This window comes from Muscardinus avellanarius, assembly GCF_963383645.1.
Source record: "Muscardinus avellanarius genome assembly, chromosome: 2".
Taxonomy (NCBI): Eukaryota; Metazoa; Chordata; class Mammalia; order Rodentia; family Gliridae; genus Muscardinus; species Muscardinus avellanarius.
The window spans coordinates 77,973,381-78,117,559 of record NC_137787.1 but is presented as its reverse complement, the minus strand read 5'-3'; the positions used below and the strand labels follow the sequence as shown (position 1 = coordinate 78,117,559).

At 38.2% G+C, this 144,179-nt stretch overlaps 1 protein-coding gene across 3 annotated transcripts; it reads right to left on the bottom strand.

The window, feature by feature from the left end:
• Positions 1-42,427: 42,427 nt before the first annotated feature.
• On the bottom strand, positions 42,428-131,023 carry ACVR1C (activin A receptor type 1C; the record flags this gene model as incomplete). Of its 3 annotated transcripts, XM_080689768.1 has the most annotated exons (9): positions 42,428-42,553; positions 48,008-48,138; positions 51,087-51,211; positions 60,003-60,159; positions 62,217-62,384; positions 64,953-65,183; positions 69,799-70,038; positions 94,473-94,703; positions 130,951-131,023. In XM_080689768.1, 9 exons carry the CDS (start codon positions 131,021-131,023, stop codon positions 42,428-42,430), a joined length of 1,482 nt encoding a protein of 493 aa, XP_080545894.1. The 3 variants fall into 3 exon arrangements, with proteins under 3 accessions (XP_080545894.1, XP_080545895.1, XP_080545896.1); XM_080689769.1 differs by lacking the exon at positions 69,799-70,038; XM_080689770.1 differs by lacking the exons at positions 64,953-65,183; positions 69,799-70,038.
• Between the last annotated feature and the right edge of the window lie 13,156 nt (positions 131,024-144,179).

Below are 144,179 nucleotides of genomic sequence, written 5' to 3'. Positions count from 1 at the left end.
CTGTCTGCCACCACAGCACAGCTCCCACTGGTGGTGATAGTGATCTCCTCCCCACTAATTCAAATTTCTCTCATCTGGGCATGGTGGTGCATGCTTATAATCACAGTATTTGGGACAGGAGGACTGCAAGTTCAAGGACAGCCTCAGCAAGTAGTGAGACTCTCATCAACCTAGTGAGATCCTGTTTTAAAATAAAAATAAAATAGGGCAGGGGCTGTAGCTTGGAAGTAGATTGACCCGGGGCTCAACCCCCAGTACTATATACACTCAAAAAAAATCTCTCTCCTCAGTCCTCTTTCAGGGGCACCACCTTCTCCAGGAAGTTTTTGGTCCCAGTGATTACTGTCTAGAAACGTTTGCCCAGTAAGCTACTAGGTGAAAGTTTTGTAGGAGGCCTTGTGCCTACATGGATATGTCCCAGTCTTTTTGGTTCAGGTAGGAGTATAATAAATGCAACAATGAAGCTAACAAAAATAAATGGCACATTTCATAGGAGAAACTAATGTTTCTCAGGGTGGAGGAATAATTACAACCACCCTCTATTCTACAGTTTCAAACTATGGGCTAGAAGTTTGCCATTATCGCTCCCTCACCCACTTGCTGCTCCTCACCACTGCCTCTCAGTCCACTGAGAGCAAATTTATTTTTACCTGTATTGTTTAGGCATACCTCTGAGGCTTAAAATTTTTCTTTTAAAAAAAAAAAAAGGGAGGGGATCTGGAAAAAACGAGCAAGCACACAATCCATCCATTAATAATCATAACAATGGACCTAGGGGGTAGCTCAGTGGTGGAGTACTTGCCTAGCATGTGTGAGGCCCTAGGTTCAATCCCCAGCAGTGCAAAAATAAATAAATAAATAAATAAATAAATAAATAAATAAAGTCACAATAACAACAAAGCAAACAGATTTAAAATCATTGCTCCGAAATCCAAAGGCCCATCTTTACTATTGAGGAAATCAAGCCCAGAGAGAAAGAATGCCCAGTCCAGGGTATAGGATGGTGGGGAGGGAGGGATGGAACTTTGATTCTTATCTAGCCTGTGTATCCCAAGGCACTGCACACTGAAAGATCAGGGTTACATTGAGTCTGATGGAAGTAGAGGCCTTGAATATAGCCATGGGCCCCTGAGTCACCTGTAGACAGAGCAGTGTTGATCATAGCTCCCAGGAGCAAAGGGTAGGCACAAAATCGCTTGCTTGAGCTCGACTAGCAAAAGATTAAGGTCATATTTCTCAACCACATCTACTGAAAACTACCATGCATAAGGTTGAGCACTTGGACCGAGTGGTAAACGAGATAGATGAGATGCTTGTCTGTGTTCATGTAGCTTCTATTCCAAGAGGAGAAGCAGACATTAATTACCATTTGGTAAGTGTTATTACCAGAGAAGTACTGCATACCAGGAGAGAGTTTTTACACCCTAGGGCCTGCACCACTTACCAGATTATTCACTCTCCAGTGTCTGACTGAAAACTCAAACAACCAGTTCTCTCAGGAGCATAAAGTCCAGCCCGGCTCTGCCAAGGCCCTCCTTGACCTCATGCAAGATCAAGCTCAACACCTGCCTTGTTCCCGGGCAGTCTAAGACAGTTTCTCAGTCTCATTTCTCCTTTACCTTTCCTGACCTTGGCACTTTGGGAAAGTAGAGTTAACTGTTTTATGGAATATTTCTTCAGTTTGGGTTTCCCTGGATTAGATGAAAGTTATATGTTCAGGGCAAGAACACTGCAGATATCCCGCTGCCTGCTTCTCCATCAAGTTTACAAGACGTCAGCGTATCCATTTCTGGTGATGACAACTCTGCTCTCTCGGTTCAGTTGCTGTTTGTCAGGTTTCTCCACGGTACAGATACTACTTTCCCTTTGTAATTAATTAGTGAGATGAGATGGCCTGAAAATATGCAAATATATTATTTTAATTACATTTTTAGCCATTGGTTTTTGCACACATTGCATCTCCTACAAAACAATCATTACTGTGGTCTTACCAAATGGTGGCTTTTTATTTCTGCCGTTCCTGTTATACTTACATTTTGAAATTCTAGACTAAGGAAGACCTATTCTTTTCTCTTCATGTATTTATTTATTCTACTACCTGTTTTTGTCGATATGAACTTATATATGTTTACTTTATTCTGTGAATTACAACCCAATATTATCACTGTTGATTTTGTTGACCAGATTGTCCCAGCTTTCTCGTCGGGGGCTTCTTAAAGTTGCTTCTTCCAGTCTTTCAAAATGCCAACAACACCATTTTCTTTTCTTTTCTCTCTTTTTTTTTTTTTTTTTTTTGGTGATACTGGGGTTCCTGGAAACCCTTCTACCTCTGGGCTACACTCCCAGACCTATTTTATATTTTTATTTGGAAACAGGGTCTCTTAAGCAACCAGCGTAATCCTCCTGTCTCTGCCTCCCAAGCATGGGGATTAAAAGCGTGAGCCACCACGCCTGGCACTAACACTATTTTCTAAATACTTACTTTCTAGCATCATAAGATGGAGGCCTCTCTCACACTCTCTGCACTTGAGTCCTGGAACCAGTTATTTTACTAAAAAAAAAAAAAAAAAAAAAAAAAAAAAGGTAGAAACGCAAGTTTGGGCACGGTCATGCCACTGCGATGTCATCCTAAGTGAACAGAGCAGGGATATAGTAATATACACACAAATACATGCACATGTCTTTTTCTATTTTTCTGTACCCACCCCTTTCTTTCTTTCTTTCTTTCTTTCTTTCTTTCTTTCTTTCTTTCTTTCTCACACACACACACACACACATAATCAATATATAATCAATAGTTCAAACTGATACTCTGGTTCCAATCCATAGGGTTCTTTCTCGTCTCCCTTCCTCGTTTGCAACTCATTTCTTTGACAGTGAGAGCTGGCTCACGTTACCCACAATTTATTTGCTCATTTGCTCAGTCTTAGAATACTTAGGAGTATTTTCAGATTTACTAACATATACCTCTATGAAAAACCAAATTTACTAAAAACAGTACAATATTTCTGTGCAGCACAGTTTTTTATTTTTTAGCCTTGTAGAATATATTTAAAATTCTGCTTTCCAGGTTTATTCTCTTCTTTCTCTGTTTCTTTTTCTTTTTGTGGTACTATGGTTTGAACTCAGGAACATTCTACATCTGATCTATACCCTCAGCCTATTTAATTTTTGTTTTTAATTTTGAAACAACTCTCCCTTAGTTGCAGAGGTCCTTGCTAAGTTGCTGAAACTGACCTTGGACCTGAGATCTGCCTGCCCCAGCCTGCCAAGGACTGGGGTTACAGGCATATGCCACCACACTCATTGTGCATAATTGTTTTTTGAAGCTACCATTGCCAAATAGACATGAAAAGCAAGATTCTTTGGCCATTGAAAGCAGACCTATACCAGCAACTCTCTGGTGCTTTTCAGGCCTTTGGCATTAGACTGGCAGGCTCTCTCTTATTCTTAAGCTTTCAGTTTTCTGAAATGAGGTACTTGTCTCCTTATCTCTCCACACACAGACAAAAATAAATTGAGGTTGAGGTTGTAGCTCAGAGGTAGAACACTCCTGTGTTCAACCCCCAGTACCACATACATCCACAAAAATGTTATCTCATTATTGAGGTATACTTTACCAACTATAATTCATATACCTTAAGTACAACTTAATACCTTTTAAAGTAAATGTATATATAAATTCATACCCTCTAAGTATCCAACTTAATAATTTTAAGGTAAATTTATATATGAAGTAAACATCACCAATATTGGTATCTTCAATACTTTCTACGTGATTTTAATCACAAGAGTTTAAGATAACTAAATGGTGCGTGATATTTAGTGTTTTTTATCACATGGTGTCATTAATAAAGACTCTTTTAGCTATTTGGGCTTTTCATACACTGTAGTACCCCTGATAGATCCAATGAAGCCTGTTTCACATTGAACAAAAGCGTGCAGCTCAAAATCAGTCTCACTCTTCACAGTCAAGCTGGAATCACTGGGCTATATATGATGCATGTAAGGGAGCTTCCAGCACAAGTTATATCCAGCTCCAACCCAGTTTTCCTCCTCCAGAGCCTTGTGCTGAAACCATGTCATTAAACCAGACTTTCAAGCAGCCATGGTGGCACATACCTAGATTCTCAGTACTTGGAAGGCTGAGGCAGGAGGATCTCAGGTTCAGACCAGCCTCTGCAACTTAGCAAGATTCTCAGCAACCTGGTGAGATCCTGTTTCAAAACAAAAAAGGCTGAAGGCCAGGTGTGGTGGTGCAGGCTTGGAATCCCAGCATTTGGGAGGCTGAGACAGGAGGATGACAGTTCGCGAACAGCCTCAGCTACTTAGTGAGGCCCTTTGCAACTCAGTGAGATCCTGTTCCAAAATAAAGAATAAAAAATAGGACTGGCGGTGGAGCACAGAGGTAGAATGCCCCTGGATTCCATCCCTAGTACTGTAATAATAATAAAATAATAATAATAATAACAATAATAATAATAATAGGCTGGAGTGTTGTTTAAGGTAGAATGTCTCTGGGTTCTATCCTCAGTACCACCAAAATAAATAAATAAAAAAGCTTGTGACTTCAGGAGATTCTTTTATTCATGTCCATTGGTCTCTTCTACCAAAACAGTTGAGTGTAACTCTAGAAAAGGAGAAAGTCAATATATCTTTTAAATATTTTCCACATGACATCATCTTCTGAATGACTCCCTTAGGTACCACTCACACTGTTCCATATATGCAGGGTCTAGTATGGACACAGTCTGGAAGTCGTCATGTGGTTTCGTTAGGTGGGTGATATTTGAACTGAAATTCAACTGATGACTATGAATTAACCTGGAGAAACACAGGGAGGAAGAAAGAAGCTCATCCCAGACAAAGCAAGCAGCACATACAAAAACCCTGAAACAGAAGGCTACTTGGGAAACTAATGAGAAAACTAATGTGTTAAGACAGGGAGAAATGATTCTTTAAAATCCTACCTGTGCCTGGCGTAGAGATATGAAAGTAGAAAATGCAACCAGGAAAGATCAGCAAGGTAGACCTGAACCTTGATCATTTGTGTCTTTTTAAGTTGGAAGAATTCTGGCCCTAATCTTAAAAGCAATGGAAACCAACTGGAATTATTCAAGTGCTAGATTAGTGTGCTTATAAAACAGGATCAGATTTACTGAGAAAAGTTCAATGACCGCAGGAAAAAAAATAGACTGGCAAATGTGGCTACTGGGAAACCAGTGAGAAAACTAATGTGTTAAGACAGGGAGAAATGATTCTTTAAAATCCTACCTGTGACTGAAATGGTGCTAATATTAGGAAAAGCAATAGATTGACAGGACTCAGTGATTGATTGACAGTGGAGGCTGAGAGAGATAAAAGTATCATGGATGACTCAAGTTAACGGACTATGCCACCCACTTCTCCTCTTTCCAGGTATCCTCTCCTCTACTCCTCCTCATTTTTTGGAGCTTTTAACAACTAACTTTCTTTCATTCTCTTCATACTGACATAATTCTTTATTATTTGAATATACATCAGATAATCACTGCATTACCCTAACTCTCGTGTTCCTTGATTTCCTCTCCTTCGATCATTTTGCATTGTTTCATTAGTCACTGATTCCCATGGACTTAACCTTTGACATTTCACTACCATCAACTGTAATATCTCTCCATAATCTTATTTACAAACATCCCCCCCCCCGGTACTGAGGATTGAACCCAGGGGCATTCTACCTCCGGGTATACATCCAGCCCTTTATATTTTGTGTGTGTGTTGAAACTGGATCTTCCTAGGTTGCTGAGAGTCTCACCAAATTGCTGAGGCTGTTCTTGAACCAGCGACCCTCTTGTCTCAGCCTCATAATGCTGGGATTATAGGAGTGCACCACCATACCCAGTTTGCAAGTATTTTTCTAGGACCCAACTCCAACAATCCTGTATCTTTTCCAGATCCTATATTCTACTGAGTCTAACAAATCTGTACTGTCCCTCATCCCATCACACCTTCACTTTTATTACTAGGCAGTTTAAATTATAGACCTAACCATTGCAATTGCTCTTTCATATATCCTCAATTCATTTAAGCCCCTTCCAGTTAGTATAATCTCTTGGCCAAGTCACCATTACTACAATTAAATGGTGCCCTTGAAAGTTGGGTAAGCTGGGTGTGGTGGCACATGCTTGTAATCCCACCATTTGTGAGGCTGAGACAGGAGGATCAGGGTTCGCAGACAGCCTCAGCTGCTTAGTGAGGCCCTTTGCAGCTCAGTGAGACCCTGTTTCAAAAGAAAGAATAAATAATAGGGCTGGAGCATAGCTCAGAGATAGAATGCCCCTGGGTTCCAACCCCAGTACTGGCAAATAAAGAAAGTTGGGTAAAAATAAGGTGTATGGCTAGGGGTGTGACTCAATGGTAGAGTGCTTGCCTAGCAAGTATGAGAGGCCTGGATTCTATCCCCAGTGCTTGGGGAACTAAAAATAAAATTGTCAAAGGGAGCATATGCCAGATATCTTCTGTTTACTTAAAATTCTTGAAAGCCAGCCAGGCATGATGGCACATGCTTGTAATCCCAAAATTCAGGAGATTGAGACAGGAGGATCATGGTTTGCAGGCAGCCTTAGCTATTTAGTAAGGCCCTCCACAACTTGGTGAGATCCTATTTCAAAATAAAGAATAAAAAATAGGACAGGGAGTATAGCTCGGAGGTAGAATGCCCCTGGGTTCCATCCCCACAAAAAAAACGACAACAACAAAAAATTCTTGGAAGCTGACCTTTAGATGTCAGCTAACTTTAAAATACTTGCATCAACAGAGTTCCCATGCCCTCCAACTTTCAACTTGTTCAACCAATAAGGTGCTTTTCTAGAAAATAAAACAATAGATAAGAATTGAATTCTGGTTATTTATTTCTGGCTCCATCCTTGTGAGGTCATCAAAGATTGTTCGTCTCCCTAACTAAAGTCAATTCATTGGCCTGCTATTGCAGATTCATTTTTGTTCCGAATTTTGGGAATTTATTCTAACACATAGGCCCTTCCTGTCTAGAGATATTAGCAGCTCCAGGACTAGCTAAGCCAACGTTCTTGCATTATCCCTGTAGTTTGACTGCAGCTCATCTACAATTTTGTTTTGTATTTAGTAATAATGTACAGTTGGCATAATTAAATGCAACTGTAATAACTATACACACCTAGAAATCTAACATTCCAGTTGAGATACAGAACTTTTCATCAACCTTGAAAGTATTGTCATTCTCCTTTCCAGTCACTTCATCCTTTACTAAGGAAAGCACTATTCTGGTTTCGTTTCTTTTCTTCCTTTTTTTTTTTTTATTTAGAAACTGGGGATGAAACATAGGGGCTTTCTACCTCTGGCTTATACTCCCAGACCTATTTGTTATATTTTTCATTTGGAAACAGGATCTCACTAAGTACCTGAGGCTGGCTTCAAACCTGTGCAATCCTCATGTCTCAGCCACCCAAGTATTGGGATTATAAGCACATGCTCAGTCTCACTGTTCTGATTTCTGCTACCATGATTTACTTTTGTCTATTTTATTATCCACATTTAATTATATAGTTTTTATTCTTTTGTGTACTGGATTTTGCTTTCAACATCATGTCCAAGTGATTCATGGTATAGTTTTATTGGCAGTATATTTTCTTTTACCATATTATCCCATTGTAAGAATACACCACAATCTATCAGTTTTCCTGTATGTAGGCATTTGGATGATTCCTAGTTATTGGCTTTTTAACAAATATGTTATAAGTATTCTCTTAAAATCTTTTTGTGGGAGTATATTTTCATTTTTCTTGGATTCTTAGACATGAGTGGAATTGATGGGTCATAGAAGGAAATGTATACTTATCCTTATAAGAAAGTGGCAGTTTTTCAAACAATTTTATGATAGACCCATTTGTTCTACATTTTTGCTGACATTTTAGGTAGTTATATCATCTTTATAATTTTAGTTATTCTATTATATGCATAGTAGGATTTCATTATGATTTTTACTTGCATTTCTAACACTGGATACATTATCAGGTGCTTATTAGCCATTTGTCAATCTTTTGTGAGATGTCCCAGTTTGGGGCCTAATGGAAAGGAGGACATTTATCTTCTTATATCTGAATTATAAGTTATTTTTATATTTTACATATGCTTTGATTCAGACATGGTAATTATACATCATAGTGAGGCTCACAATGATATAGACATATATGCACACAGCACCTGGTATATTTCCCTTTGCATTGCTCCAACCCCTTCAATCCCAGTACACGTTAGTGAGATTGGTAGTGATACCTTTGCATATGGACTTAACATTATTTGAACTATTTCCTTTCTCAGTCCTTATTTTCCCCTCTCCAAATCCCTCCCCATGTCCCTTCCATTATTCTACTGATCTCTCTCATTTATTTGAAGTCTCTTTTATTTCCTATTTTCTCTATATCTTTTATATATGAGAGACATTATATATAAAACCCTGTACTTTCTGAAACTGGCTATTCTCAGCATAATATTGTCTAGTTCCATCAATTTTCCTGCAACGGACATAATTTTCTTCTTTAGGTCTTAGTAAAATTCAATTGTTGTATGTACCACATTTTCTTTATCCATTCATCTGTTGACCAACACCTAGGTTGGTTCCATAATTTGGCTATTGTGAATTGTGCTGCTACAAACATGGATGTGCGTGTATATTCCCATTCCTATTTTAATTTTTATTTTAAACAGGATCTCACTAAGTTGCAGAGCTCCTCACTAAATTGCTGGGGCTGGTCTCGAATCTGAAATCCTCTTGTCTCAGCCTCTCAAGTTCTGTGACTTACAGGCATGTACCAGTACATTGGCTGTAAAAAAAAAAAAAAAGAAAGAAAGAAAGAAAGAAAGAAAGAAAGAAAGAAAGAAAGAAAGAAAGAAAAAGAAAAAAAGAATTTTAATCAGAAGGAAAGTATTATAGACAAATGTTTTTCCCAGAAATTCATAAGTTGAAGCTCTAACCAATGCGATGATTTTAGGAAGTGCGGGCCCTTGGGAGGTTATTTTTTAATGAATCTGAGAGTGGTGCCCCATCACAGGATTAGTCCCCTTATAAGAAGAAAAAGAAACACCAAAACTTGTCTCTACCTTGTGAAGATGAAGCAAGAAGGCTGCTGTTTGTAAACCAGGAAAGGGGCCCTTTTCAGGCACTGAATCTTTTAGGACATAAATCTTGGACTTTCTGGGCAAGAAATAAATGTGTTGTTGTTGTTGTTGTTGTTGTTGTTGTTGTTGTTGTTGTTGTTTAAGCTTCCTAGTCTATGGTATTTTGTTACAGAAATCTGAACTAAGATAGAAGGAAGGGCTTATCAGACGTTATCTACTGATATGAAGTTCAATCAGATAAAACCCAAAATATCTTGGAAAATTATGAAGCAGATAAATTGTAGAAGTCTTAGATTCTAAATTAAAGTTAATTTTATCCCTGAAGGCAACAAAGTTACTAAACATTGAGACCACATATGGATATACTATTTTATTTTTTTTTTGTGGCATTTTTGATAAAACCCAACGGCATTCTATCCCCAAACCACGTCCCCAGCCCTTTTTATTTTGAAATAGAGCCTTGCTAAATTGCCATGGGCTGGTCTCAGACCTGTAATTCTTCTATCTCAGCCCTTCTTGGCACTAGGATTATGAGGGTGTGCTACCATACCTGGAAGTGATATACTCTTTGGTGGTGGTAGTTGTTGTTGTTGTTGCTGTTGTTGTTGTTGTTGTTGTTGTTGTTTTGGTGCTGGGGATTGGACCCAGGGGCATTCTACCACTGAGCTACACCCCCAGCTACATTTTATTTTTACTTTTGAAGCAGAGTCTCTCTAGGGTGATGAGAGTCTTACTACCTGCTGAGCTTTCTTTGAACCCGTGATCCTCCTTTTATGAAGGGAATCCCAAGTCCTGGGAGTATAGGCAAGCTCCACCACACCTGGTTGCAAAATATTATTTTAGAAATATTAATCTGGCAAAATCACTTCTGGAAAGACCAGAGACTGGTTAGACACACTAATACATAATTGTAACAACAAAGTAAATGAAGTTTTAGACTTGGGTCAGAACAATAAGAATAGGAATTAAGGAACAGAGATGAAAAGTATTATGGTACAGTAGCTCTGGATGGGCCTTAGAAATCTATAACTTTCAGAAGCTCCCCAGAAAATGTGGATACACAATCAAAACATGGGAACTCTGAGGCTAGAGAGGAACCCACATCATAGATGACATGAACGGAGGCAGGACCTAAAGAAAATGGGCAATTACTATGATAAACTTTTAATTATTACTAAAGGCAGGGAATTTGAATAAATCAATGATTCCAGGTTATAAGTGCAAAGGGCAAAAAATGAATTGGACAAGTGTATACTGGCCAGAAATGGAGCCAGAAATTTGTGTTAGGACTGTTCAATATTGTATCATACAAAGTATATGTATAGTCTTCTTAAATTACGATGCATTTAAAAATTTTTTGCATGTATTTTGGGGACAGTGTTAATGAATAAAAATATATGTAATAGAGCTGTATCCACTCCTGTTTCTTTCCTTCATTTCCCTTAGTATTTTGAGGGGGAAAAAATCTCCCGTGCACATTTCTTGGAGGGAATCAAATGGCTTTTCAAAAGACCTTCCAGTTCTATATTCTATGCAATTTCTACCTCATGGTTCTCCACAGAATAGCATACAGAAATGTTTTATGCCTTGGTACCAAACAAAACAGAGAAGTCACTCTGCTGTAATAAAACCAACATAATTATCCCCCCCCATTTCATCAAATAGAAGGCAAATAATCACTTAATAGTGGATACGCTTTTAAGAAGATAAAAATTTAGCCAGGCATGGTGGCTCACACCAGTAATCCCAGTATTTGGGAGGCTGAGACAGGAGAAAGGAGAATCACAGGTTAGAGTTAGCTCAGAGGTGGAGTGGCCCTGGGTTCACTCTCCAGTGTTGGGGTCCACGGGGGCAAAGAAAACATGGCCTGACAGCAGGGAACAGGCTTTATTTAGGAATAAAACCTGGGAGGAGACATCTGACTGGAGAGAGAGCTCACAAAAGTAAGAAAGCCCCTTCCTTACAGACGAGGGGCTTTTGGGGGGCATGGGAAGAGGGGTACAGGAGTAGTCATGTAAGCTGATGGTTGGTGGGCTAGTGGCCAGGTCATCTTGGGGCAGGGCAATGGTCAGGGGCCATTTCTCTTTCTTTGTTTCTTTGTTCTCAGTCCTCCTTCTGGTATGACCTCATGGCCAGACCTCACGTCAGACCTCACGGTGCCCACACCCAGGACAATATGCGTGCGCGTGCGCACGCACACACACACACACACACACACACACACACACACACACACACTCCAGATAAATTTGGCTCATCCAAATGCTAAATGTGTAGTAAAAGGATAACACTGAGTCACATTAAGCACTTATTATGTCAGGGGGGTCAATAAATAGTCCCTCCTCACATCTGTCACCACCAACTGAGGAGGATGAGAGGTAGAAAAAAAATTGTCACAACTTTACATAAAGTAAAATTTTGCCTTTTGCCGTCAACTTCAGTTCTTTCCACAGGAAACACATTCATTTCTATTGGATCCTATCAGGGTACAGCGTGTTTTCCAAAAGGGGCAGAAAAAGGTTACCAACTAACTTTCTGGAATATTTTTTGCTTATTGTGGGAGGAGAGAGAGTAGGCAAAGAACTCTGGAAACAAAATTGTCTCTCCCCACTATTCGATCAATTAGAGATTCAAGGCCGTTAATGAGCTGTTCTTCTAAAGTACAAAGGTCTCAGGGGGGGTTATGCCTCGTTTGCACCTGAATGTCATTAAACAAATAATCAGGTTTCGCTTCATTTCAAGGCAGAAACATTTGTGGCAGGGAAAGGAGTTGAGAGCCTTTCAAGCAGTAGAGGGAGTGGCTGGCGTATAATACCTAGGGTGCAGGGAGTAGCTGAGGGCCAAGATGACCAGCAGATGGCAGCATGGCTCCAAAACAGAAGTGGACAATGGCCAAGTGGGGACTGACATTTTGAGAGAGCAATGGGCAAGTGCCTCTCATCTTTCAGCATGACTTTTAGATGACTATATAATATATTCAGATTAATAATGCTAAGTTCCCTATTCCCGCACAACGATTATATCCCCTATAGCAATCTTGCATGATGGATATTATATCCTCATTGCCCAAATGAGGAAACTTATACACAGAGAAAAGGCACAGCTTGCTCAAGATCTTGTGAACGCTCATAAATGTAAGGACAGAATTTGACCCTATTTTTTTAACCACAAAACTTGTCTTCTTTAAATAAAACCATCTCTACATTTGGCAGGCTACAAACCTCATCTTTGTTCTACTGGGCTCAATCTCTCAGGCTAGAGCTCGATGGACTTTCTAGTTTAACTTAAAGTCTTGCTGGCCAACCCATGCCCTCTTATAGACATGGCTCAGAGAATGGGAGCAACTCGGACTTTGCATTCGGGCACAGTGGAGTCCGCAGCCTGGCTCTGCCACTTTTGTGCTATGTGACCATCATCATACTTCCCCATTGGCAATGTAGATGATCATATTATCTTATAGTATTCATAGTGAGCTAATCTATTGCTGCATAAAAACATTACCTCAAATCCTGTAATCCCAACCCTGGGGAGTCTGATACAGGAGGAGCACAAGTTTAAGGCCAGTGCTCACTTAGTGAGACTCCATTTCAAAAATAAAACAAAATAAAAAAACAGAAAATAAAAAGGAATTGGAGTGTAGCTCAAGGTAGAATGGCCCTGGATTTAATCCCCAGTACCACAGAACAAAGTCAGTTCATAATATAGTAGCTTAAAAATATTTACTATGGTAATAATTAGGTAATCTGATCAGCATCTATTAGGAGTAGCTTATCTCTGCCCCATTCATGTTTGAGACCGCTTCAAAGCAGAATTATCTGAAGGCTCCATTAATCAAAAGTCAGGCAATTGATTTTGGCTCTTGTATAAGATGTGAGCTGAGACCATCAGTCAGAACATCTACCTTCAGATATAGCATTTGGAAATATTTTATCCCATTCTATTAGTAACTGTTAACTCTGTTTACATTGTCTTTGGATATAAAATATATTTTTTTTTATTTTTTAGGGAGTTTGTATACTCTTCTGTTGCCTGTGCCATTGAAATCATAACCAAGAAATCACTGCCAATTTCAATGTTGTGAGGTTTTATGACCCAGATTTTCTCCTAAAAGTTTATAGTCTTAAGATTTATATTTAGGTCTTTTATCTATTTTGAGTTAATATTTGTATATGGGATTAGGTAAGGGTCCAATTTTATTCTTTTCCATGTAATTATTATTTTTCAAAAATATTTAGTTAAAAGATTATTATTTCTACCACCAAATGTTCGTGGAAACCTTTTCAAAAATAACTTGACAATATAGGGAAGAAGTTAGCTCTAGGCTTTTATTTAACTCCAATGGTTTATATATCTGCCTTTAGAATAGTACTACACTGTTTCAATTATTGTAGCTTTATATGGTTTGAAATCAGAGAATATATATCTTCTGGCTTTGTTCTTTTTCAAGATCGTTGTGGGTACCTAGAGTCCATATTCCATATTAGGATAGATTTTTTTTCTGAAAAATAAATATATAAATATATGATAGTTTCACCTAAAAAATAGAAAAAATAGATTCTCTGGTAAGAAAGAAAGCAAAAAGAAATATTGAAATGTTATCTTTAAGACATCAAAAGCTTGGTATCAGACAAATGAAACTGTTATGTGAGATTATCATTTTTAATTTTTGATAAATTGCTATAATACTAGATGTCAATCACTAAGCCAAGCATGGGAGGGGGAGATAGGGAGAGAACGGGGTGGGGATCGGGTGGGGGCTGACTGGGCGATGTGTGCATGTATGTCTACAAAAGTATGTATCCCACTATGATGTATGAATACAGTGCACCAATTAAAAAAATAAAATAAAAAAAAGAACATCTACAAACAGCCTCTCTCTATGGCTTGGTCTTTCTCACAATATGGAACCTGGAATTCAAAGGCAAGCATTCCAAGAAAAACAGTTGTTATGTAGAAGTTCTCTTTCTTTCTTTCTTTTTTTCTTTCTTTCTTTCTTTTCTTTCTTTCTTCTTTTTCTTTCTCAGTACAAGGGATGGAATCCAGGGACATTGTACCTCCAAGCTACACCCCCAGCCCTACTTTTTAGTCTTTTTATTTTTGAAACAGGGTCTCACTGAGTTTCAAAGGGCCTCACTAAATAGCTGAGGCTGTCCACGAACCACAGTCGTCCGGTCTCTACCTCCCAAATGCTGGGATTACAAGCATGCATCACCACGCCTGGCCAGCTCTATTTCTTTCTATGTTCAGCCCATAGATCCCCAAATTCAGTCATACTGCCACTGAGAGGGACACTGGCACTGAATAAAAATAAGGGGCAGTGGAAATGCCCAAAGGAATGCTGGGTATTTTTTTGAAAAGGAAGAAGAAGCAAATAAGTTTGGGAATCTATGATAGAGTCACACAGCATCACTTTTACAAAATTCCACTCTTTGAGATAGTCTTAAAGAGTTCCCCAGCTTTAGGAGAGTAGTGAGATTCTTGAAGAACACAAAGTATTGTTGGAGCCAATACTGGAATCTAAAATCTCCCACAATCCACTTTCAGGACACAATAATTAGCATCTTTTCAACATGCAAAATACACTCATCTCTCTGCTCCAGACCACATTTCATGCTCATCAAGCTTGGGGTCCAAGATCTTCTTGTCTAAATATGATGAAGTTCCCTGAGCATGGTTTCTTTGTTTTACCACCTTCAGTGCCAATCCTTTTACATCACTCTTGGAAAAAAGAAGGCTAATTAAACACTATGTCCATGAACTTCCCATTTTCATTACCAAAAGTCTAGTCAAGTTAAGGGGACAATAAGAGGAGTTTGAGCCAGAATGTCTAGTGTCTTGAAAGACGCTAGTTTTATCTCATGTACTATAGAAATTAAGGCAAGTTATTTCTCTGTAGCTGCTTTCTTGCATGCATACCAAGCCCCTTCAGATGCTGGTTTTCTCAGTCAACATTCTCACTGACACAATCCAAAACAACTGATCGCACAAATCACGAGAAATGAAAATGTATTTGCTCAGAGTTTTTTAAAATTTCAGGGTTTAGTCCATGTTAGGGTAGGTCTATGGAGCTCAAAGCATGGTGGTGGGATGCAGAGAGAGAGAGAGAGAGAGAGAGAGAGAGAGAGAGAGAGAGAGAGAGAGAGAGAAGGAAGAGAGTGCAAACAAGCAAACAAGCAAGGGGATTCAAAAATAGAAGCACAGTTCCTAGGGCCACGCCCCACCAGCTGAGGTTACTATCCAGTAAATCCATTATACTGTTTTTATCCAGTGATAAGACTGCAACTCCCAAGACTTAACTACATCCACTCTAAATATTAATACCTGAGATCTTCAGGGGACATTCTGTATCTACCCATAAGGCTGGCCATACAAAGCAAGCTAAGATAGCAATTTCACTGCTTCTGCAGTCATCTTACAAAACCCCTCTCCACGTGGTAACTGATGTGGATCAGAGCACTGTGGAGAGGGAAGTGACTATTCAGCCATCCACTACTGAAATAAGTATTATGGGAGAATACAGGAGCTGTGTGAAACACAGGTACACCTGCCTGTCAACACTGCACTTCCGGGCAAAGCACCCATCTATCTTGTTGCCACTAGATTCTCCCCATAAACACTTGTCAATAAACCTGTGTCTTATGTTCCATCTCTCAGTGTCTTCTTTGGTATTTGACAACCTATCCCATTGCTCTAGTCAGAATGGGCTGTGCATGGTGCTCCTTTTAACTAAAGATCTATGGGTTAAACAGAGAACTCCTCTAGTCCACACCCACCTGACATACAGGGATATGATAGATGGAGAAAAGGCATTAAGTGTAGTCACATTCAAAAAGCAAAACTAAAATAACGTAAAAAGACAAAGCACAGTCATCCCTGGTCCTTAACAGTTAGGAAATACAGCCATGTTAATAGTCCCTTGATTAAGGTTCAGACTTGCTACCTAGGAGTTATCTATGACTCTATGCTTCAACTGGGGCTCTATCAACCCACTAATATATCTTTCCTTTTCCACACAGTGTAGGTCATATCTACAGCTGAGTAATTTTCCTGGTAAGTTTCTTTCTCATAGATATTTGTAAGTTGAAATATATCTTGTGTACTGTCTCCATTCTTTTCAATACAAGGTTATAAAATTCCTTTAAATACTTTGTGGGTTTCTTATGAATCGATTTATAATCCAGTGCATTAGGCAAAAACCACATGCCCAGATCTCACTGAGAAAAGTTTTTCTTTCCCCAACCTAGGTTATCTTTGAAAATATCACTCCTGAGTCTCAGAAACCTTACTGTTTTGTGGCAAGAATCTGTGAGACACAGAATAAGTTCCTTATATGGCCTTTTGTCTGTTCAAAATGATCTACGAGGCACCATCTCAAAACTTTAGGAGGCCTTAACAAAAGGTTTTTTATCTTTAGACCATGTTTTCTTGACAGCACCCTGGATTTGATCTCTGCTCAGAAGCCACGTCTTAATTTAGCATCATTTGCCATCTGGAGAGGCTGGGAATGAGAAGCAGTTTTCTTTTCCAACCCAGCAAGTCCTGGAGACTTTATATATAACAGTTCTTTCTTTAGCTCATCTCTCTTCCTTGCATTTTACTACAGGCAGCTAGAAGAAACAGACAGAAGGCAAGCCCCTCTCAACCCTCCTTCTGCAAAACTTCTTTGCTAGAAAAAAGGTATGTTTCCTATTTTTCACCTCGCGGCAGGAGACATTGTTGCTAAACTTTCCACAAGTACACAACAAGAGTCCCCTTGCCTCCAGCTTTCAGCGACATTTTTCTCTTTTTCCTTAATGTCTTCGGCAGAGATTTTTCCCAGATTTATCAGATTTCCTCTGATAGACTCCCAGAACTTTTATAGTCCTTCACTAACACCGTTCCCTTCAGGATGCTTCGTGTTACAACCTGCCTCTGATTCTAAACCTACTCTTACATGTAGGAGGTTGGGCTGTGGCTGCGCCTCACTTTGTGGGACCAAAATGTATTCCAGCCAGGCATCTACTATTGCCTACAAATCTACCTGCAACTGGCCAAAATAATGGTATATCTTCCCTCCAAAATCTGTAGTTTGAGGAGGATGCTGTGGTGATTTCTCATCTGTGCTCAGCTCAGCGTTAGCAGGGGGAACTCCAAGGCTGAGGACTGAATTCACATTGTGTCTCTGCTCCGGGATGTTTGAGACCTCAGCTAGTAGTCTTAAACATACAGTTGACTTGTTGGCTGGGACCTGGGATCAATTCTAGACTTGTTCAGGTTCATGCCTCATGGCTGATACTGGATATTGGGTGAGATCTTTACTGGGCCTGTTGGCTACAATGCCTACATGTGATATTTCTGTGTGGCCTGGGCTTCCTCACAACATGGTGGCTGGGTTCTACAAGTGGGTGTTTGAGGGAACTAGTAAGCCAGAAAGACCCAGTTTCAAAAGAAAAAAGAAAATAGGGAAGAGGTGTAGCTCAGAGGCAAAATGTACATTTCTTTTCTATCTTTAACATGAGGTATATGCCTAGTGCTTAAAGGTCTCTGGATTAAATACAAAAATCTCATGAGTGTAGTATATAATTTTTTTAGTGTTAAGAGAACCCATCAGATTCTTAAAATATCCGCGACCAGAGAATTAAGTAGTTATTTCTATTGTCTGTATCACTGAGAACAATAATTTAAAAATATATTTTGGAGAAAAGGACCTATTTTCTCTAATACTAAATATCAACTTTATAGATTTTCCTTTCAGAGAAAATAGGATAAGGAAAAGGGAGGATCACTATTAAAAAGTTAAAACTGTTATCATTTTGTATCTAACAAATACAACTTGCATGTATGCAAGTAAGCACATGTTGTTTCTTTGCCCATCTGCCCTTAAGCAACTTATCTTAATTGAAACTGAGTCAATTTGGAGTGATTCAAACTTCCTAGTCCATTAGAGTGGGCACCAAAAAGGTACATTATGATAGAACTGAAAGCCAGTGGAGACTGTGTCAACCTGCCCCTAGAGCTGTTCTTTCTCTAATTTCAATAAGCAAACTGTGGGTTGAGGAAGCTAGATATGAAAGACTTCATGCTAGATTTTATATGAGTGAGAGCCAGAGGTGGCCACACCATGTGAGAGAGGAATTAATGAAGCAAATGCTTTTCCCCTTCTAAACTGAACTTAAAGGTGATAATCCTTCTTCCACTATAATCCTCGAGTAGCAAAGACTGGGATGTGGAAGATTATACACAATCAGGAAGGAGAAGAAGCAGCAGGAGTTAAAAGGAGCATGGATGTCAGGTTGAAGGGCACGCCAGGCACCTGCCACTCCAACCCTTACCTTCCAGAGGGGTAAATTGGAACTGTCAGAAACAAGACAGAAATGTCAGAAGTATACATAATTACCCGCATTCATTTAGAATAATAATGGTTTTGTTCTAGAATTCTGTAAAAATGGCAAATTTCACAAAGATCTAAGTAACACTGAAGATCTAAGTAATACAGGCACGATACAAAATATTATGCTCCAGCTATGCCTACCTAAAGATCAAACAATACAGGGATAATGCTGGAGATGTTTGTACTACTTACACGTAGCCCATCCTTCAAAAGATATTATCAGTCACCATCTCCCACCATCTTTCTATTCCAACCCCTGAAGATAAACACATGATTATGAGACTTTCGTGATTGTCTCCTCTCTCATTTCCATTCCCCTCCCCCTCCCTTACCACTCAGTAATATAAACACATTTTAACGAATTGGACATGTTCAGATTTTTATTTTAGGTACTTGTCATTCTTTTGCACTTGACTTGATACAGTCCCAAAAGATCTAGCTCATAGTATAGAGATGCATTTAAATAAATAGTTGCAGAAACAAATATAGCATGTTAAGAACTTTAAAAATAAAAACAGGGACTTCTGCTCCCACCCAAGGCAGATTATCTGGCAGTATAATTAACTTCTTGCCATGAACAGCTAAACGTGAGGGTAATATATATGTATGAATTAAACATATATATGTACATATATATGTATGTATATGCATGCAACATATATGTAAAATAAGCTGCTTCAGGCATTTGACAACAGGTGGCAGCACAGGATTAAAATCCCTAAAATAAGGAAAACATGAAACAAGCCTCATCACTGGCAGCATTTCTTCTTTTCTTAGAGCACATCCTGGAGAATTGTGAGAAGAAAGAAAGAACCTCCCTGAGCATGGCGCTCTTGTTGAGCTGAAGCACAGTGTTGAGGGGAGGATAGCTTGTATTTGAAGAACAGGAGAGTTTTACCAAGTAACAGCTTCAAAAGTCTGCATTAGGACCCAGGCATGGGGGCACTCACATGTAATCCCAGAACTTCGATGCTGAGACAGGAGGATTACAGGTTCAAAATTACCCTCCACAACTTAGTGAGGCATCTACCAGTGTCCCTGTTTCCAAATAAAAAATAAAATGGGGCTGGGTGTAGTTGGGAGGAGAAAGAAGAAAGAAAGAAGGAAAGAAGAAAGAAAGAAAGAAAGAAAGAAAGAAAGAAAGAAAGAAAGAAAGAAAGAAAGAAAGAAAGAAGAAAGAAGAAGGAAGGAATAAAGAAAAGGAGGGGTGGGGACAGAGGGAGGGAGGGAAGGAAAGAGAGGAGTGGAGGAGGGAAGAGGGAGAGGACAAACAAAACAAAAAGAAGCAAAACTTGGAGCACTCAACAATATATACAGTGTCCAACATCTAATACGAAATAACTACTTATGCAAGAAAGAAAGAGATTATGATCCACAAACAAAAGAGACAGCAGTTATAAAGAACAGACCCAGAGAATGACAAAGACTCGAAAACAGCTATTACAGATACATTCAGTCACTAAAATAAGTACACAAACAATGAAGAAACAGGTGGAAGATAATAAAAAGAGACAAATGATACTTCCAGAGCTGAAAAAGTAGACTATCTAAAATCAAATTTTAACTGGTAGGATATAACAGGAGGTTAGAAAATGAAAAAGAAAGGAGCAGTGAATTTATAAACAAATGGGTTGAATCCCATTAAAACACAAAGGAAAAAAGAAGCTATAGGGAAAAAAAAGGAGTAGAACCTCAGCTATAGGAAGAGCAATGTCAAGTGATCTAATAGACTTGTATTTGAAGCACTCAAGAAGAGAGAAATAGGTACTGGATATAGAAAGAACTTCTGAAGATACAGTGGGATCCAAACATTTTTCAGAATTTGATGAAAACTGCAAGCACAGATCCAAGAAGTTTCAACGAAACAAAAGTTAGAAACAAAACTAAAAAAAAAAAAAAACCTAAGCACATTATAACTTCATACCTGAAACTCTGTAAAAAGAAAACTATTTCTATTTTCTGGAATCATTTGACAGCCATGGGACTTAGCTCTCCTGTGAAGTTCTGTAGGCTTCAGCGAGGAATGCTTTTAGCCTGGACTTTTCCTTGTCAGGGTTTTTTTTATTTCTATTTCAATTTTTTTGCTTGATCGCTTGCTTGCTTGGTTTAGGTTTTCTATATCCTCTTGGTTCAATTAAGATAAATTATACATGTCCAGAAATTCCTTGAATTTTTTCTAGGTTTTCAAGTTTATTTATTTTCAAAATAAAATAATGACCCTTCTGAATTTCCACACTGCCTGTGATGACATCCATTTTAATCTCTTTCTTTAATAATTTAGGCCAATTCTCTCTTTTGGGTATATTGGTCAAGGGTTTATCAATCTTGTTTATCTTTTAAAACACTCTCAACTTTTTGTTTTGTTGATCTTTTGTAATTTTTTATTCTCTATTTCATTGACTGGAAGGAGGCATAGGACCAACTCTCCAACATATAGGCACAGTAAAAACTTCCTCGATAAAACCCCCAAAGCTCAAAAATAGAAGCAAGAATTAATATGTAGTGTGATATTTAATAGTTTCTGTGCAGCAAAGGAAACAATCAGGAGTCTCAAGATAGAACCTATAAAATGGGAGAAAATCTTTGAGAACTACTCTTTTGATAGAGGACTAATATCCACAATATACAAAGAACTTTAAAAAATTAACACTAAAAAAATCAAGTGGCCCAATTAAAAAATGGGCAATTTAATTGAATAGATACTTCTCAAAAGAAGAAATACAAATGACCAATAAATACATGAAAAATGTTCAACATCATGAGCAATCAGGAAAATACAAATCAAAAACAATACTGGGATTCCATCTAAACCTAGTTAAAATGGCAATCATCAAAATTACAAACATAATAAATACTGGCAAGGATGTGGGGAAATAGGAGCCCTTATATATTATTGGTAGATTTGCAAATTAGTACAGCCACTATGGAGATCAGTGCAAAGGTTTCTCAGAAGCCCGGGAATGGAACCACCATATGACGCAGCTATTCTACTCCTGGATATCTTCCCAAGGAAATGGAAGTTGAAATGTAATAGTGATATATATGCATCCATATTTACAGCAGCACAATTCACAATAGGCAAATTATGGAACCAGCTTAGGTGTCCATCAACAGATAAATGCTAATGACACTATGGTATATACACACAATTAGATCTTACTCAACCATAAGGAACAAAATAATTTCATTTGCAGGGAAATGGATGAACCTAGAAAATATTATGCTAAGTGAGACTAGACAATCTCAGGAACTGAGAGAAAAGGAAGTATTTTCTCCCGTATGTGGAAGCTAGAGAGAAATGGGGAAATAAAAGGGACTTTAGATGAGCGAGGAGAGATATCAATAGAAAAGGGGAAGGGAATCTGGTACCTGGGGTAGGAGGTAGGGAGGGAAAAGGGCGTCTTGATAAAGGAAACAGTTCAAAGCTCTGTTCATATATAAACTTCTCTATTCCAATCTCAACAATATGTACAGGGAGGGTGGGGTGAGATCCAGAATGAAGCACATGAAGTGCTGTGTATTGTGTGTTGCTATCACTCTGATGCCCACTATGATGTATGACTATAATGCAAGAAAAAGCACATTTAAAAGAAACATAAAAGAAAGTCTTAAGATGGCAAAGGGGGAACTTGTCAAAACTAAAGAGTATTAAAAGATAATGAAACAACATCTTTAAAAAAAAAAAAAACAAGAACTGCTAACTTGGAATTCTATGCCAGTGAACATATCCTTTAAAAATAAAGATATTTTTTAGAAAATAAAGTGGAGAAAGCTCAATGCTCCATAAGGGATATTAAAGAAAAATCTTCTGATTGAAAGAGATAATATCAAATTAAAACTCACGTATACACAAAAAATTAAAAGCATCAAAGAAAACTATGGAGAAATAGGCCTTAATTTAAATTTTAATTATCTATACTATAATTGACTATGTTTTGTTTTGTTTGGTTTGGTGGTACTGGGGTTCCTGGAAACCCTTCTACCTCTGGGCTACACTCCCAGACCTATTTTATATTTTATTTGAAACAGGGTCTCTTAAGCCAGCGAGGCTGGCTTCGAACCTGCGTGATCCTCCTGTCTCCGCCTCCCAAGCGCGGGGATTACAAGCGTGCGCCACCAACCCGGGCTATAATTGACTATGTAAAGCAAAACTAATACTAATACATCTTAAAGTTTATAATAGAAGTAAAAGTATAACAAAACTAAAAAGGATAATAATAAAGAAAATAAAAATATAAATACTTAACTAAATCCAAAATAAGAAGGAAGAAAGGAAAATAGAGCAGATGAAAAAATGAAAAAATAGCAAGGTATTAAAGTTAACATCAATCATATTGAAAATTATGTAAAATATAAATGGTCTACACATTTCAATTTTAAAAGTGAGAGGTTGTCAGACTATATAAAAATGTAAGACCTAAATATATATACTGTCTACAAGTTTGATATATAAAGACACGGATATATAAAGTTTGATATGTGGAAGAAAAATGTACGCCATGCAAATACTAATCATAAGAAATTTTCAGTATGTATATTTTAGTATCAGACAAAGTAGAGTTAGAAGAAGGAACATAATCAGACATAAAAAGGATGTCTTGTGATAATAAAACAACTTATTAATCAAGAAGACACAATAATCTAAATGTATATGCCCCTTAAAAAGAGTTTCAAAATACCAGAAACAAAAATTGACAAAATCTACAAATACATAATGATAAGTGGAGATTTCAACACGTTTCCTTCACTTAATTTATGAAGTAGACAGGAATCATCTAGGATAAAAATGTGAACAACACTATCCAGCATTTTTACTTTATATTGAGTAAACACTATGCACAAAACTATAGGACTCATATTATTTTTAAGTGCTCACAGAACCTACACCAAGATCAATCATATTATTGGCCATCAACAAATCTCAGTAAATTGGAGAGGATAAGAGCCACTCAGAGTAGGCATGATCCAGGACGAAACTGAGTAAGTAAAAGAATAGATTTGACTCAGAAGACTGATTTCAGTAGACAGGTACAATATAGCATGTTCTTGGTCATGTTCTGCCAACTTTTGGAAAGATGACCTTTTTTTCCTGGGGACTTTTTTATCAAAGTGTATATAAAATAGAATCCAGATGTTCAAAATGATGTTTTATGAACTTTTATATTTTCCACTCATTCATTACCAGTCCCTATTTCACACATAGAAGAATGAGCTTTTGCACCCATGGACACCCTATGTTTGTTCCCTGAAGGTTTTCAGGTAGACTAGTTCTTCCAGTTTGAAACTTCACCCCTGAATTCCTCGGCAATCTGGAGCAAACATCCAATTCTGAAATTCAAAGCATAGCCTGTCATTTGTTTCCATACTAGTCAGGCTTCTGTACTCACAGCTTCCAGTATTACCACATGTGGAGTTATTTCATATCTAAGCCTTAGTTTTCTCATCTGCAAATGAAAAATTTCACTATTCCATAACATGCCAAAAAAGTCCCCACAAAATTTCTAGACTTTATAAGAGAATATATGACATCCCTATAAAATTTATTAAAGACTAAAATTCCAATGCTTTGCTGAATAAATTTCTATTTTGACTTAAAAAAAGAAATTGTATTTCCAAACATTAGTACAGCAGAAAATTTTCAGAGATAACTTTTATAATATCATCCTAAAAGCATGAAATACCTTGTAGTATATTAAACAAAAAAAAATTACTGAAAGAAATTAAATAAAACAAACAAATGATGAAAGGTATATGCTTATGTATTTAAGATATATATATATATATATATATATATATATATATATATATATAGTCATCTATATATTGCAGTACTAGGAATTGAACCCAAGGCATTATACCTCTGAACTACACCTCCAGCCCTTTTTTTAAGTCAGAGTACCTCACTAAATTAGCTGAGGCTGGCTTCGTAATCCCAAATACTGGGATTACAAGCATGTACCACCATGCCACACTAAGTCCAATATTTTTTAAGGAAAACATATTCTCCAAATTATCAATAATACCAATGCAATCCTAGTCAAAATTACAGGAGGGTTTTTTTTAGAAAATCATAATTTCTTTCCAAAATGTACATAGAAATTAATGGACATAAATTACACAAAACAATTTTGAAACAAAATCTAAATTGAAGGACAATACTGCTTTGTTACCAGACTTACTATAAAGTGAGAATAATCAAGATTATGTCCAATTAACATAAGAATAGGTATACAAATGTAAGAAACAGATCCACAAACATATGGCAAATCAAACAGTGACAAAAGTGCCAATATATTTAAATATTAAAATATATTATTTTCAACAGAAAATGCTCCAACAACTGGACATCCATAGGAATGTGACCCTTACCTTTCACCATACACAAAAATTAAATTAAAAATCCATTAGAGATTGAAATATTGTGTGTGTGTGTGTGTGTGTGTGTGTGTGTGTGTGTGTGTGTTACTGGGGATGGAACCTAGAGATTTTCTACCTCTGGGCTACACTCTCAGACCTATTTTATATTTTATTTGGAAACAGGGTCTAAGTAATTGAGGCTGACTTCAAACCTGGGCGATCCTCCTGTATCAGCCTTCCAAATACTGAGATTACAAGGTACACCACCATGCCCAGCTGAGATTGAAATTTTGAAAGAAAAAACTATAAAATTTCTAGAGGAATACATAGGATAGAATTCTTCATTTTCTTAGAATAGACAAAGATTTTTAGATAGAACACAAAAGCAAACTACATGACATTAATAAAGTGGTCTTCAATTTTGATTTAAAAATTTCTGTTCTTTGAAAAATGCCACTAACCAAAACAGATTCACCAACCAGAAGAAAATATTTGCAATGCATGCAGTTGGCAAAAGAGTGCATATTGTATCATTGCATTAATATTAAATTTATTTTTGCACATCTTGGCTAGCATTAGTTTAGCCAGGTCACTTAGTATTTTCATACTCAGTATTTTCACTTATTATTTCATACATACACAATAATTTCACTTGATCATTTATCTCTTTCTGTCTAATATAACTTCATATGATGTTGAATAAAAGTTGCAAGAACTAATACTTTTAACATATTCTGACCTTAGAGAAAAAGCATTTAGTTTTTATCAAATACGATAGCGGTACGCTTTTCATAGGTTGCTGTGATTTACAGAAAGCAATGTGAAAATTCAAACACATTTATTTATCTATCCTAATTTACACGTGAGGAAAATAGTCATAGTGCAGGTGTACTAGCTACATATAACCTAAATAAACCATCAACACTTCTTCTGGCTCTTCAGTAAGACTAAGACAGATGCCTACCTTAAGAATGCCGAAGTAGGAGAGTTATCTAAAAAAATGTGAAACGTAGTCTTATTGGAAAGATAGAAGTCAATCATGTGAGTTAGACAGACAGGTAAGTTCCAGAAAGATAGAAAAAATAATTATATGAAACCTCATAATCAGAGATAAACAGACCTGTTTATCACCTCCAATAGTTGTGGGTAACAGAAGCATTGGAGAAAGAAATGAGAAATTAGCCTAGGGAGGACAAAAGGGAAAACTGAGTTGTTAGGAAATTCTATTTTTTTCCTCAAATAAATGGGAAGATCTTAAATGAGGTTTAAAAAAAAAGGAATAGGATGTGAAATGTGACTGGAGACTTAGCTCAGTGGTAGAGTATTTCCTTAGTATGCAAGAGGCCCTTGATTTAATTCCCACTCCCACAAAAAGGAAGAAATAAATAATGGGCTGTGATTATATTTAAAATTGCGAGCCATTATGCTCACTATTTAGGACACTCACTAATAGTTATCCTAAATGCAATAAATGTATAGTGTGGAAATGAAAAAGGGAAAAACAATAAGAAAAAAGACCAGGGCAAACACCAAGGTAAAAACAGGGAGAGACCTAAACCAAAACAGTAGCCATGGGCTAGACCGGTGGCATAGAGTGGAGATTATGGAGGTAGAATCATTATGATTGTCAAGTGGAAGAAGAGACAGATTTGTCGTGAAAGAAAATGAGTCATTTTTGAGAATTTTTTGTATCCAGAATGTACAACTTCTTTCACTCAATAAAAATGAGCAAAATATTTTAATGTATTTCACAATATATATATGAAGTCAATATTTGCAGGAAAAGAAGCTAAATATAATTAGTGATCATAGCAGTACAACTTAAGATAATAATTAGATACCACTACATTCTCACTAGAGAGATTAATATAAAAAATCTGGAGCAACTATTACCCTCAGACATCAGTAGAAAAATGATAGTGTAAAATGGTACAAACACATTGAGCAGTACTTTCCATTTATATGACTAGGTATTTACCCAATTATACTTCTAGGGGTGTGTGTGTGTGTGTGTGTGTGTGTGTGTGTGTACATATATGTCTTATGCATGAATGTTCCTAAATATTTATTCATAATAGATCCAAAATAAATAAGCAAAATGTGGTATGTTCATAGAATAGAATTTTACCCAGCAATATAAAAGAACAAGCTATTGATATAGCCAACATGGTTGAATTTCAAAACTGATATGCTAAGCAAAAGAAGTCCAACACTAGGAAGTACACTTTGACATTTCTGTTGGAAGTGACCATGTCGCATTCAAATGGGTCAGCTGCATCAGGAAGCGGCTGGACTCTAGGGCCTGGATCTTAGAAAAGAGTGCTAGGACAAAGAGGTAGGTTTGGAGGTCAGCGGCAAGCCTGTTAAAGACAAACTAGTAGATGAACTCACCAAGGAGGGATATTTAGAAATGTTGAGTACCAAAGCTAGAATCCTGGGTAAATATTAGCACTTTAGAGAGAGAAAGGGGAAAGAAAATATGTGGAGAACACAGTGAAACAGAATGAAGGACAGAGAAGAGTCAGAAGGCTGTGATATTTCAGAAGCAAAGGGAAACAACTCGGGGAGGACATTGTTATCAGAAAGTTCCTAGGGGGCCCAAAGAAGAAAAGGATAAACATTCTTTGCAGTAGGCTACTAAGTAGTCAGTGAGCACAGAGAAGACGGTTTTAGAGGATGAATGAGAGCAAGCGTTTTATTGTGGTGTGTGGAGAAGTCAACAGGCAGAGAGAAGCTGGACAGAGAATGCACCTCACTCCTACAAAAGCTTGCTTAGAAAGAACACAGAGTGTGCATTTCTGAATGCCATTTTCCTACCTGGTTGTAAGTTTTTGGTATTTTATAAATATCATACGCTGATATTGTCAAGTGATGTTTACAATATCATCCTTGTATTTCTGGAAAAGGAAAAGCTGACATAGAGAAAAGTGCATTTTATGAACTAGTTTGTGTGTTTTATAAAGGCAAAGTTCCAGATTGCGGTATAGAATTGAAGCATGTTTTGCAAAGCCTTGCTTTTTGCTCTGTGCAGAAAACCTAGGCTGCATTCCCCCTGTTCCCGTTCACTTATATCGTATAGGATTGTGTCACCTTGTGTTCCTCCATTTAAAACTAAAAGGCAAACTCAGCAATTCCTTTTTCTTAAACTGCTTCAGTAACCAGCAGTTGCCACATTAAAAGCTTTAGCTAGGAGGCTATAAAAATAGTCTAATGCTCCTTAGCAGTTAACTACATTTGAGCCAATTCTCCTTTCAGGGATGTAGCAAGGTTACATCAAATGGCCAGGGAAGGACAGGAAGGGGGGGCGCAGGGAGCCAGTTGACATTCAAAGAGCAAAAGTGCATTGTGCTTGGAATGTTTTGTGTAAATGTTAAACAGCGCCCACATTTAACCACCTGCTTCTTGTTTAGAAGGGTTCGAATGAACAATTTCAAGCACAATTGAGTAACACTCAAAAGAAAATCAAGTGTAATTTCCTAAGTTGCTGAAGCAAGGGTTCTTATATGAAATCGCCATTAGTATTTCTAAACCTGATTTGATTATATTTGAAATTTAATGCACACAGTTCAGTGGCACCTGGAAATTTCTTCAAGCAGAGATAGAATTATGAGGTAGACCTTTTTCAATAATTGTTTTTCTGTGCATATGTATGCATGTATTTAAAATATATATATATATATGTACACATACATACATACCCTGGACCATATTTGTCTAAACTAAGTTATCAAAGATAAAATCTTTCGTTTCTTTTTTCTCTTCCTGGTGACAATATTTTGCTTTGCTTTTAAGACACATTAAAAAGTGTGTGCATTGCAAGGGGGCACACCGTGTGGATACACCAACATCGTACTATTGTATGGCTTATCTTGACATTCTTCACCTGTCTACAGTCTCTAAACATTAACTAATTAGGGAAGAAAGGGTATTGTGAAATCTTCAGGTTACTTTGATAAATTACCTAAGAAGGTTATTATTTTGCTGCCCTTATTAAATACCGACTTTAGATGTACTTCTGCTATCAACCTGCAGTCTCCCTCAATGACAGATCAGATTTAAATGCCAGGTTCCGATCCTTACACAAACCCTTCATCCTAGTTCTACAGGCTCCTCGCTGCCTTTACCATTCCTGCCTTTGTTTTATACATTTTTCCTACCAGAAACATTTCCTTGTATTACACATAAATAAATCTTTCCTTTCCTACAAGTGCCAACTTGTCAATTTTCTTGATTCTTCTCACTAAATTGATACTCGATTTCCAAGTCTCCAGTAACACTTAATATTTGTACCCACACTAGTTCTGAATAGTTTTCTTCCTTGTGGGATCACTTGTATTATTATCTTCTTTGGTTAGAGAGCTTTCTTTAGGAAGACAGGGCTTTTCTTCCTAAATAGACTGTTACCTTCTAAAATTTGGAAGCTTGTTGTTTTTCTTAGTACCATATGTGTAATTTGCAGCAATATTTGATAAAGAGTTGTTAACTAGTATTTCAAAGGAGAAGAGAATATTATCCTATTTTTAATTATTGAGTGGTTGTAATTATAATTGTTAGATATAAGCTGGATGTGGAGGCACATGCCTATAATTCCAACACTTGGGAAGATGAGACAAGTATAGGAGGTATGAGTCCAGCCTCAACAGTCTAGCCATATCTTCAGCAGTTTAGCAAGATCTTGTTTTAAAATTAAAAATAAAAAGGATGTAGCTTGAGGCAGAAGGCCTCTGGATTCAATCTCCAGTACCAAAATAAATAATAAATAATAATAATAATAATAATAATAATAATGTTAGGTACAGCATTAACAACAATAAAATCAAACCTCTTTTAAGGAAAATTTTTGTATTTAAATATATTTTAAATAACCTGTTCAAGTCAAAGTTTTAGTAACTCTCCTGAACCACAGGATATAGTTATTTCCTCTAAAATTCAAGGAGCATTTCTTAGAAATCTCACTTCCAGAATGCCCCATAAAACAGCCTAAACTTAGCGATTCCCCCAATCTGTAAAAATATATCTTGATTGGAAAAAAGGTAACTATCCAGTTTTAAGGTTATATTTCAGGTAAACCATTTCAGTAGTGTGAACATTCATCAAATTTTGTACATATTAGTGTTCAAAAACTAAGATGCTGAAATTGCAAACTGACAACTGAAGAAAGAAAAAGCTACTGCTAGTGCTGCTGAGATTGATGGATTCATTTTATTTCATCCATAAGTTTGCAACTGATAATATTATAAGATGAATAATTTGCCTCTTTCTAAGACCCTAAGAAGAAGCTAGTGATGAAGCCCATTGAGAACTTGACTTAATGATTGTTAATAAAAATGTTTGAGGTATGAATCTGGTTAATACCAACTTAATGCAATATAATTGGGACACTTACCAACAAACTGCTCTAAAAATGAAGAAACAAAGTAGCAAAAGGACGTAAGAACCTTTACCAAAAGTGACACCAACACAGTGTTTTGCCTCTCATGTTAAGTCCCAGAAAAGATCAATTTTATAGGATAAGAGATATAAACCAAATGGCTCATCTTCTCTTAATGCCATTCTGGAACATCCACCATTAACTAAGTCAAACTATTCTTGACTGGGTTTATCACTATGTCCTAACACTTGGAAGCATTTGGGGAGTGATAAGTTCCATAAAGTACAAAACAATATATTACTGTATAAAACAACGTATTACTCCTTTTTTTCTGGTGGTACTGGGGTTCCTGGAAACCCTTCTCCCTCCGGGCTACACTCCCAGACCTATTTTTATACTTTTTTATTTGGAAACAGGGTCTCTTAAGCCAGCACAGCTGGCTTCAAACCTGCGCCATCCTCCTGTCTCCGCCTCCCAAGTGCGGGGATTACAAGCGTGCGCCACCACGCCCGACTAACATATTACTCTTAATGTTTGAAAACTACATCTTCAAATATAAATGAAATGACCCCTAATTCCAATGCTCAGAGATTTAGAGATTATGATACCCTATGCTTTTGGATTTAGGATATAAAATAAAGCCAATTAAGATCAAGTGAAATAAAGAGAAGCAAGAGTCTGTGTGTAGTGAGTGAAAGAGGATGCTACTTAGAAAGGGCAGCATTCTATCAGAGACCCACAAAATACAGATATCTAGAAGAAGCACTTTCCAGGCAGAGACACCAGTCAGGGCAAAGCCCACAAATAGACATGTGTTTAGCAAGTTTAAGGAACAGCAAGGGATGAGTCTGGAGAAGAGATGGAGATGGAGGTGGAGGATACTAGAAATGAAGGTTGAGAGGTTGCTATATATCTTGAAAGGGCTATAGAGCATAAAAAAATATTTGTGATTTTAAGTGTGATGGATGCTATTTTAGTATTGAGAGCAGATCAGCCCGGTATACTTTCAACAAACAAAAAGTACAAAACCAACCCAGCACAGTGATGCATGCCTGTAATCCCGGTACTTAGGAGGCTGAGATGGGAGAATCACAGGTTTGCGGCCAGCCTCAGCAACCTCATGAGGCCCTCTACAATTTAGTGAGTGACCCTGTTTCAAAATACAAAACAAAATTGGGCTGAAGGTGTAGTTCAGAGATAGAATGCCTCTAAGTTCATCCAGCCCCAGTAAAACACACACACACACACACACACACACACACACACACACACACACACACACACACAATTCTGGGGGAATATTTTAAAACCTATTGTACTAAGTGTCATGTAGAGAAATAGTTATTAAGTTTCCTCCATCTCTCAAACTGTAAAATTCTAAACCTCGCCATTAGGAAGAAATTCCACTGCCACTGGAGCCAGCATTTAAATTTCCAACACCCTCTCCATACTCTGGGGGAAAAAAAGTATACACACAATTTAAAAATAATAGAGCATAACTGCATGGAAACAAAAATATGACACATTTTATTTTATTTTAAAATAGAGCTTTATATGCTTCAACAGAAACAAGTGCAAGGAGTGCTTAATTTATTATCATTGCCACTTTACAAAACAATACATTTCCAGAATGCATACATAAAAATATAACATTTAGGCAGATACATATTTACATCTGGAGGCAGCTGAAAATTATGCAGCAATATTAAAAAGCTTTAAAATAAATATTTTTATGACTTGCTGTTGGTAAAGTTAAACATTTTGGTATGAAGCCTATCACTGAGTTTTACTAAATTCTAAAACACTATCATTTCTAAATAAAATAAGTATATATTACTATAAAATGCATATTTTTGTAGACTATAAATTCATGAAACATTTTAATCCCATTCATTTCTCTTTGGAATTTGGAATTCTCTTCACTTTCAGCAATTACATTGCAATGACATACTAAAATCACCACCTGCACATTTTTTGGATACAATTTATTGCCCAGTTCTTATTTTAAAACCTAATTATTTTTTTATATTCCTTATCTACATTCATTTGGGGCTATCTGTTGAAAGGCAGTGTCTTTTTATAAGCTTAGGAATACCAGTTAGCTTACAAAAAGTCTTTACAACAGTGATTCTTTGCACAGTAGTTCAAGAGTTCAAGGCATGTTTTGCAATGTCAAAATGCAATGGTTTTGACATTTGTAATATGTTCTTAGGTATAAGAGGAGTCACGCTACCAAAAGAAAAGTATAATTAGTATTAGTACTTTGAAAGTCAATCCAAAATTCCCTTTTTGAGACCTGAATCTAATTTTCTGTTTTTAGGGCATTTTTAAAACCTGAAACGCAGATCAAGTCTGAATAATCTTATCCAATCTACGATCAGAAGAGTACACGAGGTTGACACTAGTCATTGTGTAAATGAACTGGAATTTAGTATTTTGTCTCAGGGTCCTTCATTTTATATAACATGAAAAAGAATAAAGAAAAGTGATGGATCTTTAAAACTGCTTATATACTATTACTTGGCCTATGGAGAAAATGGAAATATTGGTAAATCTTTTTCTGTGCTTGCATTTCTTAGACCAAACCTAGGCATCAACCCTCCCTTTATAGGCAAAATCAATGAATAGATTCATGCACAGAACAAAACCTTCCATGGAGATAGATGCCTTGATGCTGATGATCTGGGTTGAGAAAATGAAAACAATGAAATAAACACACAACCTCGCTCGGGAATGCTAGGAGGAAAAGCCAAAGTTATTTTTTCTTCTAAATCCTCTGTTTATTAGGCAGATGTCAAGAACCATTTTTAACTTCCATTTTCTAAAGTACCATTTTTAACTTCCATTTTCTAAAGTTGTATAAGCAGAGACATTTCTGAAGATATAAAAGAATATAAGGTAACATTTTCTTAAAATTACAAGATTATGTGTGGCAAGTTGAAAAGCCAACTGTTTTTGTTTTTGTTTTTGTTTTTGTTTGTTTGTTTTGGTGGTACTGGGGTTCCTGGAAGCCCTTCTACCTCCAGGCTACACTCCCAGACCTATTTTATATTTTTATTGGAAACAGGGTCTCTTAAGCCAGTGTGGCTGGCTTCAAACCTGCGGGATCCTCCTGTCTCCACCTCCCAAGAGCTGGAATTAGAAGCGTGCGCCACCACACCCAGCTAAGCCAACTGTTTTGATTTCGGTCCCCACCTGCCCCTCAGCTGAGAGTATGTAGAGCAAAAGAGGCCCAACTGAGGACAGGGGATACAAGGGTAATTTCCTCCTACACTCGGATTCTTAGCAGCAATATTAGCTACCAGATTCATATTGGCCAGGGCAAAAATCTTGCACTTAAAACTATTATTTCTGCGGAGCAAAACTTTTTGTAGCATAACATGAATCAATGATCAGAAAATATGGCCATATCTAACAATATTAAAATTAGAATGAGAAAGAACTATCTTCCAAAATGTTGTGTTCATCCACAACTGAAGTAGAAAAGTATAAGTATGTTGGCAGTTCTTAATAGATGTTTATTGCACTACTGAGGATTGAACCCAAGGGCATTCTAGCCCTGAGCTACAACCCCAGCCCTTTTTTCATTTTTTTATTTTGAAACAGGGTCTCACTAAGTTGACGAGGCTGGCCACAAATCTGTGGTCCTCCTGTCTCACTCTCCCAACTACTGGGATTACAGGCTTGTACCACTATGCCCAGCCTAGATGTATTTTTATATGGGGATTACTACCTAATTTAAATATAATATTATATTGCAAACAATATGGTAAAATGGCATAGTTTAAAAAGATGGAAAAAACAAAGCAAAACAATGATATTAAGCAGAGCAGAAATAAATTTAGCAGTCACATCATGGGACATATATTTCATATTCTCTTCTCAAGTTACTGTCTCGAATGGAATTTAGCATTAAAGTAAAAGTATAGATTATGTGTATGCTAGCCAAAAGCTAGAGCATAACCAGGCAGTCTTTTTAAAGTTCAAAAGAAAGTCATCTCTGCCATTAACAAAATCCTCTTTATAGGGCCAAGAGATCAATTACCAGTGAACTTATGAGGCGAAACCGCTCATTCATGGGTGGGAAAATTAAAATCTTGTTAAGTTCAGTATGCAACAGTCTGGACAGGGCTGGAACAGAACTAAAAACAGGATAGGAAATAAGGAGTGATTTAGCATTGATGAAATCTAGCAAATATTTTTAATGCATTGAAAATAAAATAAATGAGAAACCGAGAGAAGAAAAATAAAGAAGTCTGATAAGATGCCATTAGACAATAGACCCAAATTTATCTACCAAATAATGATTCACCCTTTTTCAATTAAAAAAGAGAAAGAACAATCTATATAGAAAGCAAGGTGGGGGAAGGCTCGTGAAGTTTCTCTAATCATAATTCACACTAAACGTCTATGCTCTTTATTCTTTAATAGGACTAATCAATTTTATCAGCACCCCAGCAGCCACCTAGCTAGCCTAACAAACATTGTACATTGTTTTCCTGTCTTTAGTTTTCTCACCAACTTCACCCAAAGCAAATGATTTTAGTAGAAATTTTTTAAAAAATGGGATTTAATCATCACTAATAAATGGCACATTTTATTAGTGTACATTCACAGTAGATTTAGATACATATTAGTGAAAATCAGGGAGGGCACCATGGTGCAGTAACTTCTAGTTAACAGTTACTAGTTTGTGTGCATGTATGTCTCTGTCGTTTGTACTCCATTAAGATATATGACTGCAATACACTAATAAAAATTTTTTACAAAATGGTTAATAGTTTGTGCAATAACTAGTGGTCACTTCATCATTGGTCCTTAGTTTCCTTGCCTATAAAATATTGCAATCAAGTTATAAAATATTTTGGATTTTTTCTAATTCCAAAATTCTGGTTTCGAAACTTCTGGGAAGATGGCGACCGAGAAAAGCGGGGCCTAAGAGCCCCACTAACAACCAATCTCCATTACCACAAAATCAGCGCCTTTCATAGCCAGAAAACACCATCACCAGAGAAACAAAAAAATCACCAGGCTCCAGAGAGAAAGCGGACTGAGAACACAGCTCAGAGCCACAGAGGAGATACACGGGCCTCACCCCCGAGGATGCAGCAGCAGCGCCATACTGCCGGCGGCAGCGGCAAATTCACCGGACGGCTACAGCAAGCCAAGGTGAGCCGCTGTGGAACAGCCAGGCGGGATTTCTCGGCGAAGGAACATCTAAAGCTCCCAGTGGCTGAGCTCAGCACATGATGCAGGGATTCAGAGTGGAAATCAAAACCAAGAAGAAATACGCCAGCCTCACGGCTGAGGGTGTGGCAGCGGCGCCATATTGCCACCGGCGGCAGCAGCAGTGAATTCACCAAGTTCAGTACGGCTACATCTGCGTACTCAAGAACAGTGAGTCAAATTGCGGGCCACAGAGGAGAAATCCCAGTACTGTACTCCCTGGGACTTGACCCAGTGGGGGAGTGGCGGTGGCAGAGATATCACACCATAGGAGAACGTGCAACCTGGCACCCCCCATAGTTTAAAGCAGCCTCTATCCACTCCCTGGGTCGGAGACTCTGTGATACAACCCAGTAAAGGAGTAGTGGGGTCTGAGATACTACTGACTCAAGATCCAGAACACCTTAAGTGAAGTCATAGTGACCCAAGGGAAGAACCCAGAGAAGGCACAAACTTCCGAAATCATGGGAAAGAGAAATAATAGTAGAGCAATTAACGCCCACAACCCCACAACATCAGAACCCGATAAAACAGAAAATCAGAGATTTCTAGAAGATCAAATCAGGAAAATAACTGTAGAAATAATAGAGGTGCTTCGAAAAGAACTCAGAGAGAGCCAAAAAGAGATAAAGGATGCAATTAATGAAGTAAAGGCCTCAATTCAAAGCACAAACAACCGATTAGACCACATGGAGAACAGAATCTCGCTCTTAGAAGATGATCATTCCAAAAATGAACGCATAGTTTCTAATCTAGAAAAAAATATCCAACAGCAGGAATCTGACATTGAAGAAATATGGGTCCATTTTAAGAGAGCTAACCTAAGAATAATTGGAATAGAGGAGGGAAAAGAAAGTAAAACCAAAGGGATCAACAATCTCTTCAAGGAAGTAATAGCAGAAAATTTTCCAAACATAGAGCAAGAGGTCGATACACAGGTCCAGGAAACTTATAGAACTCCCTTTAGACAGGATCAGAGAAGAGGATCCCCACGCCACATAACTGTCAAAATGACCAATGTGGAAGCCAAGCAGAGAATCTTAAAGGCAACAAAAACAAAGGGCCAAGTGACATTCAGAGGCAAACCAATTAGAATCACTCCAGACTTCCCAAACCAAGTCATGAGAGCCAGAAGGGCTTGGAGTAACATATTCCAAACTCTGAAAGAAAACAACTTCCAGCCAAAAATTTCCTACCCAGCAAAACTTTCTATCAAATTAGATGGAGAAATAAGAAGCTTCCATGACAAACAGAAACTGAAGGAATTTATGTCTTCAAAACCAGCGCTAGAGAAAATACTCAAAGAGATTAACTACAAAGAAGAAAAAGGTAGCACACACGAGAACCAGAGAAATAAGATTTTCCATCCAACAGACAACTAAGATTGGTTATCTGTGGAGATTCATTACTTATGTTAGTCTTTTACCTATCTCTAAATGGTATTGTTTGCCTTTATTGTTGTTAATTTTTAGGATTTCTAGTTGGAATATTAATATACCTTCAGATAAAGCATTTGGAAATATTTTATCCCATTCTATTAGTAACTTTTAACTCTGTTTACATTGTCTTTGGATATAAAATATATATATTTTTTATTTTTTAGGGAGTTTGTATACTCTTCTGTTGCCTGTGCCATTGAAATCATATCCAAGAAATCACTGCCAATTTCAATGTTGTGAGGTTTTATGACCCAGATTTTCTCCTAAAAGTTTATAGTCTTAAGATTTATATTTAGGTCTTTTATCTATTTTGAGTTAATATGTGTATATGGGATTAGGTAAGGGTCCAATTTTATTCTTTTCCATGTAATTATTATTTTTTAAAAAATATTTAGTTAAAAGATTATTATTTCTAACACCAAATGTTCGTGGAAACCTTGTCAAAAATAACTTGACAATATAGGGAAGAGTTTAGCTCTAGGCTTGTATTTAACTCCAATGGTTTATATATCTGCCTTTAGAACAGTACTACACTGTTTCAATTATTGTAGCTTTATATGGTTTGAAATCAGAAAATATATATCTTCTAGCTTTGTTCTTTTTCAAGATCGTTGTGGGTATCTAGAGTCCATATTCCATATTAGGATAGATTTTTTTTCTGAAAAATAAATATATAAATATATGATAGTTTCACCAAAAAAAAAATAGAAAAAAAATATTCTCTGGTAAGAAAGAAAGTAAAAAGAAATATTGAAATGTTATCTTTAAGTCATCAAAAGCTTGGTATCAGACAAATGAAACTGTTATGTGAGATTATCATTTTTAAGTTTGGATAAATTGCTATAATACTAGATGTCAACCACTAAGCCAAGCATGGGAGGGAGGGATGGGGAGGGAATGGGGTGGGGATCGGGTGGGGGCTGACTGGGCGATGTGTGCATGTATGTCTACAAAAGTTTGTATCCCACTATGATGTATGAATACAGTGCACCAATAAAAAATAAAAAAATAAATAAAAATAAATTAAAAAAACAAAATTCTGGTTTCATTAGAAGGCTAAAATTCCAGAATAGTTAAGTTAAATAATAGTTATGTTTCAAAACCGGGAACTAATGATCATTTTGGACGTTGGTGAGGAAACATTTATTAAGATGAGGTGAGAGCCAGATGTGGTGGCACATGTCTGGAATGCCAGCACATGGGAGGCTGAAAAAGAAGGAACTGAATTTCAAGCCAGAAAAACGTCATGAAACAAAAAGAAACTAGAAGGAAAAAGAAAGTCAATATCTGAATACTTGCACGAAGGTATTTGGAAAACTGCACACATTATTAAATTTTAAGTAATATTTTGCATTCCAAGTTACTTTTTTTTAGAAGAAGCCCTCAAGAAATAAAAAATAGCCCTCAATCCAAGGGATTACTATCTTCACTAAAATAGTGAATAAAACCCATGTAGTATTAACATATGGAACTATAACAAAGTATTGTCAGACATAGAAATGTTATATTCTACAAGAGAAAAGCTACTTAGAATATCTCCAAAAACACAAGACATCATTTTAAGGTACTAGTACTAAACATTTCTGTTCTACTTTTTGATACTTGGGGTTGAACCTGGAAATATTTTATGTTCAAGCTATACCCACAGCCCTATTTCATTTTTTATTTTTTATTTTTGAAACAGGGTCTCATTAAGTTAATGAGCATCTCACTACTTGCTGAGGCTGTCCTTGAACCTGCCCTCCTCCTATCTCATCCACCCAAGTACTGGGATTACAGGTATGTGCCACCATACCTGGACAATACTAAACATTTCTAAGCAGTTTATATGGTTGTATTTGTGCATGAATTTAAAAGAATAATTTTTAGAGACATCAATGGATGACTTATTTGTAATGGTTAATTTCTTGATGGGAAATAAAATTTCAACATTTTATATAATTATTTAACAAAATTAATTTTCATATTTGTTTAAAATAATTCATTTAAAACTATGCCCAACCATTGATTTTAAGTGGTTCATTTGAACTTTGCATGATGGCAAACATCAGCTGCCTGCATTGAGGTGACTGGCTAAGTAGGTTTCCCGGTACATTTGCTCTAAGCAAGCCCTGAGTTTGTTCTGTCCCAGTAAATCACATGGTACCAAAATCCCAAAGTAGCAGAAATAGTTTTGTTTTCTTTTGTCTAATAATTCTACAATAGGATAAGTATTAAAAATAATAAATTACTGTGGATCTTCTAATGTGGTAGATTGTCATTTTAAAAGCTGATTTTGAATTCTTCAGACACTGCAACCAGGTTACTATTTTCATACAATCATGGAAATTTAAAATGCAAAGTTAATTGAAAGTATAAAGATGAAAAGCAAGTGCTATGCCTAAAATAGTGCACTACAGTCATGTTTCACTTAACTCTCAACTCAGAACATAAATTACGAATTCTAGATGTGACATGCCAAATATTTTAGACATAGAAGAATGCATACAACCAAATCTGTACCAATTACAAACTTAAACGCGTAACTTATAAGGCAACGAGTCCATGCTTAAATATTGACAACAAATAAAGTTTCTTATTTTCAGAAAACGATGCTGCATATAAATTCCATCACCTCTTTATACAGTACTGAAAATTCACAATAGCATTTCACCGAGCTTTGTATTATACCCCAAAGCCAAAATACCCAAAAGCAGCAAAACACAATGATATTCTGAACCTAACTTAAGAAGACTATTTTTTTGCTCATAACACAATTTAAAAGAAACAGCTTTTATGCAGTGGGACTCCATTAAAAACAAATAATACAAACTTTAACAGCATAAGTATATACAGGAAATCTGCTTTATGCTCTAAATTTTATCCTATTTTTATAAGTGAGCATTTCCTAAGTAAAATCAAGATGAAAGTTAAGGAAAAATTATAACTTTTAATGTTTTCCTTTCCTTATCATTTTGTTACTCTACTACTTTTTTAAAAAAAGATGCACTTTTTAATTGAAACAATTCAGGTAAGAGTTATAATTAAACAATGAGAACAAATAAAATATCTCAAAATGTACCAAAATATGGGTTCATCCAGAGTGAAAGTTGAATCAATAAAGTATGGAATCATATTTAGATGCCCCCAATAAACCATAATGACAAAGAAAATGGAGATGCTAAAACATCCTTTCTTAAAAATTCAATAAGTATTTTCACCCAACACACATGACTAAAACAGGAAATCATATTCTAGTTTATTTGAGACTAGAGTACAAACCATAACAAATAATTTCATCCTCCTACATGCCAAAATAATCTCTCAGAAATAAGGTAACAAGCATAAGAAAGATTACCCCTTCACATGAGATCTTTTTAAAACCTTCTAACATAGGCACTGTTAAAAACTGATGATATAGTTAGACTGTAATATCCAAATAAAGATACCTTCTAAATGCACTGCAAATCGAAAGTGATTTTCAGACCTAGTCTAGAAACCCACCGTCATACAGAACTCAAGACATCCTACTTTGTATTTTATCTGTCAATTTACTTTCTTCCCCCACACACTCACATCTCTTTTCCCATTCCCAAATTAGACTTTAAAGTCCCCGAAGGCAGGACCTATCTATCTTTTTATTCCCTCTTGCACCCAATATTGTGGCAAGCAAGATATGGGGTGCTCCATGATCATTTAATAAATGGATGAATGCATGAATGAGAATGAAAGTATGTGCAAACCCCATAGCTGTCAGTTTTTTGTCTTTCTTATCTCAACTGAGTCAAATGAAGATGGATTCAGGAACATATTTCCATAGTGAAATGGAGTATGATTGCTAAATTGTGCTCTATGTGAAAATACATATGTATATCCTTCAGAATGCTGTTACACAAGTTGTGATTTGTAAAACACTTAAATGTGGGATGGTAAAAGGTTTTCCTTGCCCTTAATTGAAAGGTATCATTATGGTCAAATAACTTGACAAACCCAGTTTTTCAGAGAAAAAAAAAAAAAAACTCAAGTAACATTTCTTTACTTCCAGATTCCTCAAAGGACATGATATGCTAAGGTTTAGTATCACTCCCTAGGACACTTTTGTCCCTGATCATCTCAGCGGAGGCATTCTCTAAGGGACAGAGTTTGGGAAGCCATGTTTTGGGACAGTAAAAGACAATGTGTTACATCTCCCTCACTGAGGAATTATTATAGATTTAAAGGAAATATGTAGTGTCTCATTAAATATCCATACTCTATCTCTACAGAAGGCAGAATAAGAATAAAATGCACATGATCTTTCTTCTGTGCCCACCTACTTATTTTGAAAGGGTAGGAAATACCTATTTGCTGTTGTTGATATGCTATTTGGGGTACGGTTTGGGGGCTTTTTCATTTCTTTCAAAATAACTTTGTGTTTCCTTTCCTTTTTCTGACTTGTTTTTCTAAGTATGGATAAAGTAGTTGGGACCTCTGAATTGTATCTTAAGACATCTTAAGACAACAGGTATTTATGTTTGGTTAATCTTTGGAAGTGTCCAAAAACATGAATAATTATTAACAAGCAGAGTAACTGTGACATTTCTATGAGGAAATAGATATAAGTCCAAGATTTCTACTCTGATTCACAGAATAACTCACTATACTGTCTATATGATTAAACTATAAATATCATAACGAGAAATGTTTTTGCATAGGGAGCAAAGCACTATAGAAATTCAAGAAAAAGTAGGAGGCAAACTAACTTTCTAGGGTTAGTTGGTACAGGATTTGGACCTTTGCCCACTCTGCCATTATCTGTTTGACTTTAGAACATTTCTCTGTGTTTCAAGCTTTCAGGTGTCTCTTTCATAAAAGAGAAAAATTGGCTTTCAAACTGTTTACCTGAAGGTTCTTCTGTTGTGAATTATGATGGTAAGGAGGAGAGGGAGAAGACATCAAGCAAATATGACCCCAACCTCACCTACATATTCCACTGAGCAGCTCCATATTTACAAGTTTTATGTTTTAAAATTTAAGCAACATTTAATTTTAGAAAAAGTTTCTGCTAATTTAAAAAGGGAAAGCCATAGATTAAATGATCTAAATTCAGTTTGGGTATACCATGCTCTAATGCACATCTAGTGAACATGTTTTTATGTCAGAGAAAAATGTAAAAACACATGGTAAAAAAGTGGGGTTTGTTTTACATCTTTTTCTATTCACTCATGTGTTTTTGGTTCAAGTAAAACAAAATCTTAATGAATTTTATTATTTTATATAGCTTATTTTATACTTTAATATATATATCATTAAATAAAAACAGATGAGTTGATATGTTGTTTTTCAAAATAAAATTAAAGACAACATGGAAATAGAATAAAGTTGGCTCCTGCCCATGCTTAACCTTAGAGTTAACTTTTCATGCTGTCTTTGGGCATTTAAATACTGCACAGCATTATCTTTGAGGTAGAACCAAAAAAAAAGTGAGGCAAAAACATTAAAAACATTCACATAAAGAGGGAAAGTGGGAAAGAGAGCAGTGAGATATTTCTTTTTGATGTGATAACATTAGGCTTTGCAATCTTCTTTGACACAAAGTTGAGAAATAGTCTTCTTAATCCGAAGGGCAGTTAGGCGGGCTGCACTGTTGGCATACCAACACTCACGCATTATTCTCCCCAGGACTCGGAGTGCCTTTGAGAAAGAGAAAATATCAAAAACTTTAGCTACTTACACAAAACAAAGAACAGCCATAAACCCAGGAATTGGTGCTAAGCTTTGGTGATAAAACAGTAAACTTAAGACAATATGAGAAGGAGATTGGGCCAAACTTCTCTCAAAACCTGTGGAGACTAACTTAATTGAACATGCAGACCATTGATTTTAGGAATATATTAGAATAACTATCTTTTAAAATCTTCTAAGGAAGAAATAAAAGACATGAAGAGACATTAAAAGGGTTGGGAATTCTTTGTGTCCTGATTGAGGTGGTAAGTACACATGTACATACATATGAAAAAACTCACCTGAGACTTGTGCTTTTTACCAAATATAAATTATGCCACAATAAAATAATGATCTAAATATAAATATCAAAGATTATGAATTTCCAAAGTCAGCATGAATGAACTTTCAAAAAAGGAAGATAAATACTCAAATTGTATAACAATGAAAATGTACAAAATCAAAGAAATAGGAATCACTAGAGTGTGTGGCTGCTTTGGCATATCTACCAATCTCATGGCCTAGAACTACAGGAATGGTGGACTTCAAGCGAAACCCAGCCTAAAGCACCTAGAAAGGGTAAAAATTGCTTACAAAAAGCCTGGGATTTAAAGATGGATCTATCCCAGGAGGGAATTTTGTGAGGAAAATTGTTTAAGTCTTGGCTATGGATGAAAGAAAGAAAAAGAATCAAGCCCATACTTCAAAACATTGTAGTAAACCTGCATTTACAGTGAAAATCCATGAACACATGAGGAAACAAGGTACCACAAGCAAGAGTCAATTGAAAGAATTACCATTAGGTTTATAAAAAGAATTATGAATATATGTATAATTATGTAAATAATATTTAAAAGATATATAAAATATGCTTTGAATTAAGAAATTCAAAATGAGTAAGAAACAAAAGTATTAAGGTTCCAATGCAACTCTTTGATATGAAAAAATATAACAATTAAAATAAAAATTTGATGGCTGAGTTAAATTTAAGAATAGAAAAATTTCAAAATTCCAAGGATAGAATCAAAGAGCTGGAAGATAATTCTGAGAGACACAGCATAAATATACAAATATGAAAAATATAAGCCAATAAAAGGTAAGCCAAGTGGAATGAAAAGGTTAACATACTTTCAATGAGTTTTCTGAAACTGAGTAATAGATACCAACTATTGGAAAAGATTATGTCTTTGAATTTTCCAGAACTGAAGACTGTCTTAAATCTTTCAAATTAGAAAGGCCATAAATTTCAAGCAAGATTTACCAAGAAACATCAAAGAGAAATTGCAGGACACTTAAGTATAGTGAGGAAGAAAAGAAAAGTTAAAAGAAAAACATGAATTTGATGGTCTACTGATATTTCAATGCAATAATGGAAGTTATATGACAATGGAATAACTTTTTAAGTGTGTTTAAAAACAGAAGTAAATCTAAATTTGTATGGCTAGATAAACATTTGTTTAAGATTGAGGACAAAATTAAGACATGTGTGACACCTTAAACTAAAAAACCTTACAAATAGTGGGCGTTTAGTAAAAAAGACAAAAGCAAAAAAAAATAATAATAAAAATGTTTAGAAGATACATATCAGTAATAAGAAAGTGATTTTAGAAAGCTTCTCAGAACTCTCATCTAAAAGAAAAGAAAGAAAGGAGGAAAGAAGAAGAAAAAAAGAAATGGTAATAAATACTATGGTACCAAAATAAGACCAATATCTAATACATAGGATGAACATAAGAGTGTAAAATAACTAAATTATTAAGCAAAAATCACGTTTATCTATAAGATACAAAAATTGATCACATATAAAATGACTATATTGGGTCTACTGAAGGAGTGGATGATTGCATTAACAATGAAAGATCTGGAAACACAATTCAGAGGCAGGTAGAAGGAGATATGATAAAGAAAATACTTTGATCAACATGATACACATATAAAAAGTATCAATTCCAATCTCAATATTGTACACAGGGAAGGGGAAGAAATAGGATGGGAGCCAGGAGAAGCTCACCAAGTGCTGTGTGCATGTATGTCTCTACTGCTCTGAACTCCATCATAATGCATAAGTACAATGCACCAATTAAAGCAAAACGTTTGAAGCAAGTTGGCGATGGAGCTCAGTGGCAGAGCACTTGCCTAGCATGTACACAGTCCTGGGTTGGATTCAAACTCAGTACTACAAAACAACCGCAGCAACAACAAAGCTCTGTTAAAAGACCAAAGGAGGAGAGCCATAGCATTCTTTCACAGATAGAGCACAAATGCACAAAATCAAAGACAGCTTTTATTTAACCTAATTTTTTTATCCACCACCTCCCCAAAATAGTAGATGTAATACTTAAAGGTGAAAAATAAACAAGGATACCCACTACCACCACTCAGGAAACAGTATTATAGAGGTCTTTAAAACTGCAATAAGAAGGAAAGAACAGAAGAACTGACCCCAGAACTCTCATTATTTGGAGTACAAGAGTCTACGTGGATACCTCAAAATAACATAGCTTTATACCCTAGAAACCTTTTTCATGTATATATTTATACAGCAACATCATTTTTTTCCTTTTTGGTACTAGAGATTGAACCCAGGGACATCTACACCTCCAGACATTTTTATTTTTTATTTTTATTTGTTTATTGTTAGTATTTATTTACTTATTTATTTATTTATTTTGGTGGTACTGGGGTTCCTGGAAACCCTTCGACCTCTGGGCTACACTCCCAGACCTATTTTTATACTGTTTTATTTGGAAACAGGGTCTCAAGCCAGCGCGCGCAGCTGGCTTCGAACCTGCGCGATCCTCCTGTCTCCGCCTCCCAAGCGCGGGGATTACAAGTGTGCGCCACCACGCCTGGCTTATTTTTTATTTTTACACACCATTTTGCCAAGATGCTAAAGGCCTCGTGAAGTTACTGAGGATGATTTGGAACCTGTGATCCTCCTGTCTTAGATTTGTAAATACTGGAATTATAGGCATGCACCATCATGCCTGACAAGCAACATCATTTAAAAAAAAATAACTATAAATCACACATATTATAATCAGTAATAGATGGATAAAAAATTTGCTTTATCTATACAATGGAATGCTACATAGAAAGTAAACAAATTTTGTATACACACACATATAGATTTATTAAAGAGTGAAAAATAATTGCTGTACTAGGGATCGCTTCCAGGAGCATTCTACCTCTGAGCTATACCCTAGCCCTATTTTATTTTTATTTTAAAACAGGGTCTCACTGCCGGGCGTGGTAGCGCATACTTGTAATCCAAACGCTTGGGAGGTGGAAACAGGAGGATCGCGCAGGTTCGAAGCAAGCTATGCTGGCTTAAGAGATCCTGTTTCCAAATAAAAAATATAAAATAGGTTGGGAGTGTAGCCCGGAGGTAGAAGGATTTCCAGGAACCCCAGTACCACAAAATAAAGAAAGCCAAAACAAACAAAAAACAGGGTCGCACTAGGTTGATGAGAATCTCACTACTTGCTAAGGCTGTCCTTGAACTTATAATCCTACTGTCTTGGTTTCCCAAGTACTGGGATTATAGATGTCTAGGATATATGTGTACATATAAACATATACTTGCCAAAATTCTAAAGAAGTAATAAGGTAATAACTAATTATAGTAAACACTTAGCAAGACAAAAACCATTAAATGTGTTAGAGATTCTACTTTTCAAACTTGCTATTCACTAGTCTTCATTAAATTACTATCCTTTAAATTTTATATTCCTTCGTGTGTGTGAAATTATTAATATTGGAATAATTCCTTTTAATGAGACAACAAAGGCCTCAAAATCCACTTTTCAAATAAGTACATAAGAAGACTACACAATATATAAATATGACAAAACCTTAAATACAAGAAGAGCTGAGAAATCTGAAAGAGGAGACGAGAGGCAAAAGAGGAACAGTTTAAACAATCCCTTTAACAAAGCCACAGTAAAAGATGTCACCTGAACAAGCCTCATCATCACACTTAAATATGGCACAAAATAAGGCTCTTTCCTTTTTCTCCTTCTAGTAATTTGAGTTGTTTTGGGAGGTTGGGAGGGTTGTTGTGGGGGTTGTTTTTTGTTTTTTATTTATTTGGAAACAGGATCTCTTAAGCCAGCGCGGCTGGCTTAGAACCTGCGCCATCCTCCTGTCTCCACCTCCCAAGTGCTGGGATTACAAGCGTGCTGGTTTTATTTTTTGATAGTGAGGATTTAACACAGAAGAATTCAACCTCCTAGCTAAACCCCCCCCCCGGCCCTTTTCTATCTTATTTTATTTTATTTTTATTTTTTGCAGGTCTGGGGATGGAACCCAGGGGCATTCAACCTCCGAGCTACACCCCCTGCCCTATTTTTTATTCTTTATTTTGAAACCGGGTCTCACTGAGTTGCAGAGGGCCGTACTAAGTAGCTGAGGCTGTCCGCGAACCCCAATCCTCTGGTCTCAGCCTCCAGAATGCTGGGATTACAAGTGTGCGTACAATGCCTGGCTTATTTTATTTTTGTTTTAAAGCAGCCATTCACTAAGTTGCTGAGACTGGCCTCAAATCTGTGATCCTCCTTTCTCATTTTCCCAAGTACTGGAATTACAGGTGTGCACCACCATGCCTGGCTAACTGGAGACCTCTCTCTCTTTAGAGAAGGAAGAATACTGAAGTTGCCATCTACTGTGTCTGCTATGTGACAGCCCAAAAGCGGGATGCTTGTGATGGCATGACCAGGGACTGGTCTCTGCCACATGGCAGATTCTGACAATAAGATGAAGCTCAAACTTTAAAAGGTTAGAGATTGGGAATAATTTGTCAATTATAATGGGAATTATGGCTGGTAAATATAATGAGAATTATAATATTTTTGTGGTCTAGACATTGACTGCCCTTCAGTTCCAAACCCCCTCACTTGATGGAACCATGTGACAGTTTCTTGCATGAACAATGTGTAGAAATGATGTGTCCCTGGGTACAAAGATTTAAGGAGCCAGCGTGTGATCCTCTGCCTTCTCTTTGGGGGCTTAGAACCTGGAAACTATGCATGGGGATGGCAGCACCTAAAGATCAGCCACTGAGATAACGAGGCCACCTCGGTGGGAACAGGTGCTGTGAAGGGCTGCCTGACCTGCAGAGGACTCTGCAAAGCAAGATACAAGAATTGTCATGTGTAGTCACCAGGACTGTGTGTTATGGATACATAACTGAGGGGAACAAGATCCTTCTGACAACACAAAAGATCTAAATGAACATTTATGGAATGAATGGATGCCTAGGTTAAGAAAGAACTACCTGGTCTGTGAAAATCCTACCTGATACCTAAAAACCTAACAGGAAGAACATGCTTAAGAATGAAGTTTGGGTTTGATTTCCCAGCACTGTAAACAACAACAAAAACAAAACAAACATCAACAACTAACACACACAAAAAATAGCCTTACTTCACAGCTTTGCCACTGGTTCGGGATATTTGGTCGGAACTTCTGGTCACAAACAACCTTCCTCATTTCTTCTATCGAGGGATCTGAAGGCACCATGTCATAATAAGGCAACTGATACTCCTCAACAATTCCTAAAAGAAATTTGCTTAGTAAGTTTCCTGATATAAATAATTGACAAAGTTATGTATTTAAAAAATAATATCACAAAAGTAAATAAATAAAAATACTACCAGTTAGGTCTCATAGGCACATGTGTACCCTGGGAAGTTAGAAGGTTAGGCTTATTAAAGTAATATAGCTATATTAAATCAAGGATTCAGTTTAATGTACTCTAGAATTGGTATGTGAACTTATTAAATTTTACATTATGAAAATATAAAATCTATGTAATTCTATATTATATAAAACACAAAAATATTATAAAACATAATTTTATCATTATATAAGACAGTTTATTTATTTACCATTATGAAAATCATAATTTTTTATTTCAATAAAAACATCATGTAATTAAAAATAATACCTAATTTCTCCTAATTATAAAATTTACAACAAAGCTTCATTGTTCTGTGAATGAAGCATAATTTTTCCTCAAGTGATTTGTCAAAACAAAACAGTTTTCCCTCCTTGAAAACTTTTAGGCAAGCCAGGCATCAGGCATGGTGACACATGCCTATAATCCCAGTACTTGAGAGGCTGAGACAGGAGCGTCACAGATTCCAAGTCAGATTTGGCAACTTAATGAGACCCTGTTTCAAAATAAATAAATAAATAAATAAATAAATAAATAAATAAATAAATAAATAAATGTAGGGCTACGGGTGTAGCTCAGAAGTAGAATTCTCCTGGGTTCAGGCCCCAGTACCACCACCCTCCCCCCTCCCAGATACACAATTAGGCAATCTTTTAAAAGTTGAATTTCTCACATTTAGACCTTAACATTATTGCATTTAAGAAAACGGCCATGAGTAGATGGACAATTCAGTATGAAGGTGGATGTTTGTAGAGTCTCAAATCCAAAGACAAAGGTGATCTTAATTATTATCAGAATATTAGTTGAAACCCAAAATCTCTTACAAAATCTTTCTAATTAACTCTACTCCTTTTTTTGTGTGTGTGTGGTACTGGGGATGGAGCCCTTCTATCTCTGGGCTACACTCCCAGACCTATTTTATATTTTATTTGGAAACAGTCTCTTAAGCCAGCAAGGCTGGCTTCAAACCTGTGTGATCCTCCTGTCTCCGCCTCCCAAACGTGGGGATTACAAGCATGCGCCACCACGCCTGGTTTAACTCTACTCATTTTAATTAAAGCATTTAGTGACAAAACACACGAACAAATCTAGACAAGTACTGATATAAATTTTTAACTAAATAACATGTTAGAAATCTTCAGATGCACTATTCCTTGTCTTAACAGCTTTTATATGTTTTAACTCATTCCTTAAAACCACTGACCAGCCATGGTGGTGCATGCTTATAATCCTAGTATTTCAAAGGCTGAGACAGGAGAATCACAAGTGCATGGCTGGCCTCAGCTACAAGTGAGGCCCTCTGCAACTCAGTGAGACCCTGTTTCAAATAAGAGAATTTTAAAAAATGGGGCTGAGGGTATAGCTTGGAGGCTGAATATCCTTGGGTACAATCCTCAGTACTACAAAAAAAAAAACACTGACTAAATAGGGTACCATACCATGTCTACAGACAAGAAAACTGAGACACGCAGTACTATGACTTTGTTCAAAAATACATAAATAGTAAGAGGCAGATCTGGAATTTAAAGCATGGCTCAGGGGTTACAGTGTTTGTGTTCTGCACTACTATAATTTTGCTGCATCTATGAATAGTTTCACATTCCTGAATGTTTTACTATCTTACCTATGAATAAAAGAGAAAAAGTGTGTTTTTTATTCAAATAAATATTGTGTGTGTGCGTGTGCGCGTGAGCATATGCGCACACGCGCACACACTAGGGATTGAATCCAGGGACTTTCTACCTCTAAGCTACACTCCCAGCCAAATTTTATTTTGTAACAGGGTCTCACTAAGCTGCTAAAGGTATCACAATGTTGAAGAGGCTGGCCTCAAACTTGTAATCCTCTGCCTCAGCTTTCCAAAAATTAGGATTATAGGTGTGTGCCACCAAGTCCCGCTTCAAATATAATTTAACCATAAGCTTTTATAAAGTCTGCACATTGTTGTTGTTTTTTTTTAAAAAAGAGATTGATGTAATACAAAATGGCATCATTACAAAATGCAAAAAAAAGAGAAAGAGTAGTTTAATAATGACAATTTTTATTGAAAGTTTATTATGAGCAGCCATGAGACTAGAAGCTTCACACAAATGAATTCATTAAATCCTCAAAGCCCAAGGAATCCGTTTAATTATTATCCTCATTTTAAAGATGAGAAAAGTGAGGCTACGTAACTTGCCTAAGGTCTGACATCCAGGGAGTTACTTAACCAGGGCTTCGAGCTAAGCCTGTCTCACTTGAAAGTGAAAACTCTAAACCATTTCCACAAGCATTTAACTTTATCTCCACTGGTGCAACAATTTGATCAGACAACATTTGTAGGTTGTCAAACTCCCAATTTCTTTCTCTCGTTATTAATTTATTAAACTTTTGGCAGCAGCGGAGGCAGGAAGCTTGTCTTTGTTCATCCCCTTCCTTCATTTATTCCCCACATTCATCATATTAGAGAAATGCAAAGAACAAGGAAAGCCTAAGAAACAGAAGTCTTCAAGTCCTGGCCCTTCTGAATCATTTAACCTCCTTGGGATAGAAAATTGAAATACCAGCTAACTGTGCGTGGGAACTCAAATTAGATAAGCTTCAAGTGCCCCCCATCAGGATGCAAAGAACAGCCACGCCTTCCAAGCAGTACCTACTCTACAAAACCTCTGTTGTATGCAGAATGCTTCACTTTTCCTACTAGAAAGATATCACAAATAGGTATGCTTTTAAATATTTAGAAGTGATTCAATAGAATCCTTAGGAAAAAAAAATAAGATGGGAAATTACATCTTTATTCAGAGTATCAAGCAGAGGCAGACACAAACAATATTAGTAAAATCTTACCTCCACCTGAGCACCTTCGGGCTATTTCCCAGTATACCAGACCAACAGAATAGATGTCAGCTCGTTTGAAGGACTCGAAGATACTCACATTCATCGTATCGTCAAGCATTTCAGGAGCCATGTACCTTAAAAAACATACATATATTTCAGATTTCTTGTGTGACTTTGTAGAAGTTCAGAAAAAAAACACAATATTAATAAATCTTGATATAAGATGTAAATTAAGATAGCTTGCATCGGTTTTAAAGATGGATCTGAGACAGTCTCATAGAATATAAATAAATAACACAGTTATTGATTCAATTATCAATTATTTTTTTGGTAGTACTGGGGATGAAACCCAGGGGCATTCTACCTCTGAGCTACACCCCCAGCCCTATTTTTTATTCTTTATTTTTAAACAGAGTCTCACTGAGTATCAAAGGGCCTCACTAAGTAGTAACTGAGGCTGTCCATGAACCACGATCCTCCTCTCTCAGCCTCCCAAATGCTGGATTTAAAATGTTTCAAATAGAGCTAGAGGTCATTTTATTTGACACGATAGCAGACGTGCCCAGAGCATACCCAGAGCATAGTGGTTGGAAAGAACAAGTTGGAGGGAAAATCCATAAGCAAAGCACTCAATGAGAGAAAGAGAGGGGGGGGGGAGGGAGAGGGAGAGGGAGAGGGAGAGGGAGAGGGAGAAGAGGGAGGGGGAGGGGGAGGGAGAGGGGGAGAGGAGAGAGGAGAGAGGAGAGAGAATTCTTTACCAATCTCCTGCCTTGGGGAAGGCTTCTTGGGGGCAAAGAACCGTGCTGGAGACATCACTCCTTGTGGTGGACCCGAGTGAGGCCGCACTCCACAGAAAGCTTTCTACAAGAACAACTGTACATTGTGCCAAGAAAACTACAGCCTTGTTCCAATAGAACTACATGGAAGAAATCTATGGTCATGGGACCTGACTGAGTGCAGCTGTCCTCAGGACATTTGGGCGGTTTCCTAGAATACTGAAGTCAGAATATAGCACCCTGGTAGCTCTTTCAAAAGTGTCAGATCCTGCTGGGCATGGTGGCACACGCTTGTAATCCCCACACTTGGGAGGCAGAGACAGGAGGATCTTGCATGTTTGAAGCCAACCTTAAGGACCCTGTTCCCAAATAAAAATATATTTTTAAAAAAGGGTCCTGGAGGTAGAAGGGTTTCCAGGAACCCCAGTACCACCAAAAAAAAAAAAAAAAAAAAGTGTCAAATCCTCTGAAGGAATTCAGCACCCAAGCCTTTCCTGAAGATTCCTAGATGAACAAATAAAGAGGCCTAACTGAGGGAGTTGGGAGGGGGAAGAGGGAAATTCCCTAATGTACATGATGTTCAATCACAAACAGATCAAAGCCAATTGCTGAGCTAATCATGAGAAAGAGGGAGGGGTAAGGTAATGGGGCAGGAATTGGGTAAGGGCTAATTGAGTGATGTGTGCATGTATGCCTCCACCATCTTGTACCCCATTAAGATGTATGATTAAGATGTATAACAACAATGTGCTGCTACTACTACTACTAGTAGTAGTAGTAGTAATAAAAGATGCCTGATGTGGAGATAGCCTGATAGGCAAGTTGAGGCTTTCTTTGTATGAGGAGAAGAGAGGAACCATGGGGCTGCCCACTCTGAATTAACTGACCTGTCCCAGTGACCTCATTTATCCCTCCCAAGGGAAGGACTCCCAGGCGCTAAACTAAAGTCTCCACTGAGAGGCTTAGAGACCAGCCATTCCCACTTAGAAATGCTCTACTATGAAGGGCCTTGAACAAATCCAGGAAAATATTTTGGTTGTTGCTGATTTCAAGGTCCAGATTTCTTGAATTATGCCAAAGTAGCATAAAGCCAGAAACTGAAATATTGGGAAATGGAAGTAGCCTGGCCATGTGGCCACCTGCTGGCTACAAGGAGAATAACACCAGAAAACCCATTACTAATGACCCTGCCCTGGGTGTGTGTGTGTGTGTGTGTGTGTGTGTGTGTGTGTGATTTTACACACTTACATCCCGCTTGCACTTAACTCCCAGAATGTGGGAATTGTTGCCAAACTCATATTATGTTAACACATATCAATCACGGAGACTTAAAAGAGAAGTACAACTATAGGTAATACATAAATTGTCATATATATATATATATATATATATCTTTAAATATTTTTATGTTGAGTTTTCGTTTTCATTTTTATTTATTTTTATTTATTTATTTATTTTTAATTAATTTATTTTTTAAATTGGTGCATTGTAGTCATATATCAATCACATTGGAGTACAAGACTTGAGAGGATATACAAGCACACATCATCCAATTAGCCCTCCTCCAGCCCCCATCCCATTCCCTCCCCCTCCCTCCATCCCACACTTCTTTGGTGATTTACTTTGATACATTTGTTTATGTACCTCCTACGTTTTAAAGAGGCTCCGTCCTCCAGTATTACATACCCTCTGATTGGTCACATTAGTTGCTTCACTATAGGGCCCTTTCTATAGCTCAACCTCTTCCTGTTGCCCTTTTCCTCCTAGTTATTGCTGATTAAGAGAAGCATCTGATTTATATTTTCTGCGATATTTCTCTGTGCATGCTGCGTTGCAAGTACCAATCCCACTCTTGATGGTCCCAGTAGTGGCCTGGCTACTCAGTGGACTGATCCAGACCTCGCTGGCTCAAGCAGCGGCCTTGCCTCATGGGAGGCCCCAGTTCTGGTCTCGCTGGCCCCTGAACCGGTCTAACCCCTAAGCTGGCTTTGGTCCTGACATTGGAGGCCGCAGGAGTGAACTTGCTTCACGCCAGGCTCCGATGCTGGCCATTGGCCCCTGCACCGGTATAACCCCTTGATAGGATTCCAATCCCGGCCTAGGAGGCCCCAGCACCGGCCTAGCCTCATGGCAGGCTCCAATACCGGCCTCGTTGGCCCCAGCACCAGCCTAACCCCTCGGCAGGCTCCGATCCCGGCCTCGGAGGCCCCAGCACTGGTCATGCCTCAAGGCAGGCTCCGATGCCGGCCTTGCTGGCCCCAGCACCGGCCTAACCCCTCGGCAGGCTCTTATCCTGGCCTCAGAGGCCCCAGTACCGGCCTTGCCTCAAGGCAGGCTCCGATGCCGGCCTCGCTGGCCCCAGCACCAGCCTAACCCCTCGGCAGGCTCTGATCCCGGCCTCGGAGGCCCCAGCACTGGTCATGCCTCAAGGCAGGCTCCGATGCCGGCCTTGCTGGCCCCAGCACCGGCCTAACCCCTCGGCAGGCTCTTATCCTGGCCTCAGAGGCCCCAGTACTGGCCTTGCCTCAAGGCAGGCTCCGATGCCGGCCTCGCTGGCCCCAGCACCGGCCTAACCCCTTGGCAGGCTCCGATCACGGATTTGGAGGCCCCAGTACCGGCCTTGCCTCAAGGCAGGCTCCGATGCCGGCATCACTGGCCCAAGCACCAGCCAAACCCCTCGGCAGGCTCCGATCCCGGCCTCGGAGGCCTCAACACTGGTAATGCCTCACGGCAGGCTCTGATGCCAGCCTCACTGGCCCCAGGACTGGCCTAACCCCTCGGCAGGCTCTTGTCCTGGCCTCGGAGGCCCCAGTACCTGCCTTGCCTCACGGTAGGCTCCGATGCCGGCCTCGCTGGCCCCAGCACCGGCCTAACCCCTCGGCAGGCTCTTGTCCTGGCCTCGGAGGCCCCAGTACCGGCCTTGCCTCACGGCAGGCTCCAATGCCGGCCTCACTGGCCCCAGCACCAGCCTAACCCCTCGGCAGGCTCCGATCCCGGCCTCGGAGGCCCCAGCACTGGTCATGCCTCAAGGCAGGCTCTGATGCCGGCCTCGCTGGCCCCAGCACCGGCCTAACCCCTCGGCAGGCTCTTATCCTGGCCTCGGAGGCCCCAATACTGGGGCCTTGCCTCACGGCAGGCTCCGATGTCGGCCTCACTGGCCCCAGCAGCGGCCTAACCCCTTGGCAGGCTCCGATCCCGGCCTCAGAGGCCCCAGTACCGGCCTTGCCTCAAGGCAGGCTCCGATGCCGGCCTCGCTGGCCCCACCACCAGCCTAACCCCTCGGCAGGCTCTTGTCCTGGCCTCGGAGGCCCCAGTACCGGCCTTGCCTCACGGCAGGCTCCGATGCCGGCCTTGCTGGCCCCAGCACCGGCCTAACCCCTCGGCAGGCTCTTATCCTGGCCTCGGAGGCCCCAGTACCGGGGCCTTGCCTCAAGGCAGGCTCCGATGCCGGCCTCGCTGGCCCCAGCACCGGCCTAACCACTTGACAGGCTCTTATCCTGGCCTCGGAGGCCCCAGTACCGGCCTTGCCTCAAGGCAGGCTCCGATGCCGGCCTCGCTGGCCCCAGCACCGGCCTCACCCCTTGGCAGGCTCCGATCACGGATTTGGAGGCCCCAGTACCGGCCTTGCCTCAAGGCAGGCTCCGATGCCGGCCTCGCTGGCCCCAGCACCAGCCGAACCCCTCGGCATGCTCCGATCCCGGCCTCGGAGGCCCCAACACTGGTAATGCCTCACGGCAGGCTCCGATGCCGGCCTCACTGGCCCCAGGACCGGCCTAACCCCTCGACAGGCTCTTATCCTGACCTCGGAGGCCCCAGTACCGGCCTTGCCTCACGGCAGGCTCCGATGCCGGCCTCACTGGCCCCAGCAGCGGCCTAACCCCTCAACAGGCTCCGATCCCGGCCTCAGAGGCCCCAGTTCTGGCCTTGCCTCAAGGCAGGCTCCGATGCCGGCCTCGCTGGCCCCAGCACCGGCCTAACCCCTCGGCAGTCTCCGATCCCGGCCTCGGAGGCCCCAGCACTGGTCATGCCTCAAGGCAGGCTCCGATGCCGGCCTCGCTGGCCCCAGCACTGGCCTAACCCCTCGGCAGGCTCTTATCCTGGCCTCGAGGCCCCAGTACCGGGGCCTTGCCTCATGGCAGGCTCCTATGCCAGCCTCACTGGCCCCAGCAGCGGCCTAACCCCTCGGCAGGCTCCGATCCCGGATTTGGAGGCCCCAGCACTGGTCATGCCTCAAGGCAGGCTCCGATGCCGGCCTCGCTGGCCCCAGCACCGGCCTAACCCCTCGGCAGGCTCTTATCCTGGCCTCAGAGGCCCCAGTACCTGCCTTGCCTCACGGTAGGCTCCGATGCCGGCCTCGCTGGCCCCAGCACCAGCCTAACCCCTCGGCAGGCTCTTATCCTGGCCTCGGAGGCCCCAGTACCGGCCTTGCCTCAAGGCAGGCTCCGATGCCGGCCTCGCTGGCCCCAGCACCAGCCGAACCCCTCGGCAGGCTCCGATCCCGGCCTCGGAGGCCCCAACACTGGTAATGCCTCACGGCAGGCTCCGATGCCGGCCTCACTGGCCCCAGGACCAGCCTAACCCCTCGACATGCTCTTATCCTGGCCTCGGAGGCCCCAGTACCGGCCTTGCCTCACGGCAGGCTCCGATGCCGGCCTCACTGGCCCCAGCAGCGGCCTAACCCCTCAACAGGCTCCGATCCCGGCCTCAGAGGCCCCAGTTCCGGCCTTGCCTCAAGGCAGGCTCCGATGCCGGCCTCGCTGGCCCCAGCACTGGTCATGCCTCAAGGCAGGCTCCGATGCCGGCCTCGCTGGCCCCAGCACTGGCCTAACCCCTCGGCAGGCTCTTATCCTGGCCTCGAGGCCCCAGTACCGGGGCCTTGCCTCATGGCAGGCTCCTATGCCGGCCTCACTGGCCCCAGCAGCGGCCTAACCCCTCGGCAGGCTCCGATCCCGGATTTGGAGGCCCCAGCACTGGTCATGCCTCAAGGCAGGCTCCGATGCCGGCCTCGCTGGCCCCAGCACCGGCCTAACCCCTCGGCAGGCTCTTATCCTGGCCTCAGAGGCCCCAGTACCGGCCTTGCCTCACGGTAGGCTCCGATGCCGGCCTTGCTGGCCCCAGCACCGGCCTAACCCCTCGGCAGGCTCTTATCCTGGCCTCGGAGGCCCCAGTACCAGCCTTGCCTCAAGGCAGGCTCCGATGCCGGCCTCGCTGGCCCCAGCACCGGCCTAACCACTTGACAGGCTCTTATCCTGGCCTCGGAGGCCCCAGTACCGGCCTTGCCTCAAGGCAGGCTCCGATGCCGGCCTCACTGGCCCCAGCACCGGCCTAAGCCCTCAGCAGGTTCCGATCCCGGCCTCGGAGGCCCCAGCACTGGCCTTGCCTCACGGCAGGCTCCGATGCCAGCCTCGCTGACCCCAGCACTGGCCTAACCCCTCTGCAAGTTCCGGACCCGACCTCGGAGGCCCTAGCACAAGCCTTGCATCATGGCAGGCTCCAATGCCAGCCTCGCTGGCCCCAGCATCGGTCTAACCCCTCTGCAGGTTCCAATCCCGGCCACGGAGGCCTCAGTAGTGGCCTTGCCTCACAGCAAGCTCCGATGTCGGCCACTGGCCCCGGCGCCCGCCTAACCCCTCAGCAGGTTCCGATCACTGTCTCGGTGGTTATTATTTCAAAGGTTCCAGTTGTAATGTATCAGATCTCTGCCTCCCCCGAATATTGGCCACTGGCATTGCCACTGCCTCCACCGTTTCAAATCCTTCCCAGGCTCTTTTTCCACTCTGAATGTTGTCCAGTGTTCCTAAGCATGCGTGATGGTAGCATTCGACATTTGGTGTAATTTCTCCAAAAAAATAAAGTTGGTAAGATCCAGTTTCTGCTTCTCCTGAATACAAGTCTCCACCACCATCGCGGAGAACTCTTTCAACACCGCATTTCTCCTTGGTCTCCGCTAAACTCTCTCCTTATATGTGATGTCTGAGATTCTTAACAATATAGAGAAATAGCAGTCCTCTTTCACGGCAAATTTTTCCATAAGTTCCAGTGCATTTAGATAAGTTTTGTCTGCATCTCCAGTGTCCTGGCATCCATAACGGCTTTCTTACCACCTCTCCGATATTTTTCTTTATCATTTTCTGTTCTGGGCCCGGTTTCTCCAGGGGTCTGGCGTGCTACTCGCAGTTCGGCCCGGGGCCCAGAGTCCCGCGACCCGGGCCCCAGCTGGCGTGCCCCACGCGCGACCCCTGCCCAGAACCCAGCATCTTACTGGGCCTGGTTTCTCCAGGGGTCTGGCGTGCTACTCGCAGTTCTGCCTGGGGCCCAGAGTCCCGAGACCCGGGCCCCATCTGGCGTGCCCAGCCCGCGACCCCTGCCCAGAACCCAGCGTCTTACTGGGTCCGGTTTCTCCAGGGGTCTGGCGTGCTACGAGCAGTTCGGCCGGGGCCCAGAGTCCTGCGACCCGGGCCCCATCTGGCATGCCCTGCCCGCGACCCCCGCCCAGAACCCAGCGTCTTACTCTCGTTTTCATTTTTAAATACTTTCATTGTTCGTTGTAATCTCACATCATTATGTAGGACACACGTGCACACAGCACTTGGTGAGCTTCCTGCCATCAGCTCCCTCCCCACTCTCTCCTCCCCTATATGTGAGTTTGAGGTTGGCATTAGTAATTTCATATACATACATAACTTCATGACAGTGTTTTCCTCATTGATTTTCCCCCAAAGTGCGCCCATTTCTAAGGCCCTTTCACCACTCCACTGGGATTCTCCTCCATTATCTACACTCGCTCTTGTATCCCAATTACTCCTTAGCTTCCACAGGTGAAAGAAAATATATGTCCCTTTATTTTTTGGATGGGTGACTCTCACTTGATTCTCCAGGTCCACTTATTTTACTGTAAATGACATAATTTTGTCCTTCTTTAATGCTGAGTAGAATTCCAAATTATATATCCCCAAATTTTGTAATCTATTCATCTGCTGATTGGCACCTAGGTTGGTTCCATGATTTGGCTATTGTGAATTGTGTTCCTATAAATATGGATATGCATGCATTATTATAATATTCTAATTTCAATCCTTTTGGAAAGACACCAGGAGTGGTATAGTGAGATTGTATGATGGATCCCTTCTCAATTTTCTGAGAAATCTACACATTGATCTCCATAGCAGCTGCACTAATTTATATTCCTACAAACAGTATATAAGAGTTCATATTTTTCTACATCTTCACCAGCATTCATTGTTATTTTACTTCTGATGATTGCCATTCTAATTGGGATTAGATGGACTCTCGGTGTGGTTTTAGTTTGCCTCTCCTTGTAATATCTTTAACTATTTTTTTTTTTTTTGTGTGTGTGTGTGTGTGGTACTGGGGTTCCTGGAAACCCTTCTACCTCCAGGCTACACTCCCAGACCTATTTTATACTTTTTTTTTTTTTAATTTGGAAACAGGGTCTCTTTAAGACGGCAAGCCTGGCTTCGAACCTGCACGATCCTCCTGTCTCCACCTCCCAAGCGCGGGGATTACAAGCGTGCGCCACCATGCCCGGCTGTATCTTTAACTATTAAGAAAATTAATTAATAAAATATTAAGGTACTTATTATATAGTCCTTATTATATTCCAATATATATTCTCTATCTGTTGTTTAGAACCTAAACATGTAGAACTAGCCTTGAATTTCAGTTCATTTATGAGGTAAAGAAGCTTTTGAGGAGTTATACACTGCCGAGTATTTTTTGTTTTATTTTTATCTATAGAAGAATGTATTCTCAAAAGGTGGTACATGAAAAATAATATATTAGTGGCCACACACAGTTGTGCACATCTGTAGTCCCAGTACTTGGGAGGCTGAGCTAGGAGGATCACAGGTTCTAGGCAAGCCCTAGGAACTTAGCCAGACCTTCATTAACTTAGATCCCATTGCAAAATTTAAAATGCCCAATGTCTACTATTTACGCGATCAAAAATGCCAACTCTTGCACTCTCTTACGACTGTGCCACTGACTAATCAATGGCTCAGAAAAGACTCCTTGTTTTCTTGGGCCTAATGTTTCCCCTCCGGTCCTGAGCCTTCTAGAGGCACACACTGCAGGCATTGTTGGGTTTTGATCCATTGTGAATCTTAGTACGCTTTCAAAGTCACCTTACCTCTTGGTTCCCACCTTAGGATTCTGGGGTATGTCAATCGTGTTCATTATGGAATCATGCTTCACAGCCAACCCTAAGTCTGCGATGGCACATGTCTCACACTTTTTCACTAAGATATTCTTTGATTTTATATCTCGATGAGCAATAGCAGGTTTACCTATGAAACATAAGAAAAGCACATTCGTGTTGTTTGTTGTTGTTGTTGTTGTTTACTGAAGACCAAGTCTGTCCACGAGGAATAATTTCAAAGACTTAACTCTAATGTCACCTCCATCTTGACCACCCATTCTATACACCGCATATCAAGTTCCTCATTTTGCTCTTCATAGCTGTTAATTCTATATAATAATCTTGAGTGTCCATGCGCATGTTCAGCGGTTGGTCTCTCTCAACAAAACTGTGAACTGAATGAGAGGAGTGGCTTTGTCTACTCATCATGGGCCTTACAACACTAATGGGAGGCACTAATCAATTACTTTTGGAAAACAAAAAGGGGAGAGAGTTGCCATCACTGTGTGAACTTAAGAACAGAGTAAACATTTCTTATAAAACAAGTTTCAAGCCGGGCGTGGTGGCGCACGCTTGTAATCCCCGCGCTTGGGAGGTAGAGACAGGAGGATGGCACAGGTTCGAAGCCAGCCTCAGCTGGCTTAGGAGACCCTGTTTCCAAATAAAAATATAAAATATAGGTGTCTGGGACTGTAGCCCGGAGGTAGATGGGTTTCCAGGAGCCCCAGTACCACAAAAAATAAAAAATAAAAATAAATTAATAAAAGAAGTTTCAAACTTCTACTATCCTAGACTGATGATTACCGAATGTAGCCCAAAGTCCCTGGGGGTGGCTTTGAGACTATTTTCAGACTGCATGTCTATGTGATGCCACCTTTTCTTTGCTTCAGACATAACAATATATGGAGACAGATTGCATGAAGAACAGGTAGAGAAATCCAGAAATTAAGCCAGACATTACAGAGACTTGCAAAAATGTAAAACAAAGTCATTATTTCTACTAAATAGTATTATGTTTAAGAAAAAATGATGTAACATTTAAAAATTGTTGTGTACATAAAAACGTAATTGGTTAATTGTTTTAAGTAACTTTTTAATTTCTTAATTTTAAGTTTTAATATAAATATTTAAAAATATGACCTACATACACAAAATTGTGGGGGTTTTCAGCAATATTCAAGAGTACAAAGAAACAAGAGTTCAAATTTGAGAACCACTAGCCTGATTAGACAAAGGCTTTTCTAGCGTCAATTCTCTATCAACTCAAAAAACTGAAGAGGTGATGAATATTTTTTAGCCTTCAAGTGCTTGATTTACAAAGATTTTTCATCATTATGTTATACATTCCAATTATTTTTCAAGTTTTCAAAGTTAACACTTAAAGAAGGCATGGTGGTATATACCCATAATCTCAGCTACTCAGAAGGCTGAGACAGAAGGAGTGCAAGTTTGAGACCACCTTAGGTAAATTAGTGAGATCACATCCCCAAAAGATAAACATTTAAATTATTTATAGTCTCTGAATATGGATCTTTTATCACAAAAGCACAATCTCCAAGGTATATAGGATAAATGGCAACCACAGAGCCATTAGTAATTAATCTAACTAATCTAATTAATTTGCTAATACATCTAACAGGTAGAAAGCTCAGCTCAAGATTGGTAGGGGGAAAGTGTTGTAACAGAAATATCTCATTTTCAAAAATCTGGATATAGTTACAGAATACATGTAGTTAAGAATTTGGAGCTGGGCATGGTGGCACAAGCCTGGAATAATAATCTAGTTTATAATAAAAAAATATCATGGATAATATGTAAAATGATGCAGCTTCATTTTATTTTGTTTTTGTTTGTTTGTTTGGTTGGTTGGTTGGTTGTTTGTTTTGTGGTACTGGGAATAGAACCCAGGGGCATTCTATCTCCAAGCTATCCCCCCAGCCCTATTTTTTATTCTTTATTTTGAAACATGGTCTCACTGAGTTACAAAGAGCCTCACTAAGAAGTTGATTCTGGCTGTGAACCAAATCCTCTTGTCTCAGCCTCCCAAATGCTGGGATTACAAGCATGTGCTGCCACGCCTGGCTTTCAGCTTTATAAAGTACCTTTAGTGTTCTTTTATATTTCATAATTGTAAAGACCTAAAATGCAATTTAGTTGTCTATCCTTAGATTCAAGGAGAAAACATTTTTGAAAGGAAATACTGACCTTGTGTACCAACAATCTCCATGTGGAGGTGGGCCAGACCACTAGCTATGGAAAGTGCCAGTTTGATCATCCCGGCCACTGTCACTATATTTCTATTCAAGTAGTCATATAAGGAGCCCTGCTCGTGATACTCAGATACAAGCCAGAGTTGAGTCCAAGTTCCATTATCTAGCAAGAAAACACAATTAGGTGCTATAAATATATGTTGAGAAAGAAGCAAAAAACTATTAACAAATGAGTCAAGGAAAGAGGAAGTTAGTTATGAACCAGTGACTAACAACTGAACAACTGCCTTTTTATACCCTCTTATCAATACCTGCTGGCAATAGTAAGCACATTACAAGAGAAATTACTGAGAGACGCACTTGGATTCAGTGTTGTGTTATACTCAAAGCTTTTAAGAACAATTATACCAATAAAGATCATAAATACAGCAAATTTACACAAAGTATTGTTGCTATCATAAAAGACCTAACTTTCTAAGACTGTCCATACTATTTACCTTTCAAAATAAAAAGTTGATGATTTTCCCCAAAAGCTTTTATGGAGAGCCAAATACAATTGCTAGACATTTTTAAATAATTTACTTCATTCAACCAAAAGCTAATCAAGCTTATTTACAACCTTCTAGCAGAACATAAATTAACCCAACTTTTCTTTATGTATTAGCAACCCCAGAATTAGCTTTTCCTTTTTAAATAATGTCTATAATAATCTAGGCAATTGCGACCAGTTCTGACACTCAGGGAATGGAATCTATAAGAAACATTTGCTAAGCACCTCTCCTACCAGGTGTTTTATGTGTAGGAACTGTTTGTTATCCAGATATTTAATTTCCCAACTCAGGTCATAATAAATTTCCTAAGAATACAAGACAACTTAACATGATAAAGCTCACTCATAAACTGGCGACATACAAAATTCACTCTTTTCCACAGTCTGTCCCTGATCGCTCTCTCACTTCAACATCTGTGTCTGACAGTTAACTAAAAAGTGAAACTGTGTTGTGCAATAGAAAGAAATTCATGAGGATGAAAGTGATATTAGTGACTTTCATTTGGTATTGTGCATAAAATGATGAGCTGGTAAGGATATAACAGAGACCAGTTAAACTAGAGAAAAACAGGAATATCCCTCATGTGCATAATTTTCCATGACCCAACAAACATCATAATTAAATTAACTGCATTAAGATGATCCATACAGCAGCTGTCACTACTGAATTGATAGCTTTGTTAATTAATCTATCTAGTAAAGAGCTCAGCTCAAGACTTAGAAAGGGGGGAAAGTTTTAACAGAAATATCTCATTTTAAAAACTCTGGATATAGTTTCAGAATATATGTAGTTAAGAATTTGGGGCTGCGCATGGTGACACAAGTCTAGAATCCCTGTATTTATGAGGCTAAAACAGAAGGATCAGAGGTTCAAAGCCAGTTCAGCAACTTATCAAGACCCTACTTCAAAACAAAAAAAAAAAAATTTAAGAAGGGCTGGGGGAGTAGCTCAGAGGTGGAATGCCCATGGGTTCTAATTTCTAGTACAAAAAATAAAGTAATAATCTGGAAAGAGACTGGGTGTGGTGGCACACACCTATAATCCCAGTACTTAGTTCAAGGTCAGCATGCAGTAATTTAAGGAAACATTGTTTTAAAATAAAAGATAAAATAGGGCTGGGGTATAGCTCAGAGGTAGAATGCTTCTGGGTGCCCCCCAAAACAAAAATAACAAAAAAGATTTTTGAAACAACTTTTCAAGCTCGTTTTAGTTTATTCAATTTTTCTCTAGCAAATCAGGAATGGCAAATCATCTGCAAACATAGTTATCTATACCTCTCTTTGGCCATGTAACTAATAATGAATACTTTTGTGATCACATTTATAGTACGTCAAAATAACCACTGGTGTTTAGTGTTCACAGGCAATGGTGGATATCTGACATCCACAGATAACTTATTTGTTTTAGCCTCTTTTTAGATGAAGTTGTGTCTCCTTTAAAGTTCTTCATGAACACTTCTAATTAGATGTACAATTTAAAATTTTGATTGAACAAGGTTTTGTACACTTTTATTCCCTGTTTGCCCTGTTGAACATTTAAATGAGTAAAATCTTTATAGAAAGAAAAAAGAGGGCACAAGTAACCCATAACCTTTATATCTAGAACCTGACTACTTGGACACATATGCAATATTTTAGTAATACTGATTTAAAAAGAAAAATATACGGTCCTTAAAAGGAGGAATATTCAGCTGATACTCACTGGCATATCTAGACCTTGTGATTAAAATACTAAAATTCTTCCAGCCTGGTAAATAAATAGTTTCTATTCAAAAGTCCATGTGACATGCCTTTGCCCTACACATCCAAATGCCCCGCCTTCCAAGATGCCTCTGGCTCTCTCTATAACACAGCAGTGACTAAAGAAATGGAACCTAGCATGGCAGAGTGTTCCAGGACCAGCTTCACTGGAGGTGTCTGCTTTGATTCTTTGGTCCCTACCCCGCAGGAGTCATCAGATACTTCAAACTCCAACCTGGCTACATAACCACCACGATTCACATCACTTCCTTGCCTTGCTTTATTGTTTACATATATTATCTGTGGAAAAGGAGAATTTTCTTTTCTCAATAAAGAAATTAGACTTTTCTATAGATTTCACTGGTACAAGCAGATTGATTACTCTAATTTGATGAAAGATGTAACATTTTTATTTGCTAAACCCAGTGAAGTTGAAAATACCTTTGTTGTCAGCCGCAATGAAGCCAAGGATGTTCTCGTGGCGTAGCATGACTGTCTGGTAAATTTCTGCCTCACGAAACCAAGACCTTTCATCTCTGGAGGAAAATATTTTCACAGCCACATCTTCCCCACACCATCGTCCATGCCACACCTCACCAAATCTGCCTTTTCCCACTATTTCCTGAAGTACTATAGTCCTGGCAATTGTTCTTTGAACCAAAAGAGGCAAACCTAACAAAAGAAAAGGTGGAATGGATCATTATAAGCAAACATCAGAAAAGAACTGTCACCGTTTTCATATAAAAGCAAATATTTTAGCATGTTAATAATTTTATCAATTTCAAAGAAATAAGCACCATTAAATCAAAGTTAATGTCAAGACATGCTCAAGAAAATACTCTAAATTGTTAAAATGAATTTCTCTTCTTCTGTTAACAAGTAAATATTTTTGGACATAGTCTGATATTGCAGATACTTGATTTTCAAGAATTACTACAAATGTCCCTGAATTATCAATCAAAGCCAATCAAGTAGCTAAATATCGAAAGAAAAAATATTTTATTAAAGTACAACATATAATGTATGGATCCTGGTACAACTAGAAAAGCAAAAGAATTCTTGGTAATTTTTTTGAAACCAAATTAAAATTTGAAGGTGAAATACCAAATTCAGTGATTGAGTGAAGTACTGATGCTGCGCTAAAAATATAGTCTCTATGGAATTAAAAAATTTAAGAAAATATATTCTTAGTTTTTCACTGCAACAATTGGTAGCCATGGGTAAGTTATTTAACCTCTCCAAGTTTTAGCTTCCTTCTCTGAAAAAGAGGAATAATTATATTACATCTCTCACAGGAATAATATAAGAATCATTAATCATGTTAAGTACTTACTATCTGGCATATTACATGCTTAGTAACAGTTAGCTTCTTAATATTTATTAATCCTAGCATAGATTACTTATAGCCAATAATATTAATAATACCACTTCTAAAGAGATACTCTTTAAAATTCTTTCTATTGGTGCATTTTTTGTGTGTGTGGTACTGGGGTTCCTGGAAGCCCTTCTACCTCCGGGCTACACTCCCAGACCTATTTTTCTTTGGAAACAGGGTCTCCTAAGCCAGCGCGTGCGGCTGGCTTCGAACCTGCGCGATTCTCCTGTCTCTGCCTCCCAAGCGCGGGGATTACAAGCGTGCGCCACCATGCCCGGCTCTATTGGTGCATTTTAATCATATGTCATAATGAAGTTTAGAGCAATAGAGATGTACATGCACACAAGGGAGCCTCCCCCAGCTACTTTGGCTACACTATCAAATAAAAACAGCATGGTAAATTTTATCCCTATAAACAAGTACATCTCGCTTTTCAAAATATGAACAGAAGGGAGACTGAAAAAGAAATATGCTAAATGCTGTGATTGTTCTTTCTATTTGGTAGAATCAGGGTGAATTGTGATATTCTTCTCCATTTTCTCCATTTTTATAATTTCCACAAATGAATTTTTATCACTCCTATCATCGGAGGGGAAATGGGTTAAAGTAGATACAATACACTAGAAAGTGGTTTTTGTTGTTCTAGCACTGGGTGGCCAGGATAGCAGCAGCCCTGTAGCTCCTGTGCGCACCAGCCTGCCCCACAATTGACCCACTGTGTATTCATCTTTGTGAGCACCAACCACAATGGCTAAATAGGCACACGCTCAAAATTCACTGTTGAATCTCAACAACTAGCCACACAGAAAGATCTTTTGAAGTCATCTGTATGGCTCAACCTTAGTATTTATTTATTTATTTATTTATTTGCGGGTCTGGAAATGGAAACTTGGCATTCAATCTCCGAGCAATACCCCCTGCCCTATTGTTTTATTCTTTATTTTTAAACAGGGTCTCACTAATTTGCAGAGGGCCTCACTAAGTAGCTGAAGCTGTCGACGAACCATGATCCTCCAGTCTCAGCCTCCCGAATGCTGGGATTACAAGCGTGCACCACCACACCCATCTTCAACCTTAGTATTCAGAGATGAGAAAATGGGGACCCAATAGTACTCAAAGTCTTGCCAGCATTATGCTGCTGCTGGGAAGCTGATCCAGAACCAAGATAGTGGTCTTCTGCCCAAACCCCACTGTCTCACCACTCGGGGGCATGACTGTAGTCCTCCCCTTTGGGAAGACTTCTACAGCATATGGCCCGGGTTATTTATGATAGTCTATTCTCACTAAAAGTGAGAGTTATAATTATGAGGCCAAATCTCTCAGTGTCTCTCTCCCCTCACATTCTTATACTCAAGCAATCAGACTAACAAAAACATCAAAACCAAAAACATCATCACCACCAACACAATAATACATGGATAGAAAAATCGATAAAGCAACTTCCTCAAACTGCAATCATCCAACATACGATCAATGGTACAGACCAGGGATAAGAAAGACAATATGAAGGATACAAAGTAGAGCAATTAATTTTTAGACAATAAAAACTAAAGTTGCTTTAGTATCCTTCAAAGCAACCACCAAAAATGAATTAGTCTCTTTATGTTTTAAACCCAGAAATTTTATTTGAAGATACATAGACTTTTCTTCTAAGTGTAAGTTTATTTTAATCTTTTTGCCAAGGATTGTAGAGACTGATTCCTGCCTTAGGTCACCATCCATTAGGATTGTTATACCATGAGATAAAGATGCAACCTATATAATCTCTTAGAAGCCACCTGAGACACGATCAACTTCCAAAGACAGGCCAATAAAACATCAGTCCATTTTCCTCTCTTGCAGATACTACATTGCTTTGAAATGTGTCCCTGACCAGGCCAGGGATAAGCCTCACAATTTTTGTTTCTCAAGAGCTGACAAAGCTGCCACCCCTTAAAGTCACTTGACCAATTAAGAAGCAGAGGAAGCAGAACCACTCAGTCTCCTGCCCACGGTGGGCAGGCCTTTGTAGCAGAAGCTTTGCAGCAGAGAAATCCAGCTTCTGATTACCGAAAGCAGAGAGACCATTGGCTACTTTTAGCCAGTGCTCACTGCCAAACATATGCAACTGACTTGGGGGGGGGTGCCCCAAATTCATTCATATTGGTCTTTTAAAAACTATCTGTGTTTTGATACATTTACTTTTGTATTTTTGCACAAGAGATCCTAGAATAATCAAAGAAAAAGTCCAAAAGTCAATAAACACAGATTTAAATTTAAAGATACAAAAACAATTTAAAAACTTAGCATGAATTTTTTATTTTATACCCTGGCTCTTGACTATTTTCTTAAATTAAATATCCAGTCTCCCGCTTTAAAATCTATATTATTTTTATTTGAAAAAAAAATCCTTGGCCATCTTAAATATGTTTCAAGAATATCTCCAATATATACATTTCTAGCCCATCATCTTCAGATGAACCAAAATGTCTTAGTGGGGACTAAATATATGGTTAATAATTGTTTAAATCTTATAAAGAAATTACATACATTTTTAAGAAATAAGGCACAAATCAGAGTTCTCTGTGTCTAGAATGTTGCCAGTCTCAAAAAAAAAAAAAATGGGCATAGTGGGCCTCAAAAAAAAAATGTAATATTGAAATAAAAAAGGTACTGAATCCTAAGAACTATTACTTTTAAAGAAAAAATGTGCAGGGCATGGTGATGCATGCTTGTGATCCCATTCCTTGGTAGGCCAAGCAAAGGCTGATCACAGGTTCAAGCCAGCCTTAGCAATTTAGTAAGACCCTCAGCAATTTAGTGAGGCCCTGTTTCACAAACTAAAAAATAAAATAGGACTGGGTGTGTAGCTGAAAGGCAGATTATGCCTGGGTTCAATCCCCAGTATAAAAAATATAATTTTAAAAATTCTTCTATCTAATAATTAATGTAGTTTAGATTCTACTTTTGTAAACTTTACATTTTTGAGATTTTCTTTCTAGTTTTTTTTTTAAGTATGCTACTTATACATTGAGGGTGTATTAAAGACAAGTGAGATCAGAAGAGGACAGGTGATCATGTCCCCAGAGGCAATAAAATATCCTTGACATCTGGAGGGCATAACTATGCTTCTCCTTTCTGATGAACCAGAAGTGACTTTATGTTGCATATTGATGTTCACATACACACACACATACATACATACATACACACACACACACACACACACACACACACACACACACTCCCCTGTAGTGCCTACAGATTCTGAAGACCTTCATAAACCTAAGCAAAAGTGCTAGAGCCAGGTGCAGTGGTGCACACCTGTAATCCCAGTACTTGGGAGGCTGAGAGAGGAAGATCACAGGTTCAAGACCAGCCTAGGCAACTTAGCGAGACTTTCAGCAACCTGGCAAGACTCTGTTTTAAAATAAAAAGTAAAATAGGTCTGAGGGTGTGTTTTGGAGGTAAAAGACCCCTGGGTCCAATCCCAAGTATTCTCCCCACCTCAAAAAAAAAAAAAAGTGCTGGAAAAAAATGGTGCTTTGCAAAACTAACTACTTTCTCCCAGAAATCACTGCCTTAAATATAGAAACCCTGTCTTGTGTCCATAAAACAGTACCAAGAAAGCAATGTCAATTGTTGCTAATCATACTAGGATAAGGTAGAGAGGAAAAAAGAGACACTGGGGTTCAAAATGCAAACCTAAATACATGAAGCTGCAAAAAGCAACTGGAAAGACTTTTAAATCATGGCAGGTCTTTTCTTCATCTAGTGCTAAAAAAAAAGTTTCTACACCAGAGATTACATGGACCTCATCAAGCATTTAAAATAATGGAACTCACAGTACTTGGGCACTATTTTGTTTTTATAAAGTTTTCACTTATTTTTAAAACTAGTTTTTTTGCTGAAAAACGGGCAGTGTCCACCTACCAGAGCCAGATCCAGAGGCTGTTACATCACAGATCAGATCTTTGAGGGTTCTCCCAGCATTAACCAGATTGCACTCAGAGAGCGGTTCCTCCACATTCAGCCTCTTTTTCCTTTTGTACGTACACTGTCGGCCTTGGCATGCCCATATTGCCAGCATGATAGCCATGGACAGGAGGCAAACAGGCACACTAATTACAACGGTCAGCTCCATGGGTCCAAGCTGTGGGGCATTTGGTGATGCTGCAAGTAGAAACAGACAGAATATAACAAGATCATGGAAAATAATCAGTGTATAAGAGCTTTATTAAACTCTTCAAGGTATTTGGCACTTTTATGTCTACACTTTTCTTCCCATTTTTCATTAGCCTGTTCTTAGAGCACATGCATCCATACTTGCCACAAGTAAGTATAGGGCCCTTGAGATGTACTGTTACTGTCCCAGGTACTGGAGATACAGTGAGTAAAGAGCCCACATCCCTACTCCTATGGTGCATACAATCTCAGTCACACAGCTAAGCAGAGAGATGTGACAGGAAGGTAAGTAGGAAAAAGTGCAATGAAAATAAATAAGCAGGGAAGAGGGTCATGGCAAGAGGCCGGAGGCCTCTGTGAATGAAACAAAGTAGCAAGAACTGAAATAAGGCAGGGACAGCTGAAACACAAAGTAAAAGTAGCTGAGACAAAGGAACAATGAGTGAAACTAAGTAGCAGCAGCTGACAATATTGCAGGAACCTGTGCTTCCAGCAGAGAAGAGCCAGGTAAGGGGCAGGGAAATAGGAGTCTGCTATGTCAGAAGCAGCATGGGCCTGGAGTGCAGCAAACAAGGGAAAGACAGAGGGAACGGAGTCAGGAAGATGAGAAGGGAACATCATGTGTGTATTGCAGGCTAGAAGGTGAACTTAGTGCATAGAATCTTAGTGCACAGAAGCTGTTATAGAGTTTTGAGCAATGAGAGATGTAAAACAACTTTTGTTCAAAGTAGCTGCTATTTGAATGAACAACAGAAAAACAACGATACAAGCAAAGTGACCAAGCTAGGCATGATGGTGCAGGCCTGTAACCCCAGTATTTGGGAAGCTTAGACAGGAGGATTTCAGGTTTGATGCCAACCTCAACAATTTAGTGAGGCTCACAACAACTTAGCAAGACCCCGTTTTAAAATAAAAAATAAAATAGGGCTTGAGGAGTAGCTTGGAGGTAGAATGCCCCTGGGTTCAATCACCAGCAGCCCACACACACACACACACACACACACACACACACACAAAGAAAAAACAAGGAAAGAAAAGAAAAGCAATTGATAATCAGGTGGGAAATAATGGTCTTGGCCAGTAACCGTACCTAAAATAGCATTTTCTTCTTCCTCTTCCCCATTCAGTCTCTAGACCCTTGTACCACATCACTTTAATTTCTGGCTCGTATCAACACACACACACACACACACACACACACACACAAACACACACACACACACACACACACACACACACCATATTCATTTATTTATTACTCAATTTTCTCCAAGGAGAGGAAAAAGTTGACCTGTTTTGTTCCACCAAGTCCTCACCATTTACAACAGCGTTTGATACAAAGTAGATAACCAGGAAACCAGTAAATAATAGTTCTTTTTTTCTTTCTTTCTTTTCTTCCTTTCTTCTCTCTCTCTCTCTCTCTCTCTCTCTCTCTCTCTTCTCTGCCTCTGTCTCTCTCGTACTAGGGATCAAATTCAGGGCTATACCCCCAGCTGTTTTAATTCTTTTTTGACACAGAGTCTTGCTAAGTTACTCAGAGCCCCACTAAGTTGTGAAGACTGGCTTTGAACTTGGCATCCTCTTGCCTCAGCCTCCTGAGAGCTGGGATTACAGGAATGTAGTAAACAGTTCTTAAAGGGCAGTTTCACTAAAAGTCCTATAAGCTATGTTTTTGGTAAGTAAAGTGGTGTGAGAGTTTTTGTTTTAAAATATAAATGTGATCATTGAAACCAAATAACCTAAGGATATACCTAAATTACAACTCTAATTTTAAAACACATATAGCTAAGTTTTTTTTTTTTGCTGTAGCTCCATCTTGAACTTAAGACACCTTTTTAATTTAGAAAAGGAGTGATATATGAAAAATCTATGATGTCAGATATTTCCTGTGTTTTTCAAAAGTTGTTTTGACACTTAAAACTGTCTCATTTTCATTTCCTTCTCATTCACTGAAGACAGACTCAGCATCAATTTCATTTTATCCTCGTGTCCTACCATCGGGGATGTCAGTGTTTGTTTTTAACAAGACTTGAGATATATTTGATAGAATCTGAGAACAAAATTGAGGAGAATTAGGTTCTTCTCAAATGTCAAGAAGAAGAAGAATAAGACAGGTTTTGTAAAGAAAGCCTGGATCCGATATAGTCTACCTCCTTCTCCAGCTAAACCCTGGAGACTGCTCCTCGCCACAGTTGACTCTGTGTAGGCCAGAGAGAGGGTCACTATCTGACCGTACTTGGAAAGCGACAGTATGTCTGCACCTGCTCCGCCCCTGGGACTCTAAACAGCTGACTGTGCTGTGGGTCCTGTGGTTTGTATTAACTGTGCTGGGCTGGCAACTTCCCTACAATGTGTCCAAAACACACAAGTATCATTTGGAAACAAACATTACTTAATCCTAAGTGGGTAAGAATTAAGTTTCTCCATTTTCAAGGAAATGAATGGAACTGGAGAACATTATGCAAAGTGATATTAGTCAGACACAAGATAGTAAAAAAAAAAGTCAGCTGTTCTCCCTAATATATGGAAGCTAGGGAGAAAATGGGTCATAGGCAGGACCCCAGACAAAGAAGGAAGAAGAAAACTTATATGAGTAAAGAAGGTGACCGGAGGGAGATGGGAAGGGGGTAGAGAAAAACTCTCAAAGGCACATGGTGTACATTCGCGAACATCAAAGTCAATCACGACACTGAACAGGGGAAAGAGGGAGGGGGAGGGAATGGGGTGGGAATTGGGGAAGGGCTAAATGAGTGATGCGTGCATGTATGCCCCTACCATCCTGTACCTCATCAAGATGTATGATTACAATGCACCAACACATTTTTAAAAAAGAATTAAATCCCTCAGAAACATGTTCCTAGAAGTTTCACCAAAAACCAGGCACGGTTGTGCTTGGTAGTACACACTGGTAATCCTAGTACTTGGGAGGATGAGAGAGGAGGATTACAGGTTTGAGACAAGGCTCTCCTCAACTTAGCAAGACCCTGTTTCAAAATAAAAACAAATAAACAAGCAAACAAGCAAAAAGGGCTGAGAGTACTTGAGAGGGAAAAAATGCCTCTGGGTCGAAACACCAGTACCAAACAAACAACAAAAATAAACAAGTTTCACCATAATACTAAAAGCTGTTGGTCTATTTATTATCAGCAGGTAAAAGATTTGAAACTCTTAGGTGAACCTTCAAAACATAATTCCAATTCCTCTGCTCTGCCTAGTGAATTTTACATGGTCACCAGTTCTCCTTACACCGAGGTCACAGTGTCCCTCTGGGATGACTGGGAGCTGTACAGGTGCATAGGAGGAAAGCTTGGCTCTGAGTGTTTTTTGATAGGTGCTAAAATAGTTCTCTGATGACTTTGCCTGGGAAATCATTAACCATGGTCTTTGCAACTTCTATGGCCTGTGGTTATAAAAGAATTTTATTGTCCAATTCACGTGATGTTTCAAACTGCATGCGTATTTTCATGATTTCACAGAGATATTCTAGGTATTCTAGGAAAGACACAGAATGCAGTTTAATCACCTGCATTAACATGTTTTTCACGATAAAGTTCCACTATTGGATACATTTATATGGCTAAATTATTTTTGATATGTGTTATTAGGACTACGAGTATAAACATTAGCCTTGAAAAGCCTATTGATTGTCTCCATTTTAGTAAAGCTCTATTAAGCAGAGCTCAGATCATCACTATGGCAACCAATAAAGAGACAAAAGGTCAGCAACCCTGAAAATAGAGTAATTTCCACAAAAGTGCCATGCTCTGGTGACAACGACTGCTCCCCGGGATTTGTATTACAGATGGGTAATGTTTCTACTTTTCTGAACAAATTTACTAGTACAAATTAGTAAGGAACAACAAAAAAAAAAGAAGATTAATCAACTAGAAAAAGGTTAGCAATATCATCCAGAAAGGATCCCTTAAATCCTTATGGGCAAACATTTGTAAAACTATGCTATAAACCAAATGTTTATTGTAATCTGCATGGGTGATAAATTAAGAAAAACATGTATTCTACACACAGTAAATCATGGTAGTATTTACCTCTGATGAACATACTACTTTTTATAGCAGGCTCTATAGTCTTTTATTTTATTTTACTTTATTTTATTTTATTTTTCGGTACTGGGGAAGGAATCCAGGGGCATTCTACCTGCAAGTGACACCCCAAGCCCTACTTTTATTTTTTAAATTTTTTAAATTTTTATTTATTTAGTTAGTTATTTTGGTGGTGCTGGGGATGGAACCCTTCTACCTCTGGGCTACACTCCCAGACCTATTATATATTTTACTTGGAAGCAGGGTCTCTTAAGGCAGCGAGGCTGACTCTGAACCTGCACGATCCTCCTGTCTCTGCCTCCCAAGCACAGGGATTACAAGCGTGCGCCACCACGCCTGGCCACTTTTTTTTTTTTTTTGAAACAGGATCTCACTGAGCTGCAAAAGGCCTCACTAATTAGCTGAGGCTGTCTGAAAATTTGATCCTTTCATCTCAGCCTCCCAAATGCTGGGATTACAAGCGTGTGCCACCATGCCTGAATAGCAGGCTCTATATTCTTGATCACAGAGCTCTTCTTATATTTATTTATTTATTTATTTATTTATTTATTTATTTATTTATTATTTTTGCAGTACTGGGGATTAAACTCAGTGGCATTCTTCCTCTGAGCTACACCTCCAGCCCTATTTTTATTCACTATTTTGAAACAAGGCCTCACTAAGTAGCTGAGTCTGGCTGTGAACCTGCTATCCTCCTTTCTCAGTCTCCCAAGCACTGAGATTACAACTCTTGGCTAGAACTCTTCTTATTTGATTACTTCTAATTTGAGAGACTTTCTCCTCTCATTGACATGCATTCTCCATGGAATAAGGAGTTCTATGAAGGAGTTTTATTTCTTGTGGTACTGGGGATCTAGCTCTACCAATGAGCTAGCTTACCCCCCACCTTTTGAAACAGGACCCTTGAGCCTGTGATCCTCCTATCTTCGCCTCTCAAATATTACTATTACAGGCGGCTCCACTGTGCCCAGCTAAGGAATATGTTAAATTCTAAAAGTAATGTATGGGGTGCTTCACTGCTAATTCATTTTTTTTTCCTCCCTAGTAAATTAAATAGAAGAGGACAGAAAAATGAGATAAAAACACTAGCTCAGATATATGAAAGACTAGTTCACAAATATCTCCCCTAGAATATATTAGTCCAGCAGGCTGGGTGTGGTGGTGCACACTTGTAATCTCAGCATTTGGGAGGCTGAGATGGGTGGATCAAGGTTCGCGGACAGCTTCAGCTACGTAGGCCCTTTGCAACTCAGTGAGAACCTGTTTCAAAAATAAAAAGACTTAGCCCGGCATGGTGGCGCACGCTTGTAATCCCCGCGCATGGGAGGCGGAGACAGGAGGATCACACAGGTTCGAAGCCAGCCTTGCTGGCTTAAGAGACCCTGTTTCCAAATAAAAATATGAAATAGGTCTGGGAGTGTAGCCCAGAGGTAGAAGGGTTTCCAGGAACCCCAGTACCAGCAAAAATAAAAATAAAAATAAAATAAAAAGGCTAAAAACTAGAGCTAAAGGTGTAGCTAGGAGGTAGAATGCCCTTGGGTTCCATCCCCAGTACCGCAAAAAAAAAAAAAAAAACATTAGTTCAAGAAAGCACAAGGCAAGGAAGTACACTCCTTGCTTGTTATCCATGGAGGGTTGGTTCAAGATCTGAAGACGCTCAAGCCTTTTATATAAAATGGTGTAGTATTTGAACATAATACATATAACTCCCACATGTGTTAATTCATATCTAGATTATATATAGTACCTAATACAATGGTTGCATTGTTTAGGAAATGAGTATAAGAAAAAAGCATGTACATGTACCATGTAGACGTTTATTTTCTTAGTATTTCCAATGGGTGGTTGATTGAATCCTTGGATGTAAAACTCACAGATATGAAGGGCCGCTATTAGCAAAATAGAAAGGAATAAGAAAGGGGGGTGGAAGGAGGAAGAAAGAAAAGAAAGAAAGAAGAAAGGAAGAACATTTTTAATGTATCCTTGTGCATTTTGCACCTTTCCCTAGAGCCCTAGGTAGAGCTGGCGCTGTTGAAGGTGCTGGTGGTGGCAGCGGTCCCCGGGAAGCTCAGAGCCAGCTGAGAGGCTCAGCTCCTCCCAGGACACTCATTGCTCCCAGGGCTTCCTTCCCATACTTTTACTCTGTACTCCAAGATGGCAAATGCATCGAGATGAAAAGAAAAAGAGAAAGCACTGTGGGCAGGATCCTCAAGTCACCGCCCCTGCTGACCTCTTGTCCTTCTTTATGGAAAGTACAAAAGTATCAGTGTTGATGAGATTTATATGGCCTTCAACTGTAACAAATGTATATTTCTTTAGCATACACTATTAGAAGGCAATAACTAAAAATTAAGTGGAAATGTGTAATTGATGAGTTGCTTCAAACAAGTCATATATTGAATTTTCATTGGCTTGGCAATCTTAGGATAATATCTACATTCAATTCACCGACATTTTTTCCTACCGTATTTGAATGGCATTCATCTATTCCAAAATTGAGGGATAATAATAGAGCAATATATAGAAACTATTTGAGAGTTGAGAGTCTGGAGGTATATATACTGTCTAGATAGCTATTTAAAAACAAATTCAGGCAAAGAAAACAGAGGTCTTCCTGAAAGTGCAGTGTGTGTGTGTGTGTGTGTGTGTGTGTGTGTGTGTGTGTGTATCTGTGTGTGTATCTTTTTATGGTTGGTGCTTCCTCCTCAAAGGTTTTTGTAGCAAGTAATTCCAGAAACCTAAATGGCCCAAAACACACTAAAATAAATGAAAAACTAGCCAGGTGTGGTGGTACACACCTATAATCCCACTGCTTGGGAGGCTGAGACAGAAGGATCACAGGTTCAAAGACAGGCTCAGCAACTCAGTGCAACTCTATTTCTGAACAAAAAAATAAATAAAATAGGGCTGGTGGTGAAGCTCAGAGCTAGAACACCCCTGAGTCCAATCCACAGTATGTGCAAATACACAGGAAGACACACACACACACACACACACACACACACACACACACACACACAAGCTGAATAAAAGAGAATCTACAGACTAAGCTATAAAACCATTCCTTTTCCTTTTGGTAAAAGTTTAACACAAGTGAAAAGATAGCATTTTGTGAGGTTCAATCCATGAATGTGTAAATACCACATCTTCAACTGCCTTCTCATCCCAACCTACCAGTAAAAATGGAGCATTTGTTTTTCCAGCTCATGGTTTTGAAATGTTCTCGGGTAATAAGTGGTCAGTTGAATGATAGGGTGATGTTGTATCCATGTACCTTCCCTATGAACCTTCCATGATACAGGTCTCTGACTTCAGTTAAAGGGCATTATTTACAGCCCAGGTTTCTGGGGTGAAATAGTAAAAAATAATATGTACAGCAGACACAGAAGACAGACCCCATTAAGTCCCAAGACTTTAAAATCTGTTTCATTGATTAGTTTAGTAGGAATACTTCCTTTTGTCAAAACCAGAGTGACATGCTAAGCAATAAGAAATTAAGAAATCCCCCATATTCTCCAATGATCCCTGACTGCAAAGAAGTTAGACAGTTACTCTTCACAAAGCACTATGCTGTGAGAAAAGTTCTACTAACACAGACTTTAGGATGGAGAAGTATGACCTTTCCCTTGTCGTCTGTATTTTAAGACCTTCATGTAACAAGGCTAAGAAGCTAAGTCACGAGTGCTGGTTTGATCCGCCCAACATTCCCTTTTTATTTTGTCCTCACTAATTGCAAGCAGAGGCCGGACCTCACTCTATCACCCTCTATCTGTCCTGGTCCATTACTTCTTCCCAGTGACCATTCTAAGAGTCACTGGAAACAGTGAATCCAGTTCCACATTGATTTGCTTAGATTTTTCCAACCTGCTCCAGGCTAGGTAACAGCGGGTGGCCTTCCTTCTCTACACAGCAAGAATCACAGAATCCTGTCAGTTTGTGATCAATATGAACCTCATGTGCTGACAAAGAGCAGAGGTTTCTAATCTAAAGGTTCTACTAAGCCAGGATGGAGCAGAAATAACAGGACAATTATTTCCATCTTTTAACTGAATCAGATGAGCTATTGACAGGCCAGCCCATTGTTTGGTGCTAAATCTACAAACGGCTATTTGCATACTATCCTCATCTGACCAGATTTCATGATTTCATAGCATAAAAATAAAATTTTATGGAAACACCACACATAAGAATATTGCCAGGACAGTTTCATCTTGTGCTGCCAGTTTGGGGAAAGTGTGTAATGAACATTAAAAGGCTTTTTTAAACTTATTATTTGATATTTTAAGGAAATAAGTATTAAATTTGAAGAGTATAAACATTGGCACAGGTGTATGAAGACCTTTTACTCAAGAAGAGGTGAGATTAATAAAAAGTAGGAAGGAGAATTGAAATAGGTTCCACTATTAGTTTTCCTTAATTTCAGGGTAGTAAAAATAATAGTCTTTTCATCTCTGTTACCAAAACACATATTCTCAAGTGATGCATGTTTGCAAAGAAATTAGATAGTAATTATTCAGAGAATATTTTAGGCTTTTCCCCTTAAATCAAGATAGGGGAAAGTGAAAGTTCCTTGGAAGCAACCCTCATATCTCAAACCTCTGTCTTACAAGCTTATAGCGGAGAGCCTTGTTCAGAGAAGGTACTTAAAATATTGATGACAAGGGAAAAGTCACAGTTCTCAGTCCTTAGTCTACACTAGCATAATTTGTCCCAGCTAATATATTCACACAAAGCAGCTTGTTCGTGTGGAAAAGATTGATGTGGGATAATCACATCTTGACCTAGCTCAATGCCCTGCATATAATAATCACCCAAAACATGGTCAAGTAAAAACATAATAGTATTTACATGACTGATAGAGTAGAGCCTTACATAATGTATAACCTTCCATTTAGAACTTGCTATAAATTTTACTTTCAATTTTCTGTTACATCATTACGAACAAAGCTTCATGATTTAAATCAGTATACTTGTTTCTGAAGACAAGAAGTGCTTCCTTATTAAACTTTTAATGCACGAGTTTGACTTCTTTGTATGCTTATACTTCAGAGCACTTTTCAAAAATAAAAATCATAGCACCTTTCACTGTATAGGGAAAGAAAAGCCTGTCTGGCACACCTGTCAGGTGTGCACTGAACCCCCAGGAGAGTGAGCTATAAATGGATTTGTTCGTGTGATGGCAGAACAATTCCACAAGGGGTCCCATGAGTATTTTTCAGCATGCACACGTCACCTTATCCTGACTACAGCAATGGATTGGTGTCTCAAATAGAAAGCTATAAGAATGTTAAAAACAACAAATGATATTTTAAAAGAAATAAATAAAGATAGCAAGGCTTCTAACACTTCCTCGAGAATAATATTTCCTGGGTCTGCAAATTTTTTATTATATTATGCTTTAAAATTATTGATTTTTTATAAATTGGACTCAGTTTCGGCAGTTTATCTCTTTCAGAAGCAAACCTTTGGCTTGGTTTAAGTCTAATTTAGACACATGCCTAATTAATATGCATAGGACACCTAACATGAATGATAGAGATAATCAATCTTCCTTTTCCCTTTCCACGATGGAGAACAGAACAGGAAGGTAAGAATGGCAGAGAAGTTAACAAAGCACCCACATTTTAACGTTGTGCCCTTATTTTCTTTATTAAAGCTAATTATTTAAGTTAGTAAAAACACAATAGTATTATTAAAATAGTGTATTGAAATCTGGATGAAAACATCAGAAACGATTACTTTCCCTTTCCAGGATGGTATGTTTTGGTAGCAAAATGGGAACTAAGATGCCTGCAACTTGAAGGTTCTTGTTGAATAGTCTATTTCCATATGAAGGGTTGTAATTAGTGTAAGCAGGAATTAAACAGCCATTCCTATTAAAATTAACTTTATATGTAACAGATTTCTCTAGTCCAGGCTTCCTGATCTTGGGCTGGATGAATTTTCATGGGCAATTTTGGAGTGCTACTGATGCTATTTGACATCATGGCTATTTCTCAAAGCATGTCTCTGATGTACCTAGAATCACCCCAAATCATTTGTTCTAAACTGAAATGCAACTCAGTCACGAAACAAGCAACAAAATGTAATGTCTTTCCATAGAAAAGATGTACATTGGCCGGGCGTGGTGGCGCACGCTTGTAATCCCTGTGCTTGGGAGGCGGAGACAGGAGGATAATGCTGGTTCAAAGCCAGCCTTGCTGGCTTAAGGAACCCTGTTTCCAAATAAAAAAATATAAAAATAGGTATGGGAGTGTAGCCTGGAGGTAGAAGGCTTTCCAGGAACCCCAGTACCACCAAAAGTAAAAATTAAAATTAAAAAAAGAAAAGATGTACATTAGCAAACATATCAAAGTTAATCCCTAAGCCAAACATGAGGAGGGAGGTCGAGGGAATGGGGTGAGAACTGGGTAAGGCCTAATTGGGTGATGTGTGCATGTATGCCTCCACCATGTTGTACTCCATTAAGATATATGACTACAATGCACCAAAAAAATTTTTTAATATTAAGAAAAGTAAAATATAAAATTATATTAAGCAGAGCAATTCAACTATGTTAAGATGACAATATACTAAACTACTGATAGTGGCAACTATAGGACAGTGGATATAAACTCCACACATGTTGAATAGGAACATCTTATGCCCAATAAGGAAGCATTGGTCCCTACTCAGCTTGAGCCAACTGATGGCATGAGGGGATGCCAAAACTTCTAATTTTTCAAGACAAGCTACAAATCTGCATTCTTGTGTTAGGAATTTGCCTTAGTCCAATGGGCCACTATAATAAAACAACATAAACTGAGTAGCTTCTAAACAACATAAATTATTCCTCACAGTTCTAGGGGTTGTGAAGTCCAAGCACCTGTCAATTCCATGTTTGTAAGCACCCACTTTCTGGGTTTTGCTGAATCCTCACAGATAGGAGCTCCTGTCGGCCTCTGTAAGGGCATTTCTAAAGACTCCACCCTCATGTCTGAATCTTTCTCCCAAAGGCTCCAACTCCTAATATCTATCACCTTAGTGATTAGGACTTCAGAAGGGGATATTTAGACGATAGCAGACTTAATTTTTTAACATTATAAACAATGTTGTTTTTCTTTTCCAGAAATGATGTAGATAAACAAAACCTGACTGTGGGTTAGACACAACCCACTGACAGTAGAGCTCTGAGAGGTGGGTTGGTAATCTTAATTAAAATTGGATTTAGCCACAGCTAAATATGTAGGTCCTACTAAGTAAGCATTAAAGGCAACCAGATGTCTTTGAAACACTTATTTATAGTTCTTTAACTTTAGATTACTTACATTTTCATTAGGAAAAAATAAGCCAGATAGCACACAGGAATTTCCAGTTAAATAATATCCTTTGTCAGTTTTCTGCCATACCAACTCCAGATGTAAATAGAATTGTAACTTTCCAAAAATTTGTCATTAGACAAATGTGATTTTGAGACTTGATGTTTTTCACATTTGTAAAATATAAAGAATATATAGAAAAGTACATATATCATTTAGGTAAAAATAATAAATATTTTACTATTATTATTTTAGTACTGGGAATTGAATCCAGGGCATTCTGCCTCTGAGCTACACCCCCAGCCATTTTTAATTTTTAAATTTTAAAACGGGATCTTACTCAGTTGCTGACGGTCTTTCTAAGCTTATGAAGCTGGTATCAAATTTGTGAATTCTACTATCTCAGCCTCCCAAGTACTAAGATTACAGGCATGCACCATCATGCCCAAGTAACAAATAATTTTAAACTTCCAAACATAACCCACTTTTTCCCCACCCCTACTCTGAAATACCTCCACATGATCACAGCCTTGTCCACTACCCCAAGAAAGCCATTATCGTAATTTGAGGAAAAACTATTTCTTTGCCTTTAAGAATTAGTTGTATCGTTTTGTTTGGTCATTTTCATATTAACTGAAGTGAATTCCAACTATGGTTCCCAGAATCTCACTTCCTAAGTGTTTTCAGGTGCAATTTCAGATACTAATATACGCATTCGTGAATAAGAATGACAACAGTTTTCTTTTTTCTATTGCCATTGTTGTGTTTTTATATTAAAGTTTTACATAAAATGACTTTTGGAGGTTTTTTTTTTTACTTGCATATATTTTGAAATAGTTTATGTAAAAATTATTTGTTCCTTAAAGTGTAGCAGAATTTCCTGATAAATTGTCTTGGGCTTTGAAATTATCTTTAGAGGAATTTCTTTTTTTACTGCATGTTTTAAAATTACTGACTTAAGATCTGTAGTGTCATAAAGATACTGAGGCTAGTGAATCATCATTTTCTAGAAATTTATCTATCAGTTGCCAGGACCATGACATAGTAAAATCTTCCTTTGAGATTACGGACTTCTGTATGTCTCCTTATGGATCTGCAAACATTTTATTTATTTTGTGACTATATTCTTAAATATACATAAATTTTAAATGTTTGGGACTGGAGAATGAGCCCAAAGTGTCATTCATGCTAAGAACATGCTCTATCACTGAGCTACACCCTCAACTCAGATCCTTCTTAACTTTAGTAATTTCTTGCTATTAAAATTTATTTTGTGTTGGGGCCGGGCGTGGTGGTGCACGCTTGTAATTCCAGCATTTGGGAGGCTGAGCCCGGAGGATCATGGTTCAGGGACAGCCTCAGCTACTTAGTGAGGCCCTCTGAAACTCAGTGAGACCCGGCTTCAAAATAAAGAAAAAAATAGGGAAGGGGGTGTAGCTCAGAGGTCAAATGCCCCTGGGTTCCATCCCCAGACCCACAAAAATAAAATAAAATAAAATTTATTTTGTGTTGGGTTAGGGTAGTGGTGCATGCTTGTAATCCCAGTATTTGGGAAGATGACAGGAAAATTTCAGGTTGGATTACAGTGTCAGCAAGTAATGATACTCTCATCAATCTAATGAGATTCTGTTTCAATTTAAACAATAAAATAGGGTTGGGGTTTCATTGCCTCTGAGTTCAATCCTCAGTAAAACACATACAAACACACATACACACAGAAACACTTTTGCCTATCACTATTAAAAAACCAACACTTTTACTTGTTTCATGTATAAGACATATCTTATCCATTTTAATAATACATATTTCTAGTTTTACAATGATATGTGAAGGTTTGGCTTTCTTTGTATTTGTCCTCTTTATTTTCACTGAATTTCTGAGTTGGTATCCTCATCAATTATGAAAATTTTTGTGGATTATTTTCTAAAAACATGTTATTTTTCCAATATGATAATCTTTGGGTTTTTTTTTTAACTGCAATGCTTAGTCTACTTACGTGAAATGATATAGATTTAATTATTACTGACATATTTGGTTACTTTTTGTGACATCTGTCGTATGCTTCCTTTTCTCTTTTTTCTTAACTTCTGTTGGATTGTTTTCATTATTTTTATTTTTCCTACTGCAGATTAGAAGAAATATTCTCATTTTCTATTCTGTGTGCGTGTGTGTGTGTGTGTGTGTGTGTGTGTGTGTGTGTGTAGTGCTGGGGTTTGGGGTTGGAACCCAGGGGCATTCTACCACTGAGCTATACCCTCAGCCCTCAGACCCTATTTTTTCTTTACTTTGAAACAGGGTCTTGTTAATTCACTGCACACTGGCCTCAAACCTTGATCCTTCTGTCTCCACCTCCTAAGTACTAGGATTATAGGCTTATGCTACCATGCCTGGCTTCACTTTCTATTCTTTTTTAACTATAGAGAAATAACATCATACACATGTCAAAGCATATTTTAAATAATGTTTAACAATTTATTTACCTTGCTCCTAGACCAAACAAGGTCTATAGACCATTTTTAACTCCATTTATACCTTTCCTCACATATATAACACACTATTTTATATTCGAAGATCATTTTATATTATTTTTAGAGGTCACTGAGACATTATTATTTATGAAAATTAATATGCTTTAGGATCAGTCACATACTTATTATTTTCTTGATTTTCATTCATCTTTAATGTCAGATCTTTGGTATTACTTTCTTTATATCTGAATCATATGCTTTAGGGTTTCCTGTATTCTTTTTTTTTATTGGTGCATTGTAATCATACATTTTAATGGGATGCAAGATGGTAGAGACATACATGCACACATCCCCCAATTAGCCCTTACCTAGTTCCCACCCCATTCCCTCCCCTTTCCTCCTTTTCATGTTTGGCTTAGTGATTGATATTGATATGCTTGTTAAAGTACATTATGCACATTAGAGATTTTCCCTCCTCCCCCTCCCATCCCCTCAGTTGGGTTGCCTTATTTGTTCATCTATAAAAATCTCCTTCTTCATCCAGAGTTCCTCCTATGACCCATTTTCTCCCTAGCTTTCACATATTAGAGAGAACATCTGATTTCTTATTTTTTCTAACTGATATTATGCTAATCTCACTTAGCATAATGTTCTCCAGTTCCATCCATTTCTCTGTAAATGAAGTAATTGTGTTTTTCTTTACGGGTGAGTAAAATTCCATTGTGTACATATCTCATAGTTTTGTAATCCATTCATCTGTTGATGGACATCTTGGCTGGTTCCATAGTTTGGCTATAGTGAATTGTGCAACTATGAACATTGATACACATGCATTAATTTGGTAGTTTGGTTTCCTTTCTTTTGGGTAAATACCAGGAATGGCATTGCTGAATCATATGGTAAGTTCATTTCCATTCTTTTGAGGATCCTCAATACTGTTTTCCAAACGATTGCACTAATTTGCAACAATGTAGTAGGGCTCCCACTTCTCCACATCCTCAACAGCATTTGTTGTTGTTTTGTGTTTTGAATGTATTCTTCAATTATTATATTACTACATTTTCTGTGTTCTGTAATTCATATATTACTTCTAAACTGCTTTTAATTCATTCTTCAAAGATAATTTTGCTGGGTATATAATTCTTTGTCACCGGTTATTTTCCTTCAGAATATTGAAGATATGATCTCACTTTTTCCATTCTTACTACTTGCTATTAAGAAGATAACACCAGTCCTATATATTTTCCTTTGAATGTGATTTCTTTATTTCTTTGTAATTTTTAGGATCTCCCTTTGTTTTGCTATTATATAATTGTACAATGATGTGTCAGGGCTTATATTTCTTTTTACTTAATGTCTTCGTTTTCTTTGAATTGCTGAGATTCCTGGACTGGTGTCCTTTATAAATTCTGAAAAATTCCAAGCTGTTATCTCTTCAGATAAGCATTTTTGCCCAATTTTGTCTCTCCCCTCTTTTCGACTACTATGTATAAGCTATACATATCTCCTTACACTATGATAAGTCTCCTTACATTTTCCTCTATTTGTCATCCTCTTTTCAGAGTTCCCATTATGTATTTTATGCATACTGCACATAAAACAATTTCTTCTGACTTGTGAACTCTCTTCAATTGTTGGTAACCTCATCCCCTCACTTGTCAACTTTGGATTTTGTGTATTTAATCTCAACACAGTTTTTTCATCACTGTTTACACCTGCTAGATCCCTTTTGTATAGATTCTCTCTCTCTCTCTCTCTCTCTCTCTCTCTCTCTCTCTCTCTCTCTCTCTCTGCAGTACTAGGTATTGGACCTAGGGGCCCTACTTTTTTCTTTATTTTGAAACAGAGTCTCACTAAGTTGTGGAGCCTCATTAAGTAGCTAGGCTGGCTGTGGACCTGTTATCCTCCTGTCTCGGCCTCCCAAATACTGGTATTACAAGCATGCACCACCATACCTGGCTTAGATTCTTATTTTCTAAAAATATTTTCAAATTTTACTTTTGCTTCTTTAAACTTAAAAAAATATTTAGTCCACAGTTTTTGTGTGATAATTGTCATACATGAAACCATCAGCTGCTTCTGGCCTGTGCTCTTTTTGCTGGTTCTTACTCATGCTGTCTTGCATGCTTGTGTGCTTGGTTAGTCTGCACGATGTATCAGTCATGTCCTTGACAGTAAGGCTGTTCTGTCTCACTGAGACCCAATATTAAAAATGACTTTCTCCAGATCGAATTTTTACTTTCTTCTGGCAGGCAGAAAGGGTCCCTAATAGGACTACCTTAAATTTAAAAGTTTTTTTTTTTTAATCTGGAGTGTTTTATACCACTTAAACAGTAGAGAATCAATCCTAAAATCATCATGACAACAGCCCTACTTCATGAGCAGGAGAGAATCAATTCTAAAGTCTTCATATTCATGGATTCTCAGGAAGAATTTATTGCTTGTTTATCTATTATTGTTTTATCTGTTTATTTTTCTGCTCTGATTAGTAATAACCCAAATGCTCTACCTGTGGTTGGAAGGAGATGAGTTTATATCTGGTTTTAAACTTGCAATAAGAGACCTGTGATATCTCAACTAAACATAGGGAGATCTATTAGATTAACTAAATGGGCAAACCAAACTGGGTTTGCCTTGAGATTTAAGCTCCCTACGAACAAAATCTAATATTTACCCCATTAGTAAAAATAGATGCATGTGAAGAAAAAGTATCAGATAAATAGTATCAGGAAGTTAAATATAATAATGTGTACAAACATAAGAGTGTACACTGACAGACACACAAGAAATCTGCAAGCAGGTTTGTAACCCTGCGTTTACTTCCAGATTTCTTGTCATGTGGGCAATGAATTCCTCTATTATTAAATACATTATTATCTAATTTTATGATACTTTTAGTTGAAAACATCCTGATTGATACATCACCCTTTCTCAGTTTTGCCAAGCTAATAGGTAGAAAAATAATATGGTGTTTTAATTTACCTCCCTCCAGCGAATAGTGAGGTTGAACCTTGTTTTAATACTTGACCATTTTGGATTTTCTCTTCTGTAACATTTGTTTATGTCCTTATTTCACAGCTTGCTCGTCCTCTCTCTCTCTCTCTCTCTCTCTCTCTCTCTCTCTCTCTCTCTCTCTGTCTCTCTCTCTCTCTGTCTCTCTGTCACACACACACACACACACACACACACCTCTATCTTTTAAATAGTTACCTTTTTCCAGTAATAAATGCTACAAATATTCCTACACAGTATTTAGTTTATCTGTTGGTTTTATTTATGTTCTCTGTTATTATTCATTTTTATTTTGGTTCACATGGAGTCAATTTTATCTGTTTTTCCTTTTATAGCAGCTGAGTTTCCTGTCTTATTTAAGAATAGCTTCCATACTATAAAGTCACAAAAATCATTTTTTCTAAATTTTCCTCTGACATTTAAATTGTTTTATATGTCACAATTAGATATTTAATCAAGCTGTAATTTATTTTTGTATATGGTATGACACTGTGGTACAACCCTGTGTTCTTCCAGATGGATAGATAATTATGCCAGTATCATTTCAAAAATAAACCATCCTAGAATTTCCACTTTTGCCAAGTTACACTTTAGATGTCCACAGAAACCCTGTACAGTACACATGAAAATGCTAAATAAAATATAAATGAGAAGTATTTTTTCTATTTTATGATTAAGCTGGTGGAAAATAAATGAATTGCTCAGCATCCAAAAATACAGTGCAGTTCTAGAGAGATCCTTGAGCACTGAGGATTTCATTTTCCCTGGAGAGATCTGCCAGTTCATGGTGGCCAAGTACTTATGTTACAGTCGAAAGATTAAACATAGTTTCTGAAAGGTTAGCACAAAGATCCATATATATAAGTCAGGCAACTATGAATGGCATTACCTTGAAAACAAAACAAAACAAAAATAATGCTCCAGAGAGAGAAGCAAAGTACTTACTTCTCTGTCTCAATCTTGATTTTGGATAGAGCAGAAAAAGAAAGAAAATCATTTTTCTCTGAGAGTTCCTAACCAAGCTGCGTAACCCTACAGGCAGTAGGGTGAAACAGTAAGACCTTCAGAGTCAGAATGCAGTCTATCTGTTGGCCCCCCAAGACTTAATCAAAGGTCTTGAATGGCATTGGGTTGGTGGCACTCCCAAATATAATGGCAAAAGCTGATGTAAATCTTCTTGGGATGGAAAATTTTTAAATATAGGCTTCAAAAGTTCCCTCCATATAAGATTCTTAAAAGCGTAAACTCAACAGAAAATCCCAAAACATGCAAGGAAAGAAGTCAGCAAGAATATTAGTGCACTGCCAGGCGTGGTGGCGCACGCTTGTAATCCCCGCGCTTGGGAAGTGGAGATAGGAGGATCGCGCAGGTTTGAAGCCAGCCGCCCTGGCTTAAGAGACACTGTTTCCAAATTTTAAAAAGTTTAAAAATAGGTCTGGGAGTGTAGCGCGAAGGTAGAAGGGCTTCCAGGAACCCCAGTACCCGAGTACCATCAAAAAAAAAAAAAAAAAAAAAAGAATATTAGTGCACAAAATCAGAGAGTAGAATCATGCCCAGTACAATGGTGCACACTTACATTTCCAGTACTTGGGAAGCTGAACCAGGGGGATTTCAGGTTCTAGGCTAGTCTCACAACTTAGTAAGACCTTCAGAAACTTCAGTGAGACCCTGTTTCAAAATAAAAAAGGTTGAGGGTGTAGCTCAGAGGTAGAATGCCCCTAGGTTCAATCCCTAATACCAAGAAAAAAAAAGAAAAAATTTAACCTATAGAAGCTATGGATATTGAAATTATCAAAGATCCAAAGGTTAGACAGTATAGAAAAGCTGGGGGGGGAGTGCCGCACGCTTGTAATCCCAGCACTTGGGAGGCTGAGACAGGAGGATCACACAGGTTCAAAGCCAGCCTCAGCTACTTAGGCTCTCACCAACTTAGTGAGACCCTGTTTCCAAATAAAATAGGTCTGGGAGTATAGTCTGGAGGTAGAAAAGTCCCTGAGTTCCACCCCAGTGCCACCAAAAAAAAAAAAAAAGAAATTATAGAAAAAATAGTTTGAGAGACATAGAAGATAGAGACAGAAGGCCCAATATATACCAAATAAGCAAAGGAATTCTGAGAAAAACTGAGTGTAACAGATTATAAAATTCACCAATATAATTCATTATAGGTACAGACATTCAAAACATCCTCCACTGACTATCAAACTTTTTACTCATCATTTATGTGTTTCGCCTACCTGGATTTTTCCCTCAGTGTATACTATGTTGTGCAACTAAGTCTTTTCTTTTTGAATAGAAAATATTCTTGAAGGGTTGAGGATATATCATCAACTTCTGAAGATGAATTTTTCTCACCCAAAAAGCTTCTCTCCTTATCCCAGAGAGAACAATCCTGCTGTTATGATTATGCAGGAAACTTAATGAAGCCCAGGAGTATTAAGTCAAGGGGCACCAGAGGCAGAGCGAGAAGTGTGGTACCCACAGAGGTGTGCATGCTGCTGAAATAGAAGACAGCTCTTTTTTCGTGGCCCAAAAAACAATCAGAAAGAAGAAATTAGGGTGTCGTAAGACATAGAGAAGTTTCTCTTAACTGATTTGCAGAGTCTATGTTTAATTTTAAAATATCCAGTACTACACTTGCTTTGTGGAAATAGTAATATATGTGTTGTTTGTAAAGACATGAGCTGATAGTACTAGGCAAATAAATGACTGTTCGGGAAAAATTGTTGTTGCCTTCTGAATTAAACACCTCCAAGTGTTTGTGATTATCAGTGGAACCTGGAAGATCATTCCTCCAATGACATCAAAAACATTTATCTTAATAAATTTTAGAGAAGAGGGCACATTTTCTAATATCATAATTCTACCAAAATATAAAATGACTCTTATTAAATAAAATGATTAACTTCTAAAAATTAATCCCACGGGTAATATCAAACAAGAAAGTAATTTTTTAAGGACAAATGATAGAATTTAATGTACTCTAAATTAAATTTCACTCATGATGATCTGAGTGAATTTGACTTTAATCCACTTTAGTATTTAAAATGAATAGGTAAGAAGTTTTTTTTAAAGGATATTTAAAATGAAAGCATGAGAAATTAAAACAGTAATTTTAGTAGTTTTTAATACTAGAGAATTGAAATAATAAATGTCCATCCTTGCTTCATTTATAACTACTACAGCTTAAATATCAATTAAAATACTGTTTCTTAAACTGTGGACAAACCTATCAGTGGGATCTGACCAACATTTTTGTTGAATAAAATAGCAAAGATCGAAGTACCTGACACATTCTAAAGGCGAGCACACTTTGTAAAATTCTTGTTTCACTGTGCTTGTGAGGTGGGAGGAATTATGTGAAGTGCACTTTTTTCTGTGAGTCAACAGAAACCCATATGAAAGCCACTAAGATTTTAGGAATCAGCATCAGAGACTTAAAAGTCATTTCAGGAAGGGGGCACAAGTGCCAGCAGCTCTCTTATTGCTGAGTTCCTGGGGCACTGCAGCAGAGGATGAAGGCAAGAGCCACATCCAAAAAAGAAATTTTGCCACAGAGAAACCAGCAGGTACACAGTTGGTACAAACAAGGTCTGAGGAAAAACAAGCCAGCTCAGACATACTAAGACTGCACTGCCAGCAAGCCAGCCACCCAGGAATGGCCATCCCACTGTCTGGGGTGATGGATGGTAGAGACAGCGAGGCAAGGACCCACTTGGCTGTCAGCTGGAACCATAAAGGGAGGTACCAGATTTTGCCAACTTCCCTAGTCTGCTTCTTGCTTGTTCCTGTTACTGCTTTGCCTGTGATGACTGCGCATGCCATGGACTTGTCTTTCAATTTAATGTCCATTTACCATAATGTCACAAAAGAAAAACATCCTTTAAGAAGTTTGAATTCAATGAAATGTCATAGAGCATGTCTTGTAGACCTACTGATAATTGGCTAGACAACTCATTTTTCTTATTGTAGAGAATGTTCAAAATCCAACTGATGTCATCTATAATACCAGTGGGCTGAAGAAGAGACATCACATGATTACCTCAATAAATTCAGAAAAATGCCTTGAAAAATTACTATCCATTTAAGGTTTAAAATAAGAAATGTTTACCAAATTAGGAACTAAGGAAAATTTTCTCAGCTGATAATAGGGATCTACAAGCTGTAGTGAACATCATATGTCATGGTAAAAAAAAAAAAAAAAAAAAACTGTATGTACTTTTCTTAAGATCAGGAAAAAGATGAGAATCTTCACTCTCACCACTCCTAGTGATCACCAGATTGGAACTGCCAGGCAGTGCAAAAAAACAAGAAAGAAAAGCAAAATGCTATCAGAACCAAAAACTGTCTGTATTCACAGGTGATTATGTATGTAGAAAATGCCAAAAAAAAAAAATTGGGGGGGGGGTGTACTAGGTGTGTGTGCTACACACCTAACCTTATTATTTTTTTATTTTGAAACAGGGCCTTACTAAGTTGTAGAAGCTGGCCTCAAGCCTATTATCCTCCTGTCTCGGCTTCCCAATATTGGGATTACAGACATGTACCACCACACCTGGCTAAAAGAATCTTTAAAACAAAATAAAACTACTAGAATTAATCTATTTTTCTCAACCTTGTGGAATGTAATGTCAATGTGAAAAATTAATTATTTCTTATAACAGCTATTAACTTTTAGAAATAAAAATTATAAAAAATATTGTTCACGATATGATATGAAAGCATGACAAATTAAATGAAATATGTATAAGACCTATTCTCTCATAACTGCAAAAGAACACTGTAAGTAACTAAAGAACTAAATGAATAGAAAAACATACTAGATTCACAGATCAAAAGATTATTAATATGATTATTCTCTCCAAATTAATCTATACACTCAACCAAATATAATCAAAATCTCAGCATGTGTTTTTATAGAAATACTCAAACTGATTCTGAAATTTAAGTAAGAATGCAAAATGACTTACAATAGCCAAATCAATTTTGAAAAAGAACAAAGTTGGAGAAATTACATAATTACATAACTTGGTTTCAATACATTGCATAAAGCTACACTATCAAGACAGTTCAAGCCAGGGTGTAGTGGCACATGTCTGGAATCCTGTTACTTAGGAGGTTGAGACAGGAGAATTGCAGATTCAAGGCCAGGCTCAACAAGTTTGCAAAGCCCTAAGAAATTTAGTGAGACCTTGTTTAACATAAAATATATAATAGCGCTGGGGATGTAGCTCAGAGGTAGAATGCCCCTGGGTTCAATCCCCAGTAACACACACACACACACACACACACACACACACACACACACACACACGTGCTTACTGAAGGAAACCAACTCCCCCACCCAAATATATGTTCCATAATTCCTCTTTTCATATGATACTCTAGAAATAAATCTAATTTACAATGATAGAAAGTAGATGAGTTATCAATACCACTATGTCTTCATAAAGTAACTGCTTTTACACTGAAAATTTTATTTTATACAGAAATTTAGTATCACTACCACAAATTACAAACTAGTTTACTTACCCTAAAAGTAGATAACTATGTAAGTGAACAAACAAGAAAACAATGTTATTGTTCTGCAGTTAGATATTTCATGCTTTCTATTTGTTTAAATGAAAGAACAGAGTGTTAAAGATGCACTAGCAGGAAATAAAGCATCTTTATACAAAATAAGAAAAATAAGAGAATCACAGAAGAAATTTTTCAATTCAATACTATTTAATAATATGTTCATTTTTTAATTTTTTAAGAAATTATTAGCCAGGCATGGTGGCACCTACTTATAATCTCAGTGTTTGGGAGGCTGAGACGGAAGGATCGCAGTTATGTGGCCAGCCTCAGCTGCTTACTGAGGTCTTCCGAAACTTAGTAAGACCCTGTTTCAAAATAAAGAATAAAAAACAGGACTGGGGATGTAGCTTGGAGGTAAATGCCCCTGGGTTCAACCCCCAATACCACACACAAAAATTATTAACATGTTTTAGTGCACGTAGTAAGAGGGCTTGGGGTGATATTTCTTTTATTTATTTATTTATTTATTTATTTATTTATTTATTTATTTATTTATTTGTGTGTTGGTTTGTTTTATGGTCTGGGGATGGAACCCAGGGGCATTCTACCTTCGAGCTACACCCTCAGTCCTATTTTTTTATTCTTTATCTTGAAACAGGGTCTCACTGAGTTGCAAAGGGCCTCACTAAGTAGTAGCTGAGGCTGGCTTTGAACTGCAACCCTCCTGTCTCCAAAGGGCCTCACTAAGTAGTAGCTGAGGCTGGCTTTGAACTGCAACCCTCCTGTCTCAGCCTCCCAAATGCTCGGATTACAAGCATGCACCACGCCCGACCATGCCCAGCTTGGAGTGATATTTCAATACATTCAAGCGTGCACTAATCAAATCCAATATCATGTCTGTTTACTACCCTAATTTGTTCTGGAAATTCTTAAAACCCTTTCATGTACTTGTCTCACTCTTAGGAGACTGTTCTAAGGCATTATCTTCTATACTATAAAAGTTACACTTGGCCCATTCTGTCCCCTAAAGCTACCTACAATCTTGGTTTTTAAATTACACTTATTCTTGCTGCCCCCCATTTCATGGACTTCCTTGATTTGGTGGTGATCTGAGATCTATCATGAGCATTTTTCTTTATGTAATTTTCTTCCTTAGTTTCTCTGTGAACCAGTGAAACTCCTAAGTGAAGTCTCTTTATAGTTGGTGTTGGTCATGACCAGATGCAAAAGAGTCAGGGGATGTAGGGAGGGGAATCATCTTGTTAGCTGTGGCTGTGGCCGCTTTAATGTGTCTTATTGCTAATGAATTATTCCCAACATTGCAGTTCTGTCAGTCCATAGAGGTACAATGCTTTATTACAAAAGGTCTTGGAGGAGAAGATGTTTCCTGTGCAGTTGGATAAACTAAAGACACAAGTGTGGCTAACATGTAGGTCCTTCTCAGTCCAACTATTAACTAACTGCCTTAATACTGAGAAGCCCATGTTCTACCTTCACATTCAATCAGGAAACGGTATTTCTTCTTTGAAAATCAATGTTAATGAGGTGTAATTGCTATACAAGTTTTGTATGTATAGTGTGATGAGTTTTGACAGCTATGTATTAGCATATAATCACCACTACATTTCCATTTTCCTCAAATGTTCTCATTCTATCCTCACTTCCACTAGGGCTAAACTGGTGATCTATTTTCTATCACTATAGATTAAAATTTTGCTCTGTTTTTTTCTTCCCTTGGTATACGTCTCAATTTTTTTCCTTTAAAAGAATCCGTGAAAATTTATATTTTATTTTAGATTCATTAATCACTTCAAAATTTAAACTTCACGTGGACAACTTTCTTCCAAGTTGTTTTCCTATTGTCAATGTTTTGACAGTGATGTGCAATATTTTTTCCAAAAACCAACCTCAGCTAGACTCCAGAGAATTTTACCAGTCAAGAACAAAAAGATAACTGTAAAACAGATTTTCTTACTTAAGAAGCATAAGACAGGTTGATTTCTTACATGTTTATAGTTTCCCAAGAGTAAAATTAAATTTGGAATGAACAAAGATAAACCCCTTACCTGTTGGAAGATGCAGTGTTATGTTGTTACAGAAATCTGTGAAGCAGCATTCCGTTTTGGTAACATTGTTGGAGCTATGGCAGAAGACTTGTGCATTTAATTCTGGGAGGGAGACACAGGATTTAATCACCTGTTCTTTTCCGTTGGTTAGCATGACTGAGGCCCAACATGCTCCTTCTGTTTGGCAAGTAAAGTTTGAAGAATCACACAAGAGACATACACATTTCAGTCCTGGAAAGAATAAAGAAAAAGTTTTAAAATGCAAAACATATTATGGAAGGTTATCTTGTAGGACTTAGGAATAGAAACCAAACCTGAATGAAAATTGAAAAGGGGTTTTGATAAACGATCCTTGATAAATACATACAATACTTTTACACCTTCTCAGTGTTGTATTTCATTAAACAAGTTGCTTAATTGTCACTTACTATTGCTAGTATTGTGTAAATTTATTCAGTTGCTACTATATTTTAATCTATTTTCCCCATCCATCCTCGAAATCCTTTTTAAGCTCAGTCAGTTTATTCCTACATCAATGGCTCATATGAAGTGCTAGGAAACGGTATCACGGCAACCGGGGAGCTGTCCAGCAGCCCTTGAGGAACATTACAGCGGGTGCAGCAGCTGTGTGGCCAAACAATCCAGTGTGCTCCATTCACTTGCCTTCTTCCTTTAAACTTTTAACTTGTTAAGCACCAAACTAACCACAGAAATTAGATCTTTAAAGAATAGTTCTGATTTTCTATACTGCCTGACACCATACTATTATCACTATTTGCAGAGCAGCTTCAAGGCGTTGTGAAGTTATCACACTGCCCCTCTCCACTGCGGAGAAAGAACATCTTAGAATGAGAGGCATTTGAACACAGACACAATCTGCAGGTAACCTTCTCTAATCCACACATCTACTCCATGAGGAGTGCATCAGTCATGTGTCAGTAACAATTTAACTTTCAAAAATTAGACTTTATTAAATTAATCTTTTCCACATACCACCTTAACATTCCCCATTACTACACACACACACACACACACACACACACACACACACACACGGTCAAAGTGGTGTAGTATTTCTCTGTTTTGAATTAAAGTGTTTTCAGTAAAAAGAGTCTAATGGTTGTAATTTATTCAGATGTTATTCCTAAGTATTGCAATATTAAATAAGCCTTTTATTAATTTAATGAGTTTTTTTGTTAAATAACAACTGTCCCTCCACACTTATTTGAATATCCAAAGTTTTGCCAAATAATAATTGTTAATTAGGATGGAGGTCTGTTTTTTTTATGTTTTTTTTGGGGGGGGGTACTGGGGTCCTGGAAACCCTTCTACCTCCAGGTTACACTCCCAGACCTATTTTTATACTTTTTTAAAATTTGAAAACAGGGTCTCCTTAAGCCAGCACGGCTGGCTCCGAACCTGCGCAATCCTCCTGTCTCTGCCTTCCAAGCGTGAGGATTACAAGCGTGCGCCACCACGCCAGGCAAGATGGAGGTCTTTAAATCATTCAAATTAAAGCTGATTTCATTTTTTTAATAGGGAGATCAAACTCCAGGGACTCATGCATGCTAGTGCATTGGGTCTGCTACTGAGCTACCTCCCCAGCCCAAAAGCCGATGAACTATCTTTCTTCTTTTCATTTCATTATTTTCTCTTTCTTGTGCATGCATGCATACATGCGTACTTGCATGCCTATGTGTGTGTTTGTGTTTGTGTGTGTGTGTGTGTGTGTGTGTTAGTTACTAGGGATTGAACCCAAGGGCATTCTACCTTGAGCTACATCCCCAGCCCTATTCTATTTTTTATTTTGAAACAGGATCTGGCTGAGTTGCTGAGGCTGGCACTCTTTCTGTCTCAGCCTCCCAAATACTGGGATTACACATTGGATATGGTGGCACACACTTGTAATCCCAGCACTTGGGAGGCTTAGACAGGAGGGTCGCACAGGTTCAAAGCCAGCCTCAGCTACTTAGTAAGGTTCCCAGCAACTTAGAGAGACCCTGTTTCCAAATAAAATATAGAACATGTCTGGTAGTATAGCCCAGAGGTAGAAAGGCCCTGAGTTCTACCCCCAGTACCACTAAAAAAAAAAAAAAAAAAAAAAAAAAAAAATACTGGGATTACAGGCCTGCACCACTACACCAAACTTGCTTGCTTGCTTTTTCCCTCCCTTCCTTCCTTCCTTCCTTCCTTCCTTCCCTCGTTTCATCCATTCTTTCTTCCTCCCTCCCTTCCTATCCTTCCTTTCTTTTTTTCTGTCTTTCTTTGATTTGTTCTTCCTTCTTTTATTTATTTTTGTTGTTGTTGGAGGTGATGGTGATGGTGGTGTTACTGGGAATTAAACCCAGGTCTCTCTACCACTGAGCTTCACCCCAAGACCCTTTTTTAAAAAAATGTTTTATTTTGAAACAATCTCGGTGAGTTATCAAAGCTGGCCTTAAACTTATAATCCTCTTGTCTCAGCCTTTGAAGTACGGGGACTACAGACATGTGCCACCATACCCAGCCCTAGAAATGATTTCATACTCCTAAATAGTGACATTTTACTAAACTTCAAATATCAATATAGGAGCAAAAATGGGTAATATTTCTATATAAATAGGCAAGAAAAAAATTGCATAGTAATTAGATAGAAATTAATCTTTTGATCTTTCTTTCTTTCTTTCTTTCTTTCTTTCTTTCTTTCTTTCTTTCTTTCTTTCTTTCTTTCCTTCTGTATATAGTCCTGGAGATTGAGCCCAGGGCTTCTCTACCACTGAGCTACACCCCCCAGCCCTTTTTATTTTTTATTTTTAGACAGTATCACACTAAGTTGCCCAACCTTGCCCCCAACCTGTGATCCTGATGTCTCAGTCTCCCAAGTACTGGGATTACAGTTGCATGCCACCCTGCCAAGCTTTTTTTGGTAATCTTTCTTGACTTATAAAATGCCATTCCTATGAATATTTTATTACCATTTCCTAGGGTAAAAAAAATTACCCCCAAATAAAATATTTTGTTATTGACATTGAACAGAGTAGAACAGCTTACTACCTTTTAAATTGCAGTGTTGATCAACATAAATATACTCTTTTTTATCAGTAATTATGTTATAAGTAGAACCATATATTATAGATTGGTTGGGATTCCATATTACTGGATATATAAAATCTAGTGATTTACAAAATTTGGTAAGGCACTTATAAGGGTCACATAGTGAGCATTGACTAATGCAGGTGTTTTCTGACAGAGGAATCTCTCTAGCATTTTTCAACTCTAATCAGAAAAAGGCCTTAAAGTCCTGATGACATTAGGTTCATAGTCTTAGTCATTACTTTGTTCCCCTATGCCTACATTTCCTTATATAAAAGATAGTAATTGTAATTATATCCCCTCAGTGTTAATCTATGTAAAGCCCTTATATCATTTTCTGGCATAGAGGAGATACCACACAAACATTAGCAACTATCCTTCTCTGGAAACAGTAAAACTAGTTGTATTATACAAATAATTGAAATACATTTGTAATTCATAAAGAAATAGTTGAATGAACTAGAGAGCAGAGATCATTTAAAAGAAATGGCAAAGAAATGCAACTCTCTCTGCTCTGCCAAATGGGAACTGAATGCTTCCTGCTTGCTTGCTTTTCTTCTTTGTGTTTGTGTGGTACTGGGATTTGTACCAGAGGCATTCTACCTTTGAGCTACATTCCCAATCCTATTTTATTTTTTTATTTTGAAGCTGGGTCTTGGCAAGTTGCTGAGGCTACCCACGATCCTGAGGTCCTCCTAGCTCAGCCTCCCTAGTGCTAGAGTCACAGGAGTACACCACCACACCCAGCTTGAAAGCTCTCTTTGATGGCCCAAGGTAGATCCAGACAGTCACAGAGCAGGTGATGGCTGATAATGGTCCAGACAAAGACTTCAGGAGGGGAAGACACTAGCCCTACTTCTCACTCACTGGCTGATCAGGGAAATGTTTACAGAGAAAAGTCTTACAGAGTCTCAGTGCCTTTCTCTAAAAATAGAAAATGTACCAGGGGAGGGACAGTGAGTCCAGAACTCTTGAAGTCTCTTATACTGCAAACTATTTGACTCAACAAATACATGACTTATAAATATCTGCTTATTATGAAATATGAGAAATATTCAACAATTGAAAAACTTTCTCTTCATGGGAAAGGCCCTGGGTTCCACCCCCAGTACCACTAAAAACCAAACCAAACCCAAACAAACAAACAAACAAACAAAAATACTGGGATTACAGGCCTGCATCACTACACCAAACTTGCTTGCGCTCTCTCTCTCTCTCTCTCTCTCTCTCTCTCTCTCTCTCTCTCTCTCTTTCTCTCTCTCTCTCTTTCTCTCTCTCTCTCTCTCTCTCTCTCTCTTTCTTTCTTTCTCTTTCCCTCCCTCCCCCTTCCTCACTCCCTCACTCCCTTCCTTCCTTCCTTCCTTTCCTTCCTTTCTTTTTTTCTGTCTTTCTTTGATTTGTTCTTCCTTCTTTTATTTACTTATTTTTGTTGTTGGAGGTGGTGGTGATGGTGGTGTTACTGAGAATTAAACCCAGGTCTCTCTACCACTTCGTATCTAAGGGGCTGAAGTCAGAAGAAGTCGGAAGAAGAGTAACTTCACACAAAACCTCAAATCATTGGTCATGTCATTCTTCAGAGTTTCCTTGAATTTTCTGTTTCCAAGAGAAGCTTAGTCAGGAAATTAAGGCAACTCACTATTGAAGACAACCATAAAGTACTCAGGAATTGAACATATGTTAGTTTCATGTGCATCCATCATGGCATATAATTCCCAGAGCAAGTATCAGAATTAGTTGTCAGAACAGCCATTTTATAGATAGGAAATGAGGCTCAAAATCGAGTGACTGACTTAATGGGGCAGTCTCTAGACTACGCAAGAAACAATGTTTCCAACCCAGCAAAGCTGCCATCTTGTTCAAACCCATTCTACCAACTGTGAATATAATTCTAATACAACACAAAGAGATTAATAATTGATAATTAAGACTTTAATCTGTATTGTTTAATAAACTTGAAAACAAAGTTTATATTTTTAAGCAAAGTATCCTATTTTTCTGTTGAGACAGGTGGTCAAATGAAATTCAGTATCATGTGCCTTGTATGTAGAATAAATAATTTCACCTTTGAGCTTATCTCATTCTGTATTAAGTAAACCTCTGAGTTTCTACCTTGATGCTTTCTCTCTAAGCACTACTGGCTCCTAAAAAAATAGTTACATAATAGTTCTTATCAAGGAATAATGTGGATACTCACAGTATGTTTAACAGACTATAAAAATTTCCTTCCATTTAAATTAAAGCATATTACTGAGACACTGCTTCAAAGTAAAGAATAAAAAAATCAGGTTGGGATGTAGCTTGGAAATAGAATGCCCCTGAGTTCAATCCCCAGCATCACATACAAAATAAGATAAAATATAGGATATCAACCAGAATAATATAAACCTACATGATATAGTTAAGACATAGAAAATACCACCTTCCTCTAAGTCTTGCAAAATAGAAAACACTAACAAAATTGAGGATTTGTTAATGATAATGGCTTCAAACATCTGTTAAATGTTCCCATTTATTCCGGGTCAACTGGCAGTACTATCACACTGACAGAACAAACAGCAAATGCATCGGGACCTACAATGTATAAGTAACATACAACACATTTGGTCTCTCATTTTTCATTTCCCAGGAGGCCACTCTACAGTCACACTTCACGTACAATTAAACTATATTTATACCATCTACCCTCAACACATAACCTTTGTGCTGTCAATTAAAATATAAGTTACCACTGGTGATGAAACTTATGCTTTCATATATTTTTAAACCTAATGGTAATTGAATCAATTATACCAGAATATGCCAAGGCAGGAGAAGTCTGGTTGTTAGCAGGCAGTTGCCCTGCTTTATGAGTCTAGATTTTATACTTACCCATTATAATGTACTTGAGTCATATAGTAAGGGATAGCCAATAAGGTTGAAGAAAGAAGCAATTACTCATAATAAGGAGGTCTATTAGATTTTTTTCCCCACAAGGAAGATTGCACTTTTCTTGTGTCTCTTCCCACCCCTTTAATTATCTCCCTTTTTCTCCCTCTTTGCCAATTAGTCTGTAAAAGCCAAGACATCTGTTACCCACAAGACATCTGTTACCCACATCCACCAAAGGATGTGCACATCCCCAATCAACCAGAAAATAAATTTTCAGCCATAGTTACATAAGATGGCTAGCACACCCTGGTGTAGAGAAGTGTAAAAATCATTGGACTACAAAAAACAATCAAATTTATCAATTTGCACCTACTCCCTATAAGTTAAAAAGTCAAAAATTTCCTTGGTATGTAGTAGTTGTTTTGAATTAGATACTATTTTAATGAGTTGGTTCCATATTACTTGTTTCTTGTATTTTGAACCTATGTACTTAATATGAACCCCTGGTACACACACTTTCTTTTTTTCCAGACAGTAGTTTATTCTCTTTTCCTAACTTTAGACCAGGCTTCCAAACACAAAAAAAAGTGTTGTTGTTTTTTTTTAATTTGAAAAACTATCTCATATTTGACCCACTAAATATGTAATCTTTTCACCATTTTCAGGCTTCTAAGTTAACAAGGAGGACAATTCAAGCTCATCAGTGTGCTGAATATAAAAAGTATGACGACAGGAAAGAAGCCAGGACAACTAGCAGTAGGTCTGCAGGAAAGCCAGACAGAGTCAAAGGGAGCCAGACAAAGATCTGTCTTCCCCTTAGAGTCCTTGTTAAAATTCTATTTTCTTGTCATGTGCCATTTCAAAGCACTTGCCTTTCTTAATTGTAAGGATAAAGTAGATGAGAAGGAGAAAGGAGGATTAATTTTAAAAAATAAGCCATATAAATGCAAACATTTTGGCCAATAAACTTTCTGGGATCTTGATAAATATTCAGCTTGGAGAGATCCTATTTGCCAAGCTGTATCCAAGAAAATTCAGAACTCCAAAAATATGGGACTACACCAAGGATAAAAGAAAATTGTTCCCTTGTACAATTATTGTTCCAAAGTGGCAGTTATACTCTTTGTTCAGGAAGATCTCGTTCTTATAGGTAAGAAAGACTGGAACCAGTTTACCAGCAGGGATTCTATCCAGGGGAGCTGCTTTAACTGCCAGCTCTGGGCTCAATTTAGGTAGAGTACAGCATGCTGGTGAAATATAGTACTAACCACTTGGAATTTCCTCTGACTGTACGCAGCCATGAGTGAAACCAAGAGCTTTTAGCCCACCTCTATGGCATACTACCTAAGACTAGACAACGCTACAGATCTCACAAAATCCTGAGTAGATTTTTAAAGAGCCCTCCAGCCGGGCGTGGTGGCGCACACTTGTAATCCTCGCGCTTGGGAGGCAGAGACAAGGAGGATCGCGCAGGTTCAAAGCCAGCCGCGCTGGCTTAAGAGACCCTGTTTCCAAAAATAAAAAAGTATAAAATAGGTCTGGGAGTGTAGCCCGGAGGTAGAAGGGCTTCCAGGAACCCCAGTACCACCAAAAAAGAAAAAAAAGCCCTCCAATTTTATTGTCCTCTGTTGCACTGAGCTTGTGACACCATTCTCAATGAAGCAACTTAAGGATTCTTATTTCTAATAGATGAGATGAGAAGGCTGCGGTTGAAATGAACACCTACAGAAGAACAGGTCTGTAACCTCCAATTCACACCTTGATATTTTAGTTGTTCAGAGAATCCTACTGGCTTATAATCCAGCAGTACTTCTCCAGGCAATATTAAATCTCTTATCTAGTATTTATCATGTGAGAATTATATGTTTTTTTCCAATGTCATGAAAGTTGGGGAAAATAAAGAGAAAGCGATTGGAGCCCTAGAATGTTCATAGAGTTGGTGAATATTCAGTTACTTCTGGCTTTTCCAGTTAAATAATGTTACATTGATTATCTTTGTGGATTAATCTTTACCTAAATTTTATTTCCTAGGCAAAAAGCCCAGAAGTGGAATTATAACATCAGACATTCTTGATAGATATTGCCAAATGGCTTTCCAGAGAAGTTGTACCAATTAAGATTTCCACTGGCCTTGTATGAATGTACCCATTTCACAATACATTTGTCAGCACTAGGAAGTCCACTAATCCGGGCTTGGTGGCACAAGAATGTAATCCCAGTACTTGGGAAACTGAGACAGGAGGATCACACGTTCAAGGACAGCCTCAGCAAGTAATGAGACTCTCATCAACCTAGCGAGACCTTGTTTCAAATTAAAAAAAAAATTCATCTGCCTTTACTTTGGGGGAAATTTTCATCTATGTTATTTATCTCGAATCAATCTTAAAGTTTCTGAAAGAGTTTTTATAAAAACTGAGTCTGAGTATTTTATAAAGATGGAAATTCTTTGTCACTTTTACATTTTTATTTTTGCTTTCTTCTAACATTATCTTCATTGTTTCTTAAAAAATATTTCCCCTCTATCAGAAGAAAATCAAGTAATACACATAATATAAAAAGAAATAAATCACTCCTCAGCTTCTATCTCAAAAATAACTATTATTGCCAGGCATGGTGTTACATGCCTGTAATCCCAGTACTTGGGAGACTGAGATTAGTGAGATCCTGTTTCAAAACAAAATAAAAAATAGGGCTGGGGGTGTAGCTCCAAGGTTGAATGACCCTGGGTTCAATCGCCAGCATCACACACACACACATACACACACACACACACACACACACACACACACACACACACTTGTGAAAGTGGCCTTCCCAAATAGCTCTCTATGGAGTTAACATAAAGACAGGCATAGTGATGGTCTCATTAAAATCCTAATATTATAAATGTAAATTGTAACTATCAATCTCCTACTTTGTCATTTCTTTGCCTTAAAGCTTAGCAAATCCCCCGTCCAGATATTTTCTAAATATTCGATATCTTCATTCACTTTGTGATTTGATTGTTTTTAGACACTTTTCCCCCCTCTGGCAGTACTAAGGATTGAACCCAGGGCCTCAAGCTGTTTTTAAACACTTAATTTTTTTTTTCACTTAAATCTTAAATGTATATGGAATTTGATGTGGGTTTTCCAAATTATGGATAATATACAAATCTCTTTGACAGATGATAAGTGAATTCCACCAAGTTTTTAGATGTTGAAAAGTTACTTAAATCATTATTTAAAGAGAATTTTACTGCATACCAAACACTGAGTTAGGGAAGGGAGGGAGGAGACAGAAAAGACATGCCCTAAAGGACCTTTGCCCAGTGGGTTAAAGGATGTTAGGAGAGTGCCATAACAGGAAACAGGCGTGTGTGCAGGTCACCTTGGGACACGGAGGTGGGGCACGCTTAATTCACCAGGGGTGGGGACAGGAGTCTGTGAGGAAGGGACGGTGAGTCCTGAGAAACACCTGTTCTTCACTGTCCCAGCAGGTTCAGAGTTCCAGTCCCACTGAACCCTCTCAGCAGTGCCCCATGAGCATCCTGCCAGCACCCACCAGCCTGGGGAAACCACCACGGTAGTCCTCACCCACCAGGCAGTGTGGAAATACCTCCTGCTGTGAGGCTGAAATGTGTGGGCGCTCATCTGCCCCCACTTTGTCAACGGCTTCTGTCACTCCCACTCTCCAGCTGGAACTCAATTCCCAGTTCCCAGCCGGCTCCCCACCCCCGCAAGCACCTCCCCTGCGGGGGCTCCAGGACTGGGCCTCAGGCTGGGAGCCATCAGTGGCTTTCCCTGGACTTGCAGGTTGGGGTTGGCAGCCCTTCCCCAGAGCTGGGGCCGGGGCTTCTGCAGATCTGTCAGATCTGTCTGGGGTCACCCTCACATCAAGGCTTTCAGCTGGGCTTTGGCCTGACTGAGTTTTTCATCTAGACCTTGAGCACAACCAAGAGGAGATGCTCTCCTGGGATGGTTTCCCGGTGGGCCTGGGTACCATCTAGTGGCAGCAGAGGCAGGATGCAGGCAACTTTTTACAGAATGACCTCCGCTCAGATTAGCATTTCTCAAGCATTAAAAAAAAAAAAGCAAACAAAACTCCTCAAAATAAACATGAAAATATACCCTCTTACCCTTGGCTTTCTGTTATTTGAAATTTCAAAGTAAAGTGCCTTACCTAAACACCTATTACCTATTCATACAATGATGATTTGAATGGGCTTTTTATTTGGAAATACCTGCGCGTGTGTGTGCACGCATGTGCGTACACGCGCACGCATACACACACACACACACACACACACACACACACACACACACCCCACCCTTGAATATCACCTCTCTAGACTAAGCTAAGCGAATGGCTTTGAAAGCATTCCTTGCTGAAGGGCTATTTAAGAGTGGTCTCTTGCCGGGCGTGGTGGCTCACACTTGTAAATCCCAGCATTTGGGAGGCTGAGACTGGAGGATCGCGGTTCAAGGACAGCCTCAGCCACTTAGTGAGGCCTTCTGCAACTTAGTGAAACTCTGTCTCAAAATAAAGAATAAAAAATAGGACAGTGGGTGTAGCCCTGAGGTCGAATGCCCCTGGGTTCCATTCCCAGACCCACAAAAAAATAAAAAGAGTGGTCTCTTCTTTGCACCATAATCTTCCATCTATCCAAATATTGCTAGAGAAGTCTTTTCAAATAATATGAAAAAAATAAATGCAGATAGTAAACCTCAATACTTATGATAATTTATGTTCATCTAGTAGGTATTGGTCATATACCTGTTATGTTTATATTCACATAAAATCATACCTGATAGCAGTGGTTATCATTGTTAAAAGAGAAAGTTAATGTAATTTAACATTCCAGATTATATTCTTATATTGAAACATCACCTTTTGCCCCACAAACATATGCAATTATGATTTGTTAATCTAAAATAATATTAATTGAAGCTAGGCGTGGTGGTGCATGCCTGTAATCCCAGTACTTAGGAGGCTGAGACATAAGAATTGCAAGTTCAGAGTCAACCTCAGCAACTTAGTGAGGCTTTCAGCAACTCAGCAAGACCCTGTTTCCAAATAAAAATAAAATAGGGCTGGAGGTGTAGCCCAGAGGTAGAAGGCCCCTGGGTTCCATCCCCAGTACCACAAAAAAATAAATAAATAAATAATATAATTTAAAAGGAGCTCTACAAAAGGAAGAAAGAGAATACAAGAGCAAAGTGAATACAAGAAGAAAAAAGAAACGAGACAAGAGAAAAACAGGAAAGAAGAGAGCATTATATCAACCAGGTAAGGCAGGACAACCATCTCAGAATTAAGGATCAAGCATATCTTTTTGAAACTTCAAACACTTAAAAACATAAGTGAATTTTTAAATCCTCCTCCTCCTCCACCTCCTTCTCCTCCTCCTCTTCCTCTTTCTTCCTTTGTGGCACTGGGGACTGAATTCAAGGGCAATCTACCTCTAGGCTATACCTTCAGCCCTATTTCATTTTTTATTTTGAAAGAGTCTCACTCAGTTGCTGAGGCTGAGCACAAACCTGCCATTCTCTTGTCTCAGCCTCTCAAATACTGGGATTACAAGTGTGTGCCACCACATCCAAATCAATTACATTTCTTTGAACTGTTATTTTCTAATACAAACTGTTAATCTAGGGGGTTACTGCATATCAGAAAGTGAAGTGTGAGTGTCCAACCTGTTCTTGCCCCAACTCATGTTTTCTTCACAATCAGTGGCTACACTCCACATAAGAATGTGTCTCAAAGAAAAACGGCAACATTCCAACATGCAATTTTCACTCCATATGGAATATTCTGGAAAACTAAAATAAATGGAATAATCAATTCAGTCATCTACTCCAAGCTACAAAGTAGTGGCAGACCAGGTGCTTCACTAACAAGGGACTTTCTGTCTCAGAAGACAAGGCTGCTGGGTCTTCCTGGTTCAATGAGCCCAACTCTGTACAGAGGATGACCTGCTCAAAATTTGCCAGGCATGCCAGGCGTGGTGGCGCACGCTTGTAATCCCCACCCTTGGGAGGCTGAGACAGGAGGATCGCACAGGTTCAAAGCCAGCCTCAGCTACTTAGTGAGGCTCTCAGCAACTTAGTGAGACCCTGTTTCTAAATAAAACATAAGATAGGTCTGGGAGTATAGCCCAGAGGTAGAAAGCCTCTGGATTCCACCCCCAGTACCACCAAAAAAATAAATAAATAAAAAAATTTGCCGGGCACACCTCCGTGAGAACTGGGACACAGATCTTAATATTGGATTAGCCTGCATGTTTAGGTCTATCTTATAGGACCTAGAGGATAACATATATTTTGAATGATTACAGACCTCAACAATATTTAATTTAACTGATGACAAGATCTGATCAGGGATACATTATACAATTTTAATATTGTTTCTATGAAGAATAATTTCCAATTAGAACCAATCTTAGGAGCTGCAATTTCCAGCAACATCTTGTGATAAGCAGAAATTGCTATTCTTGTTGAATGGAGAGAGAACCTGAGGGAAGAGAAAACCCCTGTAGGAGTCCTGCTCTAGGAGCATTTAGGGGCCAACGTAGGAGACAGGGCTCTAATCCTAGTTCTAGTAACGTAGCCCTCGAGGCTTGTGCTCGCAACGGATCCACCCAAGAGCGTATTATATTAGATGTTCTCTAATGTTCCTTCCATTTCCAAAGTTAAACGACCTTCAGAGATGAACTCATCCACATTCACCACGCAGGAGCAGAAAGAGCAGGCAGTATGCCGGAGAAGAATTTACTCTGATAAAGGCTGAAATGAATAATCAGAGTTCATAATTTGGAGGTCCATTAAGTGATACCAGTCCAGTTTTGTGTTTTCCATCTCTACTGAAGTAGAGAAGATAGGAACAAAATGGGAGAGAATCTTAAGAAATTTTGGTAAGGAAAGGAGAACAAGGCATGTGGCATATCCAACCTATGCAGGAAAGATGGCATAAAATACTAAAAAGTTAATGATAAAAGTAAGCTTTCACAAGATAAAGAAGCTCTGGCCTGTTTAAGATAAGCAATTAAAAAAAAGTAGAGAAGAAAACACATAATAAATCATTCATAGTCAGTTGAGACAGGGCTAGAAGAATGCACAGAAGAAAAACTGTTTCAAGTTTCTAATGAAAGTGGCAAAGAAAATTGCCAAAGTTCTCAGGAGTTTTCAGGGAGCCAGGCGTGGAGGCGCACACCTGTAATCCCAGTACTTGAGGAGCTGAGACAGGAGGACCGCAGGTTCGTGGCCAACCTCAGCAACTTAGTGAAATCCTGTTTCAAACTAAAAAATAAAATAGAGCTGAGGGGTGTAGCTCAGAGGATGAATACTCCTGGATTCAATTCCTACTACCAAAAAAAAAAAAAAAAAGAGTTCTCAGAGGCTCGCTTGTCAAATATATTTATCATAATCCATGGTTTGTGTGATTGTTTTTATGATCAAGTGTAATAAAGAGTAGATGATTCTCAATTTAGAAATAGAAGGAAATTAACCAAAGTGAGATGTTAATCTATCTAAAAATAGAGTGCCAAAGGAGAAGTCGAAAGGAGAAGGGCAAGAGGCCAAGTGATTTGGAAGGAAAGGATGCTTTTTAAAACACTAATTCTAACTGTGCCTCTCTCCAATATTGACACCAAAGCCCGGAGATATTGCCCGAATTCATACTGTACAAGCGAAACCGGGCAGCATCACCTGGCCCTCAGCTCAAGAAGACATGTGGGAGTGGGAGCTGGTGAGTGGGAGATTAATTTTTTTAAATCCATAATTGAAAATAAATTTTAAATAGAACTCCGAGACTTCTAAGGATTATCATAGCTGCTTTAGAAGATGGGTTACCTGACTTCCATCAGGTCTTTTGTGTATCATAGAGTTACTAAAGAGAGTAACTGCCTGTTTTGCAGGCCACACAAATATACATCAAGACATGAAAATGAAGAAATACAAGAGAAGAATTAGAAGATTTCTGAGAAGTCTCAAAGAGTTCATATTAGTCAAAACAAAAGGAAAGTCTAAAGCAAAGCAACAAAGCAAAAAAAAATTATAATAGCAAAATTGAGGCAGGTGTGCAGGTGCTCTCCTGGAATCCCAGTATTTAGGAGGCTGAGACGGGAAAACCAGGTTTGAAGACAGCCTCAGCAATGTAATGAGGTTTTCTACAACTTAGCAAGACCATGTTTCAAAACAACTTTCTAGTTATGATTAACTATTTTCTTTTTTTTTTTTTTTTGGCAGTATTGGGGATGGAACCCAGGGGCATTGTACCTCTGAGCTATACCCCAGTCCTATTTTTTAAGTCTTTTTATTTATGTACCAGGGTCTCACTGAGTTGTGAAGAGCCTTGCTCAGTAGCTGAGGCTGTCCAGGAACCGCAATCCTCTGGTCTCCACCTCCGGAATACTGGGATTACAAACATGTGCCAATACTTTTTTCTTTGTAATGACACACTGTCACACTAAGGTGATGAAATCAGTAGCTCTAAAATAAAATAGATTGTGTGTGTGTGTGTGTGTGTGTGTGTGTGTGGTACTGGGGGTGGAACCCAGAAGCCTCTACCTCTAGACTATATACTCCCAGACCTATTTTATAATTTATTTGGAAACAAGGTCTCACCAAGTTGCTGAAAGCCTCACCAAGTCACTGAGGCTGACCTCGAACCTGCGCAATCCTCCTGTTTCAGTCTCCGAAGCACAGGATTACAAGCATGAACCACCATGCCTGGCTAAAATAGTTTCTTAAAAACAAATTGGCGCCGGGCATGGTGGCGCACGCTTGTAATCCCCGCGCTAGGGAGGCTGAGACAGGAGGATCGCGCTGGTTCGAAGCCAGCCGTGCTGGCATAAGAGACCCTGTTTCAAAAATATAAAATAGGTCTGGGAGTGTAGCCCGGAGGTAGAAGGGTTTCCAGGAACCCCAGTACCACCAAAAAGAAAAAGAAAAAAAATTGGCATCCAAGTATAATCAAAGGATAGGAACATTTGGAATATCAACTTTCATATTCGTTAAGTTACTACACTACTATTTTTTCATTCCTAATCATTTTGGGGGTCTAGAAAATATTTGAAGAAAACAAAATGAACGAACTAGATTAACAGAGAAAGAAAAACTGCCAATAAATATGAAAATGCTTAATCTCATTAATGTTCAAAACAAAAAAAAATACAAAGACATAGTTTCCATTTGCCAAACTGGCACTGATTTTAGAATTATAACTCTTTGAAATAGGTAGAAGGTAAGGAAATAAATGAAATTTTAACTTTAGAGAAAGTTGAGTAGCAATTAGTACAAACTTTAAAGAGAATAATCTGAAATATTGGTCACAAGAGTCATATATATATATATACATATATATATATATAACTTATTTGTAGTTGTATTTTTACTTCCTCTAGATGAAATAGTCACAAACGTTTATTTAAAAATTCTGTTGCAGAGTTATTATTCACAAAAGTAAAGAAATGGGAATATATACCAAATATCTCCAAATCAAAACAAGTAAATAAATTTTGACAATATATATGATTGCATAAGATCCTGCTTTTAGTAGTATTTAGAGTGGAACTTGTTCACTATAGATATTATAAAATACATTGGATATAATCTCAACATATATATGTATACATATATATGACAACTAGAAGGAAATATATCAAAATATTAATAGTGGTTATCACTAAGGTATGTGTCTAAAGATTATTTTTATGGTTTTCAACACTTCTATTTAATTCCCTATAATCAACACATATTAATGTTATCATTGGATACAAACATTTTGTTAAAGTCATTCCTTTCTCTGTCAAAGTATTTGGTTGATAGAAAGTGACTGAAAATGCAGTTTGGATATCTTCAGTCAGCTGCTTTACAAAAATCCTTTCTTTCTTTCTTTCTTTCTTTCTTTCTTTCTTTCTTTCTCTCTTTCTCTCTTTCTTTCTTTTCTTTTTTCTTTCTTTAGGTATTTATTTATTTTTGTTGTACTGGCGACTACACCCAAGGATATTCTGCCTCTGAGTTATACCACCACTCCACCTCTTTTTTTCTTTTCTTTTCTTTTCTTTCTTTCTTTTTTTTTTTTTAAACAGTGTCTCACTATGTTAATCCACACTGGTCTTGAACTCATGATCCTCCTGTTTCCACCTCCCAAGAACTGGGATTACAGGTGTGCCCACTGTAACCAGCTTTGCAAAGTCCTTTAAAAAATTTGCTAGTGATGGTGTGATCTGGGTGAACATCTACAGGCCCTGCTGCCCTCCTATGCCATAGCAACAGCAACTTGGTTTTCTAGTCTCCCAAATGGAATTCGTGGTCTGAAAATAGGCTAGCATATTGAAAAGCAACGCTGTCCCTGAAAACTCAGACTATGATTATCAGAAATGACTCACTTTCTAAACTGAAACTCATCTGATCCCGGGGACATAAATCAATAGAGTAGCCTAGCGTGATGATCTTCCCATAGATTCTCCTCTCTCCTTTAATTGTCTTGGGAGAGGGTTAAATAGACCTAATGACTTTTTCTCTGAGTGGAGAAGCTAATCAAGAAAACGCTGACTTCCCACTGTGTGCATGGTACAGCACCGAGCAAGGGGTACCTCTAATTTGACTCAGCAAAAAATAAGATTTGTTAATACATTCATTAGTCTGTGTAGAGACTGCAGATGCAAGCAAAATTGTCCACAAGCAAGTTTAATGCTATGGCAAACGCAGGAAAGGAGCCCAAGTAGCTCTAAAGGGTTCCCTTGCAGGTGATAAATGACCTTTCAAGTTGAACCAAATGTTTTCACCTTTAAAAGAGCAGGTGAGTATGAGCAATTTTGCGCTTACAATGAGCTTCATCTATATATAGGCAATGTCCCTGAGTTGCAATTTCCTCTGCTGGAAAAGAACTTATATTTCATGCTAACCAATTACACATAACCTAATGTATCCTAGTTTGTTTCATATCTACTTTCTTCATGCCATTTTACAGAATAAAGATGATACACATACAAAAAGTTTTAATTGTATGTAAGTTCCATACTTACAAAGAAGTTACATAGCAAAAGCGAATCGATTACTTGGAATGTTCAAATATTGTACTTGTTTAATCAATGTCATGCATAAATGCATATAGCAAGCAAATAGTGTAGAAAAAAATTAAAACAAAAATTAAAATCTGTTTAATGACCCCACACCTTCCCAGTCTCTTTTCTCAGAGGCACCCAACTTAACAATTCTATTGTTATTTTTAGAATATTAACTCTAAAAATATCCTGGTTTTGATTAACAAATTTGAAACATTACCTACTCACCTCCTGGCTAATATAATACTTCTAAGTTTATATACAAACCCTCCAACTGGGTAGGAAATTCTGGCTTATTGGGATGTAATTTACACTTAGAACATTCATCCCCTTTTATTGTATACTTTATTGAGGTTGGGCATTTGCAGTTCAAACATCCCTCTCTGCCAGATTTCCTCATAGTCCTTTTTAGACAACTCCTCTCCTCACACAGCTGCAGGCAAGGAATGATGTTTTCTGCTCCTATACTTTGGCCTTTTCCAGAATGCCAAATGAATGTTGCCTTATAAGTCTGGCTTCTTTTATTTGGCTTAAGGCATTTGAGATTCATTCATTTCTTTACATACTTCAGTAGTTTTTTTTTTTTTTTTAATGACTGCACAATAGTTTTTTCCCCCATTCACTAGCTAAAGAGCACTTGCTTGTGTGTTTTCTTGACCCAGTTTTTAAAGACCAAGAGTAGCCGGGCGTGGTGACACATGCTTGTAATCCCCACACTTGGGAGGCAGAGACAGGAGGATCACGCTGGTTCAAAGCCCGTCTCTGGCTTAAGAGATCCTGGCTTAAGCCTCTGGCTTAAGAGACCCTGTTTCCAAATAAAAATATAAAATAGGTCTGGGAGTGTAGCCCGAAAGTAGAAGGGTTTTCAGAAACCCCAGTACCACCAAAAAAATTAAATAAATAAATAAATAAAGACTAAGAGTAAACCTTTAATAAATATTAATATGTGAACCTTTATGTTAAATCAACTTAAATTCTCTTTGCCAAATGTCTAACGTGTTTTGCAAATACTATCTCCCCATCTATGGCTTGTCTTTTGTAGTTGTTTTATAGTTTTAAAATTTTAGAACCATGATCTATTCTGAGTTAACACTTGTAGACATAAGGTATATTTTGAAGGTTTTGTTGTTTGCTTATGGAGGTACAATAATTCCTTTATATGTCTTTGTCAAAAATCCATTGGCGGGCAGGGCATGGTGGTGCATGCTTGTAATCCCAGCATTCATGAGGCAGAGACCTGAGGATCACGGACAGCCTCAGCTACTTAGTGAGGCCCTATGCAATTTATGCCCCTGGGTTCCATCCCTGGTACCACACACACACACAAAATCAATTGGCACTGGGCATGGTGGTACATGCTTGTAATCCCAGTACTTGGGAGGCTGAGACAGGAGAATCACAGGTTCAAGGCCAGCCTCAGCTACTTAGTGAGGCCCTCTGCAACTTAATGAGACCCTGTTTCAAAACAGAGAATAAAAAACAGGGCTGGAGTTGTAGCTTGGAGGTAGAACGTCCTTGAGTTCCATCTCGTAACACACACACACACACACACACACACACACACACACCAAAACAATTTTCATATATGTGTGAATTTATTTCTGACTTCTCTATTCTATTCCATAGATGAAATGAGCCTCCCCTTCCCCAATATCATAGTGTCCTAATTTCTATAGATTTATAAATCTCGAAGAGAAGTACTATGAGTATTCCAACTGTGCTATTCTTTGTTCAAATTTTATTTTGTTATTTTAGTTCCTTTCTCTCTATCAATATATTTTAGAATAAGCTTGGTGAGTTTTGCAAAAATTTAGGCGAGGATTTTTATTTTGACTTTGACTGGATTACATTACATCTATAACAATATGAAAATAATACCATATTAAACGCATGGAGGCTTTGCTTCTTTGGATACAGTATATTATTAGATTATTCGGATCTTCTTCAAATCCTTTCAACTGAGTTTTGTAGTTGAGTGTTTTCATCTAATTCTTATATATTTATTGTTATTGTCATAATTTTTCTTCTGCAGTCTGCTAAAATATTGATTTACAATGTCAGATTCTGAATGCTGAACCAGCCTTTCACTGCCGAAGTTAATTCCATTTGATCATGTTGTATTATCTTCCTATTATACGGTTGCTTAACCTGATAATATTCGGTTGAAGATTTTGCACATTCATGTAGAATACTGGTCTGTAGTTTTCTTTTATTATTATATCTTTACCTGGTTTGGGGGTTTAGGATACTATTATCTTATAATGTGAGCAAAGAGGTGTTTACTTCTATATTCTGGAAGAGTTTATGTAAAACTGAAATGTCTTTCTAAAATTTTTGATAGAATTCACCAGTAATGCCCTCTGGGACTGAAGTTCTCTTTGTCAGAAGTTTTCTAGCATTAAGCTGGGAAATAAACATTTTTAATATATACATATCTATACATCTATACATATATGTATATAGGGTCATGCAGGTTATTTATCATTTCTTGAGTGTTACTTAGTAATTTATATCTTTCAAGGAATTAGTCCATTTTACCAGAATATTTGAATTGGACATAAAAATGTTTGCAATATTCTGTTTTTAAATTTTCTCTCTAGAGTAGGTAGTGATGTCTCCTTATCATTTCTGGATGTACATTTGTATGTTTCCTTTTTCTCCTTGATAAATCTAGCTAGAGGTAAATCAATCTGATTAATCCTTAAAGAAAAATACAGCATATTTTCGTTTCCTTGATCTTTTAATTTAATTTCTTATTTTCAACTTCCCTGCTTTTTCTTCTTACCTTTATTATTTTCTTCTCTGCCTTGGGTTTGATATTTCTATAAATTTCACTCTGAACACTACTTTTGGTGCATATCATAATTTTTATACTGTTTTAATTTTTTAGGTACTGGGGGTGGAACCCAAGAGCATTCTATCTCTGAATGACACCCCTAACCCTATTTTATTATTATTATTATTATTATTATTATTATTATTATTATTATTATTAATTTTGGTGGTACTGGAGTTCCTGGAAGCCCTTCTATGTCTGGGCTACACTCCCAGACCTGTTTTTAGGTTTTTATTTGGAAACAGGTTCTCTTAAGCCAGCAAGACTGGCTTCGAACCTGCGCGATCCTCCTGTCTCCACCTCCGAAGCACGGGGATTACAAGCGTGCGCCACCACGCCCAGCCTCTATTATTTATTCTTTATTTTGAAACAGGGACTCACTGAGTTGCAAAGGGCCTCTCTAAGTAGCTGAAGCTGTCCATGAACCGTGATCCTCCCATCTCAGCCTCCCTAATGCTGGGATCATAAGTGTGCTCCACCACGCTTGGTTTTAATTTTTAATTAAAATTAATTTTCAGAGCTGGGCATGGTGGCACATGCATGTAATCCCAGTACTTGTGAGGCTCAGACAGAAGATTTCAGGTTCAAGATTAGCCTCAGCAACTTAACAAGACTCTCTGCAACCTAGTGAAAACCTGCTTCAAAACAAAACAAAGCAAAAAGATTCAGGGTGTACATCAGAGGTAGAATGATTCTGGATTCAACCATCAATATCAACAAAAAATTAATTTTCAGTGAAAATTTACTTTTTTCTATTTTTTTTCCTTTGGATTATCACTTTGACCCAGGAGAATTTAGAAGTTGTTGCTTGGTTGCTAAATATTTGAGGATTTTCCAGACGAACTGCTGTTGCTGATTTCTAGTTTACTTCCATTATGTGCACAGAACATATCTGTATACTTACAATATATATGGTCTGTCTTGGCTGACAGTCTCTGTGTACCTTAAAGTAATGTGTATACTTTTGTCACTGGTTGCCATGCTACATTAATGTCAAGTAGGTCAAGTTGGCCAAAAGCATTTTTTAGATCTCATATATCTCCACTAACTTTTTATCTACTTATTCTATCAGTCATAAAAGGGGAGTATTGAAGACTCACTCAAAATATCATTATGCGCTTGGAAGCTCTATAGTTACTTCATGCCCATTTAACATTATTCTATTTTATTGATAAATTATCCCTCTAGTATTGTGGAATATCCTTTGTAACACCACACTTTCTGAAGTCTATATCATTTGTTAGATATATAATAACTCTGGCTTTCTTATGATTAGTGTTTGGATGGAATAACTTTTTTATACTTTTACTTTTCACCCATTTGCTCTTCATATTTAAAGTGCATTTCACGTGTAGAAAGGGGTTTGTTATAGACAGTATATACTAAGGCCTGTCTTTTTAACCCAATCTGATAACCTTAGTTATTCAATTGCAATTATCTTTAATGTAATTATTGATCTAGTGAAATTAAATCTACCATCTTGCTAGTTGTTTTCTGTCTTTCCATCTGTTTTTGGTTCCTTACCATTTTCCCAGCATGCTTTGGGGCTAACTGAATATATTTTATTCCCTTTATATAAATTATTGGCTTCTTATTTATATTTATTTTAAAATATTCTTAGATTTGCCTTTCATATACAATATATATCATTATTCACAATATACTCAGCATGTCTTTGAATAACATAATACTTCATATGTGATGCAAGGAACTCTAATCTGCATACTTTCAATTCCTCCTTTCCATCAGTTGTGCTAAGGTTGTCATACATTTTACTTACATATGTTATAAATTCAGAAACTATTTTTTTTGCTTTGGAGAGGCAATGACCTTTTAGTGTCATTAAAGTTAAGAAAAAATGTAATTTATATTCATTTTCATTTTAGCCATTCCCAGAGATCTTGATTTCTCTCTGTGGATCCAAGATTCTATATATTATATATATTTTGTTTTAAAAAGTTTCCTTAAAATTTCTTGCAGTAAAGATGTTTTGATAATAAATTGTCTTAATTTTTATGTATCTAAAAATACCTTTATTTCTCCTTCATTCCAAAAGATAACTTCATGTGGTATGGAATATTTGTTCGACAGATTTTCACTTCATTGTTTTCTTTTTTCCATAGCGTCTGATATAGTATGCTATAATTCTTTAAATTGTTCCTCTGTGTAATGGGTCTATTTCATTCAGACATTTCTCAAGATTTTCTCTTAAACTTTGAATCTCATCCATTTGAATGTGACATGTCTAATTAGAGGAGTTTGGGAGCAGAGTTAATTTATTCTATTTGGAATACTAAAAAAAGGTTAAAAAAGATGAACAATAAAAAAGGTATACAGCAAGATGGTAGGCGTAAAACTATACCTATCATTATACTAAATATGAATGGACTAAACACTCTAATTAAAGGTAGATATTGTTATATTGTTGAAAGATAAAAACAAGGGCCAACTGTATAACAAGTAGAAAGGATGTAGTTCTAAATAAAAAACAGATAGGTTATAAGTAAGTGTGTAGAAATATATAAACAAATATTAAACCTAAGAAAGTTGGTATGTTATATAATATTAGAGTAGACTTTGAGATAAAGAATATCACTGAGATTAAAAAAGACATAATAAAATAGTCATCACATCAGGAAGACATGACTATTGTAAAATATATACACCTAATAAAATATCTTAAAAGATACATGAAATAATAAGTGACAGAACTAAAGCAAAAAATGCATAACCCATTAGTTGGATGTGTGTGTGTGTGTGTGTGTGTGTGTGTTACTGGGGGTGGAACCTAGGGGCTTTCTACCTACGGGCTATACTCCCAACCTATTTTATACTTTATTTGGAAACAAGGTCTCACTAAGTTGCTGAGAGCCTCACTAAGTAGCTGAGGCTGGCTTTGAACCTATGTGATCCTCCTGTCTCAGCCTCCCAAGAGCTGGAATTACAAGTGTGCCCCACCACGCCCAGCTAGTTGGAAATTTTAACACAACCTTCTGAATAAAAATAAGACAAAACAGCACTATCAACAAACTACACCTAATTGACCTTTATAAAATAATATACTTAGATAGCCAAAACTAATCTGTGGAAAAAAAATAAAAACAGTGCTTTTGAAAGTATGGCATTGAGGAATGACTTGAAAAAAAAACTTGAGGGAACTAATTGTAGTAATATCAAATAATGTCTTTGGGCGGGGGGGGGGGGGGTAGTGGTATTGGGGGTTGAGCCCAGGGGTGTTCTCCTTGGAGCACTCCCAACTCTATTTTATCTTTTATTTTGAAACAGCTTGTTGCTAAGTTACAGAGCACTGGCCTTGAATCTACAATCCTTCTGTCTCAGTCTCCCAAGCACTGGGATTACAGAAGTTTACCACCACACCCAGTTGTGGTGATGTTAATCTTCAATATCTTGAAAAAGATTAAGTGAATGCATTTCTCAAAATTCCATGAATAAACACACAAGGCTTATTCATGTTATATATAAATATTTGATCAAGTGAGGAAAATGTTAGCAAATATTGAACTCTGCACAATAATATGCATGCTGCAGTATTTAGAAAGAAATGTATTACTAGCTGTAAGTTAATTAGAAATGCATCAAAAATAATACTAATGGGTATGAATGAGTAGATGGATGGATAAATGAAGATACCTGAGCCAGGTGTGGTGCTGCATGCTTGTAATCCCAGTATGTGGGAGGCTGAGACAGGAGAATGGTGCAGGTTCAGTGCCAGCCTCAGCTATTTAGTAAGGCTTTCACCAACTTAGTGAACCGTGTTTCCAAATAAAATATAAAATATATCTGGGAGTGTAGCCCAGAGGTAAGAAGCCCCTGGGTTCCATCCCCAGTACCGCAAAAGTTTAAAGAAAAAGTAAATGAAAACATATGTGATAAAGCAAATATAATAAAATAATACTGGCGTGATCTTGACAGTAAGTATATCAGTGATAATAATAAAATTCTATTTTGAATTGTGTTTGAAAAGCTTAATAATAAATTTAGGGGGGATGAAAGCAGAATAAAAACTAAGAACAAAAACAAACTAAAATGTATCAGAACTGGACTACAAAAATAATGAAGGGAAAAAAATAATGCTGATATAAACCAGGATCTATACCAAGTAATATAGAGCACTAGAAATGATAAATAGATGGTTATATGAAAACTACTTATATTCATTTAAAAATGTTTGGACTTCCGGGAAGATGGAGACTGAGAAAAGCAGCGTTTTAGAGTCCTGCTAAAACTCGATCTCTGTTGCCACAAAATCAGTGCTTTTCATAGCCAAAAACACCATCAGCAGAGAAATAAAAAATGTAAACACAAGGGACAGAGAGGAAAAAAAAAAAAAAGACTAGAAGAACAACCAGAGACCAGAAATCAAGCCTGCAATGCAGCGGTGGAGCAAGCCAGCACCATCTTCCCTCACAGCACCAGGCTCCAGAGAGGAAGGAGCTGAAGTGAACAGCTGCGGATCGTTCGGGTGTAATTCAGCAGTTCTTTCAGTGCAAAGAACACCTAAAACTCATAGTGATCAAGCTCATCACGCCTTCCAGGAACTCAGAACGGAGCTCAAAACCAGAAAAGAAATACGCCAGCCTCACGGCCGAGGGCCTGGCAGTGGTGCCATATTGTCAGCAGCTACAGCGAGTTCGCCACAGCTCCAGATCTGCACGCACAATAACCGTGAGTGTAATTGCGGCCCCTAAAGGAGAAATCCCTGTACTGCACTCCCAGGGACTTGCGTAGCTTTGATAATCTCATTGGGTCAGATATTTTGCAGTCCAACCCAGTGAAGGAGTAGCAGTGCAGAGATACCACATCCTAGCTACAGCTCCCTGTGGGAAAACGCCCAGCCCAGCACCCCCACAGTCTTACACAGCCTCAATTAACTTCCTGGGTATGAGACTTTGAGATACAACCCAGTAAAGGAGTAGTGGCGGCAGAGATTACAACAGACTCGAGATACAGAGCACCCTAAGTGAAGTCGTAGTGACCCAGGGAAGGCACAAAATTCTGAAATCATGGGAAAGAGGAACAACAATAGATCAATGAATGCCCACAACCCCACAACATCAGAACCTGATAACACAGAAATTCAGAGATCTCTAGAAGATCAAATCAGGAAAATAACTTTAGAAATAATAGAGGACTTTCTAAAAGAATTCAGAGAGAATAAAAAAGAGATAAAGGATGCAATCATTGAAGTAAAGGCCTCAATTCAAAGTATAAACAATCGATTAGACCACCTGGAGAATAGTATCTCGCTCCTATAAGATGATCACTCCAAAAATGAACGCATAATTTATAACTCAGAAAAAAAAATTCGACAGCAGGAATCTGACATTAAAGAAATATTGGCCCATTTTAAGAGACCTAACCTAAGAATAATCAGAATAGAGGAGGGAAAAGAAGGTGAAACCAAAGGGATCAATAATCTCTTCAAAGAAATAATAGCAGAAAATTTTCCAAACATAGAGCAAGAGGTCAATACACAGGTCCAGGAAACTTATAGAACTCCCTTTAGACAGGATCGGAGAAGAGGATCCCCATGCCACATAATTATCAAAATGACCAATGTGGAAGCCAAGCAGAGAATCTTGAAGGCAACAAAAACAAAAGGCCAAGTGACATTCAGAGGCAAACCAATTAGAATCACTCGAGACTTCCCAAACCAAGTCATGAAAGCCAGAAGGGCTTGGAGTAACATATTCCAAACTCTGAAAGAAAACAACTTCCAGCCAAAAATTTCCCACCCAGCAAAACTATCTATCAAATTAGATGGGGAAATAAGAAGTTTCCATGACAAACAGAAACTGAAGGAATTTATGTCTTCAAAACCAGCACTAGAGAAAATACTCAAAGAGATTAACTACAAAGAAGAAATAGGTAACACACACCAGAACCAGAGAAACAAGATTTTCCATCCAGCAGACAACTAAGCAAAGAAGAATATATTCATGGGTTTATAGGTTAAAATCTTTGGAGATTCATTATTTATGTTAGTCTTTTACCTATTTCTAAATTGTATTTCTAAATTGTATTGTTTGCTTTTATTGTTGCTAATTTTTAGGATTTCTATTTGGAATATTAATATACCTTCAGATATAGCATTTGGAAATATTTTATCCCATTCTATCAGTAACTTTTAACTCTGTTTACATTGTACAATATTTTTATATCATTTAGGAAGTTTGTTTATTCTTTTGTTGCCTGTGCCTTTGAAATCATATCCAAGAAATCACTGCCAATTTCAATGTTGTGAAGTGTTATGACCCAGGTTTTCTTCTAAAAGTTTATAGTCTTAAGATTTACATTTAGGTCTTTTATCTAGTTTGAGTTAATATTTTTATATGGTGTTAGGTAAGGGTCCAATCTTATTATTTTTCATGTAATTATTATCTTTTAACTATTTAGTGAAAAGATTACAATATTTCCTTCACCAAATGTTCTTGGAAACTTTGTCAAAAATAACCTGACCATATATGGAAGAATTTATTTCTAGGCTTTTTATTTTACTCCACTGGTTTATATATCTGCCTTTATAGCAGTACTACACTATTTCAATTATTGTAGCTCTATAAGGTTTGAAATCAGAAAATGTACATCTACTAGCTTTATTCTTTTTCGAGAGTGTTTTGGGTATTTAGAGTTCATATTTCTTGTTAGGATAAACTTTTTCTGAAAAAAAAAATGTATGATAGTTTTACCTTAAAAAAAAAAGAAAAAAAATATCCTCTGGTAAGAAAGCAAGCAAAAAGAAATACTGAAATGTTATCTCTAAGTGATCAAAAGTTTGATATCAGACAGATGAATCTGTTATGTGAGATTATCATTGTTGATTTTGGATAAATAGCTATAATATTAGATGTCAACCACTAAGCCAAGCATGGGAAGGAGGGATGGGGAGGGAATGGGGTGGGGATTGGGGAGGGGCTAACTGGGCGATGTGTGCATCTATGTCTACATGAGTTTTTAATCCCATTATGATGTGTGAATACAGTGCACAAATAAAAAATAAATAAATAAATAAAAATTTTATTTAAATATAATCAAATGTTTGAAGCCAAAATAATAAAAGTGTTTTCAAGGTTAATAAAATATTTAGAAGCAAAATGGATGAGATTAATAGCATAAAGGACAAGAAAAAAGAAGAGTAGTATATGATGGTACTGCTTTTAAATAAAGCATAATAATTTAAAGATGGATATTATAAATTTTAGAGCAAACTAAAAATAAAACAAAGAGGTGTGCTAATATTTGGGCAATTAAACCAAATGAAGGCAAGAGAACAAGGAAAAATGAAAAAAGAGATATAAAAGTAGTAAAACAGATGTAAGTCCAACAACACTGATAAATACATTAAATGTACATGTTATACGTGCTTCAGTTAAAAGTAGAATATGTAACAATATGAAAGCAGAATTCAAACATATGTTCTTTATGTAGAAGGTAATTTAAACATAAAGACAAATATTAGTTACAAATAAGAAAGTAAAAAAAATCTACAAAATGTAGACATTTGGCCTGAGAAAACTGGAATAGTTTAACAGTTTTAAAAGTAGGCATAAAAATATTAAGCATAAGAGAGATAGAACTGCTATAATATTTTTTAATTTTTATATTGGTGCATTGTTATACATCTTCATGAAGTACAAGATGGTAGCGGCATACATGCACACATCACCCATTAGCCCTTACCCAATTCCCACCCCATTCCCTCCCCCTCATGTTTGGCTTAATGATTGACTTTGATAGAATTATTATATTAAGAGTAGACTTCAAGGCAAAAAATATTATTAGCAGTGATAAAGTGAGACATGGAATAATAATAAATATTACCATGAATAAAGAAGATTTCTTAATGAGAAGTATGTATCAAGAGAAAATAACAATCCTATCTGCATATGTACCAAATAACAAAATTTTCAAATGCATAAAGCAAAAATTGAAAAAACAACAAAAAAATAAAGTCTACAGGTAATTTGGAGGTATCAATAATCCTTCTTCAATGATTGATAAAACTAGAAGGCAGAAAATCAGTAAAGATATACAAAATTTATTGTGTGTGTGTGTGTGTGTGTGTGTGTGTGTGTGTGTGTGTGTGACTGGTAATTGAACTGAGGGTCATTCTACTTCTGAGCTATGTCTCCTCTCCAGTCCTACTTTTTATTTTTTACTTTGAAACAGAGCCTGACTAATTTGCAGAGGGCCTCACTAAATAGCTGAAGCTGGCTGCAAAACTGTGATCCTCCTTTCTCAGCCTCTCAAGTACTGGTACTGGGATTACAAGTGTGTACCATCACACCTGGCTTAGTTTTTATTTTTGAAACAGGGTCTCACTAAGTTGCTGAGGCTGGCCACAAACTTGTCATCCTCTTGTCTCAGCTTCCCAAGTAGTGGGATTACAAGCATGCACCACCCTGCTCGGCTCAAATATATATACAAGATTTGACTAACACTGTCAAACAGCTCAACTAATATTTATAGAACTAATCAAAAGCAGAATACACATTGTTTTCATATATATTCACTAAATCAGATACATGCTAAACTGTAAAACAAATATGATCTAAAAGAACTGAAATCATACAGATTATATTATTTAAATTGGAATTAAATAAAAAAATGGAAATTCTTAAAATATTTGAAAATTAAACAACTGGCATCTAAATACCACACAGACCTGAGAAAATTACAAAGAAAATTAGAAAGTATTTTGAACTCAATGAAAATGAAAATGCAACAAATCACAATGTATGGATGATCCAAGAACATGGACTAGAAGATTTAGAACGTTAAATACTTAAATTAGAAAAGAATATGGGTATGGATGGAACTGCAGAACATTATTCTAAGTGAGATTAATCAATCACAAAAAATAAGAAATCTGATGCTCTCCCTAATATGCAAAATCAAGGGAGAAAATGGGTCATAGGAGGCACTCTAGATGAAGAAGGAAATACTATAAATGAGTAAATAAGGTGACCCAACTGAGGGGATGGGGGGGAGGGAAATTCTCTAATGTTCCTAATGTACATAAACATATCAGTCATTAATCCAAACATGAGAAGGAGGAAGGGGGAGGGAATGGGGTGGGAACTGGGTAAGGGCTAATGGGAGATGTGTGCATGTATGTCTCCATCAACCTGTACTCCATTAAGATGTATGACTACAATGCACCAATAAAAAAATTTAAATAAATTAAAATAAATAAAAAGGAAAAAGAATACAGGTTTTAAACAAATGATTTAAGAAAAGGTCAGCAAAATATGACCCACTGGCTGGCCCATTTGTAAGCAAAGTTTTCCTAAAATACAGCAACCCCTCCATATTTATGTATTTTATTTATTATTATCATTAGTAGTAGTAGTAGTAGTAGTGGTGGTGGTGGTGGTGGTGGTACTGGGGTTCCTGGAAGCCCTTCTACCTCCCAGCTACACTCCCAGACCTATTTTATATTTTTATTTGGAAACAGGGTCTCTTAGGCCAGCGAGACTGGCTTCTAACCTACGCGATCCTCCTGTCTCCGCCTCCCAAGCGCATGGATTACAAGTGTGCGCCACCATGCCCAGCACTATGTTTAGGTATTGTATACTAGTGCTTTTGTGCTACAAAAGCAGAATAAAGAAGTCACATCGGAGACTAAAAGTCAAGTTAAAATATACTACCATACCCTTCAAAAAATCTTAGCCAATGCTTCATGATCTAAAGTACTACAAAAAGAAGCTAGAATAAAAATAGATTTACTCTAATGTAAGCAGAGAAAGAAAAAATGAAGATAAAAATAGTAAGTGTAAAACAAGCAGAAAACAATAAAATATAAAAGGGACATCACTACAAATCCAACAAATATTAAAGAGACAAAAAGGAAATATTGTGAAAAACACTATGATATGGTCATAGCCAAAGCACAGTTGGGTGAAACCAATTATGTAGACAAAATTTTATAATTTGTCAAAACTCTCTATCCTTTTAAAGGATTTTTTTATGGAGCCAACCTTCTTCACCATGAAAAAAACTAATTCCTTTTCAGATAATATAGCTAGAGAACAGTTGTAGGGAAAAAAAAAGATTTTTTAAAAGAATTTCATTCCCATTTATTAACCTATAAGGAGACTTCTGCTAATTACATAATGATTCTTTATTCAATTTTTTCAAGTTTAGTATATTGTCTTTTTCCTGGAAATACTAGACTGTAAGTGGAATTCAAGTGAGAACACAATCTCACTATGACTATGAGAGCAGACAAATGTTCACAGAGTAGAATTTTTACTCATGGAGAGAAATAAAGGGGATGGTAGAAAAGAAAAAAAATCATACACTCCTAGGGGAGCAGGCCAAGAAAATGTCATCAGAAAAAAGTGTGAGATGTGATGAGTTAATACTCTTTAATATATTCTGGCTCTGTTTTTAAACAATCTGTTTTTCAAAACTGTGTTAATCTAGATTACCACTCTGAGTTAACATCTCTTGGATAAGCACACATTTATCCAACTAGACACTTCTCAATAAAATTTTCATTGTCTGGGTCCTGATAGAATGATTTTTTTCAATTTTTTAAAACACAGTCTTTATTTCAATCAATCATGGAATTACACATATACACACATATTATATAGAGAGACTGCTGGACACATGTATGCACATCTGTAATCCCAATATTTATAGACTGAGACTAGAGGATTATAGGTTTGAGGCCAGCATGCAATAACTTAGTAAGACCCTGTTTAAAAATTAAAAATAAAAAGGGCTGGGGGTATATTTTAGTGGTAGAACATTGAATTCAGTCCCCAGTAGCAAACACACAAATTATAAGTCACTTAATCAAATTGAGATGTGACACCTACCACTGTCCTTGTGCCTGACTGTGAGGTAAAGATGACAAAACAGATCAGTAGAAACAAATGTGTGTTTCACTTTCAAAATTTGAGCATCCTAATGATTTTCTTGATGTGAAAAGTTTAATGAAAAAGTAGATTGATCTAATTTGGGAGGTTTAAGTCATTGCAAATTTAAAATTGTTTAAAAAAATAATAAGCAAGCTCTTGAGTCATACTGAATGATTCACCCATGAATTCTTGAAGGGATTAATTTAAAACTTCTCCCAAAAAAATGGTATCTTATCATGCCTACTCTCGAAAAGACAGAAGAGAGCAAGAGGAAAAGGAAGTCATTCTAGAGGAACAGAGTAAGGACCAGGAATGGAGCAGAACCTGGTTATCCCGGCAGACCAACCAGGGCAGGTGAATTCATCAGTCACTCAATGGAAACGAGCAACATGTCTGGCATCTGTGGAAATAAGGTCGGCCTGCCACTCACCTCATCTTCCCTTGCACTTTTCACTGGATCTCCAAGTGAGAGGAATGGTGACTTGTATTGTTGAGATTTCAAGGGACCAAGTGGCCTTCATGCTTTAGGGATCTAACTTTTGAAGAACAAGGAGGGCACAGGGTTCATGGTCATGGCCTTGCCTTCGGGGTAAGGTCTGCTTCCTCTTGTAACAGGCCCACACGCCTCTCTCCACAAACTCTCCGCCTGGAACCTTGCCAGTTTCCATGCACACAGGCTAATGCGAGGTGTTGGAAGTAGAGGTCCTTTGTTCTAGCACCACTCTGGCTCCCTTTTGTTAGGCACTGGATGGCCTTTCAGGATAAACTCAGAACTTGGCATAGCCCAGGTGCCGTTCTATATGCACAGGCTACTTAACTGTTAAGAGTTAAGAAAAGGAGAGTGAGTTGGATTTCTGCCTTGCACCTGGAAGCCAAAGCACCAGGTGACAAGAAGAATTTACTTTGGCTTGCTTCACCTCCTTTTTCTAGCTATCCTTTCTTGCCTGATGGGAGGCACCTGAGCCCACACAGTACTTAGGTAATCCTAGGTCCTTCTAGTGAACATGCCATTTCTACATCTCTTATGAACATATTCCAATTTATTAAACATATCTCAATTTCTTAAACACTGTAAGGATAAACCTTGAGATGTTGATTACTGGCTATGAAAAGTATAAGATCTAGAAGGCCAAAGCAATGAAAACTTCAAAGGAAGCTTCAGAGATGTAAATGATAAAGTATGATATATTCCACACTTTTTATGCTAATATTGTTTGCTTTTTTCTGTTTACTATTTATGTTTAAAATTAATTTTATCATTTTATTTATTAAAGTGAGCTTTTTATAAACATATCTGTTAGAACTTTTAAGGATCCAGGTCTTATAACTACCTATTTGTGGGACACTTTCTACTATAAATCTCAAAATGAAGACAATATTAATCAGTTGATATCCACAGGTGCAGGTCAAGACTTAGCTAGAGCAGAAACTAAACAGCCCCTGGCTGATATTTATGCATCCCAGCCTCCTTCCCAAAGGACTTGCAGTCATGTGTCAGGTTAACAGGTTCTATGGGGATCAACAGTCTCCCTAGCCCCCCATTCTATCCAGTTTCCTTCTCTCTTAACTTTCTTATTTACAAAAAGAGATGTACTGCCAAGAAAAAAATACAACCTATTGGATCTTTACTGCCTGGAAGCATTTCCTCTAAAATAGAAACACATGAAAGTACATTTAAAAAGAAAGTACTCCAAAAGTAAATCTGTAAATAACAATCATTTCCAAAAGATCCCAAATTAGGGGGAAACTAGCTGTTTACACATAACAATAACTTTACAGGGAGTCAAGAGAGCTATCTCTTTTACACATATTTTCATGTTGCAACTTTCATTTCTGATGGGGACAGTTCACACAGAAGAGATGGGACATCCTGATCAAAGAGCTGGGAATGACCCTTCTTGAGATGCATTTGGGTTTAGTAGCAAAACTAGATCAGAAGTTCAGAGAGACAAAACACAGAAAAGAGGTTTGTGAGGTTTTTTTCTTTTCTTTATTATAAAAGAGCCAGGGACTGGGGATATGTGCATCAGCAAAAGTTCATCCTACCCCCCAAAATACAGAGCAGTTAAATTTAAATTAAATAGCAATTAATTTTAATATAGATTTGCCCTATGTCATATCTATTACATGCATATACTTAAAGTTATTCACTGTTTATCTGAAATTCAACTTCATTGGGTGTTCTCTGCTTTGTTTGCTAAATCTGAGAGCCTATTTAATGTGTCTTTCAAAATTACCTCTAAAGCCGGGTGTGGTGGCGCACGCTTGTAATCCCCACGCTTGGGAGGTTGAGACAGGAGGATGGCGTAGGTTCGAAGCCAGCCTCAGCTGATTTAAGAGACCCTGTTTCCAAATAAAATATAAAATAGGTCTGAGAGTGTAGTCTGGAGGTAGAAGGTCCCTGGGTTCCATCCCCAGTACCACAAAAATAAAAATTACCTCTAAATGATTAAAGTTAAAAAAAAATCAGCCTAGACTTATCCCCTGAACTCCAGACCCACTAAATTAACTGCTTTCTTTGACATCTCTGCTTTAGAATCTAATAGGCATTTTAAACTCAGCAAATTTCCAACTGAGTTCCTGCTATTTGCCACCATCCCTTTCTTCCCCTCAACTGTCTTCTCCTATATGGGCCCCACCCCAGGTAAGGTTCCATTCCTTCATAACTTGGGTCAAAAATGTAATGTCATCCTTAGCTTCTCACTTTCTCTTCCATCTCAAACCATATATATATATATATATATATATATATATATATATATATGAGTTGAGCTATTCAGATAAGCTCTGTATTTCATGTGCCTGTAAGTTTGAGGCTAGATAATGGTAAAGCAAATGAAGAAATAAGCCCCCAAGGCTGCTTGCACAGATTTTCCTAGGCCAGAGATGTTTCTCCCTGAGAACCAGGGAGGTTCTTTCCACATTTGTGCTGATAAACTAATAAACACTGTACTCGAAGAAGGGCAAAGGTGGCAACATCTTTTGCATTTATAAACAGCCCAAGGCTTTTACTTTCACTTCCAAAAGTACCACTGAAAACTCCTCAGGAGAACTACGAACTGTTGTTGGAAAGAAAGGGGGAGGATCTCAGTACCTGAAACTCCTACTCCCACCCGGGTAGTAAAGGGAATACTTTATTTCGCTTTTAGGATAAAAGCATAAAGCTTTCTATAATCTCAATAAATCTTTCCCACCCAGATGACAAAAGAGTTTCGTGAAATTAGAAGAAAACATACAAAGCGTATATCCACAAAATCCAAATCAAAACTTTTGAGTACACACCTCTTGAATATTTTCTTAAAATTCTTGGTTTAGTAGGCATGGTAACTATTATAAAACACATCAGGTCTTTCTTATCAAATATCAAAGAATCTAAAACTTAGATAAGGACTGTAACTGGGAGCAGTCGGTTTTGTTTTGTTTTAAAATCTAATCCAGACCAAAGCTTTTCCAAGTTTCTACCGGCTGTTACCCTCTGAGATTCTCAATAAGAACCAATGGTCTATTCGCTAATGTATGATCCAGCAAAATGCAGATGCTAGAGAAGGGCTAAAGAAAAAAAGGCTCATTGTTTATCTTATTTTCATATATTTAAAGTCCTAGGTATAGCTTTAGGCAGAACTAAATTGAAAGTTGGTGCTTTCTGTCACAGAGGTTTGCCAAGTGTGTAATCATGCCAAGAACAATGTTTCATATAAATGGAAAGTACACGTTAATAAGTGGCCAATATGATTAACAATGTACGTACAAACATGACCAGGCCAAAAATAAGATATAAAACTATATGATAAGCCAATTTAAAAGATGAAGGGGAAAAAATCAACCTTGAATTTCTTTACTAAATAACCAAGAATTTGTATACAGTTTTAGAATAAATAACATAGAGAGCAACATTGTGGGACCCAAAGAGAGTACATGTTTCCTAAAGAAATTTGAAAATAATTGCATTTGACAGAAAAGTTCACGGTAAAAGTATAACTTCATTAACCATTTTTCTACTATATTGACACATTAGCTCAACACCATGGATTTTTCTTAGATTTCAAATTCCCAGTAAAAATAAAATTTGAATGAGTGACCCTTTTTGCATATTTCGATGTCAAAAGTTTCCCTCCTTTGTCAAGAATATAATGTGGAATGTTTTGTCATGTTCTTATGCTCAAGATCTCTGAAACTTTCTAAAGGTTCTGTCACAGAGCGACCTTTCAACTCTAGTTAAAAAAAAAAAAAGTAATTGATTCTGGTTTTAAAAGTGTCTGCAGACCAGGTATTAGCTCCACAAAGTAAAAAGTTATTCAGTTAATCTATACAGCCAGTTTCAGAGGTACTCCATCCAAACTGTGAAAGAGCAAACTTCTTAGTTTGTATTTTGTTTTTGTTTTTGGTGTGTGTGTGTGTGTGTGTGTGTGTGTGTGTGTGTGTGTGTGTGGTTTTAGGGGGCAAATTCTATGCAAGTCAAGAGCATTTTCAGTATCCCAAGTTTGCAGAGTTTTTGCCCATTTCTTACAAAAGTCTCCCCCCTTCTTCCCACTGATGAATTACTAACTTTAAATGCAAGCATGTTACTATCCTGTCGTTTTCCCGCCAGTCTCAGGGTCCCTCTGTTTTCTGAAACATAAATGGAACTCTTTAATCCTCTTATTTCATCAATTAATCCTTTCCAATCTTCATTTTAATGCTCAAATACTGTATCTAGTGATTCTCTCAGGCCATCTGAAACACTAAAGTCTGTACATGACAGCAATTATACTATTCAAAATATTCTGCACATGGCACTAAGAGGAAAACTACCCACCCTGAGGATAGCTATTAATGTCAAACAGATTGTCATCTGGGAAAACAAAAATGTATCAAAATCAGCTTCGGACAAAGTACAGCTCTATGGAAAAACACCAGGTTTTTATGTGCAAATGTCTAGGATGTCTGATTGAAATGTTTAAAGAATGAGTTGGCAAGGAATCTGTTCCTGGTCTATGTAAGCCACGGCAATATAATGAAAATAGTTTCAGAGCTAAAAGGTTTTTAGTCACTGTACATTGTGGTTGTACCAAAGATGCATTTGCCCCAGTTTCTAGTAAACACTGTAAAGAAACGTTTGGATTCTAGCTTGGGTAGAGGGCTCTATTTAGCCTATCAAGGCACAGACCTGTTATAAACGCTGGGGCGCTTGCCAGAATTTTTTCCCCCTGAAACTCTGAGTAAAAAAATCGTACCTCGAAAGTAATGTGCGTTGCAAACCATAAAAATTTAAGCTCCCACTTCTGCCTCCTTAGCCACCAGCATTGGGGGGAGGGGATATTCTTGGCCCCTATATCTCAATTCTAAACCGACACCCCCGTGTCCCCTCACCATCCTTGCGTAGCTCCCAGGGACTCGGAATTCAGTGTCCCCGAAGCGCACCTGCTCCTCTAGGTCCCTGCAGGGGCATCCCACAGGTCCATCCCACTCCCGGCCCAGCGCGCACCTACACACTCAGCTGCAAACTGCCCCCAAATTAGTCACCCACCTCTCCGCTACTGTCTACACCCCCACGTCCCTGTCTCTTTTTCCCTCCTCCTGGTGGCTTCATCCCAACACACCTGTCTAACTCCTACGACTGCCAGACGTCAGGTGCCCACGCCGCACCCTACCCCGCGCCCCCTCCGCCCGCAGGCGCTCCCCTCGCCCCGCGGACGGCCAGTGTGCTCCGATCGCCCTCTGCTCCCGGCCGGCGAGCCCGCGCCCCCCGCTCCCATCCTCGCGGGCGCAGGGGACCCCACGTACCTGCCGAGAGCTGGGCGGCCAGCGCGCACAGCAGCAGAGCCCGGCGGAGCGCGCAGCCCGGCGCGGGGGTCATGGCCACCGCGGCCAGGCCCGGAGCCCAGCGCGCAGCCCGGACGAAGCTTTGAAGTTCCCGGGGCGTGGGAGGGGAGCGCGGCCCCGACACCCTGCCAAGTGCGCGGCTGGCTCTAGGCGGCGCGGGCGCCCCCCTCCACGGGCTCCCCCATCCCACGGCGCGCGCTCCTGCCCCGTCTCCGCGGCCGGCCCCGAGGGCGGAGGGGCGCAGAGCCCGCCCCGCCCGCCTCCGCCCCACGCCCTCGGGCAGCTCGGGCGGGCGGGGCGGGGACAGGAGGGAAAGCCCCGCTGAGACTTTAGGGAAACTTGAAAGTGCGCCCCAGTTGCTCTGTGGTGGTCTGCTGTGCGGGAAACCCACCATGGTAGATCTCCCTGACACTGGTTTATTCGTCCAGTGTCCCCAATTCTAAGGAGGCGGCGCCTTTAGAATACTCTCTGGTTTCCTAGGCGGGCTGTCCCAGCACCTTGTCTGGGCTGTTTGTGCGTCTATGGAAGCGCGCCCCCTCTGTCCATCCCTGGAAATGACCAGTTGTCCTCCTGCCCTTGGGACCTACAGCTTTGCCTTAACAAGCTTGGTCTGAACCCTCCCAGGAGCCCTCTGCTTTAATATTTATTTATTTATTTATTTATTTATTTATTTATTTATTGCGGCCTGGGGATGGAACCCAGAAGCATTTGACCTCCGAGCTACACCCTCTGCCCTATTTTTTATTCTTTATTTTGAAACAGGGTCTCACTAAGTTGTGAAGGGCCTCACTAAGTAGCTGAGGCTGTCTGTGAACCGCCATCCTCCCGTCTCAGCCTCCCGAATGCTGGGATTACAAGCGTGCGCCTCCACACTCGCCCCCTCTGCTTTAAGAATGGCCACCAAAGCTGGACCACCTGCGCCAGGTGAAGTGGTCATGGGCACTGTGTAGAGGAGTTAACCAACATGAAGGGATCTGGGCCACTACAAATTTTGCAATTGAAGAACTAGGATGGGGGAGAGGGAGGGACCATACACACAAAGGGAGAATTGTTTAAAGTAATATTTTAAAAACTTGTGTGAAGTTATTTTCGGATCACTAGAGGCTTACTGTCAAATGGGTATGCACCCCGTCCAAATTGTGATTCCAAATATAAGGGCAGCATTACCAATTAGTAGAAATTAGCGCAAACTCAATTCACCCTATGCGGCTTGAACATAAAAGTGAATGGGATTTTCACATGAACAACACAAAGAGCCAAGAGGATAATGCTAGTGTTATTACTGCTGTGAGAGGTTCCCTGAAAAGTGATTGAGTCATATAAATTAATTGCTTTAGAGTAAGAAATTACGAGCTTCTTCGCCTAGCTCGGTACTAAATAACGAGTGTTCTAGAGTCTATGTAAGACCTACGGTGAGATGATGCATTGAAAAAAATGACTCTCCTCTTAAAGCATCACAATACTGGAGGCAGGATGGTTGTTGAGCATGAGGGTGACAGTACCAAAGACCTCTTCCATCACTTCCTTGGATGAAATGAAATATTCCTGGTATAAAAAGACTTTGTTCTCATTTTCTCCTGGATCCAAATAAATAAATAAATAAATAAATAAATAAATAAATAAATAAATGGAGATGTGGGACAAGCCTGGGCCTTTCCAGACACCCACAAAGCAGATGCTTTAAGAAAAAAAAAGAAAGAAAATGCTAGGATACACGGCATTTTGGCTTGCTCGTTATTTGGTAAGCATACCCTCGATCGTGATCTGCGGTTGTATCACGGACTTGGCACTTGAGCAGAATTTAATGCACTCCGGGTCTGCTTACTCAAAAGTAAATGGAACTTCTTTTCTGACTATTTCTCGAGCTGTTACTGGATCAAAAAAGGTGGTGTGTGTGAAAGCACTGTTAAGCCCCAGCATCAACTAATATCAAGTCTTTACTTCCCACATATTTATTTTGTGTTGAGTACAGTAAGCAATGTCCTCTAAAAGCTGGAAAGTTCTTGTTGTCTAAGAAATCAAAGTTATTATCCCAAGAAGTTTGGTGTGGGATAACTTTAATATTCTAAACAAATTCAGTAATGGTGCCTTGTGAATATGGTATCTACTAGCTCCATGTGAATACTAAGCATTTAAAATGTGTCAAACCAAATTGACATGTGCTGTAAGTGTAAAAAACATGCTATATTTCAAAAAATTAGTACAAAAACAAGAATGTAATGTACATCGTTAATAATTTGTACATTGCTACAAGTAAAAAATTTAAACAGATTAAATAAAATAGTCAGGTGCTGCATAACAACATTCAACAATAAACCTTATATAAAACAATAATCCCAGCCAGGCGTGGTGGCACACGCTTGTAATCCCAGCATTTGGGAGGCTGAGACTGGAGGATTGCGGTTCGTGGACAGCCTCAGCTACTTAGTGAGGCCCTCTCAACTTAGTGAGACCCTGTTTCAAAATAAAGAATTAAAAAAATAGGCAGGGGTTGTAGCTTGGAGGTCAAATGCCCCTGGGCTCTACCCCCAGACACGCAAAGAAAAAAAAAAAAAAAGAAAAGAAGAATCCCATATGCTTATAAAGGAGCTGAAATATTCCTTTTGCCTACTGATACAATAGCCATTGCTAAACTGGAGCATAATGCATTATTCACATGTTTATAGTGATGCTGGTATAAAAAACCTACCGTACTGCCAATCATATAGAAAATAACATGCAAAATTACTTATTATGTATAAAGTTGATAATTATAAATTACTATTATACTTTTTATCTTTAGAGTGTACTCCATATATGTTTACATATATATATATATGTGTGTGTGTGTGTGTGTGTGTGTGTGTACTCACTATAGAACATAAATTATAACATAGCCTCAGGCAAGGTTCTTCATGAGAATTCCAGTAGAAGGCATTGTTACCTTAGGAGATGACAACAGCTCATTGCATGTTATTGCCCCCAAAGACCTTCTTATGGGACAAGATGTGGAGAGTAATACTGATAAACTTGAGGACAGTCATCTCTTGACACTGTGTTGGCCCCATGTCTTAGTTTTTAATGAAACAAAGTTTTAAAAGTAGAGGAAACAAAATATTTAAATTAATGAAAGCTAATAGAATAAGGATATAAAAATATTTCTATACAACTATGAAGTGCATTTGTTCTTTCAGCTGTTATATTACAAATGAGTCAAAAATTTTTAAGAATTAAAAAGTATTTTAAAAGAAAATTTACAGTAAACTAAGATTAATTTATTAATGAAAAATAAAAATACTTTTATAAACTTAATGTAGCCTATGTGTACAGTAGTACACAGAAACACCCTAGACCTTCAGACTCTCCACTCACTCATCCCTCACCAGAGTAGCATCCAGTCCTGAAGGTTCCATTCATGATATGTGTCCTTTGCGGCTTTACCACTTCAATCTATTGTGCTGCATTTTTATCATAATTTTGTATTATTTAGATACACAAATATTTACTATTGTGTTGTATTTGTCTATAGTGTTCAGTATGGTAACATGCTATACAGGTTTGTAGCCTAGCAATGATAAGCTATGCTGTATAGCCCAGGTGTGTAGTAGATTCCACTCTATAGGTTTGTGGAGTACTATTTAGGATGTTTTACAATGATGAAATTGCCCAATAGCCCATTTCTCAAAACTTGTGCTATCATTAAGTGATGTGTGACTATATATTATTAAATTTATTTAATCTATTTCTTTTCACTTTTTAATGTGAATAAATATTCCCTTGGTCCCCATGGTGCTACTGGATAAAAACCTTTAAGAGGCTCCTAGTGGGCGGAACCTAGTGGGGGGTCTTTAGGTCACTGGGGTGTGCCTTTGAAAGAGAATATAACTCCAACCCTTCTCCTTCCTCTTTCTTTGGCTTCCCAGCCTGAGGCAGCAGTGTTTCTCTGCCACTTGCTTCCATCCTGATACATTGCCACATGTCCAAAGCAAGAAGACAAACTGACAATGGAATGAAACTTCTAAAATTATGAGCCAAAATAAATCTTTTCTCTTTGTAAGTTGTCTCAGGTATTTGTTATAGTGGCAGAAAACTAACAGTATGACCATAAGAAAATTTTGAATTACATAAGTCTATCTCACTTTGACAGTACTGAGCTAAATAATTCTTTTTAGGTGGCAAAGATCCTTAAGTTGTCTTAAGAAAACTATGAAAAAAATTAAAAAGTGGTAGGTATCTTGCCAGTCCACATTTGGTCAGCCAATGAAGTAATCAAAGTCTTTTGAATTCTCTTAAATCACACACAAAAAATAAAAAAGATATTTTGCAAGGATCTTGCAAAGTTCTATGACACAACAAAAAGGTTAGTATGTCCAAAATTTAAGTTATTTGGGAGAGTATTTTAAACTCTTCAAATACCATATTCCCTGTCCTACTGTGCATGTTCTAATGTCAATACTAAGAAAGCTTGAAGTCAGGTAACAACTACTCTCAATCTATTGAATAGCCAAAACTAACAAATAATAAATTTGGCAATTATGAATACTTATATGCTTGAGTCATTAATGGCATCCTCATGTCAACTAAAAAGAAACCTTAATCTTTAAAATGTGTCCCAATTTAAACCTTATTCACACACACACACACACACACACACACACACACACACGTGTGTGTGTGAAAAATAATGAATAATAATGAACTTTAATTAAGAAAATACTCTTGGTAGTATATTGAGCTGTTCCTCTATTTAACTTACACAATAGAAATGAATTGTTCAAGATATAACACACTTCTTTCATTTGTTTTACATATGTATTTTACATCCATGATTGCTTAATTTAAAAAATTTACATGCAAATGTGTTTTTTCAAGATTTAACATCCCCCCTTAATTGTCTAGCTGTACATATTCATTGCCATAGTAACATTACATCATGCCTCCTTGTTCCCGTAACCAAAGAAAACAACAACAAATAATCGAGAGGTTCATAACCCCTCAGAAAAACAGGCTTAGTTTGAGTAAATCTTATATAAGCAAGGGAAGTATAAGGACTTTAAACTAGAGATTTGGTACATTTTCAAATTAATAAGGCAAAAATATTATTTATTGGATGTGGTTAAAATTTTTATCATCCAGGTAACTTATTTATTTATTTATTTTTATTTATTTATTTATTATTTATTTATTTATTTATTTATTTATTTATTTATTTATTTGGTGGTACTGGGGTTCCTGGAAGCCCTTCTACCTCCGGGCTACACTCCCAGACCTATTTTTTTATATTTTTATTTGAAAACAGGGTCTCTTAAGCCAGCTAGGCTGGCTTCGAACCTGCGCTATCCTCCTGTCTCCGCCTCCCAAGCGCAGGGATTACAAGCGTGCGCCACCACACCTGGCGTTCAGGTAACTTTTAATATTATCCTTTCTAGAAACTCCAATGTATTCCATCGGAACTTCTCATTTTGTCTTGAAAGATAAACTTATCGTGGAATGAGCATATAGTAAGAGGCATACTATAATAATTTGCTATGTACTATCAGTGCCTAATCTTTCCTCATTTTACTGCATTTTTCCATCTTCAGACTCATGTTACCTTTATAGAAACACATGATATATTCTTCTCTTAATCTCGGAAGCCTCTACAATGGGAAAGCTTGGTTTCATTCTATTACTTTTACTATTAATTTTTATTTCTTCAAAATACTCACGTGTAGCCAGGCGTGGTGGCGCACGCTTGTAACTCCCGCGCTTGGGAGGCTGAGACAGGAGAATCGCGCAGGTTTGAAGCCAGCCTCGCTGGCTTAAGAGACCCTGTTTCCCAAAAAAATACATAAAAATAGGTCTGGGAGTGTAGCCCGGAGGTAGAAGGGTTTCCAGGAACCTCAGTACCATCAAAGAGGAGGGGGGGGCTGTTTCCAAATAAAAATAATATAAAAAGAAACGTGTTTTAGGACCTTTTTTGAGATTCTACAACATTTACTCTCAATGAGTCTCAATGAGTAGAAGGGTTTCCAGGAACCTCAGTACCATCAAAGAGGAGGGGGGGGGCTGTTTCCAAATAAAAATAATATAAAAAGAAACATGTTTTAGGACCTTTTTTGAGATTCTACAACATTTACTCTCAATGAGTCTCAGGTTTCCTAAAGATGATAAATAATGACTAACCCGTCCTCCATAAATAATAAAGGTATATCAGACTTGCATTTTCTGTGTTCCATCCTCTAAAATTGCTACACCTCTTCAATGACTTTCATATCCTTTTAATATTATGGATATAGTCTTTTCACATAACTCAAACTTTCTGTTTTCCTTTCCACTGACCAATGTCAGTGTGTTGGGCTGATTAGGTACATTCAGTACCAGCCCTCTAAAAGGCAGGTCAGAGATTCAGTTCCAGGGAAGCAGCCACCACCATTTAGATCATTTCCTTAGAATGAACCCATAATTACACCCTACACAAGGGAGACAACAAGGAGGTAAGAGAGTTAGATGACTCAGTACAAATCCCTCACTTCCTGGGAAAATAGCTCAAAAAGGACGAAGTTATTAAAAAAAAAAAAAAAACCCAGACAAAAACAGCAGACGATTCCCATCATCTATTCTCAAGAAAAAGAATATATTAAAACAACTGTGAAAAAGTGGCACTTGTGGCTATCGGGTACTTGAAATATCAATAATATGATTTGATGTGTACTATATGTTTAAAATACACATCAGATTTCAAAGACTAACTCAAGTACCAAAAAAAAAATTTAATGTGTCTCAATAATTGTTACATGAATAACATGTTGAAATGATATTTATATACTATTAAATAAAAACATTATTAAAATTAATTTACCTTATCTACTTTTAATACAGATAACAAAAAATATTAGAATATATTTGTGGCTCTCATTATATTTCTATTGGACAATGTTCATCTGATCAATCCTTATTGAATGTCAAAGACTGAGCAGGAAGACTGACCTTTCTTTCAATCACATTTGTTTCAAGGAGTTATCTTTGACTTCTTTTGCTTCTTCAATAGTAACACATTTTCAGTCACTATGAAATCTCATTTATGTTTCTTTTGTGCTGTCCATTTTCATCCCAGCTGTTGTTTCCATATTCTAAGCCCTTAGTAATTTCATACCTGAGTTGTTATAATTACCACTAAATCATCTTTGTGACTTCGTGTTATCCCCATCTCAGTGTATCCTCATGGCTGCCATCAGAATAATTTCCTATTATTGGAACTCTGAAAATGTCCCTCCTTCCTGCCCCCAAATCTTTAGAGACCCTCCTTGCCTGTGGAATCAGGTCTAAATTCTGTAACATACTGGCTTCCAAACTTTAATATCATGACCCCTTTACAGTCTTCACAAATTCTGAGGACCCTAAAGAGCTCATGTTTAAGTGGGTTATATCTGTCAATATTGATTACACTGGAAATTAAAATTGAGAAATCCTCAAAACATGGGACTATGCAAGAACACATTCTATTAGCCTTTGGAACAATAATACTACCACACATCTTGTAACCTCTGAAAAACTTCAGTGCACACTGTGTGAGACAAAGAAAAGGCATGCCATGTCTTTGTATGCGTTATAAAAGTTGTTTTAACCTTATGGACCCCCAAAGATTCTTGAGCACCCCCAGAGGTACTGGATCACACCTGTGAAGAACTAGTTTAGTCCTCTCCAGGTGATCTCACCTGTTCTCATAGCCACAGATTTTATTTCTGTTTTGTGCTGTAGACTCCCAGATCTCTGTCTCTAGCCCTTATCTTGTTTCTGGACTCCAAATGTATATGTCCTACTACCATCTTTGCCTACATCGCTCAAGGGTTGCCCAAAACAACAAGTATAAAACAGAACACCCCTCCCAAACCTGCTCCTCCTCTTTCTCTTATCTCAGTAATTGTCACTGCTCAAGCCAGATTCCTTGCTTCCCCCTACCCCTTATCTCTTTCCTCTACCTCATCCATTTAACCAGAAGTCTCTATAGAGTCTAAATTTTTACTAACTGCCCTCAATTTCTTTTTAATTTGTTTCCACTGGAATGCCACTAGCCTTGTTTAGATCACGCCCTTCTTCTACTTTAAGTGTCATATAAGCTTCCTAATGAGTCTCGCTCTCTAGAGACTAACTCCTTTCCAATCCATTCTAGACTTGTTCAGCCAGAGAGATCCTTTTCTAGCACAAATGTGATCATATCACTAAAAATGACCTAAGACATAGAGGCAGATCTACCACTGGCATTCCTTATTATTTAACTTTTCCAAACCTCAGTTACCTTCCTGCAAGATGAAGGTAGTATGTGCAACACCTCCCCCTAGGATTAAATGTCATTAGGATTAAATGGCATCGCATGGGAATAGCAAGGAGCATGTTACATGATCAGCACCCACAACGTTAGAGCATTGGATTCTGAGAGTGGTGCTTACCATCTTGATGACACCGCGCACCAGTTTAGAAACCTTCCACGGCTTAACATTACCTTAGGGTTAAATTCCAAAACTCAGTCTTTGGCTTTATGGCCCTTAAACATCCAATCGCTGCTTATCAATTGAACCTCATTTCGCTTCTTTGCCCTTACCCTGAAAGCTGCCGTACGCCTCTTTGTATTTGAATATGTGGAGCTTGTTTTTCTAAGTGGGAAACAAAATTCCTGCCACTATTTCTTTCTAACAGCCTGATGTTTTCATTCCTGAGTTGTTAGTTGAAGAATCATTCACTGGAGCATCTTTTCCCACCTCTTTCCCCATTAAAATATTCTGAGGTTAGCTGGGCATGGTGGCGCACACTTGTATCCCCAGCATTCGGGAGGCTGAGACCGGAGGATCGCAGTTCTCGGACAGCCAAAGCTACTTAGTGAGGCCCTCCACAACTTACTGTGACCCTGTTTCAAAATAAAGAGAAAAAAATAGGACAGGGGGTGTAGCTTGGAGGTCGAATGCCCCTGGGTTCCATTCCCAGACCCACAAAAAAAAAGAAATTCCGAGGTAAGTATCCCTTTCTGTTTGTTACTACAGCACTGATTTGACATCTACTGTCACTTATAACAGTGTGTTAGAACCTCCTAGCTTCATTTGCTTGCAACCTTAGATTAGAAGTTTCTGGTCAGGAACTATGTCTTCACTGTTGTGTTCTTGGCATTTGAATTCAGTGTGGAACAGTCTTTTGTTGGGATGTGGTTTGTTCCCCCAAGGATTTGTGTGGTGGCACTTGGTCCTCAGTGTGGCACTTTTGCGAGTTAGTGGAACCTAGGTGGTGGGACCCAGCACAAAGTAATTAAATCATTGGGAACAGTGTCCTCAGAAGGAATTCACATGGTCCTCCTGGGACTCTTAGTCCTTGAGAGAATGAGCTTTTAGAAAAGCGCTGGCCTGCCATCCCGCTTGCCATGGAATTTCCCTCGCACATGCCCTGTGGTCTCCGCGTCACCATCTGCTATTAGGCCCTAGCCGGGGGCTCACTTTCTGAGGCCATATGATGTAGGACTTTCAACCAAAACTGTGAAATAAATGAATCTTTTCTCTTTATACTGGCCTCCAGCATTTTGTTATTGTGACAGAAAATAGAGTAATACAGCACATAATTAGTAATCAATGTTTGTTGAATAAATGAGCCGATGACATTTAGAACCCTCACCTAAAATGCCCCAGACCTGCATATATTTCAAAATATATGTTCATCTTTCCCTCTGCTTCCCTGACATCAGTGCTGTATGTGGTGAGTAGCTCATTGACGGCAGCAGTTTTGTAACTAAAGATTGACCCCCTTGGGAACCACAATTGCCAAACCTGAGACAGCAGTTGGGTGAAGAAGTATAAAAAATGAGAGAAAAAGCAAAGAGTAAGTGAGTTAGTTAGCTTTTCATGGCTGTGACAAATACCTGAGTAAAATAACTTAGAGGAGGAAGGATTGATTTTAGCTCGTGGTGTCAGAGGCCCTCATCGGTGGCTCCATTGCTTTGAGCCTGGGGTGAGACAGAACATCATGGGAGAAGGAAAGCTTCTCAGCTCATGGAAGCCAGGAAGGAGGGAGGGAGGCAGGGAGAGAGAGAGAGAGAGAGAGAGAGAGAGAGAGAGAGAGAGAGAGAGAGAGAGAGAAAGAGAAACAAGAAAAAAATAACCTTCCAGGGCAAACCCCCAAGACCTACTTCCCCAAGTAGGCCCCACCTCCTTAAATTTCTACCTCTTCCCATAATGCCACCAAAATTTTATCCATCAGTGGATTCATATCACTGCCCATAAGCCCCACTTCTTACTTCTTGCGTTGGTGAATAAGCCTTCAATGCAAGAGCCTGTGGGGGACACTTCTGTCTAAACTACAACAGTAAGTGAACCTCAAATGTGACTAAAAAGTGTTTATGAAGAGAATTCTCTGGCTTGGGAGCTGTTATTCTAGTAAAAGAAACTCTAGTTTTATGTCAGTCAAGGCTTTTAGTTGCAAAAAAAAAGGGGGTCCTGCTTTCAAAGTCAAAGCAGAAATTAAATTTATTAAAGCATATTAAGTACTTAGCCATCAGGGAATTGCAAATCAAAACTACACTGAGATTCCATTTCACTCCAATGAAGAATACATAGAGCAAGCCAGACGTGATGATACATACTTATAAGCCCAATACTTGGGAAACAGAAGAATCACATGTTTGAGGTCAGCCCCAGCAACTTAAAGATACCCTGTTTCAAAATAAAAATAAAATAAGAATGGGGGTGTATCTCCAAGAAAGAATGCCCACTCCTGGGTTCAGTCCCCAGTAACACACACACACACACACACACACACACACACACACACACTCACGCACACACACACATGCACATAGATACACACCAATAAATACTGATGAAGATGTTGGGGGAAAACTACTATTGTACCCTGCTGGTGGGAATATAAACTATAACAGACACTTTGGAAATCAGTACAGATGTTCCGCAAAAAACTAAAAATAGAACTGCCATATGATCTATCTGTACCAGTGCTTGGTATTTATACAAAAGAACTAAAGTCAGAAAATATAGAGATAGCTGCATACCCATGTTTATAGCAACACAATTCACAATAGTCAGGTTAAAGAATCAGTCTAGGCATTCATCAACAGCTGAATGAATAAAGAAAATATGGTCTATGCACATGATGGAGTTTTATTCAGCCATAAGGTAGAACAAAACTATGTAATATGCAGTAAAATAGATGGAACTTATGAGCATTATATTAAGAGAAATAAACTAGACTCAAAAAAAATCAAGGATCATATATTTTCTCTTATGCATGGAAGCTAGTGGGGGAAAAATGCACATCGTGAAAGAGGAAGGGAAACCAGTAGGATAAAAGAAGAGAAACAAGGGGAGAGAAGAAAGGAGGGCAAAGAGAGGTGCTCAGGAGTGAACTGTATCAAATTACATTATATGCTTGTACTAATATGCCATAAATGAAACCCACTATTCTGTGTCAGTAATATGCGCCAATAAAAAGGAGTATTAAGCAGGTCATAGCTTCCACAGAATAACCCAAGAAACAGATTTTGAAGTTATACAACCGGAATTAAAATGCCACATTCATCTACAGAATTGTCCTTGGAGAAGCTACTGCCCTTCCCTTCTACTGGGTACCATTAACAACCTGAGACTGGATGGATGCCTCTGCTGGAGCCTCTCCAAACGCTGCATCTGGACGCTGCAGGCGCCTTTTCCACTCTCGCTGTAGCTCACTGGAGGCTTAGGGACTGAGTATCAGTCTCTCACAAAAGATGCAGAGAGAAATGGAGTTTCCTATGGTAGAAAACTCTCCCCAAGTAAAATGAATATTCAAAGGAGCAGAGTAGTCCGAAAGGAATGACAAGCTGAGATCCAGAGTCCAGAATTCTAGTCCCACTCTTGCAAACTTTGAGCAAATGACCCACTACTTCCAAAGTTAAAATTTTTAAAAATGAGGTCTCAGGCCTCTGATAGCCTTAATTTAGCCACAGCTTTACCATATTTTATACTCTACATCTATAAATTAAGAAAATGTAGCTCCAAGGCTCAGTTTGTAAGAAAGAGATGTTTTTAGAATAGTATGCAAATATAATGGTGCCATTATCACTATCACTAAATTGGGATAATATTTTCACATTCACAGAACCTTTGATAATGAGAGAAGATTATGGGGATATTTCTGAATTAAAAGGAAAAGTTGGACAAATACAAGAAACAGATTTTTTTTTTTTCTTTTTGCGGGTCTAGGGATGGAACCCAGGGGCATTAAACCTTCAAGCTACATCCCCTGCCCTATTTTTTTATTCTTTATTTTTGAAACAGGGTCTCACTAAGTTACAGAGGCCTCACTAAGTAGCTGAGGCTAGCTGCAAACCGCGATCCTCCAGTCTCAGCCTCCCAAGTACTGGGATTACAAGCTTACAAGCATGTGCCAACATGCCCAGCTAGGAAACAGATTCTTAACAATGTATATGAGACAGTAGAATGCTAAGTATAATTAAATTTTATAAATAGCTGGTTATATTGTTATAAAAGTCCAAAAAAATCATATCTTTGTTTTTCCTTTTCTATAGTGATCTTAGTCCATTTTCTGCTACAATAAGTTACTACCATAGATGAAGTCTTTTTTGTGTGTGTGGGGGGTTGATACTGGGGATGAAACCCAGGGGCCTTTTACCTCCTGGCTATATGCCCAGACCTATTTTCTATTTTATTTGGAAAAAGGGTCTCACTAAGTTGCTGAGAGCCTCACTAAGTAGCTGAGGCTGGCTTCGAACCTGTGTTATCCTCCTGTCTCAGCCTCCCAAGCATGGGGATTACAAGCCTGCGCCACCAGGCCCAGCTTGCTTTTATTTATTTATTTATTTATTTATTTATTTATTTATTTATTTATTTATTTATTGTGGTACTGGGGTTCCTGAAAACCCTTCTTCCTCCGGGCTACACTCCCAGACCTATTTTATATTTTTATTTGGAAACAGGGTCTCTTAAGCCAGCAAGGCTGACTTCGAACCAGTGCGATCCTCCTGTTTCTGCCTCCCATGCGCGGGGATTACAAGCGTGGGCCACCACGCCCGGCGTAATTTTTTTATTTTTTTATTTTTGTGGTACTGGAGATTGAACCCGGGGCATTCTACCTAAGAACTATACTCCCAGCCCATTTTCCTTTTTCACTACAAAACAGTCTCACAAGGTTGCTGAAAGTCTTCATATGTTACTGAAGCTGTCCTTGAGCTTGGGATC